Source organism: Molothrus aeneus, chromosome 2 (assembly GCF_037042795.1).
Source record: "Molothrus aeneus isolate 106 chromosome 2, BPBGC_Maene_1.0, whole genome shotgun sequence".
In the NCBI taxonomy this organism is placed as follows: domain Eukaryota; kingdom Metazoa; phylum Chordata; class Aves; order Passeriformes; family Icteridae; genus Molothrus; species Molothrus aeneus.
This window is the reverse complement of record NC_089647.1, coordinates 85,197,112-85,341,290: the sequence shown is the minus strand read 5'-3', so window position 1 is coordinate 85,341,290 and position 144,179 is coordinate 85,197,112. Positions and strand designations below refer to the sequence as shown.

The window sequence follows — 144,179 nt, the reverse complement described above, 5'->3', positions numbered from 1 at the left end:
ATAAAACATTTCCATACCTGACACCCTCTCTGTGAAGGGGCCTGTGGCACACTTGGTGACAGGACTATGACAGCCCAGGACCTGGCCTGCTCACCAAGGGTTGTAAACATATGGTACAGAAGCGTCCTGAGCTGTGCTGTGTAACAAGACAGAACAAACCCAAGGTATCTGCTTACATCCCCACCAGTTTTGCCAGTCTATGTGTACTGCCCTGTAAAATTGTTGTCTCAACTGTTTTGTTCTTCCAGGAATGAAAGAAAAAATTTTTACAGTTGCCCAAACTTGTTCATTTTATTAAAGGCAGAATATGTTTTTAGTAGAAACTGTGACCTTAAAAGAGCAATTTTTCACCACTGGATGGCAGAATCTTCCTCTGGTCTAACAATCTAATAGCAGAACAATTTACTAAAATTAAAGAGAAATTGGATCTGTCATAATCAATCCAAAGTGGAAGGATCTACTGGAAATGTAATTCCAGAGGCAGAAGTTATATATTTAGAAACTCTTTTCTGACTATAACACCTGACCTTTCAATATCTGTCCTGTTCACATGAATTACTGGGCCCTTGCTCTTCTGAAGATTTCTCAGTGTCCCACAACATTAATCACCATGCCAACATAGTATTTGTATTTACACTGAATATTTTTTCCCTTCAACTATCTATTGAACCACAATTAGATGTCTGAATTAGGGAAATCACTACATACTTGGGAGAAATGTTTAGGAAGATGCTGCAGTTGTTAATATTATATCCTCTTAAAAATAAAAAAGATTAAGTACAGGTGCTAAAGTTCAATTAATATAGTGATTGGACTACCAATGGAAATATTATTAAAGAAACAAATATATGTACATTATCTATAGGGAGGATGTGATATTTTTAAATCTTACAACTTTTCAGGAGTTATATTTAAATAGGGAAAAAGAAATGTATTTATTCACCATTGCTTCTTTTACTTAGAGTATACACTGAACAGCTTCATTAGACCATTCCTGAGAAAAAGGACAATATTGAAATGAATTAAGACTTTGCCCTTGCCAAGTGGGAAGACAAACTTCATCCTTAACCTCAGAGGGCTTGGAATTAGTTTCTATCAAGCAGAGACTATTAGTTTCTATTAGCAGAGACCATTAAGCAATCTTGAGTATTGTTAAGAATCTAAAACTTTGATTCTTTTCTGAGTTCTACTTCCATGGGCATATCCATGTAAAGGTTTTAACAGAGATTTCAATAACCTTCAAAATAAATGTCACAACACTTGGCAATCTGTAGCAATCCTTCTTTTGAAAGAACTTTTTAAAATGTTCAAATGAAAAGATTTCCCCAAATTTTTAGCCTTTATAAAGAAAACAAAAAGTATGTGGATAGATAAGAAAGGAGAAAAACCAAGGTGTGTCATAAACTAAGTAGTTTCAGTGTGTTAAACATCCACTTCATATCTTTGACTTCTGCAGCATTCTGTGCCAATGACTTCAATAGCATCATTATATACTTTGTACAGAGTATGTCTTTAGAAGTCTTTGTTCATGGCATTTTTGCACTTTTCATTACTGGTCATTTATGAATTCTAAGCTTTTTGTTGAAGGGATTTTAGCTTAAAAGAGACAAATTAACATTTAGACTGATAGGAACTGAAATATGCATTTGAGTCACTTTCTCAGCAACAAAATACATGTGATATCATAGAAAAAGTAAAAGAGTAAGTAAGCAGGGCAGTATGAGTGCAAATGAAACAGAAGTCACATGGACATCTCTGGAGGGGCTGGGGATGCCACTGGCATTTCCATGAACCACGAATCTCCCTGTGCATTGGCAGGTGCTGGAGCAGCATTTCAGAGACAGCAGTAGCTCATATGGCAAACCCCAGTGAGGGGCTGAGAAATTGCTTATTCTCCCCCTTCTGGTGACTACCTTTGGCTCATGATTACAGCTTACCTTGATTAAAGTGACCCCCAGGACGACCTAAGATCCACCCCACCCTTTCTCTGTGTGGAGCAGCTCTCCTAGTGTGCTCTCCAAAGAGCATCTTAACCCTGAAAACTGCAGAACTGCATTTCCTCTGTGAAGCACTTGTCAAGTTGTGCCAGAGGGTAAGAGGGCCTTGAGAACATCTGGATTATAATTAAACAGGAATTTCCAGTAACTAGACCTAAGTGGCTTTAACAACGAATTTACTGCTGATAAAGTGAGATGAATTTACCAGTGTAATCCTCTGTGTTTTCTTCTGCTCTGAATAAAATGTAACTTTGTAATTTATAGTGAGGGAACACTGGGAAAGGTTCATTTTCACTTGAGGGCTAATTGCAGGCCAAATGAAAGACTTTATCAATGGCAATACCCAGCAGCATTACAGTTCACCCGAGTGCCAGGCTCATCAGAGAAATGTAGAATTTGAGCTGCCGATTAAGAACTGCAAAACAAGATTCAGGGCAAATAAACCATCACTCATGATGTTTTAAAATATCCTATTAAAACTACAGTGAAAGTATAAGAAGAGTTTGCAGCATGGCCTGTAGTTTATTTTTCTAAGGACCTTCTCATTTGGCAGAGGCCTATCAGGATAAATTCTCGATGGTCAGACTCAACACAGCAAGTCAGTGATATGCATAATGTAATATTCATAACATTGAAACATTAATGTTACACCTGAATTAAACACACCTGGGGCTGCTTTCTGGCATTGGGCCAGCAGGTCAAATCCAGCCTCAACATGTTTTCCAGTCTCCTCCTTTTGGAAGAGGGGACGAGAGGTGCAGCCAGACTGTGCACTCAGAGTGGCTGCTGGAAGTGGCTTTCCCTGACCAGATGGACATGTAAGGGTCTCTGCTGCTCCCCCTGTGAGACTCTGCAAAGGGCAGGCCATGCCTCTTCTGTTGCCTGTTTTCTTACCAAAAACACTGTCTATTTAGTCCTTGGCCTTTTATTTTTCTCTCAGCTACCATAGGGATGGTACAGAACATCATCTATGCAGGTGGAAATTCCTTGAGGTCTCCTCCTATGATTCACATCTATAGTAATATTAATACTGACACCTCACACTTGCCATAGCTCTGCTGTGTTACAGTTAAATGTCATTTTTGATGAACAGTGGGCAAGTTTTTTCTCCCTTAATGCATGGGGAACTGCTAAAGAGGGGGTTCCCAATACACTGCTAAGAGAACATGAGGCTCTGAGTGGCTGATTTTTAGTGCTGCTGCTGTCTGACATCACGCAGCCCTTAGCTGCTGTGTCCTCATCCCCTGCATGGCAGATTCTCTTTGGAAGGAGCCAATGGACTAATTCAGTTGCGAAATCCTTGGGTATATCAACATTCCCAAGCACAGTCATAAATGTCAGCAACTCCAGCGACGGGATGAATTACAGCGAAATTATGGTTTAACCTGTCACGAAGACCAGGCTCTGAAATATTGGTAATCTTGCCTGTGTTTTGCAATCTATGTCTTCAGCTGAGGTCACATTGAGAAGTAACTGATGCATGTTTAACAGAATAAATGGTACACAGACTGGTGCTTCAAAACTCTTCCTTAATTTTTGCTTGTGCTTTGAACATTTATCGATTTTTCCTGTTTCTTTTTGCAAGAAATGGGAAAATCCCTGTATGAATATCCCTATAAAATGCTGCTGTCTTTCACCATTAATATCACAGGTACAGGGCTTTGTCTCACTGTGGCTGATCCTGTATGTAAAACAACCCAGCTAACCCTAAAGAAAAAGCTGTTGGTCCTCCCTTTATCAGTGTCTCCCAATCCATTAATGAGATGCTGATTGAAAGGTCTTCACTTATGGTCTAACTCTGCTCCGTAAAGTCAGGATTAAATTTAAATGCTTCCTTAACTGAACTCCTCAGGGTCCCTTCCCTTCCTCTGGCAAAAGGACTTGTGAGATGGGATTCAAGCTTGATGGCTTTGATGTGAGGAAGAAGTCCCAGCACTTATTTCTGACAGCTTTTTCTTTCAACACTTCGAGCCCTTCTTAAGGCCCTTCTGAAGGCTTAAGGGGCCCCTTTGTTCTTGTGCCAGCTCTGTGTGGATGCAAACCATCACCTCAGGACACTAAATTGTCTGGCTTGCCAGGGTGGAAATCTGCTTCTGCTTCAGAAAATGGGGTCTGATTTGTGAGGGCATTTGGGAAAGAATGGGAGGTGCTATCTTTGTGACTCACTCTCTCAGGCAAAATGCAAAGTAGGGTAAAGACTGTATAGCAGCAACAGGGAATAAATAGGTTTCTGTTTTGCATAGCTGTTATCCAGGGATACAGGGCTAGAGCAAACATATTCAGTGATAAGGCTCCTTTTTTTGTCCCATCCCTGGGTGTAAAAATCACTGCTCTAAGACTGAGCAGGAAGAATTTGATGTGAAGTGGCCAGAATAAATGAAGACACACAAACACAGACCAGGGTGGGTTTGTGCTGAGAGGAGCACCTGCAGTTCCTGTCAAGAGAATGACAGGGAAGTCTCTGCAAATCAAGGTACTTTATTTTTTATTGTAAGAAAATAGAAAACCTGAGTCACAGTGAAATGAAACTCCCCATGTCTCCCTAGAAATGGTGGTTCACACTGCTCCAGAGGTTCTTATTCCCTCGATGGTCTTTGAAGGGTAATGAGGTGATCAGTGGAGGACTCCTTCAGCTATTAGTCTTCCCTGGACTGAGTGATACTGCAGAGAATTAAAGCTCCCAGAAGACAACAGCCATTCCCACGATCTCAATACATTTTATTTCTGTAAGTGGAAGAAAGGCTACAACAGAATCATTCACCCTTCCCCCACTGCCCATAACTTCCCTTATTGCTGCTGTATAAATTAAAGCTTGCAAGGGTTTTACTCCTAAGCAGGCTCTTAGGGCAGGTGCAAAACTCATTAAATGAAAACAAAATGTTCAACCCTTCCCTGTTATTTCCCTCTCCATCTGGCCTGCTAAAAAAAAATCCTAAAACTGAAATAGAAAAAGGTAGGAGTTTCCTGTTTTGCTCCCTAAAGGGAAAGGCCAAGCTGAGCCCTGGTGCAAACAGTGAGACCATCCACCCAGCCTTCAACTGGGGCTGACCAAGTAAGGAGAAGCAGTCAGAAGTGGGTGCAGGGATGCTGAGCCCTGTGCTGGTGCACAAGAGGAACGAGGCACGTATGTCCTCTTCAAAGCACAGCCCCAGGCCACTGCTGGGTGCAGACCCATGTGCAGGCAGTGTGTCCATCAGCAGCTTAAGGTGGCCATTTACTGACAGCAGATGCACTGAGACTGGCACCAGCCATGATGTGCTGGAGTGAAATGCCACAGAGATACATCAGCCTGATGGAAGCACACAGTAAGTTTGCCTCTGCAGTGATTAAATGGAGTTGTAAGCAATGGAACTGCAGAAGGGCTTTGAAGGGGTAAAATGGCCATGCAATGCCTAACAGAGCCCTTTACCATTTCAAGTTAGGAAAATCCAGTACCAATGAAAAATACAGGAAAACCCACAATTTCCTAGAAACTTTAGGTGGACTATACTGGGGTCCATGGGGTCCATGCTGAAAACAACCATATTCCTGAATGGTAACTTGCCAGCAGTGTTGGTAGGGCTTTGGTAATAACACCAGAGCCCACATGGCAGTTTTACTTTGCCCTGGTGTGAACTAATGTCTTCATAACTCTCTGTCAGTGAATTGTATTAGCTGCAGTTCAGGGCAATCAGTCTCTTGGGAAGTTACCATTTGACTTTCTCACTTGCCCTTACTAAGTAATACTATAAATCTTTGAATCATCTGGCTGCCTTTGATCTAGCTGCAAGTGTGTGGAATACTTGGTGACTGGAGTGGAGAAAGGAGGGAGAGAAACTCCTCATCGCTGTGCTGAAGTCATTCAGAGTGTTGAAAAAGGAGACATGGATATGGCTTATCTTCCTAATGAAATTATTTTAGTTTGCAATGTTGCAATTTGTGTTATCACACTTCTGAGCTGGGGAGGAATAATTATTTTTGTAAGTGTATATTTTCTGGGGAAAAATAAAAATACGTTTAGTTGTATCTTAAAATAGCTTCAAAATAAGATCTTGTCAATAGCAGAACTCACAGGTTGTAAATAACACTTTGATACACAATTATACAAAATATTTAAACAAGGCAGATTTGAGGAGAGACATGCTGCTTGCAGGTGGAGCACCCATGGCAGAATGTGGTAAGAACCAGATGATAGTGTAGGGTATGCTGAACTTGCAGCACAAAACCCCCGAGTCATGAGCCCAAGTGATTGCAGTACAGAAAAAGCACTGGATTTCCCAAGGGTGGGATTTATCTCATTGAGTTCAGATCTTGCACAGTCATCTAGAGTCCCTTTAGCAGATAACAAACAGACTCAGCTCATTTCATGTCTGCTGGAATGTGGAGCTGACCTTGCTTATTCCTAGTTATCTGGATGCTGCTGTTTGCACTGCCCCTTCCCACAAGCCAAGGGGCAGTTTCTCATCCCCTGAGCATTTGTTACCTATGTTTTTGTGACACTGTGAAGTGGGAGAACAGACACAAGTCCTGGCTTAGCATGGGCTGTATTAGCATTTGTAACAGATATCATCTGGTGGGCAGATATCTGTTACAAATGCTCCACTCTCCACTCTCTTGGAGTGGATCAGTCATTACTAATGAGAAGCACAGCAAGGTGTGCTGTGGGAGGTGCTTTAGTGAGAGTAAAGCACCTCAACATGGACTATTGAGGCTACACTGGCCTTATTGCACCATGTCAATGTCACTGAGACCACATTGCCCTGAAACCTGTTCAGAAAAATGAGAGTGATAGCTGTGCCAAGCGATATATTATTAAAAAAAAAGGAAAAGAAGGGCATTGTACTCAATATTTGCAAGGCCATCAGCCACATCCATCAGCAATCACATCTATTAACATGATTACTATTGATAACATACCCTTCACTTCTGAGCTTCCTTAATTTGAGCATTCATGGAACTCAGGTACCAGCTGAAATGCTTCTGATTTTTTTCCCCTGAATATTACTCGATGAGATTATTATCAAGGATGAATAATCTTTGAAAAATGCCTTCCTCTGAGAATTTAATTTTGGCATCCTTTTTTGGTAATATTTAATACTCTCTGACTGTCTGCAGACAAGAGCAGAAATGGGAGAGAAATGCATCCTTGAGCACACGTTCAGTGCTCAAATTCAGCTGCAGCACCAGATTTGAATGAGACAGCAAAGCAGGACAATCACCTTTTACTCCTGGATGCTCTTGAGGTCAAAAAGGAGAAAATGCACCATTCAGCTATAGAGACTTCCAGTTTCTGAGGCAATCACTTCTTTTTTGCTGTTATCAGCTACTTGTGTTACCGTCTGTTATAAAAAATTACTCCCACACCCTTTATATCCTTGTATTGTGCTTGTTTATGCAGTTCTGCTGAGGCACTTATGAAACAGAGGAAGCTTGAAACTAATCTTCCTATAATATTCCACATAAACAACGTGTGTATGTGTGAATATAGGTATATTTTTCTGGAGGGTGGAATAGTCGGGCATTCCTGGATACATTTATCTATCTCCTAAGAGGAAAAATGTATCTTACTATTAAAAAAAAAAACTATATCTATACCTGTACCTATGGCATGGAATCATAGAATGACCTTAGAGATCATCTTGTTCCAACCCTTATTCCATAGGCAGGGACACTTTCCACTAGACCAGGTTGATCAGAGCTCCATCCAACCTGGCCTTGAACACTTCCAGGGATGGGGCATCCACAGCTTCTCTGGGCAACCTGTTCCTGTGTCTCACCACTCTCAGAGTAAAGAATTTCTTCATAATATCTGATCTAATCCTACTTCACTTCAGTTTGAAGCCTGGTACCATCACTCTTGTAAAAAGTTCCTCTCCCTGTCTTGTAGGTTCCCTTCAGGTGCTGGAAGACCTCAATCTTCTCTTTTCCAGGCTGAACAATTCCAAATCTCTCAGCCTTTTCCTGTAGGAGCCTCCATCAGTTTGAGAGGGATGTTCTAATCAACATGGTAGCCCTTCTGTGGACTCACTCTAACAGGCTGATGTTCTTTCTGTGCTGGGTCATATCCCAGATGTTCCCAGAGCTGGATGACATCTATCTATTTCCACAAACACTGAAAAGCTGTAGAGAAATAAATGTGTGAAATGGACACCCCCAAGCAAAGCAGCAGTGGGATCCTTGCCTCAGACAGTCTTACATGGGCTCAAGCCTTCTGCAGCTCAGAAAGGCTCAGAGGGAAAGGATGAGTCCAGTCTATCTCTGTTGTCACAGACATGTCCACAAATGTGAATTATGCAGTGTAGTTTTCTGGTTACCTGCTCCTAAAATGTATGTTGTATGTAGGTCTATGAATACCACAGAAGAAAAAGGGAGGTGTGCCTTGTGCCTAGCTTTCCAGCCCTTATGGGAAATACTATTTTCTGCTTAAAATATACCACGGTTTTGTGGTCTTGAATTTCTTATGAAAGAGGAAGGCTTTTGATTTTCAGAAAGGAGGGTTGACTGGAAAACAAGTTTGATTTGCAATTTTTGAGGAAAAATATTGACATTTTATTACATGCCAGGACAAAACTATCCCCTTCCCATTTTTTGTGAGCAGTAGGAAAAGCATATTTTGTGAAATGCACTTTAACTGTATTTATGCTTTGAGGCAGGTAAGACCCAGCACACTGAAAAAATGTTCTTGGTGAAAACAACAGGCAAGAAATCCAGGTGCCAGACTAGTGAGAATCGGGCAATGAAAGCACTTTTCTCTCCTGTAACAGAATCAGAGGTGTAAGTTACAAAAACCACACTGCCTGCTTTCCTCCAGTAAGTGGGACTCACCTCTGGGACTGCTCATCTAGGTGCAACATGGGACACTTGGAGAGGGAAAGGCTGCTTTTCTTTGGGAAGGCAGAGAGCAGGTGTTGTGGTGCACTTTCTACCTGCATGCTTTGGTTAGTTCCTTCTGCCATGAGGAAGTGCTCCCCACTTCCCACACTTGCAGCAGAGCACTCCCACAGTGTAAAGCAAGCCAGGGGTTGCCACCTTCAGGCCAGCTAGCAGGATCAGCTCACCAGCCCAGTGCCAGTGCCTGAAGACAAAATGACGGAGCAGGTTGCAGGGGAAATACTAATTCCCACTAATGGCTGGGAGCAGAGGCACATGCAAGTTTGATTTGATGCATTTTCTTTAGTAGTGAAGCAGGTCATCTTGGATCTGCTCCAGACAGCTTATTCTTGCCTTGTAATAGGGTGAATAAACATCACTCCTTGCTTGTAAGGCCAGGTCCAAGCAGGTGATTTTCCCTTGGGGAAGCTCCATCAACCCCTCTTCAGCTCTACCAAGTTTCTTTGATTAGGCTGAGTGCATTATATAGCAATAACCCTCTCCAGTGCTTTGGAAAATCTGCATTAGAACCAGCAAATGGGGTGCTGGCAGTCTGGATGGATGGATAGCCTAGGTCTGATCACAGCAGCAACATCAAAAAGAGCAGCAGGATGTCATGCCTTGGTAAATGCAGTGGCAGGACAAGAGTAAGAGTGAGTGTGTTCAAGGAAGGTTAAACAGATTGCTGCAGCTCAAGGCCTTACATGCATAGGCACAGACCACATAACTGAGCAGTGGGAGAGATCAATCCCTAAGAGAGAGGCCACCGCCCTGCTTGCCTGGGGCAGCTGCTCCCTTGCACCTGCCCTGGAGCTGCCTCTGCCTCGAAACACCCTCCAGGGTATGGCAGCCACTGCACTGGGGCATGTGCAGCTGTCTCAAAACACCAGGCATTTGTGAGTGTCCTTTTCCCAAGCTTACACAGCAGCTCAGGATGGGCATGGTGACCCCTGCAGTTCCCAAGCACAACCAGATTGCTCTGGGATGCTGGCCCTCACATCACTAAGTTTTTAACTCAAGAAAAACATCCTCAGAAATGCAGAGTTTTTCTTTAAGGCTCACTTTATCATTCTACAGGAACAGTGGAACATTCCTCTATAATGAATAGAGAAGCAGGTACCCTCTTTCCAGTACCTACACTGCCTGACAACAGCAAGCCACAGCTCTGCTGGAGCAGGTTTTCCAAAGTACTGGAGAGGGTTATTACTACATAATGCACTCAGCCTAATCAAAGGAACTTGGTAGAGCTGAAGAGGGGTTGATAAATAGTTGCATGGAGCAATTTGCACATCCAAGAGTAGGTAGGAGCCAAAGCGCTGCTGTGGGGGTCTCCTGGGGGCTGCAGCATTTTCCTTGAATCCCTTCAAGCATTCTTGATACTCCTCTGAGGCAGATCCTAAAAACATTTCACAACCAGCCCAGGGGATGTCCTCCAGCCTTGGCACAAAGCCTGTGACAATCTTGTTTTTCTAACAAGGAAACCCTCTCCAGGAAAGCCTCTGATCTGACAGTGGGGAGTAATACTCATCGTTTAGATCCTTTTAAAAAGGATGAAGAGCTTTGGGACCGGGATGGGTGCACCTGAAATAAGAAACCTTGGTCCTTTTGAGTGCTTGCCTTGGGTGTGTTCTTGGTTGCTCAGCTGGGGGGTCCAGCCAGCAGTGCCTTGGAGGCAGGACATTTGCAGCCCTTCAGGGAACTTTGGGCTGAGAACCACTGTGCTGACCAACAGCCCTCATCCCCGTGACACAGGGCTGCCTTCTCCACTTTAAAGATAATGAAGTGAATGAAAATCTATCTAAATCAGCTTGGTCTGCAAACAAGGCAGGCTGGGGAAGTCTGGATGGTCCCCAGAGCACCATATGATATTCAGGTCCAGTTTTAATTATTTTTATAGCAAGTATCTTCAGTTTAACCATGTAAAAAACCTCTGAATTATGTCTACAAACCAAATAGGTACCAAAAGGAATTCCTGTTACACTTTTACATGAAAGCTTTCTGCTGCTTGTTGCTAAAGGCAATCATCTCTACATCTTTGCAGGACTTGTAGCCTCAAAGATCAAGAATCAAATCTCTTAGTCATATTTTTGTCCCTGAAATCCAGTACTCTGCTTTTTAGCTTTTACCAGCAAAAGTCTGTAGTTTCAGAATGCAGATGTCAGCTCTTGCACCTCTCTAGGCTCAGCCCTTTTCTTCTCCTTCCTTTTGTGTGTTTCTTCCAGTTTACCATCTCCACCAACTAGATGTTTTCTTTGATTATGCTCCATGATGAGTTAAATGTTGCTAAAAGTATTAAAGGATTGCTATAGAACAAAATGCCCCTCTGGGTGAAAATACAGCAGTTAAATGTGGAAAACCTGTGTCTCTCCATGCAGTCATTATATAATTTAAAGCAGTGAGGTTTCAAAAGTGCTTTAGTTGGGCAAACACAGTGCATACTTTTGTTATCAAAAAATATATGGGTCACTATTGCCCTTTGAAATCACACTGGGTCTCTGCTGGAAGATGACTGGGATGAAAATTACTCTGTCTGGGATTTCACAAAGTTTTTGCTCTCAAACTGAGGGAGAGGTTAGAGAAATGCTGATGCTAAGGGTACTGGGCTACCTCTGAAAGTCCTTCAGCTTTTCTTTGGTGTTTTCTGGCTAAGGGATATAAGGCAATGGAAGTCAGGCATAGTATTTGCTTCAGGTCCTGCTAAGTTGCAAGACACAGGGTTATAAAAATGTTATTGAGCCCTAAATTCAGGTTGTTTTCTGAAAATAACATTCATTAATCATGATATTTCTCTCCTTGGGATACTTGTACTAGGATTTCTGTTACCATCAACTTCTCAAAAATTAAAAAATTGAAGGGTTTAATGCTTTAAAACTGTAAACTTCTAAGGCCCTAAATTTTTATTTTTTATTTTTTTGGGGGAGAAAGGTTCTTCTGAAAGATGTGCATGGTTTGCAAAAATCTAGTTGAAACATGTGGATTTTGGAAAAACCCGGTGTCATTTCCAACTGTTAGTGTCCCAGCTGCCTCCCTAAGGCTCCAGGCCCTCTGCAGTTTCTTATCTCATCTCAGTCTTGATGCAGCTTTTTATATGATTGCCCCTGCAGGGATGAAAACAAGCCCCACTGACAAATAAGTACATGCACCACAGACATGCAGCTTCTGGACCAACCTCCCCATCTGTACCTTGGGCCGAGGGCCAGGTGCTGAGGGCTGGGACAAAAAAAACCCCAAAAAAGATAAAACTCTGATTTATTTTTTTTGCTGTACACCTGCACACAAAAGGGTGCAGAATATCCTTGCCATGGTGATGCAAGTGCACAGGTTGCCAGATAATTTGAAGGCTGGATAATAACTGCCTAAGTGCATTTTTTAAGGAAAGTGCATATGTTTCTCAATGCCTGCTAACAAGCTGCAGAGGAGTAGCATGGAAATCGGCATCCCCCTGCCCCCGCTGAGCCTAGAAAATGCTATTTAGAGCAGTTTGTTTTAATTTTAGTGGAGAGATTTGCTTTAAAAGCTTGTGCTCTCTATAGTATTATGCAACATATGCCCTGAAAGGCATGTTATTTAATCTGTTTTCTTGTTTGTGTTCTATTTAATTCTAAAGGGGAAAAAGGGAATACAGAGGTTTTCTACTGTCCTCACCTCAGCAGCTTTTTGAGCAGGGTTGAGAAGCAAAAACAAGTTCTGCTCCAGGAAATACAGCACAGGATGGATGGATTTTGAACAAGCAGGAAAGAAACCTGAAGGTGTGGAGCCAATCTCTGCCTAGCCCTGCATGCAGGAGAGGAGATTGTGCTGCTGGTTGATGTGAAGAACACGGGGGTTTTGTGGTTTGGCATTGCACAGGCACTCCAGCCATCCTAGGGCACGGCAGCCACCTCTGGGCAGCTGCTGTGTGGTACCACTGACAGCAGCAGCACAGGTTCAGCTCTGCCTCCTCACATCTCAGTGATGGCCTCAGTCCAAAACTTCAACCAGAAACTGGTGAAACTTGGAAAAATCTGCTTTTTTAGCACAAATAAAAGTGCAGGATTGCTTCTGTTGCTAACCTCAAGAATAAATGGCCCTGTCTGTACTATTTCATGAAGGGAAACCCAGGACAATTCCTGCCATGAATTCCTGTTCATTTTGAGCAGTGAGGTGCTGCTCCAGAGAAAGGAGAGTTTTGTTCCTTGGTTAAGCTCCAGGATTTCTGCCTGGTATTTGGTTCCTGGCCTCATCCTGCACTTCTCTCATGGACTGAACTGAAACAGTGACATTCTCAGAGGGCTCTGGGGAGCACCCTCAGCCCTGTGTTCAGACACAGCTGCTGAAACATCCCCAGGGTGGTGCTTTGGGGTTTAAAAATCTCTCACTCTCAGTAAGGGCAGCTCTGTTTTCCCACCTTTTGCCAGCAAGAAAAAAGTGATTCCCAGCAGAGGAAATACATTAAAGCCCTGTTGGAGATATTTTCCCAAGCAGAAATTGGGAGGGCATGGGGTTGAGGGAAGGTCAAAAGGGACAATACTGAATTCAGTTTTGAGCAAGTATTATACAGAAAAATTCTTATGCCACTGTTGGTCTCCAGATCTTCAGGGCAGGAGCAATCTGGGTGGAGCCCAGAGATCCAGCAAGTTTCTCACCACTGGCCATGACTTCCTCCAAGGGAAATAATTCTTGCTGGTCACTGCAGGACCTCCCCTCAGGTGTGGAGCAGACACCCTCCCAGGTTTCCTCATGCAGGTCATGCTTTTGCACTCCCCAGCCTGGTGCATCCCCTGCCCTTTCAGCAGCCCTGACACTCAGATCATGTAGATTTTTTTTTTTTTTTCTTTTTTTTGAGGCATTTCTAGTTCAGGAGAAGGGCAGGAATTTTCAGTCTTGGATGTGGGAGTCTTGGCACCCTGTATTCTGCATCTGCCCAGGGTGGCCTCAGACCCTGATCATTCCTTCATTCCTCAAGAAGGAAATCCTTTGCTGAGTTTTCTCTAATGCTGTGAAGCTCCTCTGATGTTATGGCCCATGGTGGCTTTGCAGCCTCACTCCCCAGCCCTGGCTCAAGCACATCTCACCCTCTTAGAAAGCAGAATTCTTGCCTGTACTGTCACTGACATTCCAAAAAACCAACAAAAAACCAAAACCAAAACCAAACCAAACAAACAAGCAAACAAAAAAACCCCCAAAAAACAACAACAAAAAAAAACAACCAATCAAAAAAAAAAAACCCAAAAAAAACCCACAACCCCCCCCCCCCCCCAAACAAGCAAAAAACCCCAAAAAAGAAGCAGCTAAAAGCAATGTTTCCCACAGACTTCCCCAGCTGCATGATGTTGTTGTGCTCTAAATACCCCAGGCAGCATTTTCAGAGCTTCAAGTAAGCACACAGCTAATAAAGGGATTTTTATTGGATCCTTTTTAGTCAGTGGCTGAAGGATATAGGACAAACCCAGGCAAAAGGAGGGGAAGTGCTTCAGCTCAAGCTCCCTAAATCTTCTATCTTTTGTCAGATGATCCGACTTCCACAAGTGACCACACTTTGAAAAACCCTCCTTGTCAAAATTTCTGATAGCAAAATCCCTCTTTGATCTACTCTGAATCAGGCCCTGCTGGCCTTTTTTATGCTGCCAGGGTATCCCCAACAGTGACATTGCCCAGGAGGATGACAGGCTCATAAGAGCAATGGCAGCTCTGGTGAGGCAATGCAAAAATGGTCCTAGATTTTGTTATATGCAGAGGGCTGCCCAGAAGGGTGGGAATTTTCTCATGGAGCAAGGCTCAGACTATAGCTTCCTACAGCTAGAGGAGGGAATAAAACAGGGCTGTCATTTTTTAAGAGCAAAAGGGAGGATCCACTCCTCAGGCAGAAGGTTTCCTTTCTGAGTATGAATACAGGCCACCCAAAAAATAAAAAGTGGAAAAACAAGGGAGTGGCCACACTTAAAAACAGTATTTGGGATGAGATGCTTTGTAGTCATGCACTGCCATGTTCTGGGTTCTGGATCTACCTCAGGGGTATGTTGTGGCCAGTAACTCTCGAGGTACCTCAGTTAGAAAATAATAATTTAAAAAATGCACAGAAATCAGCTGGCACCTTCCTAAATCAATACAGCTTACAGCAATCAAAGTAAAGAAAAAGTACTTAATTTATTTTCTTTTGGATATTTTTAAGGGAAAAAAGCACTTGAAAATCCTGATGGTATTTTACTGAGTAGATGAATAAATGTGTGATGGGCTGATCCTGGCTGGATACCAGGTACCCACCAAAGCTGCTTCTCAGCTGGGCATGGGGGACAAAACCATAAAAAATAGATTGTGGGTCTGGATAAGAGCAGGGAGAAATCACTCACCAGTTACCATCACAAGGAAAACAGATTCCATTTGAGGAAATTCGTTTAATTCATTATAATTTATTATCAGCCAAATAAGAGTAGGGTAATTGTGACGGTGTTCGCAGGGGTCCCAGGATGAGGGAAGAGATGTGGATCTGACTCCATGTTTCAGAAGGCTTGATTTGTTATTTTATGATATATATTATATTAAAAGTATACTAAAAGAATAGAAGAAAGGATTTAATCAGAAGGCTAGCTAAGAATAGAAAAAGAAGAATGATAACAAAAGAATGATAACAAATGATAACAGAGAGTCTGAGCCAGCTGACTGTGGTTGGCCATTAATTAGAAACAACCACATGAGCCCAATCACAGATCCACCTGTTGCATTCCACAGCAGCAGATAATCATTGTTTACATGTTGTTCCTGAGGCCTCTCAGCTTCTCAGGAGAAAAATCCTAAGGAAAGGATTTTTCATAAAATGTATCTGTGACAGGTAATGAGGAACAAACCCAAATTTTAAAACAGCTTCCCCTCACCTCTTTCTTCTTCCCAGGCTCAACCTCAGTCTTTCATGAACTTCTCCAGCACAAGTCCTTCCCACACATACTGCTCCAGTGTGGGTGCCTTCCATGGCGTGCAGTCCTTCAGGAACAGCTTACCCCAGAGCAGGTCCCACGCTGGAGCAGCTCTGCTGGCAGCACCTGTGACCCAACGGGGGACCCATCTCACAGGTCCTGCCAGGGGCCTGCCCCAGTGTGGGCTCCCCCAGGATCACAACCTCCTCTGGGTATCCTGCTTTGGCATGAGGCCCTCCATGGCTGCAGGGGCACGGCTGCCTCACCATGGTCTTGGTCACAGGCTGCAGGGCATGACCTGTCCTGCTTCACTGACCTCAGCTGCTGCAGGGCTGCTGCTCTCACATATTGTCACTGCTCTGTTTCAGCTGCTGCTGCTGCTGAGCAGGGATTTTTGTCTATTCTTGAATCTGTTATCCCATTGTCACCAATGGGCTCAGCTTTGGACAGCAGCAGGTCTTTACTGGAGCTGGATGGCTCATTGGACACAATCAAAGTGCCTGGTGCTTTCTCACAGAAGCCACCCCTGCAGTCCTCCATTGACAAAACCTTACTATGCAAAACCCAATACAAAATTAAAAAGAAACCTGACATTTCTAGACAAGCTCAAATTAATCAATTAACTTGAGAGAAAGCAAATAAAAGTGCTGTATCATATTTTCTGAGACCCCCGTTGAAGGGAGGAATGATGAACCTGACTCCGTGTTCTTAGAAGGCTAATTTATTATTTTATGATCTATAGTATATAAAAGACTACCATACTAAACTATACTAAGGGATACACAAAGGATACAGACAGAAGGCTAAAAGATACTAAAGAAAACTCATGACTCTCTCTTCAGAGTCCGACGCAGCTTGGCCGTCATTGGCCAATAAGTAAAAACAATTCACATGTTGGATGAACAATCTCCAACCACATTCCAAAGCAGCAAAACACAGGAGAAGTAAATGAGATCATATTGTTTTCCTTTTTCTCTGAGGCTTCTCAGCTTCCCAGGAGAGAAATACAGGGAAAGAGATTTTTCAGAAAATATGACAGTGACATGCTGGTAATTTAATAATAAAAAAATCATACAAATTATTATGAGTTGTGGAAAAAAATTCTGGAGTGTCCCCAGGTTAAGGTAGCTTGTGGAGTGACAGGATAAAAAAAGGATCAAGCTTTCCCCAGCTAACTATAGCTTCACTGTTTAATCAATGTGCCCTCTCAGGTTGGTGGAAAGAGATGAAGAGATGGATGATTGTGAACAGGGGTGTGTGTGTGTCTCCACAGATGGAGAGGCTGGATGCTGAGCATAAAACCTTCACTTTCAGGGTAGTCTCAGTCTGTGTGTCTAGTTTAGCTTTTTCTGCTTTTTTTAGTTGTGCCACATTCCAAGTTGACAGTCAGCGGAAGGTCCTGCTTTGGTATCAAGCTTGTCACCTTCTTGGGGCAAGCAAATGTGGAACAGACAATAAAGGGTTGCTGTTGTTGCTGTTGGGTGCTTCCCAAAGGAGAATTTCTGTCTGGAGAGGTGGTTGGGAATTTTGGCCATGAGGTGGGAGGTGGCATGAGAGTCAGGAAGCTGCTCTGTGCCTGCTGGGTTTCATTTCATGGTTTGAGTGGGAGTCATCAATCAGTTTTCCTCCTGGCCCAGTGGCTGAAACAAGCAGGGAGCCTCCATCCTGGTGGTCTGATAGATGATCAGTTCAGTCTATAGTTCTTACACGGGCCTTGAGGAAATTTGCTCTGCCTGCAAATACAAGATGCAGCCTTGCTGGGTGCCAAAATGAGATGTCAAGTAGTGCTGCCCTTCCCAGCGAGATGAGAAATATGCCTGGGACATGAACACATTCATCTCAGCCTGCCTGCAGCCCCCTCAGGGTTTTGTACAAGGGAGTGAGCCTGGCATGTGTGCACTGAGGGGGCTCAACCAGGCCTGAGTGCCCAGCTCCTCTGCACCTGCACTGGGCTTTTATCCACACAGCAGGGAGTTATACAGGGATGATGGCAGCTGCCTCTGCAGGGGTGACATCCTGTCCCTGCCAGGAGCCTGCAGAGCCCACGGCAGCATCTGTGGCACAAGCACATCTTGTCCTCCACCAGGCTCTGCTGCATCCTATGGCACCCCACAGCATCCTGTAGCATCCTGCTGAATCCCATCACCTCTGTGTACAGCCTGCTGCCCTGTCACTGCAGCAGAATAAATTTCCTTTTTCTGGCTGTGCTGGTGCAGGGAAAGGTGCTGCCTTCCCAACCAGCCCTCCCTGGCTCATGCAGAGATAGCAGCTAAATGTGAGTGGAGTGGTTTATTGTTTATTCAGTTGTGGCCTTTGACTGAAGGTGTGTACTGGGGTAATTTAGTGCAGGGAGATGGCTCACTCCTTGGGCAGTGTATGAACGTGTCTCCTGTTTGGTTACAAAGGACTGCAGAGAGGAATGCTGAGTGCCAAGATTTATGGAGCCACACCTTTATCAAGGAGATGAAAAGAAAGAAAACACCTTACTAAAACTCAGCAGCATTGTGGCATCTTTCTTCTTTTTTAATTATAGGAAAAAAAATCTCCCCACTATTACTCTTTTTCTCCTGGCTTTCGTGTCATTTCTTTATTGGGTCTAAAGCTTGTCTGCTTGCCCTGCACTGCCAAGGATAAGCTCTAGAACAGAACCACCCTGCCTAGGAAACTCTGAGTGCCTGGTGTGGGGCAGCAGACAAGCTGCTTTTGTGTGCTGGTTTGTTTTGGAGGTTTGTCACAGGCTGACACAGACAGGCCCTGGCTGTGCCCAGGCACCACCCAGTCCCTGGCTGTGCCCCTGCAGAGCCCAGGGACCCTCGGGACCCTCGGGCTGGGGACAGCTCTCCCAGAAAGCCACACGCTTAAAAACGGGGGGAGGAGAGGGTGGCACCAAAGTAGCAATTAGGTGTAGGGTGAGTTAGCAGTGTGTGTGCTATTTTGGGAAGCTCAATTTTCAATGTAGTATGGTCTTTTTCCAGATTAACAGTGGTGTAAAAATATCCCGACCTTTTAAATAGTCTTCACAAACCTGTCTCAAACAAGTCCCTTAAGGATAAGTCTCCCTTAAATCTGAAGCAAATATAATTGATAATATTCCAGATTTTAGTTAACACTTTCTTTTTTGACTTTTTAAGGAGCAAAATGTGATTTTCCTGCTTGGAGACCCTTGAAGCTGAGCTTTTGTCTCAAGACACCTAGTTACAGGTTTGAAATCTCCACGTTGCTTTCAAATAAATATACAGGGATTTTTTTGTGAACTTTTTTTTCCTCCCTCTATGCAGAAGCACTTTCTCTTTGAAGATAACAAGTGGCTGGAAATGAAAGGCAGGAGTGGGAATAGAAGGATGCAAGGGCTTTTTGGACTTCAAGCAGGTGTTTAAAAAGAAAAGGCCACAGTGTGGTAATACAGCCACTTATAGTTCTTGGGTTTTTTCCCTGCTCCAAACAAACACCAAACAAAGAAAATGTAAATTGCTTCTCTCTTCAGACAACACTGAATTACCTCTAAGTAGTGTTCAAAAGTCTATTATTTCAACATGATGAAGCCTGCATGTTTCCTTCTGCTTTCTTTGAAAAATGAAAGTGTTCTCCTCTTCAAAACACAGCAGTGGGCAGTGACAGCTCCTGAGCACAGAGTTACCCCTGGCCTGGCCCAGCCAGAGACCTCCAGACTGTGCTGGAGGTGCTAGCTGAGGACCCATCCTTGAGGATGGACAAGGATGATGAGAAGAAGAGCTGTCCCTGGCACAGGGCTGCCAGGCAGGAGAAATTCCACACTCAGAGCAGCCCTGGAGAAGAGAAGGAGATGGAATGAATTCTATTAATTTTTTAAGCAGGTTTTCTCTGCACATTCCACAGAATGGAAAATACTGGTGGAGCACCTGTACCTGTAAAATTGTTCACTGGTAAAGCACCTCCTGGTGCACACAGATTTAAGCTTTGTGTCCCAGAGCTGTCCCTTGTCAGTCGCCCTTCCCGAAAATAGGATATTTTTATTTTATTTTTCTAAAGGGCCCCCAGGACAAAGAGCAAACCCTGGCAGGGTTACATGGGATGAAATGGTGGTAATGCTATGTGGAGAAGTAGAATTGGCTGAAGCATGATCCCAGTGAATGTTTATATCAGATTAGGATGAGAGCAGGGAGCTGTGGGGAGGAGAATGGTCCATGGGTGTTAATTTGGAAATGTGTTTGGACATGACTTTCCTCTGCTTGTGCTGCTGCCTCTGGAGGGGAATGTGTGGGGTGCTCCTTGCAGTGGAGAAGGTGCAGATTTGCCAGGGGCTGGGACAGTCCCCCACTCCCACTGTGACCTCTTCCTGAGGACAGATAGGGGCAGAGGTATCCACTGAGACCTCTCAGCATTTGCTGTGTCCCCAAAACCTCATGACAGGAGTCACCACTCGACTTCAGTCCGGATGAGCAGGAGCCATCTGGCAAGAGGGCGGTGGCTGGTGGGCTACAACAGCAGCCAACTGAAGGCACTGAAACCACATGGGGTATTTTTGGAAAAGCTGACATCTTTCTTTCTCTCTTTAGCACTGAATAATCTGAGAGCCTGGCTTCCTTGCACTGTGGGCCTTGCTGAAAGCAGCACTCAATGGACAGGAAATGCTGCCACCTGTTTTTGATGGTTGCAGCGACCACCAGTGCATTTGGATCTAATGAATTAATTCACTCTTAATCTTCAACACTCAGAAAACTTCAGATGAACTACAGGTCTTGGTGCCTAATACTGACAGGTAATTTCCATGGGCCCCAGGGGAGAAGAATCTTTGCCTGTAATGTCTCCCATGATGTCATCATTTGCCCTCAGTTTCCAGATGATGCCAGCTCAAACTTTCTATTTCCCTCATCTTACAAAGAGCTTTGTGCTATAATGGTTTTATTGAGTTCTTGAGTGTAAAGCAAAACAATCCAGTTATGAAGTTAATTGTGTCTGCAAAATGACAGGGATCTTACAAACTGCAAACACCCAGCCCACTCGGGATAAAAATGGTTCATGCAGCTCTAACAGTACACACGGTTGATTGAGAGTTTGTTGGTAATTTGGGTTTTTTGTAAATATAACCCCCACATTTTCATCAGCAATTTGATTTAAAAAAAAAAAAAAGGAAGAGCTTTGCATTTTCAGGTTTTTAAAGTGAAAAGCTCAATATCTCTCTTCTTGCTCTCAAGTTTTCCATCATTTGCACATAAAGAATGGGATAAGAAGCAGCATCAGGTCCTTCAGTGGGCAGTTGTAGGGGTGTGAAGGACATGTCAGCCAAAATACTACTTAAACAAGAGGCATCTCTGCTGTTTTCATTAGCACATTTCTGCTTTGTTTCTAGGCATGCTAATGGTGAGCAATATCTCTGTTGTGGTTTGGGTTTCTGAAAGTCCAAGTAGATTTTTGTGGGCATTGTGTTTTGGGAAGGAAAGTGAGGAAGGGTGAAAAGGTAGGAATTGTATTCAAGCGAGTCTGGCTGCAGGGACAATTCAGTGCCTTCATGCATGTAAAATGGGTGGTCCAGGAATAAACTGGAGACTTAAAAATGTGCAGCTTTTGGGAAATGTGATGAACAAGCACCAGCAATATACCGTGGGGAATTTTGGGCCAGGAAATGCTAACTTTAGCTACAGTAGTGCTGTGTTTAGGGGTCATGGGGCCAAAGTGAGAGGCCCCTTGGTCCAGCAATGAATCAACACTGCCTCTGGAATCCTGCACCCTGTCCTGCCTGGATAATGAAGAGGAATTTAAGTTCCAGCATGTCTCCCTAGGGAGGGAATGGACACTCCACTGGGTTTGAGCAGCTTTTATTCACCTTGGCCAGCTCTTCACTGACACTTTTCCGAGTCTCTCAGAAGGCTCTTTCAAGCATTTTGTGTTCACTAGCAGACTATTTCCATGTGTTGTGTGTTTCCATGCTGCAAAAGCCATGAGCAAGCTAAATGCTGATGCCTTTAACGTGCTTTTCAGAAGGTTCTTGTTTAGTTGTACCTTGCACAGGGCCACATCACAGACAGTGCTATGCAAGATGAGCTGATGAAGCAGGACTCTGAGAGCTGACCCAGCTAAAGTCCTTTGAGCAGCAGAGCTGGCTGCAGGACCTGGCTGTCTTTGCCCACCCTGGCGAGGATATGCTAAATCTCATCTTGGAAGGATTTATGTAGCACTGCACTTCATGTATCAAGGGAGGCATTACTGCAAAGAGCAAATATCTGTACTTAAAGCCACATGGAAGCTGCTGCTCAAAATAGAGATAATTCCTTATGCAGCTATATAGAAAAACCTTCCTTAAAAGTTAGTATTTTCTTTCAAGTGCTCTTCTTCCATGTAAATAAAGCATAGTCCTCATGGCACTGTTGCCATTTTCAACAGCGGCTTCTAATTCTAGATTTTGAGATTTAGGGGTGCCCAGGCTCCCAGGAAACCACAGGAGATTTTAAAGCACACAAAGCACCATGATTCCCTTGAGTGTGTGATACACTGCAGGGTTTCACAGCCCAGGACAGCTGGAAAACCCTTGTCTGGATATGGGTGTCGAGACCCAGAGACATTTGTAAATCTTTACCTGTTGAATACCTCTTAAACCAGGGCAAAACATTTTGCTGTTGCATCTTTCAGCTGAAGATACCACACAGAGTCTCCTTCCACAGAAAGGAGCCTCAGTGAGAGGCACATGGGGTGAGCAGTGGAGGCAAAGGTGCCTCTCACCCCTGGGGCAGTGGCCTCAGTGCAGGTGCTTCAGGGGCCCCTTCAGGAGGAGACTCCCCATAGCATCTTCCATTGCAGGAAGTGCAACCATCCCAGGGGCTTTCCCATGGGCAGGATTCCTACTGGAGAGCATGGGAGAGAAACATGGAGGCTTTTATGCAATGGGACAGGAGATTCCTTATGGAGCAGGAAGTTTCTCCATGTTATCTGTTGATTCCCTTCCTGGTGACTACAGGAAGGGAATCAGATAAACCTGTGGTCTCAGTCTAGTGAGCAATGGAGGGCTGCTTGCCCTGGGATGGCACTGGGGTCCCTTTGCTGTGGCTCCTGCCCTGGTTTTCAACACAGGGAGGAAATGTGGGATCAGCAGGGGGACCTGCCCTGGTCCCTGGCTTGGGAGAGCTCCTGACCAGGGCACAGCCAGCACATTCCTGTTTGCAAAGCAAGTGCTGACCTACCTGCATCTGAGTCAGCATTAGTTCAGTTCCAACCCCTTATCCATTCTTAGCTGCAAGTAACAAACCAAATTGGCTTGTGGTACAGCTCCAGTAAACTTTAAGCTAAATGGAGTCAAGTCCACCAGCAGGCAGAGAGGGAAATGTGCAGAACCTTTGCAAAGGCAAAGAAAGGCTGTTGGGATGCTCTGAAGATCCCCTTATCTCTCCACCAGCCATGGGACTTCTGAATAGCATCCAGCAGTGCCTTTCCTTCCCCACTTTGCTACATCTGCATGCTCCTGCTTCTCATGGTTTCTGCAGTGCCTTTGACACATACCTGTTACTGTGCCATCACACTACATTGCTTTATCAGCATCATTTACAGAACCTCCATGCTCCCTTACAAAAGTACATGGCTGCATTTAATGCTGGGCTGAAAAATGCCCATGGCATAGATCAGTCTGGATCAAGAACCAGCTGCTGCAAAAACATGAGACTTCAAAAAATATATTTATTTAGTTCAAGTTTTGATGCAGATTTATGTTTATGTTTTATAAATTGTCACTCCCAGATGATTCAAGCACACACAGTTCTGACAGTTTATTTTAAGCTGAACATTTCCATTTACTGAAACCAGTATTCATGCAGAACCCTTTTATGTGGCAACTTGAACAAGAAACCTTCTCAAATCCTCCATATCCTGTGTGTATGTGCCATCGGGCAGTCAGCGATGTTTAGGATGTATAAGCCTGGAGTGGAGCAAAAAGTGAGCATGACACTACAAAGGTGGCTCAAGGCACAGCAAAGCAGTGCTTGTTGATTAAGTGGTAGAGCCTTCAGGAGATGTGCTGGGAGCAAGCACAGACTGCTGCCCTGAGCAGTGAATTGGGTGTGAATTAAATGATAAGACAAAGTTCAATGCAAGGTCACTGAGGAAGTCATGTAATAGAAGCAAGAGCAGTCTCTGAGTAATCTGAAAAGGTCTGAGGAAATTTTATTCAGGGTGTATGGTGTGTGGTTTCACAGCCAGAACAGGAGGGTGGCAAGCAGATTCATGACTGAGCACACAGAACAGTGATGTATAGATGGAAAAGCCTGGAAAAAACACTGGAAGGTTGTTTTGTTCCTGTTTTGACAGTTATATGCCCAGTTCCAGTGCCCTGGCATATGCGTGAGGTATAATTTCTGAGATTAGAGAGCCATGCTGATAGAACACTCCTGTCTGTTTCTAAAAGATCTTTATACATCCAGAAGGAATTTTGGAAATGGATAAATCACTGAGAAGTTGGTTCACATAAATAAGACTAAGAAGTATGGATCTCTGTGATGCTTAATTCACAACTCTCTTCCTCTCAGTCATTAATTTCATCTGGACTACTTCAGCCAGCAACATCAAGCAGACACAGAAGTGCTTGCAGAATTCAGTGCAAATATTTCAAACAGTGTACTGGGGGCTGTTGTTGGTAAAAGACCAAACATGGGTACTGTTTTAATTGCCTTGTGGAATCTTTTCATAAATAGTTGCATGCTTTTTGTGGATTAGCCTCACACATTTAAAGCTTTGTTTTGCCTGATACAACAAGTGCTCAACTGCACCAACAGGAATAACTTTACAAGTTTTTTCTATTTTATTAAAATCCATGTATACAGCTTCAAAAAGCAATTAGTGTTTATTTAGCTAAAATGTTTCAAATATTAATAGCAGCTTCAAAATGTTGACAAGTCCTAAAACCCAGCAAGTAACATGCTTTGATGTGTTTGTCTTCTGGCTGCTGAAGGGAGAACTGATTTAAAATGTAAATAATTAGTTTGCTTAATATTTTCTTTCAAAATGTGGAATTTTTGGGCTTTTTTTCCCCTCCAAACTGTGGTTTAAATTACATTTTATTGATATTATTTTACAATGTATCTCAAAAAAAAAATGGAGACAACTTGCTTGCTAACATCCAACTGACCTTGTTCTTGCCTTCAGGTAACTCTCTGTGCAGGTTTGGCACACGTTGGCCTCAGTGTGGCACATCTTCCTACCCATCTCTAGGCACACCAGCGACCCTGCTGAGGCCACTGCTCCATTCAGGTCAGCAGGATCATTTGGTTTATTTCAGATTAAAGTAATACATTTTTGAAGTATTGCTGCCACAATAAGGATATTTTATCTTTTAGTACGAAGGGATTAATTTACACCTTAGGTATTTCAAAATAGATCTCTAAAGATTTTTTAAAAATTTTTATTTTGCAACAAAATAGAGCAGTTCAGAGGCCTGATTCCCAGCTGGGGTAAGTCAGCTTGCAGATACTGGAGATGCTATGATGTTACAGCAGCTGAGGATTGAGATCTACAGTTTCCCTAAATATATGATGCAGATGTACAACTCACACCCACAGTGGCAACTTAACACATCTATCTGGCAGTGCATGAGCACCTCTCAGTCCCAAAGGAATCCTTCCATGCCTTACCTACAAAAATAATCTTTGAAACACTGAAAGCACAACAACTAAACCAAATCCTGTACTGCAAAGGCATGGCCAGAGAGGAATTTAGGTTCTTTCTGAAAAGAGTATAATGAAATATAGCCTTGAGCCAAACCCCAGTGATGCTCCAGCCCCTTCTGCTGCCAGCAAATCCCACGAAGGCCTGTGGGACACCAATCCTGCTGTGAAAAGGAGGTGACTGCTGAGGCAGAGGAGTCAAGAAGCTCAGGAGATACTTACCTGGCTGTTAGGGCTGCTACTGAGAGTAACTGAGAGAGGGCACACACCTGCAACCTCTCTAGCAAGCTCCTGCTCTGACCCCGTGACACTCTTAGACTGCATTTAACATCCTGCAAACCTATGAACTCTGCCCACCCGGTATCTGACACTGTGTCCTTCTGTGAGATCCTGTTTTACAAGCAGATGAAGGTTTCTAACCAGATGGCAACATTTACACATTTCAAAGTGTCATTTGACTTCTCCTCTGACATTAAAAGACACTGCATCTCCACACAGATGAGTTATTTACAATGGCAATCTCTGCACAGGCCGTGTTCAATACAGCCAGCTAACCTTGCAAAAAGATTACCTGCAAAGTCATCCCAACAGTTACTATCCAGACTGAGCAGGCTGGTAGAGCAAGCAGAGATACCTGAACAGGGGCTGTCTCCCTCAGCTAGAGACCTTAGCAAAGGAGCTTTCTGCAGCTGAGCCAAGTCCTGCAGGCTCCTCACCAGTGAGTGGAGAGTGCTGTGACAGCACAGCACCTGCCCTGCTTCAGAGGGGTGTGCCAAGACCCACACTCCTGGCTCCTGGTGGCACTGACAGGGCAGATGCCCACCTGCCTTTGTGGAAACTGAGTGGCCACTCGAACTGCCCCATTTCTGTCACAATTTGTGTAGCACAGGAGTGCCAGCACCTTTGCAGCCAGTAATAAATGAGTCAATAGGTGTGCTTTCCTCCTAAACCCATACATATAAACCAATGTTCCTCTTTATCTCAAGGGTAAAAGGAGGAAGTTCAGCTTCATTTTTTTTCAAATCAATCATGCTAAAAGCTGTTCACAGGAGGCTGAAATAGTGAGTCCCTTAGTGCCTTTCCCCTGTCCCTAGTCAATTCTAATCCCAAAATGCAGTTTAGTTACATGTGGATGTGTCATGTTTCATGAGGGTAACATATTTACAGGCTGACTGCTCTTATTTACATTGCTTTCATCTCTTCCTTTCATTGGCACTTTACAGTATCATATTATCAATTCAGCCTTTGGGAAAGAGGCCAGTGTATATAAATCTTTGAGGAAAAAAAAAAAGATCCTGAGTGAATTAGCAAGTGACAGATGGTAGGTACTGAGTCTTACCACGCTGAGGCAATCCACATGGCAGGCAGGTTGCCAGGCACAGAGCATGGCACGAACAAGTTGTGGCCTTAGAAAAACTGATGGCAAGCAATAAAAAGGCCATGAAAGCCTGCAATGAGGAAAAGAAGTGCAGCAGATAGTTCACATGTGGTCATGGTGACCAGGTGTGAAAGAACCAAGCAGCATTCCAGGCTAAAGCCCCTGGGATCCATCGGGCTGGCAGAGGGCAGCTGCACACCCCTGTACCCCTGGCAGTCTGGGGTTTACAACCACATGAGCTGGGCTCAGAGATAGCCTCAGAAAGCAGTGCAGCTTCCTGCTTTTGGGACTGGACATAGGCTGCTTTGCACCAGGCTCAAATAGCTCTGCTTAACATGTACCCTCACAGCTGGTCATTCGGCTTCACCACCCACAAGGACTCCATTTAAGCTGACTGAAACCACAGCAAAGGTGTCTCACAAAATTCCACTCTGCCAGTCCTTCACCCCACCAACAAGCAGAACAGACCTCTTCCGTAGCAGTGGCTGTGGTAGTGCTCCAACACCCAAGATCACAGGCTTCCCAGCTCAAACTCTAAAGCAGACATGAGGCACCAGCTCTCTGCCACCAAATCCTTCCTTACGAACAAGCAGCAAGCTTTTTGTACAGCATGATGGAAGGCCATGCCCAGCCAGCCACCAACTACTCCAAGGGAAGGGCTGAGTTACAATTAATGCCAGACTGGGAAGTCACTTTGCAATATGGATGTTCATTTATTTATTGTTTTATCATGGCACATCAAATGCTATGGCTGCAATATCAGAACATGGTGTCATTTATAAAATATCAGTATTATTAATACGGTGGTAAGATATTGTTAACATTTACAGAGAGGTGTATAATAATTCCATAGCTTTGCCTCAGTGACAAAATACACTGGCAAGCAGATGATGGATGGAATACAGTGACTCTTTATTATCATGGTTTTTCCTCCTTGATTACTGAATGGCCTATAATGATATCAATAATTGTTGCTGAATCTAATCCTTTCAAATATGGAAGATAGATCCTTTGCTTTTACAGTATGTGTCAGAATAAAAGAGAAGCATCTGAAAAATAAAGAAAAGGCATTTCTTTACAAAATGAGATGAAAAAATAAAACAATATAAATGGAACTTTCAAGTGTTTCTTTTTATATTTAAAGCTCTTAATAAACTGTATTTAAACATTCTTAAATAATCATTCTGTACCTTTGATTTTTTGTTTCACCTTTGGAAACAAATAGAGTAATCTCACTATAAATGTGTGCAAATAGAAAATATATAAATATATTTAAGGCCCACGTCATAAAAAGGTGGTCTCAGAATTGTCATTTTTACAATGATCAGTTGGGCTTCCTTTCATTTTGTTCTGCAAGTTATTTGAGCTCTCTTCTTTTAAGCCTTTGAAGTCCACATGCAAAGAAGAGCCAAGCACACACATACTGTCCTGTGCTTCATTTTGTAAACTGCTTGATGACACCTGTAAAACAGTCCCAATGTGACTGAACAGTGGAGTTGATGTGATCCACTTCAACAAACTGAAGTCTGCTTGGTCGACTGATGAGCTCCATGGGAATGTTGTTCCCATAGGCAATGACTCCACCTCTGAAGGGCCACACTGAACTTCATGAAACCCCATGGACCTTTCCAAAGCACTTGCTGATGAGGGGAGCTTGTTTTCCTCATACAACACAGCACCCTGGGGAGAGGCAGCTGCAGTCGGATCTGTTTTATGGTCTGCCTTTGTGTCCTCTCGGAGAAGTGACTCCCTTGTTTGAGGAGAGGCTGGCAGAGGAGTGCTTTGGTTATCAGCCTTGTAACAATCACTAGCATTTGAGGCAAGGCTCGGGGAGAAGCTGTCTGCAAAGAGTCGTGTCTGACACATTGTCTCCTTTACATTCAACTCGGTGAGAAGCTGGGCGCGAGTCTCTGGGGACAGTTTACTCAACTGGCGTCCAAGCTGAAGCTGGGTTGGGAATAGTGTTCCCTGAAGGGTTCTGTACAGGAATCTGCAAGATGACAACAGGTATGTGAGAAGAAATGAAAGAGGGAAATACCCAATACATTATTAAGGGAAAACATCCAAGACAAAAGTACAACACAGAAAAATAAGACAGTTCTATGTGCTGTCCCTATGCTCCACACAAGAAAGCTTGCAGATGGACAGTTCTGGATGCTGTGCTAATATTTTGATGAATAACTTAATAGGCAGTGTAATAAATCTGTATCTTTAGCCAGTGATCCACCTTGTGATTACACACAGTCTGTCATCTTTCCTGATGAGGAAAGGCAATAAGGGTAAGTCTGCAGAGCAAGCTTCCTAGATCTACAAATAAGCAAGTATCTTCACAACATACTATCAGAATTAGGGTACTGTGCATTTTATGTGAGCATGGACTGAATCCAGAAGTATCACAGAAAATCTCACAGGGTAGCAAACCTCTGCATGGCAGGAGGTTTGACCAACAGTCTACAATTATCCCATTCCTGTGGTCTTTGGCCAGGAGCTGTGGTCTGTTCCTGCGGTCAGGAGCACAGAACAGGTTAGACAACCTGACTTCAAATAATCAGCTGCTGAAAGAAACTCAGTTGGCTGTTAGACAAAACAAAAGATGGGGAGTGGAAAATGTTCTTGCTCTCCCAATCATATGCATGGAGTGCCTGTACATACAAAACAAGACACGACAGAAGATACAATACCTGGGCAGCAATGCAACAACTGGTGATATAATGCAAGTGAAATAGAACATAGGGTCTCCCATCAGCCTTTCCATGGTCCAGTAGGGATTGGATGGAGGATGGCAGACTGGGCAAGACGCATTGTAAACCAGAGCCACAAAGAAAAATAAAATTATACTGAAGATGCAAGATGACCAGTGGAGAAAAGTCTAGAACAAAAACCAAAAAAATCAACAACATAAGTATAATGATTCTTTATTTATTCTGAGAAGTTTGCTGTGACTTATATTAAAACTCCTTAATTTCTGGAGTCAAATCCATGCACAGCAAAGAGTTTAGAGACTTGTATATTTAAAAATTCTTATAAATACAACACTACAAAGCTGTTTGCAGACCATATTTTAAAACCCTTTCCATGCTTTTTTAAAATGCCTGCTAAAAACAAAATATGCTGAGGGAAAGGAGCAACCATCTTATGTTTTTGAAAGGTGGCACTAAGAGAAGAATTATGTCTATGCCAGTGGCTGGCATACATCTATGTAGGCTGTGGGTACCTTACCCAAGTTTTGGTTTCAATAGCCAAATGCAGGATGATGGTGAAAAGAGCTATTGTGGTGATGGGAGTTCCCCAGGAGAAGATATCCACCTCTGAATCATAGAAAGTCTGTAAGAAAGAAGACAGAATTTAGCCCAAGCTGTGTTGCCAGTTCTCCTCCAAATGCTTGAAATAGAATGGCTTAAACCAAACACTTACAAAATAGGGGATGAAGAAGCAAACCAGGCTTTGATACATAGCATCAATCATGTTCATCCAAAACATGTGTGGTTGGTACTCCTGTGTTGTTAAAAAAAACATTAAGAAGATCAGATCATAATGAAGATCCTCTCTGCCAGGATAGGTATTTTGAGGGGATATTTCAAGGGCAGTTTTAAGGGCTTGGGAAAATAGCTTCATAACTTTGCCAATCATTTAGCTACCCAGGGGGGTGAAGCATGAACAGCCTACCTACAAGTCACTCTTTTCTGGGGTATTTTGCCTCTTTTCTTTTTTTTTTTTTTTTTTTTTTTTTTCTTTTTTTTTTTTTTTCTTTTTTTTTTTTTTCCTGGCAGAGGATGTAATTTTAATCTGATTCTCAGGACAGGTAACATTTATGAAGGTGCCCTTTTTCATGCACTACAGTCAGACCACTAATGAACATGAATAAATGGGTTCTACATCACATAAGCACAAGCACAAGCACAGGGTATTGGTATTTATTGGCAGAAGAGAAAACAGAAAATGCACATGTACTTAGAGAACATTCACAATAAAGGTCTTTAGTGGCAATTTATGCAGCAATGTATGCTACAAATATTTATATAAAACATATATATATATATATATATATACACATATCTCTAATTATGTGCATAAAATTGCTTGCTAAAAACCAATATTAAACTAACATTTTGGTTTACAGAAATATACCATTGCAGGGATATGGATGGTCATATAACAGACCTAGATATAAAGAAAAATAGTTTATAAATGGAAAAATGGTTGTATAATTTTGATATATATTCTACATCTCCAACAACTGGGTTGATCAGGTCTTCTTCCTTTTATGGAAAATATCATTGCAGACTAAAAATGGGAATGGAAAGATGCTTAGAAAGAATTATGGTGTTACTTGGCCTCCTGAACTAACATGGTTAATTACTGCATCAGGTTGCTCAGAGGGATTGTGGAATCTCCAGTGCTGGAGACATTCAGAACTGGACTAGTTAAAGACCTGAGAAACCTCATTGTAGTTTGAAGCTGTTTTGACCAGGGGTCCAGATCAGATGGCCTCCAGAGCCATCTAAACTATTCTATAATACTATAGGCCCTTTTTGAAAGAGATCCCACCCCAAACAAGATTTTTAAGTTTTTAAAATCCCTTTTTAGGTAACTATAAAGGGAATACGATCTATAGATTAAAAAAAACCCAAAAAAGAAACAAACAAACAAAACAAAAAAAAAACCAAAAACAAAGAAAGAAAAAAACAAACAAACTTAGAATGATTTCTGGGCTTCTCTATGAGAAATATCTGTACTGTGAACCTGGGAGACTTCTCAGTTTGCCAGCTGAAGACAGGCAGGCATAACTTCCCAACAAGCCTTAAGGCATTACAAGATTTCTATCATCCTAAAAATGTGCAAGAGAGGAAGGTATTAATAGTACAGATCTTTCAAGTGTGATGCACTGAAACAGAAGAAATGTAGAAAACAGAAAACAACAGATGAAAAGGACAGAGTTTGGACTAATGGGCTAAAATACGTTATACGCAAATTCTCCTTTCATCTTTCCAGGAGGGTATCTAGCAACGCTACTACATATGTGGGGTACCAAATACACGTGTACACTTGGAGGCAAAAACCACTTACTGTGTCCTCCAAGAGGACAGCTTTGTAAGACATTTTTAAGAAGGCTTTTGCCTTCAAAATAAGGTCCCCATATAGATAGTTTTGCCAAACAGCAAGATTTTCCCACGGTACACTGTACCTGTAATTACCAGGAATGGTTTGGCTCAAATTCCTCCTGCAATTCCTTTTGTTTTCATTGTGCAATTCAAGCAGATGGGGACAAGGTGTTTTCAATAGATATTTCAGCTGAATCTGTCATCTGTGACTACCTCCCTCAGAGACTAAGTTTAAGTGCTTACTACCAAGGCCATCTTTCTCTTCTTTTTGTAAAGGGCTGGAAGCTGAAGTTTTGAGTAACAACTGTGAGTTTATTCTGTAAAAGCCTGCACTAGCTACAAAGTGCAATCTGTTTTATTTTTTTGGTTATTTGTGAGCCTGGACCATGAAGGAGGTGTTCAGTTTAGGTTGAATTAAATAATCCAGCCTTCTCTCCTGACACATATTAAAAATATGGCTGGTTGGGGCTTTTTTGTTAGTGTGCCTTTTGTTTAGGTGTACTTTTGGCATTTTGACTCAGATAAGAAGTACCACAGAGTAATAACACTGACTTCTCAGGCTGGTTTTCAGTCAAAACTAAAGATGTTCAGGAAAGAAATTGCAGCAATCAAGAAGTTTTTACCTCCATATTCTGTCCACTTTTATAAAGCTGAGGTACAGCAATTAACACTTCAGCTGGCACATCCTTATCCAGCACACCAGTAACCAGTTGTGGAAGAGAAGAGAAGAATAAATTAAAGAAGATCAGATACCACTGATCAATCATTGATGAGCCAGAGAATCCGCAGTAGAACTGGTACCAGAAGAGAAGGGCCACAAACATCTGAAACAGAACAAGCAATGCTGTAAATATAACAAGATAAGGATGATCATCCTCCCACTGTGTTCTGAAACCATTCTGATTCCAGCTCTGCAAGAACTTATCTATGAATGCTGAACACGTGAGCAATCCTTGTGAGGATGCCTGCTCTTTAACTCACTTCCTGATGCATGGACCACTTGGATAAGCTGCAAACATCTGGCACACCTGCAACTCTTTGTGCTACTGCAACCTTAGATCTTGGGCATCACACAAAATTAACTTTCAGTTCAAGTGAAACATTGAGGTGCAATGTAACTAACTGTAAAAAGCTCTCCCAACCACCACTGATCTCTAGGTAAATGAGTACTGATGTCACAGCACTTACACAGCTACTGTAAGAACAAGAATTGACACAATAATGTCCTCTGCTGGCTGCATATGTTTTGGGAGACTTCTGCAGTCTACAACAGATAAATGCAGAGCTTTTTCTCAAGATCAACATGAGACCAGTAGCAGTAAGGAAGGTGAAACGGTAAGGTCTAGAAAAGTCATCTTAACTATTCAATCTTTGTGCTTTGACACCCAGCAAATTAGCAGTGCTGTAAAGATTCCTCAACTTCCCTTCTTCTTCAGCTCGAGAAAGAAATCAGCTGCATACACAGATGCAGAGGGGTTGTTCATCTACTTGGGTTGGAATCACCCAAAAAGAAACAAACCACACAACTCGTTTTTTCTACAATGTCTTCAGCATGGAGAATCCAGAGGGTTCAATAAATGTGCTGATTTCAGATGCTGATGAAGGATTTGAGGCCTAGAAAAAGATAGCCAGCTTCCTAGAGAAGGAAATAAATTCCTGGGCTTGGTTCTCCTAAAACTAAAATTTTTATTATTCTTTGTAAAGTGATTAAAACCAGAAAACTGCTGGAAACTGTTGAGGGTTTTCCTCCTTTTAATGATGAAGATGGGAAATGACATGACCTCTCACTTCCTCTTCTTTTTGTATTCTGTTCTCAAAAAGCTTTCAGTCAGATGGAGTATGTTAATCCTTCATGAATTTTAGATATACAGAGAAAAACACAGATCTGTTGTATCTGTGTGCCCAAATGTGATTGAAAATTAAACATAGAAGGAAAAAAGAAGCTATGGTGTGCTTAGTCAGTGAAAGCTGCTTTAAGGAGAGTAAACCTGTCTTCTAAAGGGGAATTGCCAGAGAATAGGAGGAAAGTCCTGCAGTACACAAATGTACATATGTGTATGTGTGTGTGTGTGTGTGTATACACACATGTACACATAAAGTAGATAAATGCTCAGGGAAAGTTCACATACTACATTGAAGTGGCTTGTATATGAGCAGCAAATACACCTCACTCTTAGTGAACCCATTCTATAAATTACCCTAAGGAAAGTTAAATGGTAGTACTTTTCTAAACAACCTCTAGAAATGTTTCTGTAAGTGTATTTCAAGAAAAATATCTTCCTATGGCCCAAACAAGACTGAGTTACCAAAGCTTACCCTCTTCAGTACAGTTGTCTGGGACATGGCAGTTTCATTCCAAAATTGAACATATTTTGAAAATTATTTCTTCTCCACACCAAAACAAAAAACAAATTTCTTGAGTAATTTCTCAAAAAGAAATTACAATAAATATGTGAATTTATGTACTTTTTTCTTGTTGTTTTAAAACAAAATGCAGCTAATCCTGGACATGGTGAATTTTCTCTCTTGAGCCTTGCTAACCTGCCTTGGAAAAAATTTGGTTCTGGCAAAAATAGGTAGTTTGATGAAAATACAGTCAGCTGAAAATCTTCTTACCACCTCTACTATGGGTCTTAATAGTGCTGCTGAAGAAAGCTTTACAAATAAATGAAGCTTAAATCAGATCTTTTTCTCCTGAAATTTTATTTTGTATTAAACAAGTTTTTTATTTTATTTCAAATGTTCTGTCTTGCCTCTGTGTATTACCTCTCTGAAAAAGACAAAACAAATTTACATAAAGATTTTAAGTAAAAAAGGTTTCCCTTCTTCCCCTGCCAGATGAGACTGTTTTATGAATGTGGTCCCAGAGAGAATTTCTCAGTGAATGAAGTATATGTTAAAAAATTTTCAGTGCTGCCTTGCAGAGACAATGTATAAACAGGAAGATGTGCAGGTAAAATTTTGTTTATGTGAAATCCCTTTTCATCAAGCTCAGATATTGCCAGTCATGCTATGTTTTAGTTTATATTTTACTTGTATTTTTATCATCTCCATGAAGCTAAACATCTTCTTGGATAAGTCATCTAAGTTTTGAAATGACTTTTGCAGCAATGTGAAGATTAAATTGTAAATTAGCTAGGTTCTAGTGGAGAATGGAAAATTTCATAGTATGAACAAATGGGGAAAGAAACCACTTAAGCAAACAGAAAACTTGCAGAACATCTGCAGTGTAGGTATCTTGACTTTCTGTGGAGAACCATCCAGAATAGTCTCCTTGCAGAAGGTTCAGGTGCTCCTATCTTTCCATTTTTGACAATCTTTCCTTAAGGGCAGGCACTGTGTCAGACAAATTCATGTCTATATGCTGGATATCCAGCTACAGTTTTGAGTCAGAAGCAACAAGTATTTCTCAGGAAGCTTCGAAGGCTGCCAAAACACAGCCAACACAAACAGATCTCTTCAGTTATTTTCTAGCCTTGAGGCAGTAGCTTCTGAAAATGTCTTATTAAAAATGGCATGAGAAATAATACTTGTAATCAAGGGCAGTTGTACCACAGAAAATGGAAGATTTTACCCAAGCTGAACAAAAGCATTGATGTATAAGCAGCATCTCTGGCTGCTGATTGCTGTAGTGTCTTATGTGCATTACTTGTGGGTTTATTTTTTTAATTTTTAGTATAATATTGTTATGCATACAGCTCTTGGAAGTTCAGATTTGAGAGTGTCAATGGGTACCTTGGAAACATCCAGCACTAAGGGTGGGAGTACAGATGTTCAGCATCACTCAGGATTAAGTCTTAAAACTGATGCATCTGAACACCACCACGTTTCACTGCTGTACTTCAACAGGTGGCTCTCCACTCAGTGCAGCATTACTTAAATCTGCTTGCTATCTCTGACTCAAGCAGCAGCTCAGATTACAAAGTCCCTTCATTCTTCTGTGTCTGAAAGGGCACTTGCATGCAGTCCCTGCTCTGACCACAGAATGTATTTAAACATGCTTGTTTTAACAAAAAGACACTTCATTAATCCTTTAGCACCCTTTGGTATTCTGGTGATGTTCAAAATTTTGAGCAAATAATTGTTTTCCTCTGAAAAAAATTGAGGATTAGATTAAAATTGGAAAGCAACTTTTACAAAACTGAAAGCCACTTTTCTTCTGATACTGAGGACAAAATCCAGTCTCCTGCACACAATTCATGCATTGCCCTTTGGAGCAAACAGAGATATGAGAGTTCTATCTCTCCTCTTTTTCTTGCTTCTTCATATGCCTTGCTCCCAAAGTGATTTGTAGCTGTTGCAAGTGAACAAATATATGTGCCTGCCAGTGACTCCCACCCAGCTGGTGGTATTCTTGGTTTCCTTGTTAGGCTGTTTTCAATCAATCAACTTTGTATTCCAATATCAATGCAAAGGGCCTTTGTTGAGGCCAAGGAGTTGAGCTGCTTCTGGCTCACTGCCCAGTACTGGATTGAGTCCTGTTTCATACACCAGGGAGAAACACAGTCCCGTCATCTGTTCTTTACCACCGTGTGCTTCCTTTCTAATGAACTCTTTTGATTAGTTGGAAATAAGATAAATCAAGGAAAAAAACCTTCCCAGTCTCTGCATCTGAGACACAGAGAGGACTCAAATTATCTCAAGGCACTAGGAAATATGTACAGTGATTCATAAACAATGATGAGATACAGTCAGGAAGAGAAAACACACTCAACTGCTACTTGGGACCAATGTTGGATGACTTTGGCATTGAAGACTCCCATATCCAGCCAGCTAAATTCTGCAAAACTGCTCAGTAAAGAAACTTTTCTTCAGCAGTGCTTGTTATTTGTGTTACCTAATTTGCACATTCAGCAGCACACTGTAGCTGTTATGGAGTGGGTCCCGTATTTCTGCAAATGGCAGCCAGCTGTCTTTCAGCTCTGCAAATTTCTTTGCAGCTTATTTATAAACCATTTGAAGGCTGACCTAATGCTCACTTAGCACAAAATAAACCCTGGAAACATGTGGTGCCATAAAGCTGCCAAGTCAAACACTTACTGCATTTTTGTAGAAGAAATACAGCACCATGTTGGCGAGTCGGGAATAACACCAGTGGCCATGAACAAGCAAAAGCTTCTCCAAATGCCTGAACCTCGGGATTGCAAAGTCGCTCGCCATCACCGCCTTTAATGAAACAAAGGTTGGAATCATTATTGTGAAGCACCACCTTCAACACTAACAATGAATCTAGTCATCTTCTCACCTTCTGCAGGCAGTGGAAGTTGTACTCATGAAGAATGAAACTCATGACTCTGCTTATGAAGTGCAGCTATTGCTGCATGGATCTGAAATACCCATGAGCTAATGTGGCAGGACACACAAGGCAACCCAGTCCTCATCCAGAGGAGATTACAGCCTACACTGCAGATGGTGATAAGCAACAACAAAAAGCAGGAGGTGGGAGAATGGCTGGCAATTGCAGTTGCACGAGCATGAAGGCCCAGGGTTCATGTGTGAAGACCCTGGCGGCTGTATCTTTGTCTGTAAAAACTACAGTGTACTTACAGGGCAAAATGAATTTCCAGAGAATAAGATAAGAACAGCACAATTAAGTGGTTGCATCATAATGATTTGACTTTAAAAGAAGAAAAACAATAAAAATATTAGTTTTAATTTAATTTGCAGACCTGGTTTATACAGTTTACTTGGCTGTCCTGAGATACCAGTATTTTGAGGGATTTTTAAAATCACACATTTTCTGTAACTGTGTATGTGTATTTTCTGTTACTGTGTAACTGAGAAAAAATCACACTAGATGAGAGTCTGGGACTGTGCAGATTGTCAGATGACATTGACAAAATGAATCACAGTTTCTCTCTAATTCTGACTAAATTTCAGGGTACTGTATATCTAGATGAGACCAACTTGTGCTATCAGGTGTGTTTCATGATTTTCCTTATCCCTAAGATCACACTAAGATTTAATTTAGTATTATTTTACATTTCTTTTTCTGTTTTGGTATCACCTTTCTTCTCACAATTCAGTTCAGCAAAAACAAGAGGAAAGGTGAAAACCTCCAAAGGAGCAGTATCTTCCTTACGCTCTGCTGGATATATTTTGGCTGTATTTTTAAATGAGAGACATATTTCCTTTTAAGTTTTCGTAATTATCTTTCTTGGTAAAACATCAAAAGGGCTTAGTTTTCCCAAGTAGGTGCTTGTAGAAGCTAATAAAATCAACTCTAAAACAGTATGCAAGAGAAGGTGTAAAAATGCATTGCAATTTAAGCAGTAGATATATATGAGGACTGAGAAACTTTTTAATATGTTGACACATCCTAGGATTTCTCAAGTACTGAGACACAGTTGTTATAACCTCCGTGCACAGAAGTCTGATTTGTCTTGCAGACACACAGCTATCTTGCAGTTTGAGGAGAAAACAGCTATGCTATGTCTGCTTCCTTGTCCTCCACCCCATCTCAGCCTATTCCAATGTCAAAACAAACCCGTTAGCTTCATTTGTGCTTCTAACATAGTATTTCTCAGCAGGCTCTGAGAAGTGTCACGATTTTTTTCTTTTTTTATTCCATTTTTATTATGGTGAGGAACATAGAGAGAAAGATATGTTATCCAGTTACATTTGCATGTTTACTTAGGCTCAAAATACCCACTTGATTTTCACATTTATTTTTTTTTCTTCCGCTCCACATGCTTCCACAGAATGTGGAAAGAAAATAAATCAGACAGTATTGCTGTCTTAGGCATCTAAATGCTCAACACCTTCTGAGTACCTGCATGTGTGCAATTCTGACAGTTGTTCCTATTAAAGAGGTCTGTGTGGGTCCTTAGGACTTGCAGTAAGGGAAGGATCTATAAACATTTTCCACTCTGCTGAACTCTCATTTAGAAATAAAATCAGGTACTTTAATGAGTTAATGAGAAAACAGCTTTCAGACCTGGATACACTGCAAAAGCCAGAGGATTTGAGAACCAGTTATAAGTGTATGAGCTGAACTGAAAGTGGCATAAAGGGGCAAGGAGTAAAAAAAATGCTATGAACAGTTTATGTCTGTCTAGCATTAGGAAAAAAAGCATCAGAATTAATACATATATGATGGAGCTTATTGGTAAGTTCATAAGAGGTGGTAAGACCCAAGAAAAATGTTTGCAGCATATTTTTTTGAATTTATAGGTTTAGAGGGGAGCCCACAAAACCAACCTTCTCTGAGCTCTCTGAAGCTTGGACTATCTGCAGGATTTGAAAATGCATACGCATTGAAAAATGCATGACAAATAAGAAAAATATCCACTGACTTTTCTCCAGTGACCTGTCCTAGCTTCTGCTGATCAGGAGTCAGAAAATGCATAAAGTTGATACCCAAGTTCATAGCTCAATTACATTTTTGTTTTATAAGCTTTTTTGTGTCGACCCAAATAAATTACAGTGTTCATGAAATCCCATTAAATAAAACTCTACAGCCAACTTGTGCACTGTGTGAAGGAGGCCTCTCTTCCCTTTTGAGCAAAACATCCAGCCAATGTTGCAAAAAATGCAATTTGGGTCAGAGAACCACCCACTGGTAACTAAGTTAAGGAGCATGCTCATCTGCTCAGGTCCTCAGGATGGAAACACTTCCCACTTTCCTGGTAGAGCTATTTGACATATACTCAGCTACTCTGTTTTCTCTTGCAATCAGCCTGCCCAAATACAAGGCGGGTTGTGGAAATAAGGTATCCTTCTCATTCTCTGTGTCTTACTGCCACGTCTGGTCCTAACACTGCAACTGATCTGCACTAGCAGTAGAGGAGGCTGATATAATACATACATCCTATACAAATACATCCTCTCTTCTGGGGCTGAGAGAAATACCTCTTACACAGGGGTAAATGCAGTAATCACAGGTGGAACACATCCAGGAGACTACAAGGCAAGCACCTGCTATTCCCTGTGACTGGAAATGTGGCCAAACCAAGACTTGCTATAAGGTGTAAGGAGCAGTGGTTCTGCAAAGGGCCACAATTTCTACTTTATTTACTGTTTTGCTGTCTGAATAAGCTGAGTGAGTGAGATGTGTGGGTGGCTGGGCTAAGGGTCACCACCACACCATACAACTAGCTACATCAGTTGTACTGGCTTGCACAGCCACTCCATAGAAGAAGTATACCCAAGCAATACAGGAGAGAGGGGAATAACATGAACCTTTATTTCTTAAATAATGCATAGTTGAGTTTTTTCTTTCTCCTTTAAACAATTATTTAGCAAATTATTTCTTTAATCATATTGCTTAGAGAGATCTGGTAAGTTCAATCTTCTGAGAAGTCAGAGCGCTTCTAAACTTATCATAGATCTCAGAACAAGTGTGAGCTCAAACTCAAGCTGCGAGAGCCCTTATAAGACAAAACTGGCACTGGCACTCCTCAGCACAAATGCTGCTTTTCCTTTACTTGTGCTGACTATCCAGAGGCAGTCTGAACAATCTGACCTATAGGAAGTGGCTGTTTCATGCCTTCATGGGAGTGCTTGCCACTGGATGAGCAACATTACCTGCATGCCTTCTTGACCAGAAATCCCCACACCAACATCTGCCACTTGGATCATGCTGACATCATTAGCACCATCACCTAAAGATGACAAAATGCAGTTTTGCTGTCACTAGCAGACCAACAACAGCTGGCAGCAACAAAACAAAGGAAAAACAGTTGTTATTGAGTGTTGGTTGAGTATAGTGAGAGAGACATTTACTAAGTGTTGGTTGTTTATAGTAAGGAAGATGTGCAGTAGGAGAGGATACACCTTTAGAATATAAGGTTCAAAGCTTGCAAAGTTTCCAAGACATTCTGATCTTTTTAGACATTTTTATCACAGGAAAATAACAATAAAACAAATCCATCTCTTTTAATAATACCTAAAATTTAGGTATCAGGCCTGAACTACACCAATAGTAAACAGTAGAATGATGAGAATAAGCATTCCCAATACTTCTGCTTCCTGATTAAGAGTCTGCCTGCAATCAGGTATGACTAAGAATTAAATGTGCAAGAAGGCCTAAAGCCAATGAAAATGTCTACACTGTAAAAAATACTAAAAAAGTTAAAATGATGAATGAAAGAAAAAGTCAAGAGAGTAGGGTTGACCAGTCCAAGATTTTCAGTACATGCAAGACTGGTAGATTTAATTGGAATGGTTGCAGAGCCACCACCCCCTACTCTGCTTCTAATTATGATCTCACAAGTGATAGGTGCTGTAGACAGGATAGCAGAATGAGATATGTATCTAGTTCTTAACGTCTTACATTTACAGCCAGGGTACTAATGGAAAATGATGTGTTAGGTTATGGCAAGACACTTGGTTTTAAACTTCAGTGGCTGAGGTTCTCACCACATGTTACCAGTCTCCTTGCTGTTGGCACATGTAAGAGTGGGATCCACTCACCAAAGCTGATGTCTTTGTGACTGTGTGATACAGAATCAGAGAATCACAAGGTTGGAAGAGACCTTCAAGATAATCAAGTCCAACCCATGCCCTTAACACCTCAACTAAACCATGGCACTGAGTGCCATACCCAATCTTTTTTTAAACACATCCAGGGATGGTGACTCCACCACCTCCCTGGGCAGACTATTCCAGTACTGTATCACTCTTTGTGTAAAAACTTTCTCCTAACATCCAACCTATATTTCCTTTTGTGCAGCTTAAGACTGTGTCCTCTCATTCTGTCAGCCGCTGCCTGGAGAGCGAGACCAACCCCCACCTGACTACAAGGAAGTAGTCCTTCCTTTCAGGGAGTTGTAGAGAGTGATAAGGTCACCCCTGAGTCTCCTTTTCTCCAGGCTACAACCTAAGTTAGCTCACGTTGGTTAAAAGGGAGGATGCATACAGCTAGGCTTTAAGCCAGAGCAGGAGCTTAAGCTCAACTTGTAGGCTCAAGATGCTCAGAAAGAATGAACATACAAGCTGTCCAGTCTCCACTACTGTTTTAAGCATTCTGGATAATTCAAGTTAATGAGCCAGATGTTTTTTTTACAACATATGCAAATTATTATGTCCACAGTCAGTTAGCCAAAGATATAAATTCAGTGGGAGGGAGGCATATTTGAGCAAGATATAATACATTCAGCATGAAGATTGTAATAATCAGCACATATTTGGTGATGTTGATGTCACACAAGTCTGGCAATTTTTTATGTACTTAGGGTTTCTCACGGGCAGGTCCCACCCATGTGTGTTCCAGACATAATTTACCAACACAGATAGATGAAAACAAGGGTATTTCTGACAGTATATGCTGAAATCATATCTTCAAATGAAACAGGAACCTAAACTTGAGATAGGGTAAGAAGAGCTGATTGACTTGTGTAAAAATCATAGAAACATGGAAGATCCTGTCAAACTTAAGAGAGATGGACTGCCAAAATCTCCCCTTTGCCAGTTGAGTGATTAGGTGGGAAGTGTAAGTGTTGTTATGATACCAGTTGTAAATCCACTCTCTATAATGACAAGGCCAAGTCATAGCCTGTGCTGTATGGGTGACTTGTGATGATAAACACAAAACCTTGAGTTTAGGCATGATTGGATGAAACAGCACTGAGTACAGTATTTTTGGGTGTAATACAGTGATTGCAAAATGGTGTTTTGCCCAGCATAAGATAACCCAGTTCTTCACAGCTGTGTTTAGACATGTCAAAACCTCTTAGCATAACTAGGTCCTGATTATCTAACTTCTGAAGGAAGAAATCCCAAATACTACTCCAGAGCTTTATCCTGGTTTTGAGTAAGTATGTTAGAATAAATATATTAGAATTGTTCAACATGTTTCCTGACAAAACTGGAAGGCTGCTTAACTTGTGAGGCAGCTGGGAGGGTCCTGTTGCATGTCAAAAAAAATCAAAATTTTCAAGACACAGTATACATCAAGGCAGACTAGTATGAACTGAGGTATTTACCTATTGCCAAGGTCATTGCTTTGAGTTTGTCTCTGACTAGTTTCACTACCATGCTCTTTTGGAGTGGGGTTGAGCGACAGCACAGGACTGAACGGCATCGCTTGGCTAGTGCAAGGAATTTATCTTCTAGTGTGGGTTCCAGGGCATAAGCTAGAGTCCTTCCATCAATGACTAGGCCCAAGCTGGAAAGCACAGGGGAAGAAGGTGGATAGAGAGGGGTGAACCCAACAGTCATGTTTCCAGTAGCTCCGTCTATTGTGTTGTTTGAAAACTTAGACTCTACGCATTGCAGACACTGCTCCAGCAAGACAGCACATGTCTCCTGAAAAGAAATTCAAAATAAAAGTGCTTGAGAAAAAAGAATATGTATTCAAAAGCTTCTGTTTGCTGTATGTTTAGGCATAACTAATATGGGGAATGTATTATTTGCTATGCTGTTGAAGTTTTAATTTCTAATAATCTTCTACTTGTTCTGAACACACTTAACTCTTGCAGAAGGTATGACAACAGTAAAGAGTAGAAAGGCTTAAAATCTAATTCTTCTTTAACATGTACTTTTGTATGCTAAATTTCTTTTAGCTCCTTCTCAGAATAACAGTGCTGAGAAATGATATATAATTGGTACCAAGTTAAGTATGGTGATGAACACCATTACGGTGATGAACACCATGTATACGCCCACAACTCAGATCAAAGAGTTATGCATTGTTAAAGGCCAATTAAAGGTTATTTAAGCTGAAATCTCTCTCCTAGCCATACTCAACTAGAAGATGTTATTGAGAATATAAGAATATTTAAAAGAAATGCTATTGGTCTTACAGAAAAGTATGACTAAAAAGAAAAACCATGGAAAATTAATTTACCAGTTCAGTTGATACACCCAAGAATGGAAATTGCTGTTATCTTTTCTTCCTTTTTGAAAGAAATTGGAGCTGAATACTGATGGCCTACCTCTCCTCTGCTGATCTGAAGTCCAATTTTATCACCCCTTAAAAGGACTACAGCACTATCAGTCTGGTTCCTTGTATGTTAGACAATATCAGTAAACTCTTTGTGACTGCTTGCAACAAACTGAGCACAGGAAAGATCAGTAATTCAGAAGGATTAGAAAAGGTCTGTTAGGAAGCAAGGCATTATTGTAGATGTGGTTTTCTGCCTCTCAGTGTTAGTGTCAAAATTTAAATATTGCTTCTATCTCCAGAGAAAAAGCCACCTGAGAAAACATGAATGACTGAGTTATCTAAATACTACATTTCAGTGCATAAAGCAAAGCACAATTTCTCAACAGGTTATTAATTGCCTTCTTTCTCAACATGTACTTAATAACAGGTTGCTTTTAGACCCATTAGTGCCAATACACAGAAATAGGGATGTTTTGAGAATGCATACCAAAGAAAGTGATTTATGCTGCTAGGGCATATTTTCATTCATGGTGGAGTTCACTGCACACAGTTATATATTTTCAGTAAGGTAATGATACATGAGGCTATGGTTTAGAAGCATGATTCACTGAAAAGTATTCAAAGCCATGTCCTACCTGAAAATTATAGCTGAAGCAGAAAAAGAAGCAAAAAAAAAAAAAAAAGGAAAAGGAAAAAAGCCATCAAACTTTTAATTGTAACAAGTTGAAAATAAAGCAAAACTTGTATATTGGATCTGCTTACTGGTGATTCAGCATTCAAAGTGATAATTTCTTCATCATGATCTAGTAGCTTGCAGGCATATGCAATATTAACAGCTGTTTCTTGCTTGTCTCCAGTAAGAACCCAGATCTGCAACCCAGCTTTGCGCAAGCGCGCGATGGTTTCTGGAACACCATCCTGCAAGCGGTCCTCTATGCCAGTTGCACCTAAGCACATAAAAAAGGCAAAATATTCCATATTAAATGAACATTTAGGGCTGCCCTTGAATTTTAAGCTTAGATTACAAAAAAAAACCAAAAAACCACCCACAAAACCAGACCAGCAGCCACTTTTACTAGGAGACAGCTAAACTACCAATAGTTGCAAGATTTGGGCAGCTTTTGGGGGTATTGAGAAGGAAGAAAAGAAAGTAGCTGTGGTAAACAGTTGTAAATAACAAATCCAGAATTCAAAATGTCAAAAGCCACCAGATGCCACTCCTAGTTCCAGAGGTTCACAAGGCTTATTGTCTCTGTGCTCTATATCTATATTATTTCTGCTGAATGTTGCTAGAGAAGTATTGGTCCTTGGAGATAATTTCAGTTCCTAAAGGTCTTAACTGCCTTTTCTCAGCAAGAAGAGAGTGGGTCACTAGAAATTTCTCTTTTGAAGGGGACTAATAGCAGGACGGCAGATTGGCAACAGATTAGACTGCAAACATAAACCTTTTAGTGCCTTGTTGCTGCTCTTGACTCTTGCAGAAAGATGCTAGTGCCCAAATGAGATATAGCAGAGAATAAATCATAAATCTGTTGACCATGATGTGACAGTAAAATGTGCATTTTCATGCTTTCAATGCATCTTTCTACCTGTTACAAGACATTGGGTATCTGTTTTAAGCTTACATAAATCAATTGACTGAGACAAGATTTTCATATATATGAGAAGTGGCAAAAAGGCACTCAGGACCAAGCTCTGTGTCACCACTGGTACATCAGTATTCCACTGAGTGTCAGAGAGACTTCAATGTGAGGAAATGCAAACCCTGCCACTAGCAAATGAGGAAGTGACAGACATACAAGTTACCTGGAACAACAGGAAAAATAAAATAAACTTTTCTCAGCTAATTATTTCTTCTATGGTTCTTCCTTGAAAAAAAAGAATTAACAATAGAAGTCCCCTTAACTCTGAGCACCAGTCATGAAAACACATTCTTAGGGAAATGTTGGGAAAGCTATTGCTATCCAAATAAAGAAAAATATATTCCATACTGAATTTTTACTCCCACAACCTAATGATTACTGATCATTGCAGGTTACAAACCACATTAAGAGGCTCTTAGGGAATGACTGAACTGATCGTTTACTACTGGCCAGATTGCCAGAGCTCACTTTTTTCTTTTTTTTTTTTTTTTTTTTTAATCTCAGAGTGCAGCCAGAGCCAACAGGTACACCCATGGTGGGATCTTGATTACTCTGGTCTGAATTAGGCAACTCATGCCCCCCTTTAAGTCAGGGAAGAGAACCAGACACTTTAAGGGCATGATTCATCTAATCCTAAAGCAGATATCTAAGTCAGATCAAATGAACTACACTTTTTTGTCTTCTCATTTTGTCTTCTCATCTATATGTCGAGCCTTAAAGATCTGTAGTAGACGCATTAGAAGTTGGGTGAGGTGGATCTGTCTCCCAGATCCATGCTGGCAATTAGTGAACATCTTTGAACATCTCAGCTTAAAAGAGTATGATTTACCTCTTGCAATACTTTTTTACATACACTGGTTTTAACTGCACCCCCCTGCCATAGAATACACAGGCCCTGAGTGCATGCGCTGAACCTGGTGTATATGAAAGTTGATGCCTCTCACAGATGCAGTTTGTGAGCTATGCTTTGTGTGTCTCTGGTGCCCCTGGAGTCAGGGAAGCCTCTGACACCTTGAAGCAGTACTGAACTAATGAAATTCTGTAGACAGCTTGGGCCAAGTCTTCCTCTTCTTTAAAGCAGCAGTTCCCATTTAGGATATTGTGTCAAATTCATCCCTGCTATTACTCCACTTACTTCACTAGTGATAAAATGAGGAGGAGCAGGAAAACAGGGTATGTCTTTTATGTTAATTATATCCTATTCCTTTGTGGTGCTGCACATGACAGCCATGATAAAGTCCCACGAAAGCCAATTTCTATACTGTCAGAAACAATTTAAGGGAAAGAATGGATTTCATAGCCAAGCTTTCAGAATTTTTATCACATTTTAATTTCATGTCCAGCTCTCATTTCATTACCTAGCAGATGCAAATTCTTCTCTAACCGCAGTGCTGACTGAAACAGAAGTTCTTCACGATTTTCAATAGAGGATTCTGCTTCTAAATGAGTTTTTAACCAACAGCCATACTCTTCCTTGCTGAGAACCTGTTACAAAGAGTATGTGAGGGCACAGTCAATATGATGCAAAGGCATCCATACTTTACTGAATAAAATGAAAAAGAAGTTAGGAATCAAGAACAATAAAATAATAAATATCTTCAGTAATCTTTGTAAAGACTCTCCTTAAAAGCTAAGTAAAAGCCTGCATTTACTTACTCTTTTTGCAATACAGAGAGTCCGCAGCCCATCTACAGCATAAAGATTAAGGTAATTCTGGGTTTTGCTTCGTATTTTCTTTTGATGTTTGCCCCGAGGGTCATCTAGATAAGAATAAAACCATAAATTACTTGTTGAAAAATAACAGCAGCTGAATTGCCTCAGAGAATAAAAACTTGTATACAGTGCTTACTGTACCAGCACTTTATAACTGATACTTTTAAAGATGTGTTGATATTTCCTGGGAAACTCAAGTTGTTTTTTTTAAAAAAAAATATCTTTTTGTTTCTCTTCTGTTTTTCTGCTTCGAAAAAGTCACTGTGAAATTGAGAAAGACCTATTTCTTTACTCAAGTATTTCTTTCACCCGAGTATTTTAAGAAATCACTATAAACTTCACAGCAAACAATACTGTCAGAAATAGAAGTATGATTTCAAATATGCTACTAGCAAATGTTTTTCCTGCTTCTCCACAGCTCATCATGTGCAGAAAAACAACACTTAAAAATAGCACTCAGTCTTCCACCAAGGCTAATATCTGGAAAGAAGTGGAAACAGTGCTCTGTATTGAATATCTAAGTGCATGAAGGTCCTTTTGTCTGTTACTGCTGTACTGATACTTCCTATCAGACTGAATCAACACAACTTCTGGGTGTGACTGTGATTTCATTTAGAGCAGAATTTGCACTTGCAGACCTCACAGCTAACTTCTACCTTGGATGTATCAGCAAGACTTCCACTTAGTTTAACCCTTCACTTAAAGCCATGTGTAACTACTCAAAATGAGGACTGAACATCTGTTTCTCTTCTCTCTTTAGCTGGGACTAGTGCACTGTGCTCACTCTGTGATCAACATAGAGTACTAAATATGATGGCAGCACATTTTGTTCCATCTTATTACATGAAAGAATGTCTCAAAAAATTAAAAACAAGAGGTAATGCATCTTTTTTATCATCTAGGATTGAGACAAGTTCATGAAAAATGTACTGTAGTAGTAATCTTTAATAATAAGAATTTTAGGTGAAGGTTAGGACTTAAGTAAATGTACAAGGGGGGAAATTTTTAGATTGGAGCCATTGAGTAAGAATGACTCGTACCTTCTGGTAGGTATTCTACTCCCTGATGTGATACATTTTTTTTAACTAAAGTCTGAATTTTTTGGGGCATTGTAAAATCATTTCAGGATATAATTTTGCAACTAGAGCTGTTCCTAAGTGCAATATTTGAATTACTGGTACCTGAACAATAACCAGTCACTGAGTCAGGTGACCACTCCTCACCCAAAGTCTGGGCACCTCAAGAGACCTACTACATACAGCACTGAATGTGCTCATCTCTCATACTGAGAGCCTGTGGGCACTATGCCATTATACTAAGCACTTAATACAGGTATACAAATTTGATGGCATAAGTATCTTACTGTTTATACTTTTCAGTGCCCATTAACCAGTGTGCACTCATACTGAATTTGATCTTGCTATATGTTGACTGTATACCTATATCTGTCTATAAAGTTACATAGCATTCAGCACTTTCATATTTATACAGCAGCAGAGTGCGTAATTGGGCCTCCAGATGCTCCAGGACAAACTCATACAAGTATTGATTTTGTAGAAATAAGGGAACTGTGAGTTTGGAATCCAAATATTTGGTTTTTGTTCCATTTATCTCAACCATGTATGAGAACATTTAACTCACTGTACAGCTACTGTCTCACCTTTAAAGACTTTTCTGTCCTCTCTAGGTCTGCAAAGCTGACAGTATACGTACACAGTTGTTCCTAAGGGACTCTGTGAAGATAGTGGTATTTCCTGCATATGTTCATTTCAGCTCCATCTGATTAAAGTGATGTGGTGAACACTGACTGGTGGGAATATTCTCATGGGCCTGTCCATCTACCTGTTAATACTACCTATGCTATCAGCATTGATTGTCTCAAAGGGACAATACAGATATATTATTCCAGAAGGTCATCCCTACAAGTATTACTTGCAATTGGAAAGCCCTTTCTTACATTATATATGGAAATAAGCATATAAGAACCAGCAGCCTAACACAGTTTCATTTTGTTATTTTTCTACCAGTACATTATAACCTTTTTGGCACATGTGACTTTGCTGTGTAACATAGGAATTTTATTTTCTGGAAGAAGTACTGCAGCAAACCTTCTTCGGGGCTTCTTGTATTAGTGAGGGGTTTTTTTAACTTTACAACAATAAAGCAGGCAAGCATTCTTCCCAATTTATTGTGAAACATTAACATACTGGAGAAAAATGACATATTTTTTGCATATCCCACAAGAAATTATGTTATGGGAGTGGCTATTTCAGTGGCTCACTGACTTCAAATGATGCAAACTTCAATAGGTGCTTAAACACATCAAAAGCTGTTTCTATCCCTTTAAGGTTAAGTGGTGTTAATAATTTCAGATCTGTCTAAATACCACAGGTGCTAATGCAGTGATCATAATGTTAAATGCTCATACCTCCTTCAATGAACAAAGACAACAACTCTCTACAACTAGAGATGTGTATACTATTTTCTGAGCAAGTTCTCATTCCCGGCATACCAATGACAGCTAAAGCCCCTTACAGCTGTTCATATGCCTTATCAGTCCTACCCTGAGATTTATCTTGTGCTCAGAAGTTAGAAGGAGGGAAGGGACCTCATGCAGACAAAACACAGTTGCGGAGATGTTTTTTTTTAGCTGGGATGCAGTGTCTGCTCTGAGCAGTGTGACCACATGCCCCATGTCAGTGAAAAACAGCAAGGAAGTCCCCTCCAGAAGAATGATAGAGAGCTAGTGGCCTTCTGCTTCTTCATTTCCTTCCAATAATCTCGAGCTGCAATGACTGCAGCAAGGCAGTGCAGTCACTGTGTTCTCAATGATTAATGTTCACAGCTCCTGTGCGAGCTGGGTATTGACTCAAACAGTAACTTTCTTATTTATGAACACGGTGACTGGTGAGATAAAGTAAAAACAATACACTCTTGGGAATCATTTCAAGGCTTTTGGAAATATCTGTTTGCTATCAGAATACACTAGGTTCCTCAGTCTTAACTAGATATACAGGCAGAGCAAATGGAGTCAATTCATAATCTTTTTAAATTTTGAGGCTGATGACACTTTATACTTTTCTATAAGACATAAAGAAGCTAAAACATAATACTTCTGCTTCTGATTTCAGGCTCTTTCTCTCATTATATTCCAAAATACTTATCCTTCCAAACAGGAATCTTTGTTTCATGCCATGTGGTATTTGAGCTGGGAGACTGCAGACATGGTACTGCCTTGGTCCTTCAGTCTAAGGAGAGAAGTCTCAAGACACATGCTTAACTAGTGTACAGTTCACATGTCCCTGAAGCACTAAGAGAGCAAAGACCGAGTTGTGGGATTAGCTGTCGTGTCCATTCACTTTTTAGTCATTTCCTTAAAATGATAAATGACTGAATTCTTGTAGCTCTACATCTCCCCATACACACATGTTCCACCATCACCAGTGAACTGGATAAAACCAACGACAGATCCCACAGTACAGATAACAGCCATAGCATAAATCTTTTTAGGCTCCCTCTACATCCATTGACACTAAGATACTTCAGGCAGAGACAGCAAATTCAGTTCCAGGCATGAAAGATACTCAAGAGAAATGTCAAATGCTTTACAGACAGATCTGCTGAAACATACAGAATTACTGAAGCCAGCAGGGGCTTAAGAGGACTAGAAAAAACAAGGGGAACTGCTTATGGTGTTCTAGTGGCTGCACTTTACATTGCTTGCAAAAGCAAAGCACACCAGAACTCATTCAATTTGGGCTAAAGAAACCCCAAACAAACAAAAAACCCAAATCAAAACAAAAAACTTCCCTCACAATTTCAGAACCACTTTCAATTTGCTTGCCTGTAATGATGGTGGAATCTGTATTTGCCCAGCTACAGACACTGCTCATTTCCACAGTGTCCTTCAGGAACTCTGCTTCTTTTCCGGCATACGTCACCTTTGATAATGTCACCATTTTTAAATTTTCTAACTGGCCTTACTGTTTTTACCTAGGTGGGTTCTAGACCTGCCAGAAATTTCCCTGAAAATTCCTTAATCCATTGAGTCTACTGTGAATGGACATTGCAACTTTGAACACAGTCTGTTATATGGTGGCAAAAAATTTAAGACCTGGCATAAAATATTTTTTCTTTTCTAAATGTTCAGTTCTCATTCTCAGAAACTCATTTCCAATCGTTATTTTCTTGGTATTAGAAATTTTCAGTGCTAAAGATTCTCCATTAGTAGTTTGGAAGGAAAAAAGTTTCTATACATGATCTACATGCCTTCTGTAATATCAGATCTTTAATAGAAAATTATTCATGAATACTTTGTTGTTAGTTAAGGACAAGTTGTTCTTAATTTTTTTGGCTCAGCTTTGATTTATATGGCTGAAACCAGAAAACTAATGCCAACATTTTTTCTGTGTTTTGTTAAACTAAAATTACACAGTGTAAGCCTTTCACAATTGTTTACTCCAACTAATGTCAAAATAACCACAAAGTCAATGCTTTAGTGAAACATGGGAAGTAACTTTAGCACTTTGGGGCTCTGTCCATTCATATTGGGGTAATCTTTAAACACTGCATGAAATTCAGTGTTGAAAATACAGTAAATTAGATGCAAACTGATTAATACAAACTGAAACCCATGAGTTTCCTCTAACTTATGAAAACTTACAGGATTCTTTTTGAAACCAACTGATTACAATTAGCTATTTAAAGTTATCCCTGCTTCCCAGGACATTTGGTTGCTGAAGAATTCTCCATGCTTTAGGGAAATTCCATGTTCACAGCTACATGTCTGTTTCTTGCTAGTCAATTATGTATTTGAAGCCAAGATTTCTTGTCTGAACAGCATCTCTCCATCTTTTGCCACAACCTTTCTGTTTTGATGGCTGATTGATTCACACTGCCCTTTAGCAGCATAGTTAAACATGAAAAAATGTGCTGCTTAATGCAACATATTTCAGCAAATGGATGTAAGGACTTACAAATGAAACAGAGGGAAATAGGAATAAAAAGTACTTCAGTTTCATATAAAATATTCAACTGTCCAAGCATTGCCAGGCAGGTTTTTCTAAAGAAATGTAAATTGCTTTGTCTCAGTTGTAAGAAATTCCTTTAAAATAAAGCTTACAAGTAGAAGATCTTCTACAGAAATTATCTTCATTCTTGTGAAGTAAGGAACCAGTAATTTGTTACAGAAAATTTGCAATAATTACAAAGTATTATAAAAGAAGAGTAATGGTTGCCATTCTACAAAATTAAAAGCATGCAAATCTACTTGCTAGACAAGGCATTAAGATATTATGAGATCTTCAGCAATTGACTGGCCCCCAACCCCCCCAAATGTAAGTAAGAGGTGTACCTGAAGAGCAGGGAAGAAGAAGATCCATAACAACTGAATCTGCTCCTTTAGTGTAAACATTTATTTCATCTGTGAGAGGATGCCTGACCACTACTGACATCCTCTTCCTGACGGAATCAAAGCCCAATGTATGTAATACTTCAAAGTTTAAGGTTCCCAGGTGAGGTAGCTCCACTGATACCTGGTCAGACAGCCTTCCAACCAGAGAACAGTTATATGCCCTTGCTGCATAGACGAGAGCAGCTTCATCCGGACTCTCTGCTTCATAACGGAGTTCTCCTTCCTCAGGTGCACCCCCCAAAGCTGTCCTGCCTTGCTGGGAGCTGTAGCCATTGTTATTCATCTGTGCAGAGTATGCCAGCTTCTCTTCCAGTTTCAATAAAGTGCTATCTGTAGATGTAGATGAAAGCGTGCTCAGACCAAACCTGTGCATTGATTTGCTTGTAGCTAGACTAGAGGAACTGCTGCTGTTAGAGCCGGAGGTCAAGCGACTTGGAGTGAATCTTCGTATGAAGTCTTCAATGGTTTTTACTGGAGATTTTAGTTCAAATCGGTCTCTAACCTTGAGATGAAGAAAACCCACCAATGAACGAATGCCAAAGAAAAGTTGAACAAGAATTCTGACACTGATAGTCAGTCTAAGCATCTCCAACTAAAGAGTACAATTTCTTTGAGGACAAAAAGTAATGGTATTTGTATTTTGAGAAATGAAAGTAAATGGACAACACTGATATAACAACAACAAAAAACTCACTAGAACTTCAGAATTATACCTGTGTACGAAAGCACATATGTTTGTATTAAAACAGTTTTTTCTTCTTTCACCTCTTCAACTATGACAAATCGATAGTCTATCACTGTTGCACCATCACCATCAGCAGTGCATACTAGAAGCTACCATTAGTATGAACTTGTCATCCTTCATGCATATTCAGAGAAGGTAGTGAAAAAAAAGTTAATGCAGTATTTTTCTATTGAGCAGGGTGATATCTTGCAGAAGTAAAGTTTAATGAGAATATGCCAACGTTGAAAATATTCTCAAAAGACACATGTTGCAACAAGTAATTTCCCCCGTCGCTTTCAGCATTGAAGCATTTTGCTTCAGACTTACCATTCATCTCAGTTCACACAAATCTGTTCTAAAGACACAGCAGCAACACTAGTAATAGCATATTCATAGTAATATATATTATATTATTGTATAACAGTGTAGCATTCCTGAAACAGCCGAACTGAGCATTCTCCAAATGTTTCCTTGGCACAAAACCACATCATTTTGCAGACTAGTTCACTTTTTATTCCAATCTGGAACAGAAGCAAAGTGCAGAATTTTCTCCAGAATGGAAATTCCAGCTGCTGGCGAGCTTTAATATTACATTCCATTATAGTTTTGTCTTACAGATCATCTTGGGAATGCATTCTTGAAAGTCTCATTCATCAATTACACTAGTTAAAGGCCAATTTAAACCCTAACAATCATTATTTCTCATAATGAGCTTAAGATGCATCTTTTACATAATTTGAAAGTTTTAAGTGATGTTTTTCAGGTATATTTCTCTTTTTAAACTTTTTAAAAATATCTCATCATTTTCTTAATTTAATCCATATATATGAAATATTTATTCACTGACAGCTTATATCCCTTTCTGGTAAGTTTTGCACATTTACAAATGAGTTTCCACACATGCTTACATATTTATGCTTATTAAATGAATAAATTACAAGAAATCCGGAGAGTTTCAGAGGTATCTTAAAATTGTCAATGAAGGAATATCTTGTCATGGAGGCAAGTGAAATAGCTGACACGCTCCATTCAGCTAATGCATTATTAAACTCACTCAGTTCTACAAGTCATCAGCGCCCTAGCTGTTTCTCAGTAGAACAGGAGGTTTTCATTTCCCTAGCTTACCAGGGATAATTTAGTAATTGGCAATAATTAATTTGATAATTTAGTATCAAGGCAAATAAAATAATTTGGTAATTTAGTATCAAGGCAAAAGAAGCCTGAACTCTCTTCTCCTTTTTCTTTAACTTACCTTCTGTCGGGGCTGATTAGGTGCAGTAACCACGACTGTGTTACAAATAGTCAAAGCTATGAAGAAGTCGAAAACGTCGCACAGTTCTGGACTCAGATGGGATAATGGCTGTTCGTGGCTCCTCATGACCTCCAGATGCTTTGCACATTCATTCACCTTTTCTAACAACCTGGGGTCAGGTGTGATGTCCTTCTCCTAGTAACAAATACCAGTGATTAATATCTGTGCTTCTACATTTCCAAAGCAGCAACATGCAATTAAAGCATCCACAGCAGTGTCAATATTAAGAGTTTTTTGTGTGTTTTACATCACAGAGTAGAGGTGGAAAGAACTGTAACACACCCATTCTAGACAATAAACAGTTAACAATGAGCCTACTGGTAGAAATGATGTGAAATATTTATAGCAGCAATATTTATCTACTTTGGAGGTAGTGGAAAGGAGGAGAGTTACATCCTAATTTTCCTCCCTCTTTCCTGTTTAATTCAAGACATTTATTATCTAATACTAAAGTATGGTACACGGCAGACCAGAGGTGTGGAAAAAATAGACGGCAATGACATTTAAAGTTTGGCTTTACATCAGCACTGTAGAAAATAAAACCATCTTCAATTGTTTCTTAGAGAACAACAACCACCCACACATTTGAAGTTAATTCATGAGGGTTTTTTACACTGAAACATTGAGCCCTTTCAAGTCTATTTCATCAGTATTTTCCACTTATTTAATAGAATTCTTGTCAGAGCAAACTCCAGTATTTTGCAACACAGAGGGAGGCAAGGATACAAAAGATTAAAAGATAAACTGATCTAAGCCTCTTTTCTCAGTAGAATATTATCTCTTGATGCTCAGCAGCTGATGAATATGAGCAACCAAAGAACTCCATGTATAAAATCTGCAGCTTGGAATTTTATCAAAAGAGCTTACTCTTCTTGAATGAAATCAAGAAATTCACCAGTGCAAAAAGCATCTTTCATTGTCTATATTTGTAATTTGCTTTAAGGGTGAATTATTGTCAACAGTGCAACAATGCAAAATCCCTGAATAGACACAACTTGGCTCCTCTCTCCTCTTATTACCTTTTAGCTGATGTAAAACTTACACAGAGTCACAGCAGTATAAAATAAACCAAATGAAGTTGTAAGGACATAAAGTCAGCAACATTTTGAAATGTAAAGATGTTTAGTTTTCAAAATACAACACATGCAGTCGACTGATAACTACTGAAACACACTAAAAATTATGCTATGGTGTATGCCAACAGTGTCTAAGAATTGTAATACATGGTGTCCACCCCAGCACTTGATAGTTTTAAAATTCTCTGACAAAATATAAAATAATTTGCATATGCAAACAATTCAAGTCCTTGATCTCAATGCTATTCTGAGCTTCTGTAGATAAAAGGAAGACATACATTTTCTTTCCAAACTCAAATTATAACTCAAACCAACGTTTCAGATTGTCTTTACCTTCAGCTTGTTTGCGCAGACAAGGCATTTTGATAAGATCTATGCCAAGACTTCATTGTTTTTGTACAAACAGCTGTGACTACAGAAGGAAAACACCAAGATGAAATCTATAAAGAGTCACACAATGTGCTATGGATTTCTTTGCCTTTTTCTTTCCAAGACATGGTTCTATTACAAGATACAGGACACTGTGCATTTAGTTCTCATGACTTACCATTGGGCTACTGAATGCAGTGTGCTTCGAGAGTATGCTGGCTCTTTTTGCTTCAGCTCTGCTCCCCGTGCGCCGGTGGGTTTTGGTGCTCTGGCTCCTGTGAATCACTTTGATGCTCTGATGGCTACAGATACTGTCCCGCTGGGACAGAGTTCCTCCTTTTGGGGCTGCCTCTTCTTCTTCTGAATCAGGTTCTTGGTACATTGCTAAGCGTTTGGCTATCAGTAAAAAAAAAAGAGGGACAAATGTTGCATATGTTCAAAGTGGCTTAGAAAGAGGGAGAGGGACATGGTGACTTTTTTTCAGGTGATCTGATTTTAATATTATGCTGTGCTTTCTCACTAATAATCTCCATTACCAGGAGATATAGTGTAGTCTTAATTGAATGGTAGTATCTAATGGAGGATGCAGATAACATAATTAGAAATGTAACACAATGCACTGTCTCCCTTGTCATCACATTCTCTCTGAAAGGCAGTTAGACTCTGCAGTAATTCAGTGCATCCCTGAAGACTATTCTCCAGCTCTGCCTGATGAAATCAACCAAATAATTTGGTCTTCACTTGAAATCTGAGTAGGAAATAAACAATCCAGAAATTTTTCATGTCATTTCCAACACAAATTTCAAATTAAGTATTTTCCAGCCAACATGTCACATCTACTGAGTACCAGTTACTGACACCTGAAATGTACCCAGAACACCACACCTACAGAGCACTACTGGTTTTGCTTTACACACAGAGATGAGGTACAGACAGCATTAAAGCCTTGCTTAAGCTCAGGGCCATTTGCTGCAGAGTGGAGACATGAACCCAAATTCTAGCCTAGTGTTAAAACCACTGTGGAGCCTGTGCCTTCTTCTCTGCATGACAGGACAATGCAGCATGCAGTATGAAAAGCAGGGGACCCTCACCTACTGCAACACTTGTTCCTATCACCATCTGCTGCAGTGACCAATTCCTGGTTTACACAGAATGAGTTATTCCAAATGATATATTTTAGATGAATACTTCCTCAGTGAAGAATCCAACCAAGTCAATTACTGCTAGAAAACAATCCTGGCAGTTGGATATAGAGAAATCAAAAAGGAAACAGAAAGCAGAGGTGTGAAACAGCTGTGGAATCCCACCCTTCTAATGACAGGCTGTACAAAAGCCTGTTGTACAGGCTATATACAAAAATATGTACAACATATTTTTTCATTCCTAAAGACCATGGACATTTAGTATCTGGGTGATTCATTAGGCAGGCAAATGCCACTCTAACAGGTATCTATTTATTCCTTCATTATGTATTCATTGAAAAGTTTTCCATTATGCTTTCAAAATAATCTACACCATACAGTACAAGTTACATACTTGTGGCTCAGTTTGCTTTGGTTATCCAGTGTAACAAATTAGATTTTCATAATAGCAAATGATAAATCACTAGCATGTAAGTTAATTATTCAGGCCTTTAACAAACAAAGAAATTATTTCAAAATACTTCCTGAGAATAATCTTGCATTTTATAGGGTGAGTTTGGCACATGATCGCTTTTAATGTAGCTGGCTTTACAAAGAAAAACCCACCCTCACTATCCACTGCAATTTCCAAACATGTTTTAGCTGTCAAAAAGCAGCTGGAGGAGTTGAAAGCAGACCACACACAGTACATGGTGATAGCTCTATCACTACAGTATCATGCATCAGAGGTTTTTTCAACTCCATTTGAAACATGTATAGGCTTTGTCTGAAATCCAGGAAACGGGAGTTTCTCAGTCCTGGCTGTGACTGCTCACCTGGTCACTGCTCTAACTCTGTGCCTAAATATGCAATTCCTCCACTGCACTCTGGCTCCTCCTGGCAAAAAATTCAGACCATGGATGAAGAATGGACCATAGCACATTTGGAGACAGAAAGGACACACTGCAGTTCACTTCTGCCCCACAGCTTGAATAGAGCCCTGCAGCCCAGGTCCTGAGGCTGATGGTGAATGACTGGGGAGTTTTCTTCATTAGCATTATTTGGTGGGATTCATGTTCCTCTGTGTCATGTGGCAGGAGGCTGAGCAACATCACATTCACTGCTGTGTAGGCAGCTGCTCCTTGAGCCACACAGCTTCCAAGAGAACACCACAGCACTGCTGCCTTTTCCTTTCAGGACCTGCCTAGTTCTATGATTTGTATTACAGAACCTACAGGACAGCTCAAAGAATTAGGGAGGCCACTGGTCTCCTTGGCCCTTTTATTGCATGGTAATGAGCTACAAGTAAATGAAGTTCATTTCACCTCCAAAGGCTGCTTCCTGCAATTTCATGCATGTGCTTTTGGCCGGTGCAGTTCTAACCTCTCCCATCACTTCTGCCAACTAGTTCCCACTTTCTTCTGCTCTGTAAGCTTCTGTGTATTTTCCCAGTGGAAATGCAGATCCCTACAGTGTGAATTTAATTCAACTGATTATAGGTTTGTCTCTCTCAGAAGCAGTCTACACTGAGGGCTGAAACTGAACTGCAGCACCTACTAAGCAGAGATCCAGGCCCTGGATCAAGAGGAGACCCAGACTGTGCCAGACTGCTTGCTGCTCAGGAAGGGAGGAAGGAGCCATGTGGATATCACAGTATGTTAATTTAAGATGATGCCTCAAGAACCAGAATGGACCATCACACTGAAGAGCTTTTGTCCTTCTCTCTACTGGGGAGGTATGATGGAGTGCACACCCCAGGATGAGACCCATGCAAGGGCAGTGCCCAGTCAGACAGTGCAACCTCTGCCTTCATGATCTTCTGCAGGCTCCTTGCTACACACTGCTAACCCCAGGCTGAAAAAACATTGCTCAAGATGACACAGCAGTAAGGTTTTCCACACTTTACCAACATTTAAGATTTAAATCAAGTGTAAGAAAAACATTTCTGTGGCTCATTTTCTCTAGAAGCAAAACCAGCCTCAAGCAGAACTAGTGCTGCATATGGACATGGCCACTCTCAGGAAAAGCATAAGAAAAGTTTGGATTTGCCACAGGGATAATATTTTCACTATAGATGCTGGACATTTGAATGCTAGACAGAAATCTGAGCTGCTTCTTCTCATAACAGGTAACATGCCTTGACAGGGAAAGAGATGTTACAATTACTTCAGCTTTGCAAAATGTGCCACTTAGTTGGTCCAACTCCCTTACAAGCAGAGGTTTTTTTTAAAAGGATACATTTTCTTTAATAATCACACCTACTTTAGGTTTTTGCTCTGAAAATACGTCTTGAGATATAAGACCTCAAAGATCCTGAACTGAATATAATTTTATTCCCTGTATAAAAACCCTATGGTTAAGCAGAGAATGCATTTCATGTACAATACAGTTATGGCTGCATACCATATCTCTGGATTCCTCATTGCTCTTTCTTCTATTACATCTAAACATATTTTGTTTATTCAACATAGCAAAAGCTGTTTTCTAATGCAGCAGTTTATTTATTAGCATTACACTGATAGTGTGGTTCTTTTTAGTCTCTATTATAATAGCTATCTCTTGCTCCCTATACAGGTTTTATTGTAACACATCCATTTAATTGTCCTTGCCCCTGAGAAAAAGGAGGAAAAAGGAAAGTAGGAACAAGACTAGAATCTCATTTAACCAAATCAAATGCAATTCTTTTGATACAAATGGTGTTATTTCAGTTTATACCAAGGAAAACCTGACAGCAACAACAAAAAGAAGCCTGAGCACCTTTCAGCATTTTCTCAAGTGCAGTCTTACGCATTATGCAGCAAGAATTGAAGAGTTTAAAGAAATAATGAAGCGCGGTTCAACCGTTATGCTCTGGCTAAGGTTCACACTGCTTCAGCTGTGCAGTGCGTGCCTCTCTGGGAACATGCTGTTCTCTCCACCCACTCAGCTCCCTCCAATTGAGAGCCTTTTCCTGTGAACATTATAACCTGAGAGACATTGTTGTGGGATACTTTTCAGTTTCAGCACTAAAAATTGATGGCCTTGATCTTTTTTTCTATCCAGTTTCTTATTAAGGGCAAAGACACAAACAACTTTGGTAACACAGCAATGCAATTTATGAAAGTCAGATTGCACTATCCTGTACTCCACTTTATATTTATGACACAAAGAAGAAACAACAGTTAATACTTATTCCATTAACCTTCTTTTATTTTTCATAAGACTGCAGAAGCTATAAATAAAACTCCTGTAATAGCTGCCAAGTATTGAGAAAATAAATTCTTTATCTTCTTGAAGATAAATTCTTTTTATTTTAAAAATCCTTTTCTTTAATTTCATTTTGATTTTGGTTTTTTTTTCTGTTTTACCTTCCATGCCATATATGCTCTATGACAAGGAGTCAATTTCTCAGGCTGACAGAGACTGTTGCCACACAGCCAGATGTTCCACGAACTTGAAATGTGAGATTGGGAACCTGTAAAGAATTTTTCTTCAAGCAGCATGAAACTGCAGACCCCTCAAGCCAGAATACTTAAGCTGTCTCATTGTGTGGGCACTATTTCACCATGGAAAAATTCCATTTTGCCACAAACCAGTCAATAAGGCTGCTACTGAACTGTCACTAAGTAAATCTGTATGTTCAGCACTTACACCATCACACCATTTTATTTCTTTATTATTTTATAAGTGCAAGTTTATTTCACTCTAAAGTGCACTCTAGCGTCTACATAAAGATTGAGACAAGCAGCTAGAATGCTATAAATTTGTACAAGTTGGCTAACATAAATTATTTTGCTGGAACTTGCCCATAAGAGCAAGCCTTGAGATAAGAAAGCACCAGAGATTTCCCTTCCTCTAACCTTTTGACATCCCCTGACATCCCCAGGGGCTTAATAACCTTAAGTCCTCTGTTAAGAACCCTTTACTCAGAAACTGAGATGATTCCTTTTTTTCTTGAGATTTTTCAGAGAAAATGTTAGTGTAGGTATATGGTTAGAGAGAAGTAGAGTAGTACTTGTCTCTAGGGATGAGTTATTCTGTCTTTTATAGGATTTAAAATGGGGCACTCACTCCCTATGTACTGAGTTTTACATCTCCTCATACTGGCTCTGTCATTAGTTACCAATTAGAAATTTTCAAAAAAGCAGTAAGAAAGGTAAAGAGAAAGTACAAAAAAGCTACACAGAATGCCTGAAGCACCCAGTTCTGCTAAAGATTTTCAGCTTTCCGGGAAAGGCTAGATGGACTATCCTGGTTTCTGAAGCTCGTCAAATGTTAAAGGTGGCAGATGAGAAATCCCTTTGGAAGCAACCACTGCATTTATGGAAAAGGTTTTTCAATTTCTATATCCTAAAGAAAAAATAATTCTCTAATATGTCTGGACTATGCAAGCTATGTTCTCATGACTGCACACAAAAAGAGTGAGAAAATTCCACTACAAAACAGCCCCCTGAAGTAGGAAAGATTTTTTTTTAACATAATGTATTTTCCTATAAAAATTAGTTGCTAGCCAACCTTCATCAAGAAAAACTGGACAGCAGTAAGAAACTCATTCTCTCTCAGATTTAGTGATTGAGAAACTTTGTTAAACAAGAGAAAATCACTGAGGTTTTTATCATCTACCTTCACTTCCATAAACTTCTCTTATTGTTATGTTGTCTATAGTTTTTTCAGTCATTGGAAGGAAAGGGGAGGAATTCAAAGAATGAAAAATTCAGATTTTTCAGATTTGTGTGGTTGTACTCATGGAGATTCAATTTGTGTTTTGTCAACAGCTTCATACAATGGTAGCTAAAACTAGAAAAACAGATCACATCCTATAGGCAAGAGGGTGATTAATGCAGCATTTGGAAAACAACTACAACAAATGTCAGGCCAAGACCATCTGGTTGTAGCTAAATCATGTAAGGACTTTCAGAAGCACAGTGGGCTTTTGGGCACCTACTGTCTCTGGGATTAGCAGGCAAACTTGGGGCATGGCCAGTTCTAAGAATTTTTAGGAGCTGCCTCCTAGTCTGAAAGAAGAGTGCTGGTATGGTCATGCAATTTGACATATAGGGAAAGAACACATTTTCTCTTTTTTTTTTATGCTACCATTCTTTTGGGCTAGAAGGTACTACTGATTGGAAGAGTAATTCTGGCATTTAAGCATTGTATAGTGCCAATGGGTATTCTGTAAATACCCAAGACACTTATGAATGGGAAAATCATTCTTCTACATGGAATGGTCCATGGCATACCCTGCTCCTAAATTAACACTCTGCCAGCCAAGAAGAACCTTTGGAGAAAATAATAGTCATACAGACATGAGGTGGGAATTCTCTTTGTCTGTACAGAGAATTCTACACGACAGAGAAATAGGTACGATGGTACTAGAGAACCATCATAGATGACTAAAAAAAATCTGATAAATTACTTCCCTGAAGTGTTTAATTTTCTCCAGTAACTGTAAACTTATCGGATTACTATCCTCCACGCAAATATCAGCAATTAGGTAACTAGTATCCCATCCTTGTCAATACAGTCTCCACAGGAACTAAATGTGCAGTGCGAATTCCCATAGTTTGATCCAAATCAGTGCATAATCCACCACCAAAATACTGTAAATGACCTCAACAGTGACGGGTATTTCATAGTGCTTCCATCATGGAACTATTATTACGTATGCTACATTCCTGGATTCCTCTTCAGTGCTAAGCTTTTGCATAGCAGAACCTATGAGTAATACTTTGTACTACCTCCAGCTCATTCTGTCTCACACTAGTGCAATTTATTGCCCTCTATTATTTATGCTTTTGTCACCTCTTGTCTAGACTATAACAATGCAATACTCTTAGGCAAAGCGCCATCCACCAGTCATAAGAAACTTGGAGCTTATAGAGAATTCTGGAGGAAAATGTTTTCTCCAGAACATTCATGAAAACTTGCTTCCCATGCCTAAAAATGTATTAAGTCTCACTCAGGGTTTCTGTTTTTATGTTAAAGCATGTAATAATTGCTTCAACCCTGCACAAGGTCCGCATAAACCTCTGTGATGAAAATCATAATTAACACGTCCATGTCTGATGCAAAACAGAACTCTCCCTCATAATCATAAAGCTCACCTTTCACATGGGGAATTTATACAGCTTTGTGGTATGAATTTACAAGGAAAAAAAAGGATAGTCCCACCACTCAAGAAAAAGACATGCTGCCTCAAGTATGCCAAACTGAACACAGCATAGAATACACCTTTAAAGTAGCTCCCAACCCCCCAGAATTGTGTAATGCATTTGTAGGGAGAGGAAGAAGGGGAAAGATCAATCTCCATGTCAGGGAACGCATGTGCATTGCTTAATGCACTCCCTGGGTGCAAGAAAGTGAGATATGACAATGTCGAATGCAGTACAGTAACAAGTAGAACAGAAAAAAATGGGATAATTTCTCATAACTCTGAATAAATTTTAGGGAGAAGAGCTTATAAAGCAGCATAGAGGAAATTTATGATGGCTATTCACAATCTGTTGGTTGAGTAATTAACAGATATGCAGTAGTCCTAGATTATGCAGAAAAAAAATGCTTTAAAAGAGAATAAGAGTTCAAAAGTTCGGAAATTTCAGACCTCAATTTGCCAGTGTAGACAGAACTCTCCTGCTCTGTGTGTGTGCATGGCTTAGCCCAAGAACATAGGGCCTCCAACTTACTTCAGTGGAAAAATTGCCAGAAAATCTTGCCATGGGAAAAAAAGTCTGCTACATCTTAACCTTGTTCTTGGATATGGCTGAATGGTGCTGTTATAACTGAAATTTCTCTCCTAAAATTTATGCCTGAGGCAAACATCTGGCATGACAAATTTGAAAGAATAGTTAAAAGTTTTGTCCAGCTATCCAAAACTGAAAACAGGATCTTATCATGAGCAGAGTCAAGCAACTGAAATGACAGGCACTGCTACCCCACCATAGCAGAATAACAACTTAAATGAAAGAGCTCAGATCGAGATTATTTCCATCCTTAGACATCTACTTTTACAGTGCTAAATGACCTGTTATTGGCAGCTTTTGCATCCTGACCCATGTACACTAATTTTAAATTAACTTCTTCATATAAAGTGCTACTCAAAGTTTGATTCCAAGAAATAAACCACTGTGCATGAAAAAAATACTTGGATATGTGAAGATGTAGTGTCATCTCTGAAACAGATCAAAAAAGGCAAATGCATTTTACTTGATTTTCTAGCATATATGGCAGACTCAGATCACCCCCTAAGTGAAAGATTTTAGAATTTTCTATTTCACTAAACCTGAGGTGGAGAGCAGGATGGCATCAGTTATAATGTATGCAGGAAATTCAGATACTCTGGTACAAGACACAGAAAAGTGGCTGACAAATAATTTGCAAGTAAGCACACAGCAATGAAATGTTGTTGATGCACACCCTAAAACCAGAAAGAACTGTGATAGACATTTTATCATATCTAAACAAGAAGGCTGCAGAAAAGATAACAGATGGTTATAAAACCAAACTGCAGAACAGAGTTAACAAAATACTTGAATGAAGAATAGTATTTATTGTGGTATTTATACTGATTATAGAGTACAAAATAAATAGAAATTATCACAATTTATATAAAGAATTATAGAGAAAGACCTATTTTCCTTACAGGGAAAACAACAAAAGAATAAAATGCTGTGTAAATATTCTGTGTCAATTTAAAAATTATATTTGTCAGAAATTTTATACTGACTGGAGTTACAATGAAGCCCAAACAAAGCCATAGGTGAAAAGAAGGACTGAAAAAATCAATACGTTTATGTATCTGAAACTTTTGTTTGTAGTGACATTCACTCTGTTTTCTTTAACTTTTATATTGTAATATGAAATCATAAGAGGAAAGCGTGCACAAACATAGATTTCTGTTAAATTCACTACATCTGAAGAAAAAAGATCTGAACATTCAACACTCAAGGGCCTGAGTTCAGCTGACATATCATCAGATGATACCAAGCTCATAAAAATACCTTTTCTGAACTGTTTTAATTGGCAATAATATCATTCTTGAGAGGAACAGAATACACTATGAAATTAGTATAAACAAGCAAACAATCAATGGAAGAGAAGAAGCAAAAGGGAATGAATTATCAAGAGTGTCATAAGCAGATTTAGTAATCCAGTAACATTCTCTAATTCTTTTCTCTTTCTTACCTACTGTACAGAGGTAGAAAGTCACAGGTTGTCCCTCAGTCCTTTCCATAACACTCATAACACTACCCAAAGGTCTAGCTTCTTGAAAAAAAAAAAGTGCCTTAAATGTAAGGTCTCAGTACTGCTTTAAAGTAGGAGAAAAAAAACCAGAACAATCCACTACCTCAAAATATTTTTTTCTGTTTAAGATTGTGTCATCTTTCTAAAGCATGTTTTAGAGTTCCCAGTCTATTTTGATTCTTTATCTTATTCTGTATCTTATTTGTAAGCTGAAATTCTGTAGTGTTCTTTGAGAAAACTTCCTAATCAGAGATCTTTATGTGTTGTGTAGAATAAGAAACTTATTTTTTGCAAAGAAGAATATTGTAGTTGTCAATATTTTCCTGCATACAGAATATGATTTGAAGAGTTAAGATCTGTTCTTTCAAAAATGATAATGATTGTATGTTAGAGAAAAATAACACAAACTACAAACATTGTAAAATAGGAAATCATAATTTTAAAAGGATGAAGAAATAACACAGGGATGATAGTTCTCACATTGCCTTGTGAAAAATAGTAATCTTTTACTGTTTTAAGAGGCTGATACTTGAATGTGGATATTCTCTCCACTGCAGTGCTCATAGAGCAAGCATACCTAACACACACACTTTTCACACAGGAACACTGAAAAGAATCTGACAAAAGTAAATAAAATATGCAATTCTATCCAATTATGTTTCTTGTTATTATGAAAACTGCTATCTTTGCATTTATTTCTCAGTACAAAAGGATAATCTCATTGCAGGGATTCAATCAGACACTAATCTGCACTCATCTGGCTGTATGCTTAAAATCATTATTTTATACTGTATACTTCAAATACACCAAAGAAGAATACCAGCAGCACCATTCAATTTTCTTGCATCAGCCATGCACTCAAGTGCTTTATTACATCAGGAGCTAAAGCCAGAAGCTTTAAATGCCTTGACAACATACTGTAGATATTACAGAACACTCTGGTAAGATTGTCATTGCTAGCTGAACATAGCCATCGAATTACACTGATCTGACAATAGCTGCTAAATTTCTTTTGTTTTCCTTTTTGATTTAAGATTACAGCAACTTTTATGACTAATTCAGGTTGCTCAAAGTACAACTGTTAGATAGAAAACGTGACCATGAGCTCACCGTTATCATCATGGGAATACTCTATTCCAGAAACAGTACATCTTCGGAAAACCATCTTGTTTTCTGTCAGTGTCCCAGTCTTGTCTGAAAAGATAAACTGCACCTGCCCCAAGTCTTCTGTGATATTTAAAGCTCGGCACTGCAGCTGAGAGTCTGTTTCTTCATCATATAAATCTTTATCTTGATGAATAAAGTATACTTGGCAGATTTTAACTATTTCAATAGATACATACAAAGAAATTGGAATCAGAACCTAGAGTACACAAAAGGAAAGAATTAGGAGAAAACAGAAGCAAGAACACAATTATTAAAGCTAATTAATTTGGTACTAGACAGGAACATAAAGAGGCTATGTACTTTAAACATTTATTCTAAGGTTATTATCATGTTTAAAGAGTTTATTTACTGTGTTAGATGAGGAAAACCTATGGTGAATTGTAGAGCTGGAATGCATTATTATGTCTAGAAAACTGATTATCAAAACATGGACAGAAGCAACTATTTCTTAGGTTAATAAACTGAGCTTTAAACTAGGTGGGAAAGGAAAAGAAAAAAAAAACCAACCCAAATCAGACCATGCAATCAGAATACTGTAGATGTGAAAGGATTGAATAAAATTGTTCTGCATAAATAGACTGTTTACAAATTCACTTTGCAGGAATACAAGAAACAAAATGAGAAATGTTAATCTCTCCATAGGAACAATATCTTTGGCCTTGACTTTTGTACTGCAAGTTATTTGAATGAAGATCACATTTTATAAGTGCTGAAGAAGGAGAGATGAAAAGATTTTCAACTGTTTCTTGAGGATTGTCAAAACTACAAAAAATATATAATTTGTCCATGAGTTTGTCTCTGCAGATTTATTTTCAGGATAGAAATTCCTGACTGCATACATTGTTTAGTTTTCTGAATTAGATACGTGGGAGAAATTATAGCATGGCTGTGGGTGGTGAATGTGGTCATTTAAACAAAAACTACAGTGAAATGTAGGTGTTTAAAGAAATCAGCGGTGAATTTTCTTAACCAGTATCATAACCCAATCCCTCAGGGTAAAAATTATTTTTACAGCCTTTTTCATTCCCTTTTATAAACAAGTTGCTGCCTCCAGTAAAGCAACCTCCTCCAGTGTCTCACTTGGCAAACTTCCATATATCTCAGTGACATGAGGTTCTTTTACTTCTCTGAAATTAAACACCTCTCCATTCAACATGTTTCTCCTCAGGACCAAGAAACTTTTAACATAGTTTGTTACCTGGCTGACATACTATTTTGCTAAGAGAAATATATCTGAAAACCTGTTAAAAAGTATAAAATCTATTTTCATAGCAGAACATTGTACCCAAAGTGGCATCCTCAGTCTTTGAGGTGCTGTTCTACAGTAGGTAGATAGGAAGAGCAAAGCTTGTTTTCTGGTTCATGGGGTTGTTCCTCCCCAGGTGCAGAACCCTGCACTTGCCTTTGTTGAATTTCAGGCAGTGCTCCTCTGAGCATCTCTCCAACCTGCCAAGGTTCTTCTGAAGGGCTGCACAGCCCTCTGGGGTACTGGCCACTCCTCCCAGCTTGGTGACAGTGAACTTGCTGAGGAGGCATCTGTCCTTCATACAAGTTATTGGTGAGTAAGTTAAACAACACTGGGCCCAGTGTTGAACCTTGGGGGACATCAATAGTGACAGGCCTCCAAATAGACCCAGTACTGATTACAACCCTCTGGGATCTTTTTATTTATGGACATATATATTTATTTATCTAGTGCTTGATTAGCTTCTTACATGCCTTAGTGGTGAAATAAGTACTACATATATTGCACATATGTAACTTTATTGCAGCCAACTAGGAAGAGAGGTGACAGCATGTGCAACTTGATTACCTGGAACACTATGATCATTGTCAGAAATAAATACACTGAAGCTAAAACAGGTGACAAATATTTGCCATCGGGCCCTGGAACATCAAAAATTGGTTTCTTCTTCTCACCATATTGCCATACCCATAGTCCGTGACCTGCATAAAAATTGGAAGAGAGAAAAAAGAAAATCAACTCCAAGAAAAAAAGCTTCTGGTATGACTTTGTTCTTAAGAGTTATGTGGGAAATTGTTCTTTGTTTTCAAATATTCTGCATGACTTCTGAAAAATGCCCCAAACCCATGGGTTTTTCTGCCTTGGGATTTGGGATTTGAGAAAGGGCTTTGGCTGTCCTCAAGCCATGCAAGACTAATTTGTCATAACTTTATCTAAATAAAGTGAGCTGGCGAGTCTAAATTAGTAGTTTAGACTGTTTCTGTCATCACCAAAGAAAACTAAACTTCTTCAGAAAATGATCTATTTCATTGATATGCTGTGTGTTAAAAGGAAAAAACTGACTGGACTAGATATATGTACCAGTCAGCTATCAGTAAACTAGATTTAGAAGAAACTTTAATTTTACTGTGTAAATTATATCCACCACATGCACAGAGCTAATGAAATAACAGTATCGACAGAGTCAATAGCATGGAAGCTGAGGAATGAAGAGCAAAAGAAATTATAGGTCTTGCTCAAAATGTTGTTTTGTTTTTTTTTTTTAATTGACTGTGCTGATAGCTAAATAAATATAAAATTTTTATTGTTTTGGGAAAATTACATTCTTGCTAGAGATAGAACATTGCCTTTTTAAGTATAGCACTAAGATTTAAAATCCTAAAATCCCTAAAATGGTATGCCTAATGATTTTTAGGCGTAAAAACAAAGAAGAATTCTTCTGCAACAAAAAGCATTTAAACTATCACTATAGTAAAAATTATTCTGATTCTGAAAATCAGAAATAAAGGACAAATGTCTACTTTAACAGTAATCTTCTGTAAATTATCCTTTGACAAGATCCTTTACATATTGATGGATAAACCCAGTACTGAGTGCTTGAAAAATAAAAACACGTAAGTGAGCACATTATTTTGTCTCTATACTACCAATATGAGATCACACACATGATGTCTTTATCGATGTATATATTTTTATTCTCGAGAGCAAAAATAGAAAGGTCCACACTGAGAATGATCTACATTAAGGTTTGTTTTATAAATGTCCTTATATTTTCGAAATAATTAAGTGTCATATCTCCAGTTATACTTCATTGACAGAAGGTGCGCAAATGGCCTCATTTCTACAAAGCACGAGGCAACTCAAAGGGCCCGAGAAAATTTCTTTCCAGCTGTTTGTGGCTGTCAGCACCTCGAGCAGTTTGCTCTGGCCCTCTGCTGGCGGCTTCCAGGCTTGTAGCAGACGGGACAGAAGGGAAGGCGCACTTGTCACCTACTGAGTGCCACCTCTGGGGGAGGCTGAAGCCACTCAGAGGGAGCAGCCGCTGCTGCTGCTCTGGGGACAGCGCACAGAGGGCACTGGCAGGGGGGACAGCTGCAGGCAGTAGCGCCCTGCCATGAAGCCTCACCACGACACTGCAGCCCTGAGGACTGGGCTCCCCAACACTGAAACACTACCAAAGTGTGTCATGAACTCAGTGGAAACAAATAAGCTGGCTGGTTCACAACTGGAAATACTCATCTTTAAGCACTTAACAATACCTGGAAAAAGGCACAAAGAGATATATTAAAGTGGCATAAGATTGTTATTAAACTACACCATGGTTGTTAAGAAACATTCTGGTGTTTATGCCATATGACTCACATGCAAACATTACAGAACACAAATATTAAGGAAATGGAATTCACATGCTGTATATAATTTTTTTTTGTGCCAAATGTAAAACGTAATTCTTTCTCACAAATGAACAGAAAAAAGGCCTGAGGAGACATAACCTGAACTGCAGCATTTCCTTAAACACTCCCAGAAGTTTAGAGAGTATTCTGCTTGGATTTATGCAGACTTTTGCTTATTTCTTCTACATTATGACTGCAGCCTTAGGGACAGTGAGTCCATGTTGTGCACTGTGCTCTCAATTTAATAAGTAGTACTGGGGAATACCACCGTGCTGATTTTGTTTACTCTCTGCTCATAAATTACTCTATTGCCTGATTAATGACAAGTTACACTCTACCACCTGTAATTTTGAGGGGACTACATATAAACTGGGGGCTTTTTTGGGCTTGACATTTTTGGATGCTATCAAGGGTAGTATAATCTAAGCCTTCAGATCTCTGGTACTAATAGCATATATTTTATTGAGATTAAGAAGGTATTCAGATCAGGTTGTGTATCAAGACATTTTAATTTTTGACAAAAATAAGTATGGAGACAGCTTTATGGATTTTATGTGTTGGCAGATGTATGTTTTTTGATAAAGCTGCGTGCATGAATCCCAAGACAGTGTAATATTTAACTTAAATAGCAGTTTTTCTACTAGTGAAGAGCACTTACCAATGGCAGAAAACAGACACATGATTAGAAGTATGAGGACACACCAAAGGACATCGGCATTCATCTGCCTTTCCAATTTACTGCGCTTGTAACGTGGTCCATTATTATTTAACAAGGCTTTGGTCTCATGCCCTGCAGAAAGAATTGCACCAAACATGTCATATGGAACTTGGCTATTATTTTATAGCTATAAACAGGTGGTATGCCTGTAAGACAGAAAAGCAGCTCTTACCTGCATAGATTACTATTCCTGCAACTTCTTCTGTGTTTCTAACAGTACATCCACGTAACAAAAGATTCTCTTTGAACAGTCCATCCTTTTTTCCACTTTTATGAATACTAAAGAGAATTTAAAAACAGAACAAAATACAGCATGTCAAAACATTAAGCTTGTTACATCATACTTGTAATATAACAAACCCAAGATCTTCAGTGTTTAAGAAGTTTTTCAATTTGATGGCAAAATATTTCATTGGATCCTCCTCCTGGGAAGGTTCTCTGTTGGATTTTGAAAACGGAGATTACTTACCCAAGGATCCCTGACATGCATCAGCCCAGCTGGAGCAGCACCAGTTGCTGTTGGATATACAAATGTCCTGGACAAATGCTCACTAGAGATATGTAGGCCAAATCGACAGCATGTGTGCAGCCTAGCTAATGCTTGGAAAAGGCACTGGACTTCCTGTGCATGTGTAAACTGACTGAGCAATCACAGTTAATCCAGTCCACCTCAAAGCAGCTGTGTACTGGATAGAATTAACCCACTATTCACATGTGCTTACTAAAGAAATCCTAGAAAGTAATATGGTGAAATTGGGAAATGACTGTGCTTCACAAGTAGTGATACCAAGGAAGATGTGCCAGGGATAAGACACATCAGTTCAGTGAAAAGAAAAGGAAAAGTATTCTGTGTTTTTATTCCATGTATTAGTGAGAACAAGAGAAATTATTTTCAGAACTGTCTCACCAACTATCTAAGAATGGCCTGCACCCTGAGGATTCTTGTTGACTAACACCAAAACACAGGAGAAAAATGGAATGAAGTCACATTTCTACTACAACTTATTATCTGCTGGGCATGGACTGCCTGGAATTTCAGCTGACAGAGAAATACAGAAAATAGCCTTATGAGAATTAACAGGGAAATGCTAAAAAAAGAAATAGTAATTAAAATTTAGAATTTTTACTATGAAAAAAAGACAAATCAAATAATAATTTAAAGCTGATTTCAAATGAATAAAATTTCATTTTATCAGCTGAAGTACCCCAATGCCTCACAGAAGACTAAAGCAAGTCTGGATTGTTTAAATGTTGCCCTCACTTTCAGACCATCAAAACCATCACTTTCAATATGCTACACTAAAATTAACATTGTGCTGCTGGAACACCAAATCTTATGTCTACATGGATTTGAGCACTTAAAATCCTCTGTCCCCTGAAATCTGCAAACTGGCTTAAAATTGTCCTTTTTATGTAAAGGTGGAGTTCTTTTCATTTGCTTCCTATTTTCTAAGCCTTCACATCTGGGTTATATATACATGCATTTCCCTGTTAGGTTCATCTCTTTTCCTAAATGAGGACCAAAATTGTAATTGAAGTATATACTTCTAGGATCTCAGGCCTAGGAACTACACCAAATATACTGAGATTTGTAAGAAGAAAAGCTTCACATTGGTGAGTTCTCTGTACTTGTCCCAGTCTAGTAGGACTACTTGCAGAATATTCTGTAATGCTGGTTATGCTACGTAACCTCAACAGTCAATGCTTTTAGTGAGCAGAATGCACCTGTGTGTATATACACACACATATACAGCCTTTTTTAGTTCAGCACAATATATTATACCCAGCCTTTGCACAAAATATATACATATATATTGAAAGTATTGGTGCTTCAACAAGTATGCTTAGCCTTTCTCTGCAGGGATGGAGAAGAAGCATTGGGTTTGACTACTGAGGTAGCAGCCACACTGATAACATTTGACTAGAGGCCAGAAACAGAGAAAGAAAGAAGTGGATAACACCAAATTTGCAATTCTGACACGAAAGTCAAAGGTGGTTTTTTAGTCAGGAGACAACTTCCCTGCTCAGCCCATCCTCCCTGCCAGTCTCAGACAGAAGAACAGAGCTTTTACTTCTGTTCTTTCCAGCAAACCTCCTTAACCCACTGTCTCACCTTTTGCCAAAGCAGTATCAGCTGGGGGGCTGCCCAACATCCCTCTGGCAGAATGTCAGTAGGTGTCAATTTGTCTGTGCTTGAACTATGGGAAATAATTTCTTAATGATTCCATACTGTCAAAATTACACTGCTACCAGGATTCTGTAATTCCTCTGATTTTTAAGGCTAAATTCTGCATTAGGCTTTCTTATAAATCATGAAAATGTTTGAATTTCCAATAAAATCTCCAAATGACAGTTATGATTCCTGTTAATAAATGAGACTTTGCAGAGATAAACCTTCTTAACTGGTACTTGCTCTGGCTTATAGTTTTATAAGCTTTGTTAGTTTTTTACCCTTCACAGTAACAGTGGACTGTGCAAGGTATATTGCACATGGCAAACTTCATATACAATTACTTGTATATTTGTTCTATAAAATGATATATTTGTTCTTACTATCTTAGCTTACAAAACAACTCCAAAACAATTCTGCAACATCTGATGTTAACCTGTAGGTGTTAAAACCCCAATCTACTGCCCTCACCCACAGGCTGAGCCTTCTTAGCACATCTCATCCTTACATGCATTTGGTACTGCTTTTTACTTTTCCATATCCAAATGAAGTCAGAGAACTCAACTGTTGCTCACCAGACCTTTAGAAAATATGGATGAAATCAAAAGCTGGAAGAAAGAAGCCAGCAGAGGCTGGAGGAAACTCATCATTTGCCTCTTGTCTACAATCACTCCCAGTGACTCAGTATCACAACGTACACATAAAACAGTTGGGCACTGATGATAAAAGGAAGGAAAAATTGCAGACATGAAGGTCTGGATTAAAAAATAATGAAAACTAGAGTTAGATAAAACTGCTCACTTTGATAACAAACCTGCCAATTGTAAACTTTGGTTTGAGAGACAGCATAGTTCCTATTTCTAGCCCTGGAGAGTTATAAACCTCAAACCTGCTAAAAAGGCTGAAGAGTCTGTTTTCCCCTTTCTGGATTCTGGCCAGTTACAGGCAAAGAAGGAAAATTTTCTCTGTCATTCTTTAGAACAGTGTCTGGCTGAAGCCACTCAGATGCTTGGAATGCAAAGGCTAAGCCGTGAGGAAACGCACTGGCAAGTGTGGGTGCAATGCTCTTTTTCTCTGCAATTTCTCACATGGATGACACTGCAAAAATGTGGTATCTTCACATCTAAAATACAAATGCACCACAAATTAGGAGAAGTGGGCAGATAATTTGCAGTTAACTACTATTATGTTACAGTACTCTGAAAGTCTTTAGACAGAAGTAAGCCTCTGGTTTAATACAGCAATGCAAAAATTAGCTCACTTCAGCTTTCTGTTGTTTCTATTCAGCTTTCTAACAGTTTCAACTTGTTACTTATGTGTCTTGTTAACTTACTTGTTAACTTATGTGTCTACCAGCATTAAATAACAAGGTAACCAATGATAACTGTATTCAAAAGAGAGTATTTTCTTTCAAATTTTGGTTTAGCAAGTGTCTTACAAATGAAATGGTACAGCTGGCATTACTTTCCAAGGCTTGACACTCCCAAAGAAAATATTCAACAATCTTAAACATGATATCAGTTAACATTAACAGTCAGAAACTTCCTGACTCTCAATTGATGCAAATTAGTCTAGGTTGCTTTGGGCTTTTATTCCAGGATTGGATCTGTTACTATAGCACATTAAAGAGACATCACTATAGATTTATATTTGTTTTTTCTTAGAAAAGTTGTAACATGGTTTCCTATTAATTTGGTTTTGTTACATTATGACAACCTTTGAAATAGAAATACACACATGTATTCATAGCCTTCTTCTTCTTCTTACAATTCCAAGCTATACTTATTTTGGTATGATCAGATAAAATTTTACATTCTTGTCTAAGAATAAAATTATTATTTTCAAAAAGCTGAAAAGTCGGATTCCCAATTACAAGTTCTCTTTTTCCCTTGCCCATATATACACAAAAAGGTACAAACAAGATTTTAAAGCAAATATTTCTATTTTTGGAACCTGGAATTGGATTTTTGAATGTTTGCCATGCATACTGTACATAATCTGGCTAGACACATATGGGCAGGGGGCATGTTAGGTTTTGTTCTATTCCTCTTACAGAGAATATGTTTATAGGGGACATAAAAGTGAGTGGATGTGCTTGGGTTATTTGGGGGTGCAGAAACTGTAACAGAGAATTAAAGCAAGCACCTGAATAGAACTGGTAGTCTGCCTGTGCATCTGCACACCCCAAGTGTGTTCAATGCAGATTCTGCCAATGCATCTGAAGAATTCAGCTGCAGTGATGTGCATGTACACTTTTTCAGATACAGGATAGGGCTAGGCCCATCTCAATGCATTTTGCAGGTTTTTTTTTCTTCATTATAATTTCTCCTTTTATCCTGGCCTGCCTCTGCTACATTGGCTACCTATAGTGATTTTGTTTCAGGAAAACTGTGGGGAACAGAATTTTTTACATGTTTACAGCATACACACACAAAAATATTTCTATTTCCTGAAAGATTTGTCAGCACAGACATTAAAACCAAAGACCACATTTGATACAGTAAAAAAAAATCTGAATCAAAACTGGAAACCTACTAAGTAGTCAAAATGTCTAGGAAAATTTGGTAATAATGTTTCAGCACAGCTTTTACATACGAATCGGTTCAAAGTCTATTATTTCACGGGATTCCTATTTAATATTTTGGTATCATTTCAGTTGAGCTATTATTGGCTGGTAGCTATTTGATCCATTATTTCAAGCAGCAGCTACCAGTAAAATTTTGAACAAGAATTAAGATCTGAGTTTGACATGACAATGCCATGTTTCAATTTAGATATGTTAATTGCTATTCATTTGTTAATGCATTATTTGAAATAGACTCCTGATTCCATTATACTAATGAAGGAACTCTAAAAAGTTGGGGGGGAAGTCTTCTTCTGTGATAAATTAAGGGACTGAGAGTTTATTTGTTGAGGGGTTGCTCCCCACTCTCTAATTCTCATGGCCCATGGGCCTTTAGCTGTAAATCTCTTGGAACATAGCTGATGAGAGCTGGAAATCACCTGATGCTTTCTGCCAGATTCAAAATTTGTGTCAAAACATTTTCACATCATTTGTGAAACTACAAAATACAAAGAAGATTAAATATAATCAATACTAAACAATAGTCATCAAAAAGATAATAAATACCATGTTTTCTTCTATATAATTCAAATGGTTCTGTAACTTACATGCCACAGCCCTTTCCACATGGAGTAAATAAGTAAATATATAATGGAAGAAAAATTCATGCATACTTTCTACAGTATTCTGCTCAATATTTTGGGGACTAAGATTCACACATAAAGTGCACTAGAAAAGCTGCCAAACTTTCCATTTCCATATCTGGAAATGGCATGTCTACAGTAGAGCAGGCTCTCTATTACACACCCTCATGCAGTAATGTCTAATACTAAACTTTTTTTCTTCACATGAACTGTAGAGCTTTGTGCTGCTAAATAAAGGAACACATTTTCCCACACTACAACTTGATGTAGTTTAAAGAAACTGTCCTGATTTACACCAGTTGACAGTACATCCTACACAATCTGTGACATCTGAGAGTAGTAACTATGGTGGTAAATGGCATCACTATAAAAAAACTCCCCAAGCTCCAGCAATTTACCTTGTGACATTTACACAATTTAATACTGCTTATCACTCCTAATCAACATGGGTGGTAAATCATTGTATTTGAAATGGAATTAGTGTCAGTTTAACACTCATCATTAAAATTTGGGCAGAAATTATGTATCCTGGGCTCTCACTCTCCCTGAGGTTAACAGACTGTAGAAAAATAAGTCATGCAAGAGTGCATTTCCTAAGCCACCACAATCAACATACCTTCACACTACAGACCAGGCTACATAAGAAGCAAATCCTAAAACTTTTGCACATCCTAAACCATTTGTTCTTGCACATCCTAAAACATTTGTTTCTGAGCAGGACTGATTGGCCAGAGATGAGTACCCTGTTAATGTAGTTCTGTTTATTTAGAATTAAGTCAAATGAGCATAGGTGATGTGGTAATGTACAGGCATACCCATTGTGTGAGCCAATCATTTCATTTTGTCTGAATGAGAAGAAACAAACAGTGCCATGGCTAGAGAAATATCAGTTCTGCCTTCTGATTTTCCTCAATGACACATGTATTAAAAGAAACATCCAACAGACCCATCTTCATGAAAGTGTACAACAGATTCTGCTTGTTTGTTGCCTCTCTTGACTTGTTTTCTATTTCTTCCCAATTGCAGATGGGCTTTTTTGATCCATGGAGGAAAAGGAGAAGAGTGCCTGTAAACACAGCGCTTCATACATTCATTTCTGTAGTGTAAGCTGATTGCAGGTAGCAAATAAATCCATCCTAAGGAATGGAAATATGAGATTCCCATCTCACCTTGAAGAGAGGATCCTCTAAAAGATCCTTAAATATGCAGCCCTATTTAGATGTGATGATGATGCAACTTATAGAAGACAGCCCAAAGCAAACAAGCATTTATTTTATTCCATATTACAGAAAAGGAGTGTATACTGAAGGATACTATATGAAATACTCACATGTAACCTCGAAACCTACTTAAGTCATTGTTTGGCTTCTCACATTCAATCACACTGGTGAACTTCAAGGGGTCAAATTCTGAGTCCTAGAATAATAAGACAGTTCATTATTTAGAGCAAAGACATGAAAATTATATCCAAAATCACTTTCTTTTCTAATTTTTGTAATATGATAAAGTCCAATTTTTTTCCAAAGGCAATGAAAGCAAAGATGCAGACCACTGGCACTGAAAATCAAAGGAACCTGGGGAAAAAAATTCCAAAGATGCCTCCCAACATATCCCTTACAAGGATCACTTCTGTTCTGCAACTGGAATATGCCAAATGATTTTGATCTGCAGTGGAAAAATGAAATTTACCTGAAAAATCTAAAAATCTTAAACATTATCATTATCCTTCATATTCAGTGAAGCCAGTGAAAATTTAGAACAATGTAAGTCAATACACTGCCAATTATCAAAAAGCTAACAGGAGCTTTTGAAATATTAGCAAGCCTACTTAATTGCTTTATGCCAACTGAGATGAATTAGTCTACTATAGTAAATTACACATTTGGCAGAATAACTTTTTCTTAATTATCACTTAAAAACCTTCTTGATTGTCTAACTCGTTACTCTGAAACTGGTATTGTTGCTGACTATTTAAGTTTACCTGTAGTTAGCACCTTGTTGTGTTTGAGAAAAAACATCTTATCACAGCAGAATTACCTTGTTAAATAAAAATCAAGGTTCTCCTTTTTTTGCTAGCTCAAACTACACATTGAAAGCAGAAATATCTGATCCTGGTGCTGCAGAGAAGGCTGTTTATCTCCATCAGTGAAGATGACTTCTATAAAACTGCTTTACATAGCATTTGAAGCAAAGAACTAATAGTGAATTATATTATTAAGTTTTCAATAGTGACAGCACTTCATATGTTATATTTTATAATGGTTTTGCTGAGCTGCTGGATACCCCAACCACTACTTTTTAGAGCAAACTTGTGAGAATGGTTGACAGAACCAGTAATCACAGGACAGACACAATCTTATTGCCAGTTTCTCTGAAACACACAGGTGTCTCCGGGGTTTTTTGATGTTGACTCTATTCAGGTGAAAGAAACCAGATTTTGAGTAAGAGATAAAAGAAACTAGAGGATATGTCAGGATCAAAACCAACACCCTCCATTTTTCTGCTGGTTACACCTGGAAGAAAGACAGACTTACACTATATATGTGACAATTCAAACCACCCACACCTGAGACTTTTGAAAACCTTTTCTGTATTTTCAAGAAACACGAGATGATAAAGAAAACTGTGAAAATGGGCTGTCACTTAGAGACAGCTACAGCCCACTGGAGGAATGAAAAATTCTGACGTGCAGAATTCAGCCTGTAAACAAGGAGAAAAAAAAGTAGTAAAAACAAAGGACAGCTCTGAGTTGAGACTGCTTTGCTGAGAATCAGACTCCTCAAATTACACCACGCTTGGCATTCAAGAACCTGAGCCTTAGCAAGAAATAACACCTGCCTGTTGTCCCAGATGATCTTTTCCTTCCTTGCCCCAGTATGTTCCTTGGCAGAAGAAAAAAAAATAAAAGGTAAAGGAAAAATAATCTACAAATATTCATCACTGTAGCTTAAACTGCATTTATAAATTGGATGGAATGGGAAGCATTTCTTTTCTCCTTATTATAACATAATATATATCTAATACATTTAATTTAGCACAAATTTTTATTCAATGGTCTTAAAAAAGAAAAGAAATAAATCCTAACATCTTTGATGAATGTCTGTGAGGGAATCCTAGATACACCTAATCATAAACCCCAATGTAATGAAATGCAGGTTTTGTATGGCTGCTGAACTCAGGAGAGAGTGTGGTTGGACACATTACCTTCTAAGACAGCTGAGCTCCCTTTCTGATAAGAAAACCTGCCACTAAGGTTTATATTTCACAAATAAAGATTAATAAAAAAGTACTTAAATCTAGAGCCTCCTAAAGTCTTCACAAAAAAAGACAGATCTTGTCAAGATCAGAGAGGACTACATGCACCCAACCTCCCCATCAGTACCATGCAATGCAATATTGTCTTTCTCCTTCCTTTGTTTGTTGATCGCTTTTAATTTATGACTCAGTTTTGGAACTAAAAGTCCTTTATCATTAAATCTGTCTGTATATTTGTGTTCTGTTACAATTAACTTGAAATATGTGATTATGGTCTTTACCAAGATAATATCTGGGAGTGAAAATCCAATTAGAATAGTAGTTTATGTAAGGAAAAAAAGCTGATGAATTCTGATTTATGGCAAAAGCTCTTTGGTTTATTAATAAATCAAACTGCTCCACCTCTTCTCTGTGAAGTGCAAGGGCAAATATACACTGTATATTCCAGCTGATGACACTGTTTTGATGTGAAAATACCTTCTGGTAAATGAAAGAACAAATATGTAAAACACAGCCTGTGTGTGACTGCTTTCAGTGGTTACAAAGAAGCACAAATTTAATGTAAGATTTCACAATGATCAAAGTATAGCTCTTTTTAATGCTGATACTCACACTTCGGCAGCAATTGAAACACAAACTGTGATGATATTCTCATGTATTAGCAGCTAAGAGAAGCTGCAGTTTGACAGAAGATAAAGCCAAAACTGTTGTTTTTAGAGTACACAGATTTGCTCTTTTTTTCTTGGTAAAAGTCCAAAAAAAAAAAATTCTCCACCACTACCTTTATTTTTCTCTTACACTGAATTTCTGCATCACTGTTAAGACACAAGAAATAAGATCAAAATATGGTCAAACACTGAACTGGCCCAGAGCTTTGTGCAGTAGTTACCTGATGTGCCTGATTTTTTGTATCTTCCCACTTGGAGAACTGCTGGGCATTAAAGCTGTCCCAGTACCAAGAGGGATGAAAAGCTCCATGCCTATACAGACTGCAGTCTGAGATGAGGCTTTCCAGTGCCTCATCTCCCTGAAATCTTGACTTCTGGGGTGTTCTCATCATCCCCCTGTGCACATCAACAAGGCTGGGTAATACACAAAAAGCAGCTGGGGGCATCTTTTAATTTTCTGAAGACATGTATCATTTTTTTTATCTGGTACCTTGCCATCTTTTCCAAACTTTTGCCTTGTGCACCACCGGCCTGACCAACTGACTCTGGCTGATAAGAACTGGGGAGAGATTCACTGATTGTACATAAGCTCCCCAGAGTATTTTACAAAACTGTAGGGTAGCAAAGGCCAGGGCTAAATTCTGTTCATGTCTGTCACATTATTTCTGTTAAACAACCAGTTCTACTTTTGCTGCAATGTACATTTTACTTGCTATGACTATTTCTAAGGATAAGCCCCCATAAAATAAAGTAAAGCAAAACTTACTGCTTTCACTCAAGGCAGATGTTTTGCTACTAGGTAGAGCTTAAGAGCACTACCCATTAAGGCCCCGACCCACGCTCTAATAATCTACTATGCTTCAGAAGAGTATTAAATTATGCTTGAGATATATTGGAGGCGTAAAATCCACTTCTTGCTCAACTTTTCTGCCATATTATGTCATATCAAAATGAAAAAAAAAACAGGAAAAGAAAAAAAATAAGGGCTTTGATTGAATAAGAAACTGACTTCCATCAAATCCCTGACTCCACTTTTTGATTTTGCCAAGATAGCTTTAGTCCACTGCTTTTCATGGAAAAAAAAAATGCTGACTTCTTAGGAAGTCAGAATACCTTCATAGGTATTTCTGAAAGTTTGAAATTTGTCAAGAGAACACATGGTGATACTTACATTTTTATATACTTAGGGATTCCATGGAATGTATTTCATTTCTTCAGGACTCATCTTGCTAGAAAAATGTTTAACATCCTATACATATATCCTATTTCTTCCACTTTCTTAAAGCCTTGGGAAACTCATTCTTAGTCTAAATGCAGCAGTGGAAAAGCTTGTTTTCCTTACATAAGCAGATCTAGTCAAACTGCAAAAACCTACTAAATATTGATTCCTTCAAAGTTGAATTTCAAATTAAAGTTAAATTGCAGATGCAAAGGGTTTTGTGACTAGCCTTTTAACAATGCACTAGCTAGTAAATCTGACAAAAAGTTAAATTTAAAACAATATCTTAGGTCTGCAGTAATTGGGCTGTGTCTTATACCCTAAAAAGACGAAGCATTGAGGGGAAGAAAATGTTACAATGTCTTTATAGAGTGGGAAACCAACAGGTAGACAGATGAAGACAGTATAAAGATTTGTCACAAAAAAAGCAGACTGAATTTAGCTTTCTCCAATACAACTTTGTAGCTTCAGCTGTAAGATGATTCTGAATCTCCACAGTGAAATGCCAACCTTTTCAGTTCTGCTGGCAACCTCACGAAACTGTCATAGCTCAAGAAGCAAAGCATGCCAGATGAGTCAGTTTGACAATTACACAATGTTCAAACAACATATTTCCCTTCATTAAATGCCTGTTGTATGGGTGATTTAATAGCCTGCTAGTGATATTAATAATACATAGTTATTAAAATGTTTTCCTGTATTCATCTGCCCTACTTTACTGCTGCAGAAACCTGACTTTGATGTTCAGTCCTTCCCCCCAATAGGACAGCAGTGGGCACCCAGGATGCCCTTGGGTGACAGTGACAGCTACTTGCTTATCACATTGTGTTTACTGCCTAGGCTGGGGATCTTATCCAGACTTCTCCCTGCAGTGCAGGGCTGATGAGGGCTCTGGGATTTGTTTTGGCGTGTATGTCTGGAGGAAACAAAAAAAGGAGAAATGGAGTCATGGGGACAACTCAAAGAAAATATTTAATAGACAAAAATCTGCCTGAGCTGGAAAAATAGCTTTTCCAGTTTAAAAGCTTTTAAGTGCACTAAGAACTCAGCCTGTTAATGCATTGGTCCATCCTGTAACTGCTTTATATAGCAGTACCCTGCCTTTATCATATATAATTCATCTGACCTCTTATTAGTGTGCAACTGGAATTGCATACTGATGTATCCAAAGCATTTGAACTGTATATATACTGGAAGAGTGAAATGTTTTCATGTCTGAACTGTATTAGTCTCTATGGTATAATTTATCTGTGTCACTAATTCACAAGAAAAGGAAGAAACAGTTGGATCTATGCTGTTTAGGAACTAAGAAGATCCAGCTGTACATCAGAATTTAACTATTCTGTTTTTCACACTTAAAATTACTACTATAATTGGATTTTTTTTCAGTATTGTTTGTTTAAAAGTAACACATGTTCATTACTCAGAAACACTGGAACAACTGAGCAAGTCAAATACATTTTTTGGAAGCTGATCTTCCTCTGGCTGACCAAAGTTTTCCTCTTTGTAGAAAATAATATGAGGGAACAGTGCAATATCCAGGTTGCAGGAAAGAAAATGTATTGCTTGCAAGGTCTAGGAAGATCTCAATAATTCTGTAACAGGCAGCTGAAGAAACTGGTGTTAGTCAATCACAGAACAAAAGTACCAAAAAAAATGTCAACAACACTGAAAATACAAACATGCAAGTTTTAATGTCCCTCAGGCTGATGGCCACGCTTAGCAATGAACTGAAAATTATGGTGGTGTGAATGAATTCATTTATGGACTACAGTAGTGCTGGAGAGTGGTAAGGGAACAGTGTATGTCAAGGCTGAAATACAGACCTTGATCTGGACATATTAGAAAGTGGTATCTGCCTGTTCCAAAAGCCAGTCACTGAAATAAATGAATGGGTGCATAGTCTTTAAGAGCCAGCCTTAGTATTAGCTCAGTGCTTCAACTAAACCACAAGCCAAGATTCTCAAGGACTCCCAAAACTCTGTGTACAACCCACAGTGCTACTGCAGAGGCCTCTCGCTTCACATTCACAGACAGATGTAACTCTCCCCACCCTCCAGTGCTTTCTCCTTTCTGGAAAGATTTCTAGCAGTCTTTCTGCTCCATTTCTTATGTGCTGGAAGAAAACTGCCGTTGATTAGTGGCAAAAACATTGCACAGTTATTTTAAAATACTAGCACAACAGCTCAGGTCAGCTTCTGAATATACCTTGTCCTGCTCCTGCTCTAGTCCAGACTGCTGGACAGTCTGCCTTCTTGTGGGATGAAGTTCTGCCAGAAGAAATGCCTATGGGAAGGACTAAGATCCTTCACCCAGAAGAGAGAAATGCCAAGCACTGCTCTTACATCATTCCACAAATAAAACCCAAAACACTGGAGTCCTGACGGGAAAGAGAGTGGTTAGTAATGCAAGAATTTTCTTGTGAACAGTAAAACCTAACAGTAGCAGCTGCAGTGTCGGGATGCAGTTAAACACACCAAAGCCTGATGACCCTATCACAGCCTGGAGACAGGGAATCTGGATAAAAGCAGCTTCACCTTACAAAGTATCATGTTTAAGAAACATCTCTAGGATGTGAGGGAAACCTGTAACATACAGCAATCACCTAAGGAACTGAGAGACTCCAGCTCCTGGCAGCTGCAGGGCGGGCACAGAGGGAAAGAAGCAGTCCTAATGAAAAGACACGTTTTATTCCAAATAGTACAGGGCAGCATTTATATCAGCACTATCACAGTTTTGTCAGTCTTTCCATGAGCATCTCCAGCATGAGAAGGCGTTACAATCAAGAGAAAACTCCCCAAGCTGGACACTGGCACGCTGTCTTCTCTTGGATTCATATTTTTTATCAACATTTACCATCACATGCCTGTCCTACTGCAAACATGGCATTCAGAGTGAACCTTCTCCACTTAATCCCAGCTGTTTCTGGTTTTGTCTCTTAGCTCTGTGGAGAGGGTGGAGGTGCAGCTGTGAAGATTAACAGTCAGTCTGAGGCCAGCAGGCTGTGGTTGGCATACACAGAACAGGGGGGAAGTTGGGATGGCTGCAGAACACGTTGGTTAGCAGCTTCCCCTCTGGTCTATTTTCATCTGCTATCTATTCTACTGAAGAAGCTGCTTTGCAATTAACATGTTAAAGTTACCACTAGCAAAATGAAGAACACCTTCTCAAGGAATTCAAAGGCGTTTTATTTTTCAGACACCAGCTGATTTCATGAATCTTATGAAAGGAAACTCACAATAGTCTTGTCAGTTCCAAAACTAGCAAATGAGCTGAGGGGAATGAAAATGTATCGTTATGGCAGAGACTGAGGTTTGCTTCCCTTTTTAGCTCTCTAGACAGCCTCAATCTTCAGGCAAGCACAAAGACTACAAAGTTCCTGCACAGTCTTGTCTTCAGTAGTCTGTATGCTTTGTTCAGATAAGTGTGGAAATCAAACATACATGAATATGTATATATATATATATATATATATATATAGGAATATGACCTGTTGAATTAGATCATAGCAGCACAGCAGAGTCTATTACTCCTGTGCAGGCTTTCCTCACCACCTGTCTTACCCTCTGTGTAGAAATCAACTACTTGGACTTCTGCTTTGATATGGTCTTCTGTCTTGATTTGGCCTGTTAGATAGGTAAGGAATTGGCTGGATGGCCACATCCAAAGAGTTATAGTCAATGGTTTGGTGTCCAGATGGAAGCCAGTAAATGGTGATCCTCAAGGGTTTGTATTGGGGACCAGTACCATTCATCAGTGACACAGACAGTGGGATTGAATGCACTCTCAGAAGTTTGCAGATGACACCAAGCTGTGTGGTGTGTTTGGCATGCTGGAGGGAAGGGTCTATACAAACCTCATGAGTAAGGCCATGTGCATGTGGGTTGGGGCAATTACCAATATCAATACAGACTGGGGGATGAATGGATTGACAGCGGCCCTGGGGAGTAGTGCTAGAAATATCAATGGATGAAAAATTGGATATGAGCTGGAATTCTGTGTGGCAACTCAGAAAGCCAGCTGTATCCTGGGTTGCATCAAAAAAGTGTGGCCAGCAAGTTGAGAGAGGTGATTCTTCCCTTCTACTCCCTACTACTCTCATAAGACCCCACCTGGAGTGCTGTGTCCAGCTCTGGTATAAGTAAGACACGTAACAGGTAAGTCTGGTTTCAGAAAAGAGCCACAAAAAGGATCCAAGGGCTGAAGCACTTCTCATATGAAGAAAGGTTGAGGGAGTTGTGGTTGAGCCTGGAGAAGGCTCCAGAGAGACCTCACTGAGACCTTTCAATAAAAAGCAGCTTTTAAGAAAGACCAAGAGAGACTTTTACCAAGACTTGCAGTGACAGGACAAGGGCCAACATTTTTAAACTGACAGTAGATTTAGATTAGACAAAAAATACATTTTTTACTAAAAGGATGGTAAAATACTGAAACAGTTTGCCTAGAGAAGCTGTGGATATCCCATTACTGAGGTTTCAGATTCAAGTTAAACACGGCTTTGAGAACACTGATCTAATGAAAGATGTCCCTGCCTTTGACAGGAGTGTTGGATTAAATGGTCTTTAAAAGTTCCCTTAGAACCCAAATTACTCCATGATTATATGATTCTTATGCATATATTCATTATTATAACCATTCAAAAAATGTGAGATGTTGAAGGGCAACCAATGAGAACAAATGTCACACAAAAGACCAACATCAATTGAAAAAACAGTTTGTTTCATTTTTCTTCCATGTCATTATTAGTTATCTAACCTACAGATCACAAACTTCCTATGAAGTACCTGGAGACAGCTTTTTGTTTCTTAGTAGCTGACATGACCCCCCACCATGCAGCTGCTAGCAAGACAGTCCTTTTCAGCCTTTCCTATTACACTGCAGCAGCCTGTAAGTCAGATCCCCATGATCTCAGCCATGCAGGTCACGTTGCTGTACAGGTATATGAGACCATTTTGGGTATAGCTTTCAATCTGTTTTTAAATCAAATCATACAAAAAATACACTATGTAAAGAAGCTTGGAAAAGTTAATGAGAGGAGGGGAAAATGCTTAAAACAACTAATATGCTTTTTTGAACCATGTTGCATCTTAATCAAATTCTCTTTCTCTTGGAAGCCAAAAGGCTGTGTTCCCTGCTTTGATGTAAACCAGTCTATTTTCTGTACCATTAAGAAACTTGAATTAGGGTATTAGCACTGCTGTCTATAAATCTCCATGCACTACTGATATTTTTAATTCAACACCAAATAGAAGCGTAAGCATTATAGTGCTGTGTGGAGAAGAGTATCTTGTCCAGTCACATACCTGCAGGACAACCACAGCTCTCTCTCTCTCATGAGCACACATATGTAATGGAAAGTATCTGACCATCACAGAGTCATAGCAGAGCTTGAAAGTATGAACCCAAGTATAACCAATGAACAGAAATGTTCATGGTTTCATTGAAATATCAGTTTTGAGACATACAGCCAGCCACTTCCCATGTAGGTAACATTTCAATGCAAATTTCTAATGACCACCATAGCTTATCACCACTAAACTGTGTAAAAGACTTGGAGATTAGCAGCAGGTGGAGAAAAGAGAAGTGGGATGAGAGTTCACATCCTTGATGCTGAAATAAATACAGGAGTTCCTCATACTGTTCCTCTCCCTTTTCTGGCAGAAAAGCAGACCCCTTCTCCACCTCAGTACTCTCAAAGGAAAGTGAGACCATACCAATGTAACTGGGGTTATATATGGCTCAATACTGAGAACCCTTCTGCTCTGGAAAAGAAGGTCTTTCCATCCCTTCCTAACCACCAATACTGCCATCTGGGGTTGTGGTTTCAGAGACCAGTGTAACATGACATGTTTCCAGCTCAAAAATCCTGGCCCTAAAATCATGAGTTCTCAGTGCTACATTGCAAAAACTCGTTTCCAAGAACATATATTCCAGGTATTTCCTGTTCTCAGGCCAATGAATGGCTAAGGAATAAACAGTTCTAGAAATAAACATTTATTCAGTAAAATTGAATTAGGCTATATCAGAAAAGTAAAAAAAAAATGGAAAATCTCTTCTTAACTTGCTTTAAATGTGAATGTTAACTTTTATAACAGGAAAGCAGTACAGCATTTTATTTTTTCTATGGACCTGAAATGCTCTTTTGTTTTCTAATACTTCTACAGGGAAACAGCAAAATGGAGAAATCCTGGGTTACTGATACAGAGAATGAAATTTCCTGCCTCTACAGAGCTTTAATACATTTCCTTACATGGATTCACCACTGTTCCACCAGTGCTGGAAGGATTACCCGAGGGATGAGAAGTCCTTCACAGCCATGACACTCAAACTTAGATTCATCAATTTAGCCCCTTTAACCTACATTTAAACACAAAACCAAACATCTAATGCTAATGGTAAAAGTCAACTACTCAGCACTCTTCAAACTCTCATGACTCTTCATTTACTCTCCCCCTCCCAGCTATAGCTTAGATTACTATAGCCAAAATTTCCTCTTACAGTTATTCAAATTCTTTGTCTCTCTAATGATGCTCTCTCAAAATGCAAACTTGTGGCCTGGACACCTGTGCAATGGAAACTAGAAGGAGGTGACAACAGTGCCCAAAGCTGACCAAGGAGGAAGTGAACCATCATTCTTAAGTTTTTTTTATTTCCCCATGCCTCCCAGTGTGGGAGTGCCAAGGTTAGGTGTGGAGTGAAAAATTGTTCTCAGCCTTCCTTTAGCACGTTTGGCTCAGACAGAGTTTGCCACAGCACCGACTTGGGTCATTCTCTGCACCAGGTCGTTCTGCACGCATCTGTTATATGCTTGTTTCTCTGTTAGAGAGACAGCAGTTGCTTCCTCTTCAACTAGACATGTCCACAGTTTCCATACAAGTCATCTCTGAACAAGATACTATCCAAAAAGAGATACAACAATATAGGTGTAGAGATTTTCGTAACAATTCACTCCTATCAAAGAAACCTACTGAATGCTCAAGGCATTACCTCCGAAAAAAGTCTTTCTCAGGGTGTGACATGTTTGAATCTTGCACAGATGAACACAAGTCTTTTTACAGGACTTTTTTCTCTAAAATCTTAAGCTGAAATGTAAAACTAAAAACCAGTAGGTTTTAATTTAATATTCTGGTAGTGCACTGCAAAAAACATTGTTTACTTTCGCTTGTTTGGTTCATTTTTTAAACTTTCTTTTCCCTTGGGAAAATTAATTTTGGCAACACCTGTGGGATGGAGCACTAATCTGATGTTTTGACATGTGCATGTCTGGAATTTTCAAGCCAATTTTCATCACTTTCTGAACCTTCTCAAAATACTGCAAAAAAAAGAACTGCACAAGGGATAACTTCCAAAAGATGCAAGAGAGGTAGTTGCTGTTATTGTGGCCTGATTCTAGCTTATTAAAATACTCACAGTCAAAACAACCCTGAGTCAAACAACAGTGAGTATGCTGATTAATTCCTATCTACTAGATTATAATAGTGTACTATTCCCACTAATTGCAGGTGGATGGTTGCCTGAGGGTACTAGTCAGACAAGAGTTAATAGGGTGAATATAGCAATACCTCTCTTGTCTTGCTTTAGAAGTCTCATTCAGACTCTTTGAGATAAGAAGCTCATATGAACAGGTAAGTTGAAAACTATTCTGCCTAGAAGTTGAGCTGGTTTAGCTTCAACTGTTCCCTCAAACTGGGCTAGTTTAGACAATGCAGATTGATGCACAAGAAATCTTAGCTCAGTTTAGGCTAAACTAACATTTGAAAATTGCTTTATTTTCTCTTTTTTTAAAAAAATTTTCTTTGAGTGTGTAAAAAAACTGAATGCAAAAGCAACATCTACACTGAGATACCAAGGCTGCCCTGTGAGCTGTTTACACACAATCAGCATGAGTTGCTCTTGCCAAAGTACCTCATACACAGAGCAGCCTGGATTCACTAAGTCAGGCTTATAGTAAAGCCCTTCTAGAAACCAATCTTCTCTTCTGGGCTAGCTTCTGCCTGGGACTCACAGGGAAAAAAAGAAATTATATAAATGGCTTAATGATTCAAACAGGGAGCTGTGGGACTGTTTCTCTAAATCCAGCTGTAGCCAATGTATTTCCAGCACAGTGCAGGACCAGGAAAGGCTGGAATAAAAGCTGGATCTGTCAATTTAGCCCAACTTCCAGTCTGGGACTGATGAAAAAATATGTTGGCAGTAAGCATAGGCTCTGCATTTATACATATTCCAGAAGTGTTCACAAACTGACTTGTAAGGAAATCAGATTCATCAGTTATTTTGGTGCTAGTCTGCATGCAAATGAACCTCCCAAACAGGCAGACACCAAATTCAGATGTGCTTTTCAGACAAAGTAAATAAGCAGTCACAAAGTAATTTGCAAGGCTTATCTAAACCTGTTTAATCATGCCAGTAATAAGTTTGTTTTGAACGAAGTTCTACTCTTAGGAGAAAATGAGAAGGAAAAAAATGCATCTCCTACCCCCCACCAGCCCCACAGGGATACATGCACCTTCTCACAGGGGATGGCAGCTGCTACATTTAGCTTAGCTTTCAGCTGAACTGAAGCTTTCCACATAAACATCCAGGACAGGGGCAGTGGTTAATAAACCATAAGCTGCTCCAGAATCCACAGTGAGTCTTTGTGGATTTTGTTAAAAGGCATACTGAGTAAAAACAGTGGAGCACGGAAATGTAAATGTTTTTCATGAGTCTAGATTCATACTATCAAAATATCCTAAATCAAGTTTATGAAATCTGAAAGGGAGTTTTGAGCTCTCGCAGCCCGAGCTGTATCTGCTTATCCACTCTCTGAAGAGCAGCTGACATGACGTCTCAGATGGATGGAAAACATTCCATAAGCAACTGCAGAGGGTGTGGTGGCACGGCAGCTTGCAGAGTAGCACAGAAAACACATTGATTCCTCCTGCCTACTGTGTCTCCTGTTAGGTCCAGTGCACCAGAAATGGCTGCTGTGACTTGGCAGCAGTGAGGGTGGGCTTGAAATTAGGAGGAAATGGGCAGAATACCCAGAATACCAATACAAAGAGTTGGTTTGGGTTTTGTTTGGTTGGGTTTTTTTTCCGAGAGATGTTTACTGGTCATGGCTAACATTGTTAGACCACAAACAGTGGGGTTTAGCACAGTGCTTTCTCCTAGCTGCACTTGCCAGTGAGTCACGCTACACACATGAACCTGATCTGTATTTCAGGGTGAAGACAGTCCACTATCCTGTTCATTTTAAAAACATAGCATGCAGAAGTATGGCTATGGCTATTTTAAACATTTCTAACACATCCTGTTGCTGTAGTAGCAGAATAACAAGAACGCAGTATTTAAAGTCTTGGAGAAAAAAATGTCAAGGCCTTTGTAAAATCTCCTGTTTTCTTTTTTTCTTTTTTTAATCTACTCACTGAGTGATTTTCTTTTCTCTTGTCTATTTTGAGACTACAACAACAAGGTATAATTCAAACTGATGTCTTCAGACATGTAAGCCAGAGGAATGTATCAGTGACTCTTCTCACAGCTTGTGTATTGATAAGGTGTAGAATCACATACACAAAGTACAGGTTTATGTCTGACAGACTGCATTTGTTAACAAACGTGCAAAGCTAACAAGCAGGATGTTCCGAGACTACTATAAATTACTCAGACAACTCAAAGCAGCACTAAAATAAGTAGTATTTATGGTCACTTGCACTATAAAGGAAAATAGTTTCCTGGAATTCACAAGTGGGGAGTTGCAATCCAAGCCCACAAATGCTGATCCTGGACCTTCTGAACATATGTTCAGAGTAAAATAATGCCGGCAAAGCACCAGAGATAAGGATAGAGAAAAGCTTCTATAATTTCTTATTGCTTCTGTGAGAATCAGGCTAAAAAGGTTTCAGAATGCTACTTTTCTGAACAAAGGTTTGGAAGAGGGAAACAGTAAGGCCTTTTCCTTTCTGAGACTATGGACCTTATGCTGTTACTGCATACAGTAGTATGCAGTACACAAAGATCCTTCAGAGGATGCTGGAGGAACAGTGGCCTTTCCAGAGGACAGTTGTACCCAACGTAACAGTGCTGCCTTGCTGGCCTTTGGAGAAAATGTAGTGGCTGCAAGAGGACTGCCCAGTGCAGACGCCACTTCAGCGACCCCAAATTGGCAACCAGGCTGTCTGAGAGCTCAGCACAGACCTTCAGGGCTGTAAATTGTGTGGGTGCACACAAGGCAGGAACAGAGTCAAGAAAGCACAGCATTAGCTTAAAACAACAGTTCCTGCTGCCACCCCCACTCCATTCCCATGCCCAGCTGAATGACAGGTATAGAAATAGCTATCCTTCACTGACCTGCTTCACAGGCATGTGCTCCAAAGTTATCAGTTAGCTCATATATGAAGCACAGACAAGTCAACCTTTGTAAAAGTTTCTTTTAAAAACTTGAGAAACTGATACAGAGACATTATTCAAAGACAGCTGTTAACAGCTGATACTTTGAAAAGAAGCTTCCCAAAAATCTGGTTTTTGTCCTGTGATAAGCCACATGACAAGGCATGTCATCTGTAAGGGAGGTGGGGAAAGTGTTTAGCAGTGTGGGAAAGAGAGGGTCATGACTTACATAATTTATTTGTTTGTTTTCCTGCTTGAACAACAGGGCTGCAGAATGACACAGAACCAGCTATAAACATAACTGAGAGTTGTTCTTCTGAGCAGAGTGTTAATACAAAAATTAAAAAAATTCTCAGCCAATGCATGAACAGGTTGGGATGCAGGTCTTGTAAGAGACTTGGGAATAAGCTTCTCTGAGGCTTGGCAAAAGGATGGGTTAGCATTAGGTGCAAGAAAATTTTGGTCATCCGAAGTATTTTATGAGACCTAGCACTAAGTTCTCTCCAGTTGTGACAACTTAAGACATATCCAGAGAGGAAGTGAACTTCAGCCCAACAGACAGGCATCACCTTCTTATTCCACGCTACTTGGCTGTCCCCCTACTATTCATCCAACATTTTCCAAGCACCTCCCTCCATCCCACTGCTGAGTGTCTCTCAGCAAGGCAATACCTTCAAGAATCAGTAAGAGCCTATCCTTACTAGTATGGAGTGTGAAAGCTAATGCTGTTGCATGAATTAAATTAACAGTATGCTTAGAGAGGTTTTGGCCAGGATTTTAATGAGGATGGCAAGTATTCTGCTGGATAACGTATGGAGTGCTGTTACAGAGAGATTCTGTGATGCTGCAGCTGCTGAAGACTTCTTACTTGCAACTGTGCACTTTGCCTACAACTTAGTTGATGTAGGAACCCAGGCTTGGATATTTCCTGATTTCTCAGCTATTTTAAGAGAGGGGAGGTAATCACATGTGGTTTTCTTACAAGTTCTCTTTCAATACTTGCCTCCTTGAGGACCAGTCCTGTTTTCATTGGAATGAATGAGCTTTTTGTCACTGACCTCAGTTTAACCCCTGACAATTTACTATGGACCTCACAGCTACTGTAGCTTGGCACCTTGTGATCTAAAATTTATTTTTAAAAAATATTTATCCACATTTTTCTGAGCCCACTTCTGAAATAGAAAAGTTCCATAATCATCTTATGATACAAAGAACTAAGATATGGAAGGAGGATGGGCTGGAGATCCAAGGTGTGCTAGGTGTCTACAAAGCTGACTGCAAGTATCTACAAGGCAAATAACTTCCTCAGTAAAGCAGGGTATGCTGAGCTAGCCATGCCACATACACTGTGATGTGCTTGGCACATAGAGCTAGCTATGCTTCCCTAGGCAGGAACTGTTTCCTCAGCCTTCTTCCTCAATGAGGCCCAATTCAGTCTTTGATAATCTTTAACCTGTTTGAGGAGGAAATGGCCACTCACTTACACACAACAGCCTAAAGGCTGCAGGTCTTGCCAAACTGTACAAACTTCAGAGCTGAAGTCTTTAGCTGCCTGGTTTTGATCAGCAATTTAAACCTCATTGAGTATGCCAAAGATAATGTTGCTGGGGTACTCCCCCCTGGTTTACCTGCTGTGTTAATGCATGCATGGGATCTCTGGTTGAAGACACAGAATTAACTCCACAACTGATGGGCTCAGGCACACATCTAGGTGCCACAGCTCACAGGAGCAGGGCAGTCTGTAGGGCTGGCAGATGTCCTTTCAGCCTGACAGCTTCCAGGAATACTGAATCAATACCCTGCTGCCATGGAGCTGAGGATCCCTAGACAGTATAAGGAACTCCTTTGGGCAGCAAGGGTCTTCAAAGCCAGTTTTCTGATAATTTGTAGTTGGACATATCGATTCCTTTCACCATGTTTACCATCATCTATTGATGTGTGTCCAGTGGTCTCAGGTCACAGAAACCCAACCATCTGCTGTAGATGAGTGGAGGAGCTGGTGCCTTCCCTTTGAGACAGAGCTGGAATGTGGCCTTAGCTTATAATTGTATCCACAAATGCAAAAATACACCTGTGTTCAGGTACCTAAATGAAACCTACAGTTTTTGTCCCACAAAATGTACCTGAAGTAACGTAAGAAGTCTGCATTAGCAGAAAACTGATACATCATCTGAGCACCTCCCTGAAGCTCTATCCAATGGGAGAGATTTCCTCTCAGCAGGAACAGGATGGGAGGTTTGAGCAGCAATTCAATTAACTTTGAAACAATAAGAGTCTTTGAAACATTTGGCCTGTAGCTGATTGAGCTTGTTGCCACAGTGGTAGGTGTCGTGTCATGTCTAAATTCTGTGTGGAAATCACTGATCATTAAACAAGTCCTTATCTCACATTTCTACAAGCTATTTAGGGAAAAGGTCTACCTACCATAAACAATTATTTGGAGGGCACATTGACTTTCATCCTGTTTGTTGGATAATAACTTCATTAATGTTGATCTTTCTTAATACAACCACAGGCTTCTGTAGTTACCTTTGATGACAGTGGTAAGGGCAACAGCTCCCATTGTTTGCAAAATCCCTCAAATTAGAACTGCTACTAGGAGAATCAGTGTAGCTGAGTTCTAAAAAATATTTTTTTTTCCTGACAAATACAGGAAGCTGGACTTAGTTGGCAAGAGGGATGGGAGAGGAGGGCATACAAATAAATACTATTTCAATACGATCATTAAAGCAAGTAAAACTTCAGGTAATTTCCTCTAATTCTGCTGTCAGTAACTGATCTGGATTATGTTTTGTTTCAAAATAGTGCTGTTGGGGAGAGATAAGCACAGTGAGAGAGCAGTAAAACAGCTTTTGAGCACAGATACCTCCAGAACGAATGCCTGCTGTCCCTTTAAATCTTACAAGCTTTAATGCTCCAAGTGCTGGAGGGATATTCTCCAACACAGAGTTTGAGGCAAATTCCTAATTGAAACTGATCTGGTTTGCAGGCAGGAAAAGTACATGTTTATATTTAAGTATCTTCTTCTTGGGCAGTTAAAATGTGTTTTCAAGAATCAAGCTACAATAGGAGCCATTAAAATCCTCCAACATTTTCCAACCACGCACAATTGCCCCAAATAATTCCCATTCAGATTCAGGGAAAAATGATGGTAAAACTTCTGATACTATGATGAGGTCAGTTGTTGGCAAGTGCTAGCATTTTAATGACAACCATAACAGTAGCTCATCAGCGCTATTAGATCAAGCAGATTTAGCTGGTGTGGAGCATATTGGTAACCAGCTACTTTCTTGAAAGAAATTGTTACCTTAAATGTGAGTTAGGAATGGAGACTTACCAGCTCTAAGAACCTCCTCACCACCTGTCTTTGCTTTAAGTTAGTTTCACCATCCAGGTTGGCTGTTTCTATGTGGCACAGCCCATCAGGATCACTTGAGGAGAGCAGCAATATGTCGGCAGGTATAATTTCATTACAGCGAAGCTGCACAAAGTCTCCAACTTTCACTTCTTTCCAGTATCTGCTTATATATTTCTTCTCAGTTCTGAAAAAAAAATATATATACAAGCCTTTTAGTGAAAAAAAAAATGCACAGATTGAGATGCTTCTGATAAATCTGGTTTGATTTGAAACAGGAATATCTGTTACAGGAGTGCCTTTGGAAGGTGCTCAGGAACTCTCAAGTTACCCTGGGAATAGTCGATGCAGAGTGCCAAGAGGCCATTTCCCAGTGACTCAAAAACAGGTCTGAGTTACCAAGACCCTCTTTTAAGATCCAGAGGAAAACATGTTGATGTCAGACTTGACTAAGCAGGGTAAACATGAGCTTCACACATTCTCCTTTCTCTCCCTGTATACTCTGAGTCACCCGTATGACCCCAAGAAGGAGAGGCGTGCCCATACTGCATGAAAAGGAGTCACTTTTAGGAGACACAAGAACAGGTCTGGGCCCAAGACACCTGCTTGGAATGGCTCATGAATGTTCTCCCTTCATGTTCCACCCTCTGATGCACCCTCACATAGCTTCCCCTTGTTCCCTTTTTCCAACAGGGAGAAATTCTGTATACTGCTGCACATCATAGCTGGACAAAGATCCCTAAATGAGAGGAATTTCATCACTAAATCTAGAACTAAAAGGACATGTTGTGTGGTAAAATGCAATCCTAACTACTCTACTGGGAAAGGACACTCTAATTTCTTTTAAGTATTTCTACACTATTCCCATTCTAGCCAGAGTGCTGTCTGTTACATAGCTGATTCTTGCTTAGTTACCCTGAACCTTTCATTTTGGAGTACAAACACTAAATCTCTCTAGTTTTAAAGGCCATGCTAGTTTGCTACTTTTTTAGTTTTTAACTTTTTCTTGAGAGCAAGAGGAAAAAAGAACAGGTGACTGCTCAATTCATTTTAGCTAAAATATCAGGTTTTAGTTTTACAGCAGGCACAGACTCATGTGCTTTCCTGGCATTGCAGAAAGTGATTTATTCTGTTGTGATTTTGAAAGAAATCAATTTCAAAACAGCCCAAATATTGACTTGTTAAAATACCTCCTGAAAATGGGAAGCTAATATACTGACACTTTTCTGAGCCATTAGAAGGCTTTCTGCTGTGTGAAGACCAAGATAATTGTCAGTGCTAGCACAGTCACCAGAGACTGTCTCCTGGGACAGCACTTTAACTGGCAGAATGGGATTCTGATGAGGGGTGGGGAGAGGTGGCAGCAGCTGTTTTATCTTGTTTAAATTATATTATTTTTAAAAACATCACTTTCAGCAGTAATGTGAATAGATTTGTAACAAGGTAAAACAGGGAAATCCTGACAGTGTTGTTACTTTGGAGTTACTGATAGTTATGCCTTCACTAGTGTTAGAGGAATTAGTAACTAAATTGGCATTTATTCATGTATTTAGCCAAAATCCTAAACAATAAAGGATCAGGTATCAGATCAGGTTATATCCCCCAGAATTTCTTCCCTTTAACATCCAGTTTATAAGGGGAAGAATGAAAATTATAATTGTGATTTCTATTTTGATAAAACCTGAAAAGAATTAGTATGTACCAAGTGTAAAACATGATAGTCTCTAACAAAGGCAAGTAATACACCTACTAGGTGCTGAAATTACACATTTTCTTCATAATCAGACTGAAACAAACATTTAACTTTCTCTGCTAATGAGTATGAATTGCTTTGAAACCAAGTGTGCCATAATACAGTACAAATTACTGCACTGCAGATCTGAAGGGTTTGTTAGCTCTGCAATCTGTAACTCCAAATCCCTTTAAATGTGTCTGTTGTTCTTCATCCTTTTTAATTTAACTGTGAAACTGGGTGATGTACAAATGCATGCACAAGGAGCAGCAGCACAAAAGCATGATCAGGATAAAAATAGCAAGTAGTCCCATACTATGCTATAAGCACTACTATTTTTTATTTAATTTCTATTGTTTGAAATGGCATTGCTATTTTAGCATTTCCTCATCCCTCACATGCTTAGCAACTGCCACAACTATATACACGGTGGCAGGAAGGGTGGATATTAAGCAACACAAGGCCAAAATGGCTCTATGGGAATAAATGAAGCTGTTCAGCCTGGAAAACAGAAGGCTGCAGGGTGAGAGACTACCTTATTGTGGTCTTTCAATATACAAAGGGGACTTGTGAAAAAGACAATTATTACCAGTGCCAATAGCCACAAGACAAGGGGTAATGATTTTAAACTGAAAAAGGAGAGGTTTAGATGAGGGAGAAATAAGGGAGAAATTTCTTATGGTGAGGCTGCTGGGACCCTAGAACAGGTTGCCCAGTGAAGCTGTGGATGCCCCATCCTCGAAGTGTTCAAAATGGGGCTTTGAGCAAACTGGTATATTGAAGATTGTCCCTGCTCCTGGCAGGAGTATTGGACTAAGCGATCTTTAAAGGTCCTTACCAAGACAAACCATTCTATGATTCAATAAATCTATGAATCTAAGACCTCTCGGATATGCACCAGGGCCCAGGGCACAGCCCCCTTCATTAGGCACACGGGAACAATTTGGCCCCATATTCCACTTGATCAGCTCTTTGCTAACAAGGATCAGTAGTGGATGGAAAATTACTGTCTTCATGGAAAATTACTTCCTAATCCTCTTTACACGGGGTTGCTCTGTGTCCTCTAGCAGAGCTCTGAATTGAGACTTGTCTCACTGCAGCCAGTGAATGGTCACTGCGAGCCTTCTCTGCAGAGTATGGCATGACACTGTCTTCACATGAGGTGGTTCAGAAACTATCTGGACCATGACTACATCAGGCTCGATGAAGCTTTCCTTTAACATTCTCTGAACATGCAGGTTAGCTCACCTTGAGACAGCCATCATACTCGGCAGACAGTACAAACACACCAAGTGACCCCATTGATAAGGTTAAGCTTTTTCCATTGATTCTGCAGAGACAGGACTTTGTTGTCCAAGTTTTATATTACCTACTAAATGTTTATTCTTGCTGTTATATTGTGCCAGTAAGATTATATAATATAGAGAGTTAGAAAAGCCAGACTTTCTACAAGAGAAGGAGCCCAAAAGGATGGCAGTCCTCTGCAGTCTCAGTACAGGGCTTCTGTGGTGGTGCATTCCCTACCCCCTGGGATCTGCTCTACCTCCTCAAGACTGTCCTACAATTTCAATAATTCTCATTAGGCCTTGGCTTTTGTGTAATGAGTTGGGCAGAGAAATGTCTCTTGACCATACCAGGAACCTCTGCACAGTTAAGGTGGAGTGGCACTGCTTATATCAGGGACACGTTCTATCTGACCAAGGAGGACAATGAGAAATAATCAGTCACTCCTTAATACCCTTGGAACATTACCCACCTGAATCATAACTCCAGTGAATCTGGGCTTTTGAATAATTTCAGTAATTATCAACTTGGGTTACAGTCAGGATGGAAATGGACTAATGAAAAAAATGCCAGTCATCTTGTGACCTTACAGACAGCGGTCCTGTGCGAGGCCCTTTGAGTTCTACCAGACTACAGGAGACTGTACCAGCATGTCCCTCAAAATGGGATGCCACTCAGAGCTTGCAAACTATCAAGACTCAGAGGACTGTCACCAAAAGCTGATGAATTGGCCTGGGCCAACACCCCCAGTCCTTGACACTCAAGCCTCTCCCATTGAGAAATGCCAAGACATTCAATGTGAGTAATTCACTGACACTGCAGTGAAACAAAGTGGAACTTTTAACAAGTACCTCTGTGCCTATATATAAATATATACACACACGTGCACACACATCTTTGTGTCTGTGTGAGTGTATGTATGAATTGATTTAAACACCCTACAGATAACTGAGTTACTATTTTGATTAAGGTTAGTCCTATTTAATCACTCTGTAAATATTAAATTAGTCAATTACTGAGTGCTGCTAAATCCTTCAGACATAAAGCATTTCCCAGGTCTGATGCTAAGACTGGACTCAGCAGGCTGCATCTGAAGTTTAGAAAGCAAGGGAATCCATTCTAAATCTTGTGACCCGACAGCAGGATTTCCCCATTAAATCCTTTAGATATCCAATGGATGAAGACTGAGATGAAGTTTGGATCGAGCTGCACTTAGGCTCCTCAGAAGTTTAGAAAGCAAGGGGGCCCACTCCATAACTCATGACTCAATGGAGATATCTCCCTTACCCCATGTACTCTTACCCTGGTCCTTGCATAAAATACGCAAAATTCATTATAATTCTACTTTCCCTGTATGCTTCCTCTCTGTAATAATAGAGTGAACCTTGCCATCAAACTCTTTTCATCAAACTGCACATTTTAAAAATGTGCATCCTCCTGCACACAACCTAATCTTTATCAATATACTTGCATGCAAAGAATGTATCCGTGAGCTGTGGTTTAAACCCACAGTCACGTCAATCTTCATGCTCGTCTCTGCCACAATTGGAAGTAGAACTTTCCAGTGCTTTCACATTTCTGAGCATGTTGTTACAGGTAAACACTGACAGAAATCTAAAGATGAATAGCTGAAAAGTCAGCTGATACAGCTGCATTTACATCAACACTTTTGCTAGCCAACAACAAATGTGGCCCTGACAGGAGTCAAATTGTAATGATAAAGTGCCATTATCCTAGCATATCTGCTCTTGAATATACATGCAAAAAGGTCTGAAACATCCTTTCAAGTGTATGAACACAGAGAAAAATACTCTCTTTGCTATCAAAAATTTGTATTAGTCTACTATTAGTCTATTGCATATATTTGGCCAATGCTCTGTTTTGAAGCAGAACAGCCTGCAGGTGAGTGCCAAATTTGAGACTTCAGTTAGCAGCAAAACTGCTACTTTGTTCAGCAAAAACTGAATGAACCAAAAATACTGGTTTTAAAAATGACAGTTTCTAATTTAGAAACACAGAAACTCATAAATGACATTTTCTTTTCATATTAGTTATGCTTTTTCTTCTTCTAGTCTCTTTTGCAATATGAGCTGATAAAGATCATGCTCATAATTTTGCTTTCTGGACATGCAGACTGTCCAGAAGACAGACTATCAAGTGGTGACTTGGTATCTACAAAAGGCTGAAGATTTTCAAACTGTCTCAATTCAGAGATCACAAAAATAATTGTTTACTTCTTTTGAAAGTATTTTTAACTTTTTTGGCACAATAAGGATTTTTAAAGAATTACTTAAGATAACATATATATATAATAATAGCTTAAGATAAAATGTGTCTTGCTTTTTCTCTAGAATTTCTTTTTTAAGTTTGGGAAAATAATCATAAGCAATACTTGGCAAAGAAATATGAAGGCCATGCAGCTGTAATCTGTTCCACTTGTGTAAGGTCTGCATGCTAGAAATTTTATATATTAAATTGAGAGGATGGGGACTACTAGATAATCATTTCTTACTTCATGTACTTCTCCACTGACAGAAATTACAGTTAATGAGTGAGAATGGCTGATGCAGATTTGCTCCATCAGATCCAGTGGCTGGGGCACCTGTGCTTCTAAGTAGTGCTGCCCTAGCTTAGTCCCAGCACAGTCTCCTACATTCACCTGAGCAGGGCTTGTAAAAACACATGTACCAGAAGTTTGGAAGATGTTCTCTTGTACTTTTTGGGGTGTTCAACCTGTTTGACCTGGCTTATAGAGCATACCCCTTCCTGCATGCATTCCAGCTGCAACCCAGAGGTTTCCAAGCCTCTCAAAACATTCAGATAAAATGCCATTTCCCAGTCTAAACCCATCCGCTGACCTGCTTTTGAAGTAACAATCTTCTTTACTTCAAAAGAAATCTGACTCCTTTGCCTTCCCTGCCAGCTGAGGTTGGCCAGTAGGATTTTAAAGAAACAGCAAGAAATTAAGTCTGTGGAAGAGGAAAAGCCCTCCATAAAAGACAGTCAAAGATCTGTTGTGCATGTACAAAGCATACTTTGTATCTGTTCTTGATGTCAGCCTGGCCCTTCCTTTTCATCTCAGGAGGTAGAAATAGATTGGGGTAGCACAAAAGAATGATTCAGGTACATCTCTGCTTCCAGTGATTTAAAATATGTTCCAATCAATTGCCTACAAGTGCTGTGACAAATCTTCTGGTTAGGTACGAGCTAACTAAAAAAAACTTGGGAGCTAATTAGCAGGGCCCAAATAGAGCAGCAACTTCTGAAGAAGAACCTCAAACTAATGCAAACAGAAGTGTCACATCAGGCCAAACTATCTTTAGGGAGGCTCCAGCATCTAGCTGTTTCTCCACAGGTCCTTTATGCTCATACAGTTTCCCCAAATCATCAGTTCTTTCTCTTTCTTGCCTGGTCTGGAGCCTTCACCTTCAGTCCCTAGACCTGCTCGTGTGGAGAGGGTTCCCACTAAGGGAGCCCATAGCACTCTATGAACACTTCAGTGGCAAGCAGAGATGTTGCAAAATTCATCAGAAGCTAAAAAATAAGAGCTGGTGGACAGCACTGAAATATATGAACAAAACTGCTGTGTTATAACCAGTATCAATTATGATTTGAAAACTCTGGGTGTTGCAGATATCAGAGTTTAAAAAAAGTGCTATCTGTGAGACCAAGGCATACACTGCACAAAGTCTGAACATGTCAAGTATCTATGGAAACATGTTGAGAACCATTTGGGTACAATTACTATGTTATGGCAAATGAAGGAAAAGCATGTAGCATAAGTTAATGCCAAAGGAGATTACATAATGCCCAGAATATGTCTCCATTGCACCACAAATGATAACATCTGTTTCTATGAAAATAAATCACTAAGAGACTCTGAATCTGATACTAATCAGACAAAACAGATTAGTAGAGTGTGTTTTTGAGAAACACTGAAGAGAATGAAATCTCTCCATAACTGAAGTTTCTAAATAGACTCCATAATCTTCATGTTATTTTAGGGGCATTATTTTCATAATATTCAAATATCACTTCAAATATTCTTTTTTTCTTTTTAGGAGTATGAGCATGTGCAAATGTCTGTTACAGTTGCTAGAAGCAAATATGCATGTATAGTGGTGATGAGGTATAAAGGTGCCTTTATCAAATTCATACTTTCTGGAAACTGCTATTTTTTTTTGCTACTAATGAAACTTTCTATGAAAAGGTACCCAGGGAACCTCAATGATTCAGGCTTATAACGTGGAAGTAGTAATTTAACTTCTCTTGGCAGTGTTATCTCCATTACACCTCATGTTGAAAGAAACCTCACTATTGTTAACTATAATGAAACATTTACTACCCGGAATAAATGATTTTTCGGCCAAGAAACTTGTTGTGATAACAACATGAAACATAAAAGCAGAACATGTAATGAGACTTTACACAAACTGAAGAAAGCAAAGCTGTCTTCTAGAACTTGATTTTAAAACAAGACTGTTCCAGAGAGACATTTAGTATTAGGGTTTCTGTAAGTGGCATGATTCTCAACCTCAAGCATTTTTGCTGCCAAAAATGCTAAAAAAGTTCTATCACTCTTCCAGCAAACAAATATATTGGGAGAGAAGAATATCAGTTGCTTTATATATAGCAGGACAGACAGATCACAGTTAGTATTGAGGCTTTCTAAATGGTATCACACAAGGAGGTGGAAATGGAAGAACAGCCTGGATGTGACCTGGCTCACATCCAGGTAAGATTCTCATCCTGATTTTCAGAGCTATCACAGATATTAACATTGAATATTTCTGTTAAAGTGCTGCTCCAAGCCACCGCAAAAAGATTCAGCAGAGCTTGATGTTCTGAAAACATAGAAGAAGAAATAACACCCTGCTGAAGGGAACTCACTGAAATAGTAGATGCCCAATGACACAAACCTCCTGAATCTGTGCCTGCTGTCTAAACAATTAAAGAAAGGGCAGGAACTCTTCCTAGGGAGAACTTAGGTGCCAAATTTTGATAAGACTTGAGCTCCATGAAGGAGCTTTCCAGAGTCCTTGTTCTCTAAACAAATAATTAATGGCTTGAGAAGACTTAGGAATACTGTCTGAGTGCTTAAAATTCAGGTGCAAGATAGATGAACAAATCTGGTGGACTACACCCTTCTTTTGGTGCATCCCCACTACATTTAAGGCAGTGCAATCAGATGACCATTCCAAGGGAGCTCTTCATATCTTAAAGGTACATTTTAAAAGGTAAATTAAAAGGTAAATTAATTACCTTATTAAAGGTAATTTTAAAAGGTAAATTTAAAAGGTAAATTTAAAAGGTAAATTACATTTTAAAAGGTAAATTAAAAGGTACATTTTAAAAGGTAAAAAAGGTAAATTTTTAAAGGTAAATTAAATGGTTCTGCCCAGTTACTGAGGAAAATGCCATTCTTTAAAAGTTTCAGACACTTCAGTGGAAATTTTATTCCTTATCATTCCTCTTGTTCTGCAAATCTGCCTCATTTGATCTCAGGACAGCTTGACCCAGGACATAAAAAAAGCATTAATATATTCATTAAGTATACACAAAAAGCCATTTACAAAGACCTTCTAAAGACAAGTACTTAAGAAGTGCAGCTGGTTTTATTTGAAAAAAATCATTCCAGTTCTTTTAAATAAACATGTAAAAACTGAAAGAATTTTTATCAGGAAAAGTATACACTGCTAATTACATTCACAGTCCTGATGGAGTTGTTCAGTTACACTCAGCTTGGGAAACTATTTTTCTGTATGTAACTGTGCCATACATCTCCTTTAAAACTCTGAAGGCCACATTTTACCTAATCACTGCAGTAAAGCACTCTAGAAGTTAATACAGTTTGGCTATTTAATGTTAACCAGAACATTAATAATTTATCACTTTTATATTTAAGAGGAAAAACCAACATCTCAGACCAAATATAAGCATTCAACCTTCTCCAGATCCTCCTAAAACTATTAAGTTCTACATTTTCCTTCTGGTTCTGTTCTTGTCTGTGCAACATCCACCCATGACATCCATCTCATTTGGATGTTCTCATCTGTGTTGATCTGGACAATCTAAAGTACAGGTTGAGGGTAGTAAAAATACTGAGTACCAGCTAAGATCTCAGTGGGTTCCAGAGTGCAATGCTTACATTCAGAACAACTGAGATTCTATTGTTGTCTCAGAGTTTCCTCTGGCAGCAGTTCCAGGAAGCAGCTTTAGCCCATACACCAGACTTTGCTATTACAGTGCCAGACAAAATTAAACTGCTTAAAGAACTGGTATTGATTTTAAAAAAAGATAAAAAAAGAGAGAGGAAGGAAGGAAGTGGCAGAAGGAAGTGGCGGAAGGAAGGAAGCAGTGGAAGGAAGTGGCAGAAAGAAAAAGAAAGAAAGAAAGAAAGAAAGAAAGAAAGAAAGAAAGAAAGAAAGAAAGAAAGAAAGAAAGAAAGAAAGAAAGAAAGAAAGAAAGAAAGAAAGAAAGAAAGAAAGAAAGAAAGAAAGAAAGAAAGAAAGAAAGAAAGAAAGAAAGAAAGAAAGAAAGAAAGAAAGAAAGAAAGAAAGAAAGAAAGAAAGAAAGAAAGAAAAAGAAGGAAGGAAAAGAAGGAAAAGCTCTTGGCTGTAATATTATTGGAAGAATCTTGCAGAAGAAAAATCTGGATGCTACTATATATTTGCAGAACAGTTTTTTCTGCTATGAGGTAGCAGAAAGGTGTAATATGTGGGTTACTGACTTTCAAGGATATTGGAAGCATGTATTGGTGTACATATTTCTCAATTCGTATGAATTATATTTAACTGCAGAGTTACTAAGGAATTCCTTTCCTCTGTCCAATGAGGATGTGCATTCAATGGAGACTGAATAAACAGGAAAACCTGGAACTCAGACACACTTATGTTGGCACCAAGGTGTACAAAGGGAGACTTAAGGTGCTATCCTGGATAAAATTGTGGTCTATCTCCACATCCATTCAGTTAGAGGCCTGCACCAAACACCCCCAGGCAGGTACAACAAAAGTAGCAGCTTAACCTGGCCATTGTGCACGTCTTGGCTATCAGGCAAAGCAAACTGGGACACTTCTGTGTGCTTCTAACAGTGATGGCGGAAAGGTTTGGCAGGATTTGTAGGCAAACATTGACCTTACCTTGAATGCCAACTTGCAAATGGAAGAGGCCCCAGAGTAGTCAGAAGTCAGCCAAAATGTGTATCACAATAGCATTTGGCAAACTTTTGTTGATCAGATGCTGCATGCCACTTTTAGAACTCAGCCACTGGTATGACTGGCTGTCCTATGCCCTGAGATGAATTCCCAGTGGGGTGAGATAAAACTTCACTTGTGAGCCACTGCTCTTGCCCCATCACGTCCTCCTAACTGGCTGCGGCTCAGCAGAAAGGAGGGCAACAAGTCTGTGGTAACCAAGTTCTCAGAATCTCTTCCTAATCTGGAGGAACGGAACAGATGGCTAAGGACCTGAAAAACGAACATGAAGATCTTTCTTTGAAAGCTTTATTTTTTTATTATTTACTATTACTGTCTCTTCTTTGCTGCTATTTTCCATGCAGTTTCTTACACACAAGAGCTATGTGTGTAAGATGTCTCTTCTCAGAAGAGACATCTCTATCATGCTGACTGAACCAAACACGGACGAGCAGCAGGTTCCTGCAGTGCTCCTGCCAGTGCTCACACTGGTAGCCAGAGAGCTGCCTGACATTTTATATTTAGCTCTATGAAGTCACTGTGTGAGAAGAAAGACACTGAAGTTCTGGAGTGTCTCCAGATAACTGTAGTGGAGCTGGTGAGGGCTCTGGAGCACAGGTAGCATGAGAGGAGGCTGAGAGAGCTGGGGTTGTTGAGTCTCAAGAAAACAAGGCTCAGAGGGAATTAATTGCTCTCTACAACCCCCTGAAAGGAGGCTGCAGCCAGGTGGGGGTTGTCCTCCCAGGCAGCCAGAGACAAGACAAGAGGAAATGGCCTCAAGCTGTGCCAGGGAAGTCTTAGGTTGGCTGTTCAGTAAGATTGGTTCAGTGAAAGGGTGGTTAGGCATTGGAACAGGCTGCTCAGGGAAGTGTGGAGTCACCATCCCTGGAGGTATTTAAGACATGCAGATGTGGCACTTGGGGACATGGTGTAGTGATGGACTTGGCAGCGCTACACTTGGACTCAACAATCTTGTTCAATCTTGGACAAAGTTGGACTTAATGATTCTGTGACCAATCCCTGATGTGATGCACAAACACTGTGACCCCCTGATCTGAAGCAGAAATATCTCCAGCATCAGTACCTTTGCAAGAAGGAAGGAGTAAAAGGGTAAAATGCACTACAACTCAGAAGAATCCTAATTTGTCCATGTAGCTGGTAGAGAATAAGCCTTAACTTGTACTTCAGGCTGATCTGAGAAGCACAGTTGAAGTTTTAAATGTAGTGACTTATCTTAGGCTGTATCTGGCCAATTTTTCTGTGTTCAGCTGCTCTCATAGGTTATACAGCCTGTCTTTACATTTCTGGATCACTGCTTGCCCCAACAAGACAAGAATACAAATGCAAGGAAAAGCAAACAGCCTCAGGCTCTTAGTACTAAGACATGTTTAAATTAGCATATTGTTCTCAAAACAAAATTTAAAAATATTAAAATCTCTAAAATTCTGGTATAAAATAATAATGACGGATTTCCCAAAAATGGTTTCTTAATGATGACCATTAAAGTCCCATCTAAACTGGGTCCTTGAAGCACTTCCCAACAGTCCTACCTGAGTACACAGACTGGGTTGGATCATACATTAGATTGAAATCTAGGTGTGTGTAAGCCTCAATTTGCTATGCTCTAAGTCCTAATGCAATTTGAATACAGCCTTATATAAGGCCATCTTAAAGAAATTCACAGAATATAAAAATGTTCCTCACTTCCATCAAAGAAGAATTAGAAGACCAAACTCCATGCAAATCATATGCAGTGATATGAATCTTTGAAGGTTTGAGTCAAAACAAGTATGCCTAGAGATGCAAATTTTATATTCAAAAGTCTTGGTGAAAGTAAATAATAGAGATATTGAAGAAGTGAGAACCAGGAAATGTAAAATCCTACTATTTAAAGGAAATGTAGGTTGCCTTTAGTAACATTTTAGTAGTTCAGATTGAAAACTAGACTGATACTGCAGGTATCTATATTAAAAAAAATCAGGATAAAAACTCATTTAAAACTTTTAATGTCAACTTGACTGTTTTCACACTACCTGCTATTTCCTCTGAATTAAGGATGAGAGTCTTAATCTCATTAATATTCCAAACATAGCCAGTCAATGAGTATAGTTGAATATGAAATACTAAGCTAGAATAATACTTTTCACAATAATGTGTTCACAGAGAGAAATGTAGTCCTTTCCTGTCCTGCTGATTTACAATCAAAATGACTATGAATTATGTAGCTCATAGTTCCAATGGCATTATGAGATACAGTCAGCTCACACAGACAGTACATCTCAACCTGTTAACAGAGTTCTTCAGAGACCTTGTAATTATAGAGTTCTGCAGGGAAGCACGTCATCTTTTCCACTTGTCCACAACTACTGAACTATCATAAATAAAAAAGCTAATTTATAAAGAACAATACACCATCAGTACAAATTTTGATAGCCTGTTCCCATCACTTTACCAGACAATACATTTTCAAAACGAAGTGTATGTTACCATAATAATTCCCACAGCAATTATCCACACTTCTAAAAAATCATTGTCAGCTATAACCCAGATATTTTCAAGAGCTTGTTAGCTGACAGATTTGTACATAGTTAAACAAAAAGCTTGTAAATATACTCTTCTTCACTATTGCCCTATTACAAAGAAATAGTGTCATCTGTGAACCCTGTTTCACAGGAACTCTTTTTTAATTAATTTTGAAGAATTTAAAATCTAAGCAGGCCAACTATTAGGAGTGGATACTGTCCTTTGTTTCTTTTTACATGAAAGGTTACTTCATCAAGCTCAGTCTTTCTTGGAAATGACTGAATTAATTTGTTGGCAAATATTGTTCTCACATTTAGAAAAACATTTAAAAAAACAATTTCCATGCATGATTTTCACTTATTGTTCACTGAACTCCAAAACCAGGCTACAAATCTTGGCTCAAATTCAGAAACATATCTAAACAGATGTCTAAACTCAGGCAGAAAAGCACTCTTTCTGGCCAAACTCCATAATGACAACTTCTCTGCAGTTCACATTCATACCTTCCTTGCGGGAAAAATGATAAAACACTGAAATTCAATATCCTAGGAAAAAAAAAATAAAATTCAAGGTCTTTTTTGTATCCAGAAGAAGAAAGTGACTAGTTTTTGAAACATCCAGAAACTGAGCTTAGAGCAAGCAATTTCAAAGAGAATATTTATTCAAAGGGTTTGAATCATGGAAGGGGAACAAGCAGCCTAAAAGAGGTGCTAAAAGAGCTCCAGAGATCTGAAGCACCTCAGCAAGTGGCAGCCACCTTGTTCATAGACAGAAAAAAACAGTATTAAGCAGCCTGGCAGACACAAACCAAAACGTTTGTGTCACAACCTCTAATCAGAAACTAGTTTAAAGGTGAGAGTTTTAAAACTGAACTTCAATCTGATCTCACAATATGGTATTCCAAATTAAAGCAGTCTAGTCCTGCAGATAAAAGTTGTGGATCTAATGAAAGCAATTTTTACCCAGAACCCTTCCCCACAAGTCTGAAAGAAATTCAAAAGAAATGAAAATATTTGAATCTCAGCTTTTTAGAGCTGGCACATGACCATTTTCAACTCTGTTACGCAAAGCTGTAACTGAGGGTTATTTTTCACTCCTAACCCCATCCTAAAAAAACCACACCTTAAATGTGTGCCTTTCTTTCTCTCCCTTAAGCAAACCTCTTATCAAGACATTCACTTCCAGTCTTTTCTCCATCCTTTTTCCATAATTGTTTTCCTACATGTTCCTTCTTCATCTGCAGCAATTAATGGCTTTGAACACTCTGGCTCCTCATTGCTACATCCAGTTGAGTGCTAAATCCTCTCCAAAACACCTTCCTCCTCCTTATCTAGTGATTGCTATATCTCTGTAGACAGCGATCTTTCTTGCTAGTACCTCCTGATTGATTATGTATCTTTTTTTAGGACTCCTCTAGTGGATAAAACATTTTTCCAGACATTAAGTGGATTGCACTTAGCTCCATATCTGTGAGGTTAACTAAGGAGAAGCCTTTGTAAAGAAGATACCCCAGCTTGTAAAATTCCTAAAACTGAAAGTCATGGTTACAATTCCCTTGTGATGTAGATCTTACTCATCAGAGGAAAGTAATTTTTCATCTGTAGGCACGAATTCAGACCAAGCTGCTTTGTAAACACACAGCACAAATTCTGTAAATGCTTTTCCGACTACCTGTGATACAATCCATTTCTTTTGTAAACATATGTCAAGAGTTACTTTTGCCACCACGACAGAAATCCAGTCTAGACATGTTCCAAAATACATCAGGTCACTCTGTCAGCATGCTACTGGCTTGTGTGCTGCCTACAGCTTGGTCTGTCTACGGAGACAAAAGCCATACACCACTGGCACTTTCAGAAACCCGACTTACATATAAGCTATGACATCAGAGCAAGAGTGTGGTATGAGAAAGATGTATAAATTCTTCAGGGTTAAGCTATCTAAATTTTTTTAATGTAATCAAAACAAGCATTTTTCCTAGACATTTTTAGACTTAATAGTAATTTATTCTGCATAAAAATAAGTCGAATGTTTTACAAAGCATTCAAAAGAATCTTTAGTCATTTTTTGTTTAAGATGAGTAAAAAAAAATTGCTGTTGGCTCAAAATCTTGTTTGAGAACTCTACATACAGAGCATCATTTTCCTTCATCTTTTCAAACAAGACACAGCAGAAATAGTGACATGATCTTAATCTAGGTGGAAAATGCTGTGGGCATCTCCAAATACCTCCTGTGACTACAGAGAATGCCTTCCAAAAATCCAACCTGATAAATTCTAAAAACAAAAGCAAACCACCGAGTTCTGAAAAGTGGTTGTTGCATACATATTAATTTCTAACAAACACTGAGTTCTGAAAAGTGGTTGTTGCATACATATTAATTTATAATAACATACAGTTTTTGTTAGACCATATTAATGACAGGAATATTTAGATTCTGGACACTATCAAATGGACCACCCGAAAAGGAGGCATTCTCTAGCAAACGGGTTTTAGAGCCTGTGCTACTGGCCATAAACTGCTCCACTGCAGCTGGCAACCCACTGCAGACCAGACCATTGTTTGTAATACAAAGTTAGTCTGAAGCAGCACCAAATGAGAGACCTGCAAGAAACTCCATTTGATACTTTGTGCAATGAAGGCACATTTGGGAAAGGTACCTGTGGAATCAAACTAGCAGTTAAAATGCAACTACTTTACAATTCAGACTAAAAGAGGGCTTGTAATCCTTCTAATCCTTAGCCCTTGACTAGGAAGAATTTCTCTCCTTTCTTACCATCTTTGCATCAATAAGCAGATCCCTCCTAGGATAGATTGATATCTTTCTAGGAGAACTCTGATTTTACACATATGTCAGACACCGATGAAGAGACAGACAGTGGAAGAGTCTGCTAGAAGGGAACAGAGAAATGAGAAGTGTATGAGAATTGAGAAGAGGTACATGAGATACACACAGAAGAGTAAAGTGTGAGATATACATGGAGGAAAGTGTAAAGAAGGTTAAAAACAGAGAAAGGGAACTACTGGCCACTTGAAAACATAGAGGAAGGAACATTAAGGAAATAATTTAACTCAAGTGAGATCACAGACATTTCGCTTTAGGAAAAATTCAGTCCAGTTTGAAAGTGGGGAGAAACTAAGGCTGGTTAGTATTAAAAAATTATCTCTGTGACTTTACTTTTGCTGGGGACTTCTGAGCTTTATTGCTTAACCTGGAAAACAGGGCAGTACTGTGCAGCTCTGTCTTCTGGATCTGCTGTTAGTTTTTGAGACTCTAGCAGTTTGTGGGCTGCAATGGTCTTTGGAGATGTAGACTGTGAATTAAACTTACATGCTGAATATATAGTGAGGGCTGCACTTTTGGAGTGACTTTCATGCAAGCCAACAGGAGACATTAAAGATAATCTCAATGGACTATTCCCATTCAGTTTCATATAGGTGGCATATTAGTTTTCAGAGAGAGGCTAAAGCAAAACGTACCTTAGTAAATGTGCAAAGATCCACCTTGGAGCAGAGAGACTTGTTTAGTTACTCCCAAGAAAAACAAGAAGATAGAAGAGATTTCTCTATTTGTGTCTTTCACAGCCAGCCTTAGTTCACTTGGTAAAGCATCTTTAGTTCTGTACGTTTAATGATATATAAAAGTAAAGGAAACAGGAATAATTGTATGCCCAATATATACAATAAATCCTATTAGACTTAGTTATCAATCACACTTTACTTCCACATCAGTTCAATTGGGAAACATTACAGAAAATTTATAGATACATTTTTTCTGCTTTGATTTAGAATGAATTTGAATGTATTTTTAATCAATCTGGAAACTGAGGCTGATGAGACTAAGAAGTCTTACCAAAGGATAGAGGTAAAATTATATAACCCACAGTTTGGGATTTTAAAATAATATTGTTTATCAGTAGACTCTTTCTTATTAGAGTGAATTTTATGTAAAGAAATCCAGCAATCAAAACCAAGATGAGGCTGTATCATTCTAGCTGGTCAGCCCAGATACAGTAGTCTCTGGCTTTCCTTCAATCCTAACAGAGACACAAGTAAATCATGGCAACATATGGGAAAGCAGGAATCCAGCAGGATCCCATTTTTCTGTGAAAATATTTTGTCTTTTCACATGCGCATATTGATAGCTATCTTTGAGTTAGAAAGCCTCAAATTATTTAACCTTGCAGTGTTAATAATGTTCTTTACTCACCTTAACCACCTCAAACTTCAGTGCTGAGCTCAGCAGAGCTCTATCAGCTGACCCAGAAAGTTACCCAGTATTTAGCTGGACTCAGGTACCTGGCACTCAGGCTGGACTCAGTAATTCCCCAGCAAACCATTACAAGACATTTCAGGCCATACAAGCCCAGACTGGACTGCAAAACCTATTTGTATTTTGATAATTTATTTGAGCTGGCATGCGCTTCAACTGCTTAAAAATGAAAGGTTTTAAATATGGGTGTGGGACTCTGGCAGTCTTATGTTTATCACAGACTATGAATCTGTCCAGTAAAGCACTAAAACTGAGAGAGCCTTAGCCAAACTCCAGCATCTACCAGCTACAGAAGTGTCAAAGTAGTGACAGGCTGTGCTTAGAACTGACTGCTTAGCCTAAACCAAAATAAGTTATGTTTGGCACAAGGCTAAAATCATCATCATCTGAAATACAGAGAAAATGAACAAAGATGACACCTTGTTTTCTAAAACCAAGAAACATATGAAATAGTAGAAAACAATCAAAGTTGCCAGATCATAAAACACTGGAACAAAGTATTTTAAAATCATGTGATCTCACTTTAAACAAATCTGCATAAGTAGGTTTGTATATCCTCCTCAGGTGGCAGATCTCCCTATCCAAAAAAACCTAGGACATTTTAATGATCTTGCTGTCATTTTGCTTTTAATGGAAACTTGTCTTAAAGGGTCCCTGATAGACAGAATGTCTGTATCTCAATAGAGGATGGAATACCACCTTTAAGCATCACTAGATTTATTATTCCTAGTCTAACAAAACCTATTGCATATAGCTCAGAAAATACAGAAAGGTGTTCCTCTGAGGTTAATCAATTATTTTGACCAAATCTAAGAAATTATCCAAAGTTCAATATTAATGCCTACAATCTATGGAGGTAAATATAAATTCTCTGATTTCTTTACACTAAAAACCTATGGCTCCTATTTATACAAAGATATTCAATCCTTTCTTCAAGCAGAATCATATGCTATTTTTTTAAGATAGCTTAGTGGAAAAATGAGAACAGATATAATTGTCTACAGACTGTTTACAGACTATTTAACTGTTAACACATCTCATTCAATGCTGTGCCTAAAGTAGATGACTCAGCAAAGTTATCATGTATGTCCTTGGCTATACTAATAAATCCCTGTGAATAAAACTACTGATTGTATTGTACTGATTATTATTTTATAGTGTCTGGCCAATTTTTAACTAAAAAAAATTTTTTTTTGCAGTCTCTGAGAAACTGGAGTTTATGTAAAGATGTGAACTATTATGGTGGTCAAAATGACATCTGTTAACTGAAGTGGCATTATGAGAAATGTGAGTCTAGATTTTGTTACCAGTAATAGAGTATACAGATACACTCAAAAATCTTCTTGGGTTTGGTTGGGTTTTTTTTTAGTTTAAAAAAAGACTATGAGTTTCAAAACTTGCAATCATATTTTTAGGGTGATGGTATAACACATGAAATACATTAAATGTCAGAATGAATAACAGCATCAAAAGAATCACAGACTTCTCAAAGAGTTTCATGTCAAAATTCTCACTGATGACAACTGCAGATTTTTGGCTGACCTTTCTGGCATTAAAAACTGCAGAAAAACACCTAAAAGTGTGTAATTCTAAATGTGATTGCATTTCCAAAAGCTTTAATGTACAAAAAGAAAAGACAAGACATAAAAGTCTGACTAAGTGCTGTCATCAATATAGTATTTCACAAAAGCTTTCTGAAAATGTTACTTTTAATAGCATCAGGTGTAAAGAGGGGTGTAATATGGCTTATAAATTACCGGAAGGGCTGTTGATACAGCTTAATAATAAACGACAGCATATGCAGTAGAGAGTCAGAGAGGAATGCTTGCTAACTCCAGTTTTAGTCACCATTAAAGCTAATGATCTGTAGACAGTGCATGCATCATGGTAAACTAGACCTATCAAATACAAAGTACAGGACCTACTGAGGTAAGTTATCTTCTATCTGCTTTATTACACAGGCATAGCCATGTTAAATTAAACTGATGGTTTTATTAGCACTAGGCTGTATTGAGCACTAGGTTTTAAGACAGCTCCTTTATTTCAATTCTCTCATTTCAGAAAGGGGTTCTTAATTCAGTGCTTGCAGAAAGATGCAACTGCTCTCCTGAAAACCCTCTGAAAATCAGACTCATGAAGAAGAAATTAAATAAGCTCCTAAATACAACACCTAAGCATGGACTTGCAGACTGTGTGGGGAAGAGGGCTGTGATATCCGCGGTTATGTCACACGTGTAGGTGACACAGGGGTTAGACACGAGAACACACCAAAGCACGAGTACTACTCACACAGCATGAGGGTGTGGATGGCAATGCTACCTTTCAACACAGCAGTTGAAGGTCAGCAAAATTTGTAGCTAAACACAGAGATTATTCCATCATAGCAGGGATTTCTATTCCTCTGACTGCTCTGCAGTTTGAAATATTGCCAGGGACCTCAGCAGTCCCTGGAATGAAAGGGATGAGAATCTGGGCAGAGTTCAGAGAACACAAACACGGCAAGATCTTTATTAGGAAATATAAAAATAACTCAGTATGTCGCACAGTGCATTCAAATCATTTGCAGAGGTGTGATAACCTTACAAATACTGGAGCTGTCAAGTGAAAGAGGGAAGGCATTTTAAATGTGGTACAAAGAGGAAAAGACAGAGCAAAAGAATGAAAATCCATTCAGAGGACTGTCTGCTGCATCTGGGCAGCAAATACACAAATGTTAACCATTAGACTGGGGCTACAAGACCAGGACTGCTACAGTGCCCAAGCAGCACAACACCCACACATGTTGATAGAAACTTTGTGTTACTTCATGTTTGCCCTGTGCTGCTTTAGAAGGGCTTTGCCTGCTCTGAGTACAGCTGGGGCAAGTTCACTGGTTACCCTCTGCAGCTCACCACAGACAGCTCACCACTGCCTTCCTGTAAGATGTGACTGATCATCACTTCAATTTCTGGAACAACTGCTGCTTCTTAGGTCAGGTCAGTTAGAAACAAAAAATAATTCCACTATTAGAAGTGCTGGAGTTCTTCTGGATCATTTTGACTGAGCTATGCTAGGAGAGAGCAGCTAAACTGAGCAGCTGAGGAAGTGGAAGGGGATCCTGGGGGCAACCAGACCTGAAGCACTCAGCTGAAACTGGAACAGGATGTGTAACCACACTGCTGTCCTCTGCTTTCTGTCACAGAGGATGTTTCTGCTGGAGGCAAGCAATTCTTTCTTCCAGCCTGTGCAAGCCCTTTTGGCTGAGAAAGCATCACAGTTTCCAGTAATTATGGTGGCCTGTCCACTGCTCACTAAGCTAGGACCACAAACTATCCAACACCTCAATTACTACCAGCAAATAAGGAATGCTCCTTATTGTTACCAGTCTGCACAGGATTAAAAAAGAACCCTACAAACAAAACCAGACAATCCGCCTCAAATAAGAAACTCTACCATGTTTATGATACCCTGCCCCATCTATTATTTTACCTTAACTAAGTATGACATGAGGAAAACAAAAACAACCTCCCTGACCCCTCCACATTCTCCAAAAGTTATTTTTCTGGAGGTTTACTTGACACTTAGCTCAGAAATGAGGTGTTGAACAGAACTGCTAAAGGAAGATGTCTGTCATGGACAAGCATCTCTAAAACTGTTAGTACAAACCCAACCCTGACCACAGTGACTTCCATTACACCTACTGGCTTTGAGAGCTGTGACCTTTCAGTGATCCAGCTTTGTCCCTAATGCACTATAACACACTCAGAATGCTCTGTTAGGAGGATAAATGAGTTTAATGAGTAGTTCCATTCTGGGAGACTGCCCCTGCCAGTATATTCTGGGCTCTGTGGCTCATTTCTTAAACTAAAATATTCCCTAGAGAAAAAAAAAAAAAAAAGGACAATTCTTGGCTGCAGGGTGGATACAGAAAGGTGGTTTTCCTAAATAATAAATTAGGTCAGTCTTTAAATAAGTCATCTCCTTCTGCCTGGATAAATATTTACTCCTTCCAAACTAATATTAGGCTTATGTGTCTCCCAAAAACTTCTTTCTTTTCTGGTTTTCATTAGGAGTTCTGGAGTCAGTCACAACAGAAATTAACTAGATGGCTTCAGGGTATTAAAAAAAAGGAACACCAAAATAACAAAAAAAACCCACTTGGGCTTTTAGTTTTCAATAAAACCAGCCACTGTTCATTCAGCACACAGATAAATTATTTCCCCAACAAAAATGACAGCTGGATCAAATTAAACCCAAAATTTTCTAAATGGAACTTAAACACTGAAAAGCAGGAGTTTGCATTTTCAAAACCAGCCGATAATTTACTACAAATTGAATATTAGAGAGGCCTTATTCTTCCAAAGCCCAGGGCTCCAAAAGCTATTGTGTCAAAGACAGGTAGAGAAGGAATATTTTGAGGATACAAGGCCCCGCTGTATATACACAGGGCCCAGGGAGTAGGGGGAGAAAGAAGGCCAGCAAAAAATTAGCATTAGACAGTCCAGAGGAGAGGCATGAAATTATTAGAGAAGAAAAACAATGATTACCTTAGAATGAAAAATTCAAGAGAAGGCTATTTCACAGAACACTGTGAATCTTAAAGATCCCTGATGGCAGAGAAATTGTCATTTTCACAAGTTGGATGCTTTTCTGGTTTACAATAATTTTTGTTTCAAATTGCTGTTCCCTAATGATTATAGTTCCTCATAGAATCACAGAATGATTGGGGTTGGAAGGGACCTTAAAGATCATCTTGTTCCAAGCCCCCTGCCATGGGCAGGGATGCCATTCATTAAATCAGGTTGCTCAGGGCCCCATCCACCCTGGCCTTGAATGAACCTGACCTTCATCCAGAGTGAGGAACAACTTCAAGTATTTTAGTGATCCTTTTGTGTTCATTAGAAAGCTTCTGGTTTCATTTTAACTTTTTAAAATTATCTAAAAGTAAACCAAAGAAACATTTCTTTTCCACTATGTTCGGTTGTCTTGGGGAAGAAAACAAAGCCAAGTGAGTTGCTCCATTACTCCCATCAGAGTAAGTTTCAGAGGAAGCAAATGGGTGTTTAACTGCAAGGGGGTAAATCCTTGGATAAGACCAAGTATAGAAGTGTCCATGAAAAAACTAAGGCTGGAAAGAATGGGATTTCTGAGGACTGGGGGATGGTACAGGAGGGCAGTGGGTGCACAGGCACTTCAAGGCAGAGTGTGGTGCACTCATGAAGGAGGTTGTTTGACAGGTAGCATGGACAGGGTGCCATGTCATCTCAGTCACACAGTAACAGTTTCTGAAAATGAAGACCCTGACATTGCAGGGAACCCTAGATAGCCCTGGGCTTCTACTGGCAGGCAAGTTTCTGTCCTTACTGAGCTCAGGTAAGGCATTGACACCCATGTCTTTACAGTACTTTATTTTCCGATATGCTGAGCACCAGCAATTTTAAAATGCTCAGCTAAAAGGAACTTATCATCAGGCATTGCTGCAATTCACAGCTCCTCCCTCTACAGAAAAAAGCCTAACAAAAAACTGAGGAATGTAAATTTGATCACTTACCCTTGAATTTTAGGATAACAAAACAAGAGAATTTACTAATCTCTATATATTCTTCCTTAAAACTTGGAATTATAAGAGCAAATAGACCTGGTATGAGAAAGCCTTACATGCCCGAAAAGCCAAGCAAGAGCAACCTAAGACAGGTTAAGTTCTCAGTGGCTTTTATGAAAACAGTTTTGAATGTAGGTTTTCTTGTTCTGGAACAAGTACAAAGCTGTACTTGTTTATCCCTTCTGCTATAGAGTGTGTGCATAGCTGAAGCAGAACAATCAGCTTGAGGAAACATTCCTAAAAAAAAAAAAAAGGTCTGATTTTTTTATTATTCAAAAGAGGGGAGAAAAACAAACATGTAATTTCAGTATACGCCCAAGAGCTTTTTTTCCAAAAACATTTTTATTTGTTATTAGATCAGTAAGTATGCTTTGCTGGCCACATCAAAGCTCTTTAATTTATCTGTGATCAATCAGGAGTAAGCTTGTAAGATAATTTTTGTTTTCCCATCAACTAAAAAGAGTAAGCAGGAAAAAAAAATATCCTAGACATCAAACTAATCAAATACATGTTATTGGTCTCTAACAGCTTCTTAAAAGTGATTTTGGAGAACAAAGTGGTCTGCTTTAAAATTACTTACAATTAGAAATATTTGCCATTTATTTTCCTTTCAGGAAATTCCAGTGCTTTATCCCAAACTCACTGATGTCACTGAGGTTTTTTCACAATGATTTCTGTGTGTTTTGGAGCAGATCTCTGTTGCATTCGGACTTCTGTCAAGCAAAAATCTCTGAATTAACTCCTACGCTAGGATAGGTGGGAATGTGCTCAGAATATCTTGCACAATGTCTGACACTGCAAATTTTCCCCTACATTAATAGATGACTGGCTATTAGGCAAAATATAGTAGTGAAAAACAGAACATGTGCAAAGTAATGTGTAATCTGTGGTCTTAAAAAATGACAAATAGAATAATTTACCTTATATATATAATAATTTACCTTAACTGTTTGCATTTCTCCTGATGCTTATGGTTTTATAATGCAAAAAGAGGAAACTAATCCTGCATTCATTAGGAATACTGAGACTTGTGATATTCTGTCCTAGAAGGACAAGCCTCTAGATTCTTTTGGAATTATTCATAATTTGGGTTGTCAAGAATTGATTAACAGTTAAGTGAAGAACTTTGCTTTGTAATCTCAACAGATAAAATGCAGCTATGTAGGAGGAAAACCTAACTACACCTTGACCTTGTGCATAATGGAGATAATGCCAAGTTTCTATACCATGGGTCAATTAAATTAATTAATTAGTTAGGGACAAGAATTGACCTAATCAAAACTTGTTAAGAGCTATTCAACGCAGGGATTTCTGAGGGAAGTGATGAGGCAAGAAAAGAGCAAGGTGCACTGGTTAAGACCTTAATCTAAAGGAAGTTCAGACAGAAAACAATGTGCAAGTTTTTCATTATACCAACAGGATAACTTCAAAAGGATCTGCATTCAGTTGTAATCTTTAAAATAAAATTTTCCGCATCAAACAGCAGATTATGCAGAAATCTTTTTTAAAAGTCGCATCCCATGTCTTGAAGATAATATAATTATCAGACAACAATTATCTTGATATCACTAACTGTAATCTGTTTTCCATGGTGCACTGCCTTTATATTTTTTTGACTTTGATCAAAACATAGGTTTTTGTACCTGGTGTGCCCATCAATGCTAGCAACATGCTATGCTCCAGCATGGAGGTCTTGAAACTACATGTAAATGACTATTTCTAGTGACAGATCAGAAATAGGAAACTCTTAATTTGTAGGAGAATGTCTTTAAAATTCAGGTTCCTTACACCATTTTCCTTCTTAATTAGGAAAACAGTAGTGAAATTAGGCATTTGTTGATTGTGATTCTTAGAATTACTGGGATGCCTCTGCAATCTGAAAGGTTAAAGCAGCTTTCTTTCAAAACACCTGCTGTGTTATTACTGGAAATAGTGCTTTTCTACAGCAATTCGCACTCTAATCACTTCCCATCCGAGGAATGTCTGACTACCAATATTACCCCTCAAAAATTGTAATGAGATTGAAGCACAGTGTGAAAATGAAACTTATACAGATAGTTGAAACCCTTCCATTTTCTGTTTATTTGTTTGTTTGTTTTTTTTCCCCAAGAGAAAGCAATTAAGTACTCTCTGGAGTAAAGAGGCTTTACCCATCACCCTTACCTGTTGAGTAAAGATCTCTCTATTTGAGGCATGCCACACAGCCCTCCTTAAATGAAATGTGCAAGTCAGCGTAGGTTGTATTTATAGAATAAACTTACAGCTTCTCACCCTGAAGAAACACCAAGAACCCCTTTTGTTCAACACTGCCCTATCTGGAAATGAACAATGGCATGACAGCAGTAGGTGTGATAACAGAAATAATTGAGTACAGGGTTTTTTTTCCCAGTAAATGAGATTCTACCCACTTGTTATAGTTGCAATGTTCCAAAATTGCGCAAAAGGGTGCTGGGGCAGCAACTTAGCTGAGATGAATCAAAATAGCTGAACTGGATAGGATCAAATAAGGTGACTGTCTCATAGTCTTTGCAGTGTTCAGCCCCCAAACTGGAAGCAGTTGCAGTCCCAAATGGAAGACAGCAGGAAATCTACTTTCTTACTTGGCATAAGTGACAGCAGAGGTTTTTGTGATTTCTCTTATTTTTTACGTGCAAGCATTTTTCTCGTGAAGTACAGATCCAGCCCTTCAAGCCTTCTGATAACAAGCTTGTTTTTATTTTTCACAGAACCTGTGTGTAATGCCTCCCGCATCTCCTGGGATTTGTGTAGATGCAGGTGGAAAATTACTGCTGGGTGCATTTCAGGAGATGTCCAAGAGAACACAGGCCGACTGTCAGAGCTGGGAAAAGGAACAGACTCTAACACTGCTGAGCCCCAGCATTTGAGTGCACTGCTACAGTCCAAAGCCCTTCTATAGGAGTGGCAGGACAGATATGCTCACAGCTTTTGAAAGCCTCTGTTTCTTCAATGAGAATGGTGGCAGAGGTACACAAGAAGAAAGGCTCCATCCACTAGTAACATGAGGCTGACATTGGAGGGCTCCCTTGGCACCATGCTGATCCAGGCTGGGTCTGCACTTGCTGCTTGGTTTGCTAGCGTCAATCACACTTGATAAGAAAAGTGAGGTCAATCCAGAGAAAAATGAAGCATGACAACTGCTAGAAAAACAGCAGGTACACTAAAAAAAACACAGGAGTTCTGACAAAATTTGGCCTCTAATGGAGCACAGGATTTAGTATTACAAAGCATCTTAGTGATACTTGCAGCTACTTGAGAAGACCTGTACATCCCAGCTTGTATAAAGCGATAGAGCAGCACTAATTAGGCCTAATATTTAGGTTAAAACTGGTAACAAAGTTTGATATTTACAAGAAACAGGGCATGGGTCTGTTAGTATGATTCAATATTCTAATCATCAGTATAAAAGTAAAATACTATCCTGTTAAGACCATCTTTATGCACATCCACATCTACCCCCCTATGTCATTCCACCTTATTCAAGCTGTCCAGATGTGAGGGACCTCATCTGTCCTACTTGCATAGATGTCTCCATGTCAGATGGCAAGAGGACGGAGGACAGCTTTGGTGGGTGGTTCTTCTTAGCAGAAGATGGATAGGACCAACAGCTCTCTGGAGATGCCCATATTTTTGCCCAGGACAGTGTGAAGGACTACAAGTTTAGTGGGACTGGTTGCCTAATATCCAAATGGCTTAAGACTTGCTAGAGAAATCTCAGGTTGATCTAGGTGGTTTCAGAGAACACCAAGCAACTTCAATGGTATAAACCAAGTTTGGCTGGTGGATATAGAGGCTAGTTTATGCTTTAATCTCACCCTTTCTGAGAATCCCAGCTTTCTCTCTGAGCAGATATTCACGTTCAAGTCATTTATTTTGCTGCATATAATTAGAGAACGGTTTAGACTGGAAGGGATCTTCAAAGATGATCTAGTCCAACCTCTCAGCTGTGGGCAGGGATGCCTTCAACTGAACCAGGTTGCTTAAAGCCCTATCCAACCTGTCTTTGAACACTTCTAGGGATGGGGCACCCACACCTTCTCTGGGCAACCTGTTCCAGTGACACACCACCCTTAAAGAATCTCTTCTTAATGTCCAATCTAATCTTGGAGTTTAAAACTGTTGCATAGTCCAACCCTAGGGAAGGTAAGTGAACACTGAATTTGGCTTAGCATTTCCCTCACTTATCAGCACCCTCTTCAAACAAGTTTTCCGAAACCACTCCACCTTGTTTTCAGGCTTATGGCATAAGTGATCCTCATGCCTGGGTGTTTGCAGAACTCCTCATTACCTAGAGTTAAAACCTGTAAGACTATTGCATGAGAAAAGCTTCTCAACTCCTGAAATATTTTCAGAATAAACATTCTAGAGACAGTTTCAGTATTACCCTTTTTGCTTTGAAGTCTTTTTTTATTTGACCTTTGGAACAAATATTTCACAGGATTATTTGTAGCTAAGGAACATGATGGAGAACTTGAAATATTCTCTCTTTCTGCCTGTAATTTGTTACTGTACATACATTTTATTCTGAATTGCACCTCCACTTCCAAAGTGTTCCATCTCTACCAGCTGGCAACTGTTATTGTGCAGTAACATTTCTTCAGTAAAGAGGCATTTCAAAAGTGATTATTTCTGCACATGGCACCTCCAAATGTTTTGCTTTGTCTGAACTAAATGCCCACCTTTTTTTTCTGGGGTGCCTGACAATGACCTTTTAATTTTTTTTTTATTTCAGAGTTTCCCTGAGGATTGTGGGAGAAGTACAATAATGATAATCCATTTACCACAGTAGTGTTGGTACTCATCTGGCCCTTACAGATGGTAGATACAGGTTTCTTTATAAATGAAACTGTAATTTTCCCATAACCTATTTGCTACTCCATTTGAAACAGTTGTGAAATCAAATCACAACCCAAAAATAAAAAAACCAAACAAACCAGACATTTTCACATAAGATAGCAGATTTGAATATTGCTGAAATGAGAAAGTCAAAACTCTGAACTCTTATTCAGCATTAAGAGGAATCAAATCACAACAAAGACCTCTTTTAGAAGTCCTGCCTCAAACTGCAAAAACTCTATGAAATAAATCACAGTTTTCCCATTTTGAGGACTATGACTTTGACACACAGGAACACACAGGAAGGGTCATGCAACTTGCCTTTTGAGGACCCAAGTGGGGACCTGGTAACTCCATTTAAGTGTCTTCAAGATTCAACACTGTCCCCTTTCCAAAAACGATTGCCAAATCCTTTCAGCAATTCAGCAAGACAATAGACCAAACAAGAAAAGGAAAAAAGGGTGAGGAGGGAACACATTTCCTGCACAAATGGGTTACTTAAAAGTGTTCTGGGTAACAGGATGGAAACAGTAAGCGCATCTTCATTCACTGATGCCCTTGAAGCTCTGACTTGGGGGAGGATATAGGTTGCCTTGGGACCTCTGATTTTTGCATACAGGTGATGTTCCCACCTTGCTGCAAGGAGAGTTAATGTGCTTGTGAGGTGAAAGCAATTTGTCATGACGTAGAAAAGTGTCCATCAAAAAAGAAATCAAGGGTTGGATGTAAATCAAAACCCCAGAGCCCTAGTTTATTCCCAGGGCTCATTTCAAGACCCAGATACAAAGCTTTAAGAATTATTTTTACTGATATTAGAGGCTGGAGCCACATTTGTCTTTTCCTTAGCTTTTAGTTTATCTTAACATCGGTCTTAAGGGGCCTTGTAATAATCAAATTTTGCATATTTTTCTTCAACTTCCATAGCTGATCTCTACAGTACTAACTAAAAAGCCACTGGTTTTTCATTCTTGCAGATACAATGTCTTGTTCTTCCCACAGCAGCTGGGAAGAAGCATTCTGTTTGTGAAAACATGTAAGCAGAAAATAAACTCAAGAATTCTGATGCAAAAATAACTTGTTTTGGCAAGTTAAAGTATTTTGTGTGTGTGTATCTGCAAGGTGTTGGTAGGAAAGCTAATTTCTAGTTAATCCAAAATATTGTAGAAGAACAACCAAAACAAAATACAATACCCCCTAAATACCAGTGCTTGCCAAGTGGTAGAAAAACAAAACAAAACAAAACAAACCTACCGGTAGCAAAAAAATATTTACTACCCAGCATCTAAAGTTGTTATGGGCATTAGAGAGCATTTAGGAAAATGCCTTTTAAAAAACCACTGAAGTGTTATTTTAATAACTTGAAACAGGAGACAGAGTCAGTGCTACTGATGCATGAAGTTTGACTCTGTTCTTCCCTCTCCTAGCAGGCTGAATTTAGGACTGCCAGTACCACCCTTGCAGACTGATCTCTTTGCTAGCCATCAGCCCTCTCTGTGCCAAGAGAGTTCAAAACACAACTTCAGAAGTAAAGTGCCTCTCTTGGAAATGTAAAACCAGGACCAAATGTTTGAGGTGGCCAAAGAATAATCCCAGGATATGACAAAAATATTTGATTTCCAATTTCTTGGCTGTTGTGTGTTGCCTATCTTCAATACCATGAAAACACTGGTTATTTCAGCCATCAGTTTCTGGACACTGAAGGCCTGTGGAAAAAGACCTACCTCTGCTATTTTATCATGGCTCCCCAACAGGGGCTGTCTGCGGTCTATTGCGCAGCTGTACAAAAAGACATCTGTCCCAGCATACAAACTGCTAACTTGCTATGTGTGAGGCCACACTTTCTCTTGACAAGACAGCAAAACTGTCACCCTGGCCATTTTCTCTTGTACCTACTGTGTTGTAACGCACGTGACTGATGTTTAAAAAACACCCTCTGCTTCCTTACAGAAAAAAAAAAAAAACTATGACTACACTTAAATCCATTTAAAGACTTATTAAACTCCCAATCGTATTTTTAATATTTTCTCAGTCCAAAGACTGCTGATTTCACGGTGCTATATACAGCTGTAAACATTGTAACCTCAATACTCCTACTTGATTGGTGTATGTAAACCAGACTCAGAGAGACTTCTGAGGTGCAAAATAATCCTGAAACTCCAGCTGGAGACTTTTGAACCAAGGGCTGTGCAATGAGCTTTCCTCTCCAGGCAGTGTGACTGTGCCAAGGCGTTCCGTGTCTCACGCTGGATGTCAGTGCTTACTGAGCAGCTCAGAGATCTCATCAGAGGCATTCTGTGCACACCAACACAGCAGCCCGCTGCAGCACCCATGCAGACCTGCAGGGTGGAATGAATGTGCCTCTGAGTTCCCCACACAAACCACCAGGGACTGCCCCTACAATTAGAGACAGATGCACACAGATACCAAGTATAAAAGCCAGTGATGTTTAAGGCTATGGGAGGTGATCCTGTAAATCATAAGGAAGGCCTGACTTGCAAAAAGTGTCTTATTTCTGAAAGCCAGGTGAAAACTCATGGCTCAAATAGAGTTCTCCTGCAGACTTCTTGCAGGGTAAACATTATCTGGAACATGAGCTGCCTACGCTGCTGTGACATGAACAGGCGACTTTTTTGAAACTTCATAAAACTCCTAAGAATGTTGTGCTGCATTCCTAAGAATTTAACAGCAGCTTTTCCACTTAAGTTCTCAGTAAAAATGAATTAAGATGGCAGAAATATGATATAAGGATAACAACTTGCAGTAGCACTTGCTTACATCTGCTTCACTTGAATATCTTAAGCTTATAGCCAGCTTGTTTCATTTGCTTTTCAACCCTTAATCATCAGTCTCCTGGTAATTTGGTATGTGCTGATGTAGCAAATCACACTTATTATCTGTGTGTGTCTTAAAAGAAAAAGGACTGTTTGACAGCATTTTTTTTCATAAAATTTACTTTCTGATCCAAAGTTATTAGGGAAATAGTGCTGCATTAACTGCCAGATATATGGTTTGCTATCCATTTGGTCGCAGTTAAATTGAAATAACCCTCTCTAAATTAAGCAGACTCATCTAATGTGTATATGCATTTATATGAATGCAATTTTTTCTTACTGGGTTTTATCAGTCTAAGGACAATAAATTAGAGGAGGGTGTAGGGTTGTCCCCACCAGCTGTGCCCCATCCACACACAGAAAGTGTTAGACATGTGAACTTGGCTGTGTTTGAGCTGACAAACCCTGCTAAGAGACAGGACAGCAGTAATGACCCAAACTGCTTCCAGAGCATCAAGCACCTCTGCATGAGGCTCTGAGGGTATTGAGATCCACCAGCTGGGACAGCTGTGATTCGTGCTCAATGTGTGCTGCATAAACACACCTTTCACAGCTGACAGTTTTAAGAACTAGCACTCATGTAACCAGCTGTGTAAGAAGTCACACTTAAAAGAACTTGACAAACCTCTTCTGGGTTTTGCCTCTTATTTGAGTTAGACTTGGGCAAAGAGATGCAAAGACTAAGCTTTCTAAATACCTGATGCATATTGCACATTGCCTTAGAGCTCCCATTAACCATGCATGGGTGTAAATTAATTACAGCACAGTAATAAAAGTTACAGAAAACACTGACTGGGAACCTCTCCTACACAGACTTTGTTTTCATATTGTCTATGCTCTTGGTGGATGAACTGCTGTGGAATCTAACTGGAGCTCATGAGTTACAAGTACAGGTCAGAAAGGAGTTAGACATCAATGAGGACATATCCCAAATATGTCTTGGGCTTATGGGATGTATGCTCAGTAACTGGAAAAATAAAAACTGTGCTCCCAAGTGCTCATCAATCAGGTTTGCATCTAACATGAATACTGCTCAGCTAGCAGGGACAGTGGATCACAGGTCTTGACCACTTCTGTGTCTACATTTGGCTGTCTTTCCATACTTCCTACCAGTGGTAAAGAGTATGCCTTGTAGTTTTCTTGCTTGAAACTTTTTGCTAGGGTGCAGCACTGCCAACTCAGGCATGCTTTCTGCAAACACAAATAGTGGTTAAAAAACCAAACCAAAACAAAAAAAAACACCCAAACTTGAAAATCTTTCTAGAAGTTGACAGATAGAAGAGCTGAAGGGAATGTTATTATGACTAAGAGGCTGAATTCCATGCACAAAACAGCTATTTCTAGTGATAAAGCATAAAGGTTAAACAACTAAGGACAAGACTGCCAGATGTAAAATGGAAAGTTTCCAATTTAGGAGCAGCAGAGGAAGAACATGAATTAATATGGAAAGACCAAATTAGCATTATAAAAATCCTCCGAGCCAAACCAAATGCCATTGAAAATAAACTCAAGAACTCTCCCCCTTTTCTGCTCCCTGCATTCCAAGGAGGATTGAATTTAGAACAACCATAGGGAATTTTAGGGAAATCTTACACTTAAATGCAGAGCAAAGGCTTTAAAAGTTAGAGACTGTATGTGCTTCAAAAACACTATTAATCATTCTAGATTCTTCTTCAGTACTGCTGTTTAAAAGTTTTGGACATAAGTTTTCTCATTAGTTTTATCTTTAGTGAAATTGCTAAAGATCAGGCTGATTCTTCAACAGTTTTGAAACTGGGACATTAAAGGATAATTTCTACTTTTTATTAACTGGAAGAAAAAACAAATACACACACACACACAAAACCAACAAAATAAAAACCACATTAACAACCAAACACTTTGCAAATACAAAAAAATCCACAGGTCGTTGGGTTTCCAACCTAGACTACATTCCAGTGCTAGCTTTGTTAGCTCTACATGCAGAGATACACTGTCAGTCTGGGTGTCCTGCACTGCAATATTCTTTGCAGATGGCTCTTACTGGTCTCACACACACTTTTTAGGCATGAGCTGGCAGATATCAGTTCACTGTGCTATTCCTCAAATTGAAGATATGTCATGGATTGTTCAGTCCCTAAAAGTCTATTACAGACTTTAAACTGGACTCCTGGAACCTGGATGTAGCAGATTGAACATCAGCGCTGCTAGACTGATGGCTGGCTCAGCTGTGGTACACCTTTTCTATTGAGCTTGAATTTAAGAAAGCTCCCACAGGATCTGACAGCAAGAAGAGCTTCCACACAGCCAGGATCCACAAAAAAGCAGACATGCAGGGAACTACTCTGAAAATAAATGAGGGATATATGTAAGAAAAAACCTGATAGGATTCAAGATATTTAAGCCTAAAAGGATCAGGAAGAGCAGAGTGTCAAATGTTGCAATTAGATGAACAGACTTCAGGACTCTGAAGACAGCAGAGTGGCATGATGTCTTATGCCACTGCACCTCTTATATGGCTTCATGGTATATCTGCAAGAGCCTGTGCTCCTATATAGATGGACACTGAAATTCCAGCATAGAAATTGGTCACCACAGGTAAGTCAGCAGTACTCAAAATTAGCAGAATAATTTTGCCATTGATCCCTCTGATTCAACCCCTGATCACCTAGCAACATCACCTGCAAGTCTGAACATCTGAACCTACAGGGCAAAACCCAGAAGCCTTATCTGACATTTATGAGACACCTGACAATGAAGCCCCACTTTCATTCTTGTAGCATCCATGATTATGTCAAACACACAACTGCCCTCTGCATTTTAGAAGTTAAAGAACAAGTAAGATCCCCAAAATACCAAGATTCCCTACATTATGAGGACAGTCTGAAAGACTCCAAACATTGCAGAAATGCAAATATAATCAATCATTCAAAGAAGAAAATTATTCATTGACAACATCTAATCTTATATTGTTTCTCAACACTGTGATACATTTTATGGGTATGAACAATAAGTTAATTGCTATTGCTGAAGGCAGAACGTGGCAGGAGATGAAACAGTGGATATTTGGTTAGCCTCTTCACCTGACAGGTGAACTTACCCATACCTGTGACTCTCAAATAATAGTTCTTAAATAAATCATTAAGTATATTGAGTAGGATAAGCTACTTACTCTTCTACAGTCAAAAAATAGTATGGAGTGTTAATTGAGAGGAAGTAAAATCTATTCCCTCTAAGCTTACTAATGGGATTCATCTCACCTAAACTTAGCTGTGTAAGTGACCATCTAGTTCAGCTTCACCTGTATCACCACTGGAGTGTGGTAAGAACCTCTTGATTCAAACTTACCTAAGGTAAGTGTCTTAAATAAGCTGGAAAGATTTCCCCTTCCTCCCTGAAACCATTCAATGCTCTCCATGGATTTTGGCACAAGTGTAGGTGATTTGGTCAGATGGGACACGTACCTTTTAGCTAAAAGACACGTGACGTAAATCTCACCTCATGTTCCAGAAAGAATATTACAAATTCCTTTAGAAAAGACCCTTGTCAAGTAAGAGAGAACCTCATTAGCACTTAAGAGGGCTTCTTGCAAGGGAGCTACAATCATTGGCTCACTACTGTTTACAGGGGAAGCAACTACTGGCATTTGCAGAAGAGTCAAGATGCAAATCAGTGGCTCTGTTGGGATATAGGTATGCCAGTCCATGCTTCTCTGATAAAACTGGAACCCAGGACTGTGAAGGAAGAAAGATCTACATGCTCTCTAACATGCAGATAAAACCAATGTATGTCTTTATCTGGTAAAGGGTGTAAGATCAGGCTTTAGCTTCACAGCTCTACAGTTATACAGCAGAGGCAAGCACAGCAGGGAGAAGCTGACAATGAGAACATGGGAATCCTAAAAAGGGAGGAAAAGAAAATACAAGAATCATCCAAACCTCCAAATATAAGTGTAAGCCAATGCAAAAATAATGCACTACAACTGTGGGATCAGACTTAGGAGGATTATACTTGATTTCTTATAATGTACTTTCACCCAAAATAGATTACATCTTTCTAACATAGTTAATGAACTTTCTGCATATCTAAGGGTTTGGATGATAGTCTGCCTGCTAAAATTTCAAAATTTGTTCACTGGCAAATTTTCTGAGGCATCTTATTCCATGTCTAGATATTGAGAACATACAGATGTATTAAGGTGATTGCTGTTCTCACCTTCCTGTGTTGGCATCAATATTTTGATAGATTTCACAACAACCTTCCAAGTGACTTGCTAGGGAACACACAAAATCAGCTAACATGGCCCAAACTGGCATATTCAGGTTGCTACTGGAAGGTGGGAAGGTGAACAGACAGGAGCTGAGGATATAGGTATATGGCTGTGAGACCCAGAAAAAGCCCAGGAAGCATAAGGTAATACACAAAGATAAAAGACCTCTGCTTACAAAAACTGTCACTTCAGAGAGGACTTTCTCTTTTTAGTCAAAAAGTCAAAATTAAAACCTCCGTGGAAAATACAGAAATACCAAATATTCTGCAATAGTGTTCACACACTCAGTGTTGATGTGACAGCACAAACATGTAAGAACTGAAGTCAGTTATCAGCCAAGGAGTTAAACTCTTCCTTGAAGTAGGTCACTATTTCCAGACGACCAGAACATAAAAAAAAACCAAGTGACCTCCATGTCTGTTAAAATAAATCTCCAGCAGAGTCTGGGTTTATAAAATGACTGGGCATGATGCAAATATTGGCCACTGAACTGAAGACTGAACTGAAGAGTGGCCTACTTGTCACTCTTGAGAAATTGTGGTCAGACAAAATAGCACTGGAGATGGAAGATGTATCCTACCCTTGAAAACACGTGCCTTGCCAGTTCAGGACTGTCCTTTAACCAGCCCAGGATGTGGGCTAACCATGGCAGAGATGTTCACCTGCAACTGTTCCAAAACAGAGTTAAAATACTGCTCCTGTTGGAGCAAAGAACTAGATGGTAGTTTGACAGCTCCAAAGGGGTAGATTATCCCCAGCAGCCCACAGGACAGACCACCCTATCAGCTGGGGTGGCTAGCCTGTTATGGACAGGCTGTGTATCTGCATCCTTGAAAGAGTAAAAAAGAGAAAGATGTTCCTCTCAGCTCACATCCGACAGGCACTGCAAGCTCTTTGAAGCCCCCTCACTCCCACTTCCTGTACAGACAGCAAAGATAAAACCAATTCACTCAGAAACATGCAGGTCATTTCCAGCTAAATCTGAGGTTTGCTTTATCTGATTTTTCAGAATCAAAGATATACTTGGAAATGTACATTTTCTCAGTTGATCTCAATGTTAGGGCTATTCATGCTCCTCCTTTGCATTTCTTCTCCCCTGCATACCACCACTAGCACCTGCTTAGGAGAAGCTAAAAGCTAGCATCTTTCACAAGTATGCTTTCATTGTGGCTGAATTTTGGCAGTGAGTCAACTTTTGTGCTTGATGTGCAAGAGAGGAAGCTGCTGCCCACAACTACCAAATTTACCCATGAGAGGCAACTGTCCTGGTTTTTAGCAGGCTCCTCAATTTATGCCATTCACTGAAATGCACTCTCCCTAGTCCACTGCATGGAGAATCTGTCTTGCTTCCACATTCTGGTGAGATAAAGTGAGGCAGTGCTGGTGGGTACAAATTAAGTTTCTGCTATGGATCTCTTCTGGGTACAAACATGACTGGCTGCTACCACAGCCACATTAGTGACAACTCCCAAAGTAAGAACACTAAGGCTGAAGGTAAGCCATGGAAACTAGTTCACCTCCACAACTAAGTGAAGTGAAAGAAATTGTTCTGCTTTTCATGTACTTAATTGCTTTCAATATATGCAATTGCTAAAACCAAGCCTGCACAGCATAAGTCCTGCAAACTGGATGTAATCCTGAAGCTGTGCATTTGGCTTCTCAGTTGCATTGACCTTAATGTGTCCATACACAAAAGCACCACATTCCCAAAAGACCTGGTGCTGTGGGGAAACAGGAGAGATACCCCTGAGACTGCTCTTACATAGAGTAACTACCCCACAAATTGGAAGCAGGCTGGATTACACAGCAGGGAGATGCAGCACTTGGACTTCTCCTGGTGCTGTGTCAAGGTAAGCAACCTGCCCATGAGGGTTGTGTAAGCCTGGAGCAGGTACCTGTAAAAGTCCTGCCCAGTGACTCTAATTATTACTCCTGGAGGACTGATCTGCTTGTGAGAGGAATGTCCTGGCTAAGTTATGCCATGCTAGCTAGTAAGCAGTTCCATAAATATTAATTTTTGCATTGCTGTCAAGGGTTTCAATTCTGATTTTCAGTTCTGCTGACTACGTGATACATGGAAGGTGAAATCACAATACTAGGCAGCGTTTAACAGTACATGCAATTCTTTTCTCTTGTGTATTCTCTTAGGAAATGCACTCTGACAGAATCAAATAGAGCTGTTATTCTTTGGCCACCTCTAACAATAATCATGCTCTCAAGTTAATAAAGACAAACAACAGCAAGGAGATCTTCACACAAGGTGGCCACCTATAATTTGGAGCTGTGGTCTGCTTAGCACAAGAGATTACGGTGTCTCTCTGGAGGGGCAGCATGTAAAAACAAAAATTTATTTGGGGACATCACCAGGTCTTTCAGTGGAGATTAACAGCATCTTCTTTGGCAGTCAGCCAGAGGCATGTGAAACAGCTTACAACAGCTTTCATGACATCCAATACAAATGAAAGAGCTTAGCAACAAGAGTCAAGCATTTTTCTTTTCCAATAAGGAAGCTCAGGCACTTAGAAAATTTACCCTACACTGAACAGCAAATAAACCGCATACATACAGTTGGACAGAGAGATAGGTTCTCTTGTGCATTCCAGCTGGCTACATCTCTGAAGATTAGCACAGACATCCCTTGCTACTTGGATAAACTCTACTGCAGAATAAAACTACTCCCTATCAGTCTAACAGAGGAGCCTCTACTACATTGCTCACTGAGTTTATTCACTGCCATCCTGGCTCAAACTGAAGTGAAGCACAAAGACACAGTAAGATGAACAGAGATGCATCTTTCTGAAACTCAAGGAAGGAACACTGACTTCAACAGATTCAGGCCACTACTTCCTGCTTTCAGCTCTTTGTACACCAAATTCACTCACAAAGGAAACTGAGTAATCCCAGGTAGTTTCCTTTTGAATCACATCTAGTGACATTTGTGTTTTCGAAGGGGGACAAACTTGCTTCTTCTACTGAGAAATGTCTTATCTGCCAGCACGTTTTGGGACAAGAAGCTGCTCTTGACTATGGTAGTAGTGGGAGATACAACCTAATTTGACTGGTGCTGCTAACAAAATAAGGCACCTAAGAGTGAAGTGGTTGCAAGCAAGTCATCATCTGGCTATTTTTGAGGCCATGAGTGGGATCTACTGTGCATTCGTCAGGATTTGGTAATATTACTGTATCTTTTTCCTCCAAGGCTGGAATGGCTTTCACAGCTGGGCTGGCAAAGGGAAGAAGGGACTGTATTTTTGAAATTATAGGAAATGTTGCCCACATCAAACTCTCTGCTCTCCGCCCCTTCAGGTTTGCAGAAAGAAATTAACATTTAATGTAAAACAGCCTGCTTTGATAGTTGTCTGAATGCCCCATTAAACTTTTTCCACACCTCAGGGGTGACAAGTATCCGGTCATAAATTGCAATTTTTCATGGATTTTCTAAGTTACAGGTTGATATAAGAAGCAGTTATCACTCTCTGATCAGTATGTAGAGATATTACACTCTTTAGCAGTACTCTTTGATAGACACAGCAAGAGTTAAAGAATAGATTTAAAAAGCAAAGCCCTTTGGTTTTGAACATGTGGCTCATAGAAAAATGTTAGCAGAGATTATTTCACCAGCACAGCCCTGAGACAGCAATAAAATGTAATTCCATGATGGACAAGTGCCATTATTTGTTGTGATTGTAGTTATCACTATTCATCTTCTATTTACATGTCATGTAAACATATACCATATTTTGTAACAGCACACTGAAATCAAAGCCTCTGCCCCAGTGACAAATTCAGTTCTATCAAATATTTAACAGCAGACATTTACATGTGCCATCCACAACTCCAATGAGAGCCGGTGAACACTGGAGGACATAACTGCAAAGAAAACATCACCCTTCCATCCTCCCAAGTCCAAGATAGTAACACAGATTTCACTGTTAGGATTGCAAATGTGTAATCTCCAGTCTTCAACCTCAATCCATGGGTGATAGAAATGAGGAAGAGGAACAAAGAGAGGAGACTAAGGTAATCACAGGTTTGCAAAAACAATTTTCTGCAGGCAAGGCCCTAATGCCTTTGTAACTTCCCTCCATTTAAATCAACTAAGCGTTCTGGCTGTCATCCAGCATTCCTAGCTTAAGCACCTGTACAGAATTGAAATTCTAGGTGACCTGTGAAGCCATCCTCCTAAAGTAAGTGCCTCATTTCCTCTGTATTGCCAGATGAGAGAGGTGCCCTAAAGGCCTCTGGAAAGAGGCCTTATTAGCTCCTCCTGGCTAAGAAATCTTCCTCAAAACTCTGCCTGTTCTTATAGACAGACCTGCAAAGTCCATCACAGAGCAACACAAGTCTGCAATTCTCCTGTGTGTTTCATTCCTCGACATAAGCTGCCAATTCAAACTCAATAGCTTCTTTCAATTTATTCAAAGAATCAGGTCTTATCCCTTTCCATCTGACTCTAGAAAGCAACAATCTTCTGAGCTACTTTCCACTCTCCACAACATCCAGGACTCCTAATTGAAAACTGTCTTCTTTCTGTCAAAACAAGCTGCATTGCTCTTCAACTTCTTACTTTAGGTTGCATCATCTTTTGCTGTTTTGTTGTCTCATAAGTGTTGCCAACTCTGAGCCACGGAGTCATTGATTCTGCAGTGGCTGTATGAGAACGGGTCATCTGAGTCCACTGGGCAGGCAGGAGGAAGAAGGCCAGCTGTCAAGCAGTCAGCAGAGCAGAGAACAGTATTTTCCAACAGACCAGCTCTTGACATGATCTGCCTGTGCAGGCTGTGCCAGAGCACCAGGCAGTGGACACTGCTGGAGTCATGTAGAACCTCCTCCTGATGAGCTGCCCTAGGCTCTGCCTATCCCTGCATTCTCTCTGTCCTGTAGCTTTTGCATCACTAAAAGCTGCCTATATCTAACAGAGGACAGGTACTTCAGCAGCCAGGACAACATGTATGGATTACACACAAAAAGGATACATGGCAGAATACACGGTATCCAACCTGAATCTTTACTTGGTGACTAAACAACATGGAACATGAAACAGAGGGCTTTTCTCTACTGCTGAAGCCAAAGTCCCTGTCTCCATTTGCTGACTTATAATTCAATGTTATTTTGCTGCAGTGTGTTTGAATGCTGTAGTCTGTATTTGAGGCAGCTCTAGCAGCTGTATGGAAGGCCGGCAGGAAAGGGAGCCCAACACAGCACAGAGTCCTGGTACTCAGACACATCCCATCTTGCAGAAGGCCTCTTTCCAAGCTATGAACAACTGACCAGCAAGAGTTACTGCTCCCTGACAGTGCTAGGGCAACACAGGACTGCAGCAATGTTCATTAACCTACAACAGCATTTCTATCGAGGACAGCATTTGCATCAAAGTCTGCCCTACCACAAGGAAGTGGCAAGTAGGGGGAGGGAGAGACAGTCTGGTAGTAAAACTGATAAGGGATCAGCATTAAATCCATCGGAGGAGAAAGCTGTCATTTATTACTTCCTTACGGACACGCTTCAACATTCTTCCAGAAACAAAGAGACTAAGGAAACAAAGTAAATATCAGGATCAATCCCTTGTGTTTCTCCTGGCATGACACCTCTCTAAGAAAACAGCTTTTCTGAACTCACGCCCAGCAACTTCAATGACCTTGATACAAATCTCTCAATCTTGGTACCCCGTCACACGAGTTTGCAAGAATCTTAGCTCTTATCTGCAGAAGTAGCAAGTTTCTAGTCTCATCTCGCTCACTGGAGCTGGAGGGTGTTTAAAAAGGTGACTTGGTGAAGTTTATAAAAAGCTACAAAAGAATAAAAAGTGGGTAGATTAAAAACATGTGAGCAAATTACTTTAACCACATGTTTTGATTGCATTTTTTAATTGTGGGAGGGAAGCCTTCCCTAGCGACTGCTGGAAGGTGAAAATGGGTGAGCTGCTGCTGGGGACCATGCTTCTCTTGCAGGCTGTAAGTGCACACCATTCAGCTCTGCACCCAGCCAGAAAGCTGCGTCTGAATAGGTGACAGAGCTCTCACACTTCCATGTTTGCTGCCCCACAGGGATTTGGCCGATGTGGGCCTTTGATGCCAATGCAAAGGAAAACCACTCCCAAATTTATCTGTGTAAGTGTCACTCAGCAGAAATCTGAACTCTGCAGTAATAGGAACAATTCTGACTTACTCTGTAAAAGCACAAGCATGACAAAGGGTAGCGCACTTAGCTGGGACTCACAAAAGACCTCAAGTGATGTTAACATCAAAGGTACATCTTTTCTCATAGTCACATCTACTTATTGGCAGCAGAGAGGGACTGGAAATTGCTGGGGGAAAAGCATTCCAGAATTAATATCCCAGTACTGGTATTTGTTATATTTTAAACATCTTCTGCACTGGGCACTTAGTGCTTTTCAACCTAGGAGACACAAGAGCTTATTTCTAAGCTGATTTTGTTTGGAAAAGGTTAGATTAACCATCCTTATTACCACTGTTTTACTTTCTGCATGAATAGCCCCTTACAAGACCTTCTGCAATCAATCTTCCTCAACACCAGAAGTGTTCAGAGTTCTACAGACAAGCCAGGCACTAGACACAGGCACAGGTTGGCAGCAACTACGTGTGTGACTTGATTGGGTTGTTTTTGGTTTAGTTTACAGAAATAAGGCTATTTTACTTATGTTTTCATGCATGCATATCTACCGGTGGAGGAATATCGCTGGGTGAGATTTCTTACATGATACCAGTATCAGTTTGTTAAATAACAAGCTGAGTCTGCTGATGTTGGAAAAGCAGCCTTTTCTGAGTTCTTTTTCAGTGAATTTTTTTTCTCATGCCTTTCTTGCAATAGGAGAGTTGCTCTCTGTCTCATGCTTACGTCAGCCCAGAAGACCCTCCCAGACAGTCTGTGGAATCCGAGTGTAAGTTTCTTGGCACGTGTTTAATTTCTTTTAGACTTAGAAGCATCAGAAATGAAACTGAATCTGCTTTCTCAGAAATTATATTCTTCTCTCATTCCCCAGGAAACCTTAGCCTTAGACTACTAAGAGATGACTGGCACTTGGAGGAAAGCAAAACAAAAATTTTGTAAAGCTGGCTTCTAAGCACATAAATGTTGATGCAAAAGTAATTTCAGTCTGATTTACAAACAGTAAGGCAGTGCTCTAAATGTATTGCCCAGATCATTAGAAAAACTAATTCTGAGAGACATAAATGACCTAATGCTCCATCACAAGCACTGGGAAATAGCAGTCACAGGGAATGATGACACTTGATATATAAAAAACATTCCCTTAAAAGTAAATGTTCAATGGAAAGACTGCCTCATTCTTTAGAAAGGCAAAGTTTGGGTTCACTAATTTCATGTCATGAAATCTCACACACCTTATAGAAAATTAAGAAGCCTCCGGCCTCCATCCTTCATTGAAGATTTTATAGCAGACTGCGTGAGTTCTCATGTTATTATAATGAAATTAATACCTGAAACTATACACGAGTGTAATTTACTGCACACACTGGGAAGTGTTTGCATAAAGTGATTTACTGCCAGACTCCACCAGTCAGAGCGGATTCACTTCCACCTGTAGATACAGGACTGTATGAACTCCCGCAGTTCTGAGTTAAGAGTTGGGAGACACCAGTTCCACGAGAACTGGAAGTTTCTTTGCACTTAAAGTGGAAACGAAAGCCCTCCACAATGGACCTGCTCAGTACCTTCTGAGAGCTGGTGCCAGGCGGGACCCCAGCGCTGTGTGCCCAGCAGGGCGCTGCGGTCCCCTGCCCTCACCCTCTGTGCCTCACCTGCTGTACACCAGGCACTCCATGTGGTTGATCTCCTTGTCGGAGCGGTAGCGGCTGTAATCCTCCCACAGGTCCTTGATGGCGGTGACCGCCAAGATGAAGAGCACGGGGGCCAAGGCCAGCTCCGGCTGGAAGGCATTGACGGCCGGCACGAAGTTGAGGAGGGCGATGAACACAAAGTAGACGTTGGCCAGGCGGTGGAACTGCTCGAAGAGATTCTTGGGCAGGAAGGACAATGCCGTGTACTTGGTGGTCTTGAGCCGGTTGCAGGCCAGGACCGTCCCCTTGGATTTCTCCGGCTCGGCCTCAGGTAACAGCAGGCTGGAGCGCACCAACCGCGTCTTACTCTCCTTCTTCTTCCTCCGCCTCCTCTTCCTCTGCCTCTCCTTCCCCTCCGGCAGCACCTGGGGCGCTCCCTCTCCTCCTGCCGTGCCCTGGGACATCGCTGCCGCCCCGGTGTCCTACCCGGCCAGGGCGGGCAGCTCCCACGGGCAGGCACGGCCCTAAGTTATCATCGTCCGCCGCCCGCCACGGCTCTCCTTTCCTCTTCCCCTCCGGGGGCGGGCGGGGGGAGGAGGGCTCTCTCGAACCCGCTCCTAGCCGCTCTGTCGGGACCTCTCTCGCTTTCTCCTCCTCCTCCTGGCCGGGGAGGGGACGTGGGCAGGCGGGGAGCCGAGCCCTCCTCCCGCGGGCCTCTCCCGTCCCGGGCCCGGGGGATGCGGGGGCCGCCGTCCCGCGGACAGGGCCGGGGCAGCGGGAAACGGGAGCGGCCCTTCCGCGCTCAGCCTGCCCCGAGCGCCGGCCCGGCCCGCCGTGCACACCCGGCAGCGCACTTCAGCGGCGGCTTTTGACTTTGAGTCGCGTGTGGGACGGGGAAAGAGGTTCGAGCGGGGAAAGAGAAAATTCCCGCTGAAGCGTCGGCGCTGCGCGCGGGCCTTTATCCACGGTGCCCCAGCAGCAGCAGCTGGTGGGAGTTTTTAGCGGCTGACTCAGGGCGAAACTCCACTTTCTGCCTGAATCCGTGTGCCACGTTGATACCCATCCCTGTGCTGAGCCTGGAAGCTACAGCACATCATCTCCCGGCTATTCACGTCTGTCTGGTACGCCAGCGCTGCTGGTGGCGGCCGTGGTGCCTGGGACAGCCCCACAGGTGGGAACCAGAAAAATGAGGTTTCAGATGGAAAACATTCGGCACTGCCACCTCCGCACACGCCCTGGCAGCGGTGTGCTGTAACGCACGTTCGCCTCTGTGGATTTTCCTATTCCCTCGTGGTAGGGTAGGTCTTACCAGCAAGGACTGGAAAATGCCAATCTCTTGCTCTGTGGTTTACGCTCTGCGCTTTCTGGAGAAAGATACAGTTATGGGTCATGATGGATAGACGAGAAATACAGAAGGGAAGATAATTTAGATTGGAAGATTTAGTCTAAAATCATAAGTGAACAAATGTAGTGAATCAATGCAGAGATTTAATAAACACATAATAAAAAAAATAAAATTTTTGCTGCTAGGTGTGACATGAGTCTTTACTGCATGGTTTTGGGTTGGGATTTAAGAGCAGACCCTTTGGATTCCACAGGTCACTCCAGGCTGTGTCTAACCTGTAGCACAGATGCATTTTATGCGGGGACCCGTGTCCTGATCCTGTGATATCCCAAGGTGGGATCATACTGCATACAAAAGCAAGCCCTTCATACCTGTCAGCATGTTTCTTGTTGTTGCAGAAAATGGGCATGGAGTATAAACATCTAGTACTTGATATCAGGTCATATCAAGTACGGGGGCATTTTTTGGGAAAGTACCTAGTCCCACAACTCAGACGCTGCCATGGCGAATTCCATGAAGACCAAGAAGTGAAAGCCATTTTACCCGAACCTCATTGATTGTATGTGCTGCTATGTTTTCATCCTTCCTTCTCCCATTTGCAGCATGTTTGCAATTGCTCTTTGAAGTGTCCTTTTCAGCCCCTGAGGCACTATTGTGAGTGCTAGTTCAGCCCATGACCTGGTACTGGCACTGTGTGAAGCCACAAACCCTTTACTAATCCGTCTACTCTTCTGATGCTGCTTCAAACTTAGCAGGGATTTCCTGGGTTTCTCAGCTCTTGGAATATAGACACAACAAGGTTTTGGTGCACAGGGAAAAGGGAAAATAAGGGAAAATTGGCCTGTTTTGGTTGGGTGTTTTTTTTTTTTTTTTTTTTTTTTTTTGCAAAGTCTGCTCCTTTGTTGATAAGGGAAAAGGACAAAATGTTAAGAGAAAAAAAAGAAGACAAATTTACAAATCCCGCCTAATTTCAATTTTCAGTGGGTTTTTTTTTTGTTTGTTTGTTTCTGTTTGCTTACACTTGGGTTAACTTAAAGGCGAAGCTGGAATGAACAAACATCCTTTTTCTGTGCTTTGGAAATGCTGAAATGGGATGAGGAGGACATTTTATCATTGTGCAATATTCCCATAAACTGAGCTTCATCCATCCAAGGGCTCCTTGCAGGCAGCAGTGGATACTCCAAAAAGTGAATTGCTGGGTTTTTTGCCACTGGCCTGCCAGCCACTGCAACCTCTATTTTGTAGGTCTCTGGTTGATCCCAGCCCTCTAGGAGCTGAAACACTGTTCAGGCTTCATTTTTCCTCTAGATGGCCCTCCAACTTGTTTACACAGATTAGAGGAGAAGCAACAGTAATATTTGTTCCTTTCTCTTGCCAAAGCACATCGCCTCTTAGAATAAACTGTTCATATCTTTATCAATGCCAGATGACTCACCTGGCATTCCAGGTATACTCAAATGTCTTGAGTATAGCACATCTGAGTGGAAAGATGGTGCACACACAAGTGTTGTGGAGTTGTGAGAGCCTGTGCTGGCAGGAGAAGTAAGCCAGGTGCTCAGTCACTGAGTCCATCACATAAAAATGATGTGTAAATCATCAAAAAATGGTGTCTAGATCGGGTTTAGCAGTGCATATTCAGCAAACTTTCAGTAACTGTAAGTAAATTAAGGGTTAGATGTGTAGCAACATTAAACAACAAACAGAGTGCTCAAGGCAAGGTAAGAAAGACAATTCTCACATTCCCCTTAAGCTACTTGTTTAAGGCAAACACCTGTGCAAGTTTGGAGAGCCTAACCTGGGATACTATTTAAGCATACCACTTACACCTTCTGGTATCCAAACCTGTGACGCCAGATATCCCAAAATTGTCAGTTACAATCCCACAATTATAAAAAATGGTCTATAAGTCAGTGGGCTAGACTTTAAAACCTGTTTTACTTGCATAGTCTTGGAGTGCTCAGGATTCACATTAGCAAGATTTCTTTTGGAACAGAATAACAGGAGAGAAACTTAAAGATTTTGAGAACCTGAAAGTTTTTATGTAATTCCCATGAGCTGAGTTTTACAAACAGATATAGCAGCAGAAAGAAAATAAACAGTTGGGTGGGAGCCTCTGAAAAATTATGCATTTGTTTACTAAATTGTTTATTTAAAAGCAATTTAAAGCCTTTGTATTTGAGTATGTATTGGCAGAGTTAAGTGCCACCCTTGGAAAGTTTCACTATAAAAAAAAGGTAGAAATTATGCCACACCTCACTGGTCAAGTGCTAAAAAGCTCTTCTCATATCATTGACCAGGACTTACTTTGTTGCTAGTAAATTGCTTTTTAACTGATACAGGCAAGCTAAAGTATTGCAAGGCAGTGCCACGTGGAAAGGATGTGGCACCCCTCTGCTTTCTGTGTTGTCACATGAGGAGTCCAAAATTCTGGATATTTGTGCTAAAACCTGACAAAATGTAATCCATGGTAAATAAAAACAAGAGTTACCCTTACTTCAAAAAGCCTTTAAAAACTAATGTTAGGCTTTTCTAGCCAAAAAATTTGTCAATTTAGACACTCCCAAGAATTTAGTCCTTCTTTTCCATTTGCAAATAAAACTGTGCAGAAAGGGTTTGCGAAAGCATGAATATTTGCATCTAAACTCACATCTGACCTCTCCCTGCCCACACAGTTCAAGTATGTGAGGTTGGAAATAAGAGGCAGGCAGCAAATTCAGCTTTCAACTGGTACAAAATACACATGCACAAGTCTGGCTTTAGCTTTTGAGTACAAAAGGACAAGTGTGTTGCTTTTGTTGTTAACTGCAGTACACCTGCATCTTCTTTTTATGGAGTCTTCTGGAGGAAAGGAGGTGCAAAGAAATTGGCTTTAAATAATTCTCAATGATTCATGGATCCTACAGAGTATCACCCTCAAGAAACAGAAGCAAAATGTTTTGAAAAGCTGGAGGAGCCAAGAGCCAAAGACTAGATTTACCAGATAACCTGAACTAAAATGTGGACTCTACTGTTTTTCAGGGTCATTGGAGTGAAGCACTAAACCCAGGTGATGTCTGCAGATTGCTCCGTGCTTTAATTGCTCCCTGCACCCATTGATGTCTCCTTCCCATCCAGAGCTCTTCCTTTGTTGTCACATGGCTTTTTTGCAGTGTCCTTCATCTCACTGCATTTTGCTTGGTATCTGATCTCTAATTTCTCCTGCCATTTACCTGAATCCAGCCTCTGATGCCCAATATCTCTTGAAATTCAAGCTCTCTCCAGAGCCTTTCCCAGTGCCTGACTCCTTTTTTTCAACTGTGCACATTTTCTTCAGATCAAAGACTAAAATTGAAAAAGGAGAGATGTTCTAAGCATCACTTATGCTGATAATATACCTAGTGAGCTCTTTGATAGCCTGGGCCACTAAAAGCTGAGCCTTAAGGTATGGCACTGCCTTTAAGGCTAGGAGGAACTACAGGATTTTCTGGCCCAAGATACTGTACTAACTTGGCCTTTTGAATGCCACACGTGCTAGAGCTTGCAATCATTATTGAACTATTATGTGAACAGGCTGCTTGCTCAGAGACCAGATAACCAGTTTTATTACTCTTCTCAGGGTCCTCAGCCCTGATTACGTTTGAACTATTTTAAATGGCATGAGGTTTTGTCAAGAATCATTACATCATTACATCATTACATCAACCAAAAAATGCCTTTAGCCTGATGGTTGTGTGAAACAGCTGGAAATTGGCATCCACCTGAATGCTAAGGATGAAAACACCATAGACATAGAGATAAGATCACATAGACATTACTGATATAATAACTCCTGATTTGACTTGTCATGGTTTTTGAAAGCTTGGAGTTACCATTATTCCATTTTAACAATTGGCTTCTTCCTATCATAAGAAAGTGAAGCAAACCTAATTTTAACATAGTCTAATTTACTAGGCCACTTTTGTAATATTTATATGATCCTAAAATAAAGATTTCCCATGTTGGATATTGCCAGAAACATCTGTCAAATTACTCGTGATTCTCCTTTGGTCCAGAGAAGTTATTTTAATATTAACATGCTTAATATTATGGAACCACCCAGAGGTCTTAGTTGGAATCTAGGACTTTAAGAACTATAAAAATAACTGTAAAGACATGGTACCACACATCAGACAAAATCTGTTCTGCCCTTTGCAGATGAGGCGTATCCCATCTGGCTTCCTGTAAAGGGGACAGGCATACATGTTTTGAACAAGCAGAAAAAAGGCAAGAGGCTTTCAGTGTGAACAGCCTGCTGAAAATGCCAGAATTTGATGAGGCGAGACAGCAGCCAAAATGGCATTATTCCTCATTTCCTTCTAGTCTGCAGGAGATACATAGATATACACTCATGCACATACAGAAGGTGTATGTGTGTGTGTGTTTATGTATATATACACCACAAGCAGTCTCATAGAATCATAGAATGGCTTGGGCTGGAAGGGACCTTAAAGATCATCTAGTTCTACTCTCACTGTTATGGGCAGGGATGCCACCCACAAGAAAAGATTGCTCAGGGCTCCATTCAAATTGATCTTGAGCATCCTGCCAGGGATGGGGCATCCACAGCTTCTCTGGGCAACCTGTCCCAGTGCCTCTGTAAAGAATTTCTTCCTAACACCAAATTTCTTGTTTTTTAGTTTAAACCATTACCCCATGTTCTTTCAATATTTGACTGTGTAAAAAGTTACTGTCCCTCTTTTTTATAAACCTCCTTTAAGTACTGGAAGAATCCAATGAGGTCTCTGTGGGGGGATGGAATGTAAGAGAATAGAGATAGTGCAGAAAGCAATCTCATGCCTGAGGAGTTGCAGCTGTACTAATTACAAAGGATTTAGGAACAGGCTTGCCTTTAATAGGCCACAGCTATGTCCAATAAGGATGAGTGCTATAAAAAAAGCCGGTTAGCTGGTTGAGAGGAGAGTTGGTGTTTGTTGGCTGTGCTATGAGGAGCAGCCCATGAGAAATCACTGAAAGGGTATGGCATTTTTGTGATAGAATAACAACAGCTCTTCCCAGAGCATTCTCTTCTCCAGACTGATCAACCTCAACTGTCTCATCCTGACTTTTTAGAAAAGGTGCTCCAGCTCTCTGATAATCTTCATGCCCCTCCTTCAAACAGGTCCTTGTCTTTCTTGTGCTGAGGACTCACTCCAGAACTGGAGACAATCCTCCGGGTGGAGTCTCACAATAGTGGAGCAGAGGGGCAGAATCAGCTCCCTTGACCTGCTGGCCATGCCTCCTTTGGATCACCCCACAATGTGGTTGACTTGTGGCTGCAGGTGCATGTTGACAGGTCATGTCCAGTTTTTCCTCCACCAGAACCTCTTAGTCATTCTCTGCAGGGCTGCTTTCAATAAGTTCTCCCAGTCTGTACTCATCTCTGGGATTGCTCTGGCCCTGATGCAGCACCTTTCACTTGGTCTTGTTGGATCTCATGAGGTTCTTGTGGGCTGACTTTTCAGGGTTTTCCAGGTCTCTCAGGAATGCATCCCCTCCTTCAGTCGTGTCAAC

The 144,179-nt window shown here is 40.0% G+C and overlaps 1 protein-coding gene across 1 annotated transcript; it reads right to left on the bottom strand.

Moving 5' to 3' along the window:
• Window positions 1-27,426: 27,426 nt before the first annotated feature.
• ATP10A (ATPase phospholipid transporting 10A (putative)) lies at window positions 27,427-137,780 on the bottom strand. The gene is made up of 21 exons (XM_066545200.1): window positions 137,327-137,780; window positions 95,006-95,210; window positions 77,489-77,574; window positions 70,954-71,060; window positions 70,722-70,853; window positions 68,238-68,371; window positions 66,368-66,620; window positions 56,095-56,312; window positions 54,412-54,606; window positions 52,376-52,937; window positions 46,966-47,069; window positions 46,668-46,794; window positions 44,429-44,613; window positions 42,765-43,086; window positions 40,366-40,442; window positions 36,880-37,005; window positions 32,463-32,663; window positions 30,152-30,232; window positions 29,957-30,061; window positions 29,419-29,606; window positions 27,427-28,727 (listed from the first exon to the last, which is right to left on the bottom strand). The coding sequence occupies exons 1-21, from the start codon at window positions 137,767-137,769 to the stop codon at window positions 28,022-28,024; spliced, it is 4,557 nt and encodes a 1,518-aa protein (XP_066401297.1). The 5' UTR covers window positions 137,770-137,780; the 3' UTR covers window positions 27,427-28,021.
• Window positions 137,781-144,179: the final 6,399 nt, after the last annotated feature.

What these genes read in the sequence shown, in the direction of transcription:
- ATP10A (XM_066545200.1), bottom strand. Translation starts at nt 137,769, where the DNA reads ATGTCCCAGGGCACGGCAGGAGGAGAGGGAGCGCCCCAGGTGCTGCCG. An exon ending in GAGTGCCTGGTGTACAGCAG is followed by an intron (nt 95,211 to 137,326) that starts GTGAGGCACAGA and finishes TTTTTTTTTCAG; the next exon opens with AACTGAGAAGAAATATATAA. An exon ending in GTGTCTGTTTTCTGCCATTG is followed by an intron (nt 68,372 to 70,721) that starts GTAAGTGCTCTT and finishes ATTTTTATGCAG; the next exon opens with GTCACGGACTATGGGTATGG.